Below are 144179 nucleotides of genomic sequence, written 5' to 3'. Positions count from 1 at the left end.
TTTGATTAAACTGTTTTGAAAACTTCAGAAAACAGAGACCAGAGATGTCAAGGAAACTACATCGCAGAAATTCTAGTTATACTTTTGTATCAATAGCCAAGAGCTAGACGGGACAAAATATCGCACAAGCTCTGCGCTCACCTCTAAACCAGAGTTAGAGAAGCAAAAACTAGGCTTGCTGTCTATCACATATTTGGGGGCAAAGCCAAGGGATTTTCTGAAGGTGATCTCATCTGTTTAATAGAAACTTTCATCTAAGAAGCTCTGAGTGCTATAGGCACATTAGCACCACCTAGGTCTTGATAACACCCCTATTAAGAAAACGACAGGGCTTCCCTGGTGGTTCAGTGGTTAAGCATCTGCACTGCAATGCAGGGGAAATGGGGTTGATCCCTGGTCTGGGAAGATCCCACATGCTGCAGGGCAACTAAGCTTGTATGCCACAGATACCAAGCCTGCAATGTGTAGCCTGCAAGCCACAACTGCTGAGCCCACGTGCAGCAACCACGGAAACCCATGCACCTAGAACCCGTGCTCCACAGCAAGAGGGCAGCCCCCACTCGCCACACAACTAGAGAAAACCCTCACACAGTAATGAAGACCCGGAGAGGCCAAAAATAAACAATTTTTTTAATGTGTTGACTAAAGAGGATTGGCCCTTCATTCTTCTGGGTGCTTTTGCATCTTCCCAGCATCACTGACTCAATGGACATGAGTCTGAGCAAACTCCGGAAGACAGTGAAGGGCAGGGAAGCCTGATGTGCTGCAGTCCATGGGGTCGCAAAGACTTGGACACGACTGAGGGACTGAACAACAAGTTCATGGGGCTAAATGTTCCCCAGCCAGAAGGTTGTGTCTCCCCCAGGTAGAGAGGGATGGACTGGGAAGGGAAAGCGTGGTTTCACAGAGGCAGGGTGTAGAGTCCGGAGCCAGGCTGCCCACATTCCGGTACTGCCGACCACTGTTCATGTGGTGCGAAATGGACACGTTTCCACATACATAGAGCACTTAAGGGGCTTCCCTGGGGGCTCAGACAGCAAAGAATCTGCCTGCAATGTGGGAGGCCTGGGTTCGATCCCTGGATTGGGAAGATCCTGGGAGGAAGCATGGCAACCCACTCCAGTATTCTTGCCAGGAGAATCCCCATGGACAGAGGAGGCTGGAGGGTTACAGTTCACAGGATCACAAAGAGCTGGACAAGACTGAGCAACTATGCACAGCACACAGAGTACTCAAAAGAGTGCCAGGAACAGATTAGGATCTCAAAGCTATTGGGATCTCAAAATTAAATTCCACCACCAGAGCAAGTGGGAGGCGGCTGGACGGCACGTGTTCATGAGGTATGCGGTATGGAGAGACTTCTCCCACCCTTGGGGGCCAGAGAGGAAACTCTAGGAGTGGGCAGATTTCAGAGATATCTGAAATACAAAGCCCCTGTGAAGGGTGGTGGAAGGAGCAGGAAGAGACTGGGATCATGGGGTAAAGAGTGGGAAAGAAGGGAGGGTGACATGGGAGGGTGGAAACCAGCCAATGAGGAGGGCTGCAGTCACAGGGAGGGAGTGGGGAGCAGAACCTGGGTGGCTGGAGGAGCTAGATGTGGGGAGACCTGGCGCACAGAGGCCTCAGTGGTCCAAGGGGAGACCCCAGCTTGCCCAGGAAGAGCCACTACCGCCAGGATTGCCATGATCTCAGAACCGTAGGCAAGGGAGATGGCACCCAGATGGGTCTTCAGGCAGTGCAGACTCCTACCGTGGAGCCCCTCCTGTTATATCCAGATCAGGAATGTCCTCACTTAGGCCAGGAGGCTGAAAAGGAGGAGGCCCTCTTTGGCTTAGCCGTCAGCACCTCTGAGGCCAGGGAGCTGAGCCCAGGGTGATGGAAGAGAACCGATGGCCATGGTAGCCTGCTGTGGGGAGGGGTGTGGGGTACACAAGACTATTCCAGGAGGGTTGAGTATTTTCACCTTATGAGGGACCAAGGCTGCCTCTCCATCTCCAGGGACAGAGATTTTTTGTTGGCCAAACTTCAGTCAGGCAGACTCCTGAATCTTCTCCTAAGCCCATCTGTGTACTTCTTTGCAAAATTCAGTTTCAGCAAGAACCTTGCTAAGTCAGTTTAATGAGAACCCCATCCTCAATATCTGATAGGGTTTCTCACCACCCCCACCCCATGTCCCACAGATGACCTCTGACCGCCCTGAGCTGCCTTCAGCTAGAATTCTGTTAGATCTCTTTGGCCAGACACACTCTCCCCAGCTTACCCTGATGTCTCCTCCTAGTAATTTACCATCCACTGGTCCCCATTCGGCTCCTCAGCTATTAACTCCCACTTGCCCACGTCTTATTCGGAGTCGAGGCCTGTTCTATATTGAGGTATCTTTTCCCCTATCAGTTCAGTTCAGTTCTGTCGATAGCAATGTTGAAACTGGTGTTGGACAGGGAAGCCTGGTGTGCTGCAGTCCATGGGGTCACAAAGAGTCGGACACAACTGAGCTACTGAACGTACTTAATGTTGAAATGATCAATTGCTAAGTCATGTCTGACTCTTTGAGATCTCATGGACTGCAGCATGCCAGGCTCCTCTGTCCTTGACTGTCTCCCAGAGTTTGCTCAGATTCATGTCCATTGAGTCAGTGATGCTATCTAACCGTCTCATCCTCTTTCGTCCCCTTCTCCTCTTGCCTTCAATCTTTCCCAGCATCAGGGTTTTTTCCAATGAGTCAGCTCTTTGCATCAGGTGACCAAAATATTGAACCTTCAGCTTCAGCATCAGCCCTTCCAGTGAATATTCAGGATTGATTTCCTTTAAGATTGTCTGGTTTGATCTTGCAGTCCAAGGGACTCTCAGGAGCCTTCTCCAGCACCACAACTTGACGACCTATGGTGCTGGTCCCAAATGAAATATGTTTTTATTGCTTTGACTGCTGTCCTGCTCTGGTTTTCCTTTGACCTAGGCTTTGCTCTCACCCTCTGCCCAAGGTCCTTCTGTGCATCCCCAAAAAGCACAGGGTCTGCGATGCTGCCTCTGTGGTCCCTTTATCATTCAAATGTGTGTGGAATATCTCCTAGCTGTTTCATCTCTTAAAATCTATTTCTTTATTTACTTCATTCCTTTTTCTCACCCCTTTCAGATTCTTGTCATCTTTCCCCTGCCCTCTGTCTCTATAGGGCAGGGCCCCCCGCCAACCCCAGCCACACACACACCTTGTACTCTGTCGCCTAAATGCCAAGCCTCAGGGTCCTCCTGCTGGATGAGACAGCCGGGCCTGGTGGCTCTGGACGTGGTGGGAAACTCGTCTCTCGGGTTCCCATTACTGTGCTGCTGTCCTGGACTTCTCACCATTCCTTCTCTGTTCTTATTCTTCTCCAAGGCCCAAGTCCAGGCCTTCTGTTCTCATCTTCCCTGTCTGAGGATTACCTGTAGCACTGACTGCCTCTCTCCCGACCTTCCGAAATGTGTTCCTTAGGATTCCAAGCAATAGTGAGTCAATGTCCCTCAGGCAGTTGGAAGTCTGCATTTCCACCCCACTTCCAGGGCTGAGGCTGGGGACCTGTAGACTACACTTTGAGTAGCAAAGGTCTAAAATCAAAGTGCCCTGTAGAAATCTAAAGTCCCCACCAAATGATGTAACGAGCTTTGGGGTTTCCTTGTAGCATCTTCTAAGAGAGGAAACCAGAACTTCCCTGGTGGTACAATGGATAAGAATGTTCCTCCCAATGCAGGGGACACAGGTTTGACTCCTCATCTGGGAAGATCCTGTATGCTGAAGAGCAGCTAAGCCCACAAGCCACAGCTACCGAGCCCAAGTGCTTCAGCTGCTGAAGCCCATGAGCCCTAGAGCCTGCGCTCGGCCTGAGAAGCCATCGCAGGCAGAGGCCTGTGCACCGCAGCCAGAGAGTAAGCCCCACTCACTGCAAGGGGAGAAAGTCCAAGCGCAGCACTGAAGGCCTCGCACCACTGAAACTAAATACATAATTAGATAATAATAAAAACAGAAGGGGGTGGAGGAGCTGGGAAGGTACGTGGAAGAGTTGGTTGAGAATAGCCGCAGAGTGTTCCAACCATGATTCGCAGATGGCAAGGCCCCCACTACTTTCAGGAAAAGGTGCTGAGTATGCAGCCAGCTACCCTGACGTTCAAGGGCTGGAGCAGGAGGGTAGGCAGAGCATCATATGCCCTATGTCTAAACAGCTAAACGTTATAAATCAGAGTAGCAATTCTCTCACTTCACTGTAAAGAAAGAAGCACCTGTGTGTATGGAATAATGTAATCATCTTTTTCCCACTGAATATTTCTCTCTCTCTGACTTGTCCACATTTTCCAATCATACTTAATAGTAGAGTTATTGTTATTCCTAAATTACATGCAGTATTTAAATTATACATTTAAAAAGATGTTTAAAAATCTGGTTTCTAAAACAATGTGACTTCAGACCAGGAACTTTTTCAAAATACTGACTTCAAGTGAAAGTCTCTCAGTTGTGTCCAACTTTTTGCGACCCCATGGACTACACAGTTCATGGAATTCTCTAGGCCAGAATACTGGAGTGGGTAGCCTTTCCTTTCTTCAGGGGATCTTCCTAACCCAGGCATTGAACCCAGGTCTCCCACATTGCAGGCAGATTCTCAACCAGCTGAGCCACTGAATTTAAAGAAGCATTTAAATAGAACATTGCAAAATTTTAAAGCAGTTAATTATTTCCCCAAACTGTTACTTATTCTTTCTAGGTAAACTTTTATTGCATTTACTTATATGATTCTAGAAACTGTAAATATCTGATTCAGGATATAAGTTGAATTTTTAAAATTTCCATCTCAGGTAAATTTATTAAATTGTCAAATAATTTAATAAAGTTACTTTGATTATAAAAGTCATAAATATCAACACAAAATATTTGAAAATAGAGAAAACACACATACAATGTATATATGAACATTTTCTTTTGTAATCTTTTCTCCATGCATCTGCGTACATACTAAAAACAACAGTAAAATTATTTCCATTATGTAATAGTTATTTTTATTATATAATGAAAAACAAATGTTACTCTGTAACTTGCCCCTTTCACTGAACAATATTAGGAACATTTTTCTAATTTTGCCAAACATTTTGAAAAATGATTTAATCGTAATTCTAAATTAGGGAATACATAATTTATCCAATCAAACCCATATGTTGGGACTTTTATAAATGCCAGAAGGAAGGTCCTCAGTAAAACTCACTTCCCGAAACAATACCTCCTGCTCCTGAGGTGGGTAGCTGGGTTTTATACCTGTGATCCTGTCTCCTTGATTGGCAGCAGGGCAGGGCCAATCAGACGACTGCTTTTAGGAACCTGAAACTGGGACTCAGAGACAGGTCAATCTCTGGGCAGCAGAGACTGACATAGAGAGGGGGGATCCTATCTTTCAAAATGTGATTTTGAGAAAGAGAACATAAACATCTGACCTTCTCTGCAGCCATCCCTTCTTCGGGGCCTTTCCTAAGGCCTAGTGGTAGGAAGCACAAAGGATGGGCTTCTGCCCTTGTAGGAAACTCTCCCCTTTCACCTATGGTTATCTTAAAGAGATTCCTGCTTCTTTTTTCCATTTTTATTACTTTGTTTATTTTTTGTATTTTTTTGTTTGTTTTTACTTTATTTTACTTTACAATACTGTATTGGTTCTGCCATACATCAACATGAATCCACCACGGGTGTACACGTGTTCCCCATCCTGAACCCCCCTCCCATCTCCCTCCCCATCCCATCTCTCTGGGTCATCCCAGTGCCCCAGCCCCAAGCATCCTGTATCCTGCATCGAACCTAGACTGGCGATTCGTTTCTTATATGATATTATACATGTTTCAATGCCATTCTCCCAAGTCATCCCACCCTCGCCCTCTCCCACAGAGTCCAAAAGCCTGTTCTATACATCTGGGTCTCTTTTGCTGTCTCGCATACAGGGTTAGCGTTGCCATCTTTCTAAATTCCGTGCATACGTGCTAGTACACTGTACTGGTGCTTTTATTCTTAACTGGAGGATAATTGCGTTACAATTTTGTGCTGGTTTCTGCCATGCTGTGTTGTGCTGTGCAGAGCTGCTCAGTCTTGTCACTCTCTGCAACTCCATGGACTGTAGCCCACCAGGCTCCTCTGTCCCTGGGGATTCTCCAAGCGAGAATACTGGCTGGAGTGGGTTGCATGCCCTCCTTCAGGGGATCTTCCTAACCCAGGGATTGAACCCAGGTCTCCCACACTGCAGGCGGATTCTTTACCATCTGAGCCACCAGAGTTTCTACCATGTATTAACACAAATCAGCCATAGATATACATACATCCCCTCCCTCTTGAACCTCCTTCCCACCTCCCACCCCGAAGTTTCTGTTTCTTGCCACTCAAAGGGATCTACATAATGATATAAAGGTTTTTAAGGATATGATACCCATTGTCAAGCTTTCCTCCAAAAAGTTATGTTGTATGTTTACTGAATTCTGATACAGAGGATCTTTACTGGATATAGTTCTTGCTAGGAAGCAAGTCCACTGTTGAATATTAAGTGCTATCAAAGGGAAAGCAGGAAGCTTATTCATTTGCAAGAAGTCAAAAGAGCTTCAAACGCATTTACAGGGATGCATGCTGTCGTCATAGTGGACATACGTAGGCACAGGACCCAGAGTACAAGTGGAATTTTCCTTGTGAGAGGCTGAAGCTGGGGTAATTTTCTTGATTCATTTGAATCCGAGAACAGTTCCTGTGAGTTGCAGTAATCAAAGCCCATTGGCAGACTGAGGGGCCTGAGCTGTCATCTAAGCTCATTTTAGCAACTAAAGGTTAAATCCTCATTCTCCGGTGAGGGGGTCTCTCCAGAGGAGGACTGAAGCCCAGGAAAGGCAAGGCAGCCTCTATTGGCCATACCCATGGGATGGCCCATGGATGCCATTGCCCTGCTGTTTGTGAGTCTTCATACTCAGAACTTCCATGACTTGCTCTTTTATTGGCTTGCCACCTCTTGCTTCTCGTGATTTCTAACCCCACCATTTGCTTAGTGATGCGACGTTCTGACTTCAAACCAAGGCACAGTGGAGAAAGGTGGTGGAAAGAGCCTCACGTGCCTCACGGGAGACTGGCTGCACCACACAGCTCAGCCTGCTTTCCTGCTCCTTTTGAAAGGAGAAATTCCCCTGCAGCTCTTAGGCCCTCGAGTATCAGTCAACTGACAGCTGCTAAGAACCACGTCCCATTTTACAAGGAAAGATAAAAATTTTTTTTTAATAAATGATATGAAAATGTATAAAGATCTTTAAAAGTGATGGTGATAGTTTGTTTTTACACTTGTATTGTTGCACTAGAGAAAATAAGGGATGGGATTTGTTTTAGGATGAACTGGTAAAATGATAATGATTGCTAAAGAGGGTTTCCCTGATGGCTTAGCTAGTAAAGAATCCGCCTACAACATGGGAGAACTGGGTTCAATCCCTTGGTTGGGAAGATCCCCTGGAGAAGGGAACTGCTACCTACTCCACTATTCTGGCCTGGAGAAATCCATGGACTGTATAGTCCTTGAGGTCGCAAAAGTCGGAAACGACTGAGTGGCTTTCACTTCATTGCTAAAGAAGGACTAATTATATGTATGTGTGTAGCTGGTTCACTTTGCTGTACAGTAGAAACTAACATAACATTGCAAAGCAAATATACGCCAATAAAAATTATTTTAAGAAAATAATCTTTCTATTGCCCAAAGTTAGCAAGTCAGGGGATGCCTTTTCCCCAGCCCTCAAAACTAAATTATTTATAAAGTCCCAATACCAAATTAATGAAAGTAAAGTGAAACCAGAAGTATCTGTCAGGTGTGGACAGAATCACTTGTCTGCATGGAGAGAAGACCTGCCCTTTTCTCTACAGCCATGTCTCTGGGCCTCAGTCCCCAGCCCTTTTCAACTTTGCATTTCAGATGTCAATATTCCCCTGTTCTGTTGCAGCCCTTGTCTCTCTTGGCCATAATTACTGATTTCCTGCAGAGACACCTGCCACCTGCTGAATCTGAAGAAGACATGGGCTCTGGATCACATGGCCAAGGCTCAAATCCCAGCTCCAATCACCTGCTGGCTGTGTGATCTTAGGTGACTTTCTTTATTTAAAAAAAAAAGTTTATTTATTTATTTGGCTGCATCCAATCTTACTTGCAGGGCTTCCCAGGTGGCGCTAGGGGTAAAGAACCTGCCTGCCAACACAGGAGACATAAGAGACATGGGTTGGGACGATCCCCTGGAGGAGGGCATGGCAACCCACTCCAGTATTCTTGTCTGGAGAATCCTATGGTCAGAGGGGCCTGGTGGGCTACAGTCCATAGGGTCGCAAAGAGTTGGACGTGACTGCAGTGACTTAGCGCGCACAGCCTTAGTTGCAGCACACAGAATCTTCACTGCATCACGTGCGGCATGCAGAGCCTAACTGCGGTGTGGCTCAGGGGCACGTAGGCTCTCCAGTTATGGTGCGTGGTCTTATCTGTTCCACTGCATGTGGGATCTTAGTTCCCAAACCAGGGATCAAACCTGCACCCCCTGCATTGCAAGGAGGATTCTTTTTTTTTTTTTTTTCTGCAAGGTGGATTCTTAACCACTGGACCACCACCAGAGAAGTCCCAACTTTCTTACATTCTCTCAACTTGTATTTTTCCATGCATGTTATTTCATTTCACCCTCTACACGTCTCACGTGAGAACTAAATAGGACAATACAAGTGAGTGCTTAGCACAGTACCTGGACAAGAGTAAATGCTCAACAAGTCAGCCGTAATCATTATGGGTGCTTGTCTATTTCCTTAACTCTACTGTAAGTGGGCAGAGATTGCGTCTTTCTCATTTCTGTTCCCCAGTGTCTAGCACTTTGATAGGTTCTCAGTAAACACCTGTTGGTTGAATGGCTGGGATAAATGAAAGGATGTCTGACGTCTAGACAGAGAGGCTTTTGCAAGCAGCATCCTGTGTCACCTCTTGTTCCCCTTTTTTGTGTTGGAAAAACACCTATAACACTGAGCCAGAATAGGGAGAGGATTCCTAGCATACGTTCCTCCTCATCCTTATTTGGTGGACATCGTGCACCTTGTCTACCATGTGATGGCCTGAAAACCATCTTTTCATCACAGTCACCAACAATTTTCCCCAGACAGAAACTAATTACCTATACTTATGACCAAGAAGGTTGAACAGATAAGAGCTATGGGTTAGCTACCTCTTCAAAAATATGGTTCTATAGGATCTATTTTTTCATGATGTAAATAGCTGCAGATATAGCCATGAGCTTGCTCCTTGGAAGAAAACCTATGACCCACCTAGATAGCATATTAAAAAGTAGAGACATTACTTTACCGACAAAGGTCCATATAGTCAAAGCTATGGTTTTTCCAATAGTTACGGATGGATGTGAGAGTTGGACCATAAAGAAAGCTGAGCACTGAAGAATAGATGCTTTTGAACTGTGGTGCTGGAGAAGACTCTTCAAAGTCCCTTGGACTGCAAGGAGATCAAACCAGTCAATCATAAAGGAAATCAACCCTGAATATTCACTGAAAGGACTGAAGCTGAAGCTGAAGCTCCAAAACTTTGGCCACCTGATGTGAAGAGCTGACTCATTGGAAAAGACCTTGATGCTAGGAAAAACTGAAGGCAAAAGAAGTGGGTAGCAGAGGATGAGATGGTTAGATAGCATCACTGACTCAGTGGACATGAGTTTGAGGTAACTCTGAGAGACAGTAAAAAACAGGGAAGCCTGGAGTGCTGCAGTCCATGGGGTCACAAAGAGTCGGACATGACTTAGTGACTGAACAACTAATGAACTACAAAGAAAAAAAAACTTTTTAGTTATACCAAAAGCATATAAAAAGGAAAAACTATTTTAAATTAGCTCTGATTTTTATGAATCTTCTCAAGTTAGCTAATTAGAGATCATTTGATTCAAGGATTTGTAGTTGGATCACTATACAATAAAAATTTTAAGGCCATAACAAACACTGTGGGTTGTTTAGTTTCATATTTTCATTTTCTGTATAAAGTAACACCGGAAGAATTAAGTGATTTGCTTGGTGGTCGGCAGCAGGGCTGGTTCAGGAACCCAGGTCTCCTGACTGGATGCTGCGCACAGCTCATGTGCCTGCCTTGGTCTGAGCACTGTCTCTCGGGATTGCTGACTGTGAAATCTCACAGGGTCCCTTCCAGGGTTCTGAGCACATGCTGGGGTCCCCTACACAAGGCACAGCATGCCCCTGTGCACCCCCCGAACCGCAGTCTCTGAGACGCTCACTCAAAGACGGACCTCGGATGTGCTGGGCCACACTTAGTCACTCAGTTGTGCCTGACTCTTTGTGACCCCATGGACTGTAGCCCACCAGGCTCCTCCATCCATGGGGATTCTCTAGGCGAGAATACTGGAGTGGGTGCCATGCCCTCCTCCAGGGGATCTTCCTAACCCAGGGATCAAACCCAGGTCTCCCGCATTGCAGGTGGATTCTTTACCATGTGAGCCACCAGGCAAGCCCTGAGGTGGCCCAGATTCACCACCAGAAAGGCGTCCTGATGCAACTCTCCCATCAGCTGTCATCTGCCTGATGATGAACTTCTCAGCTTTGGATGATGCAGTTGATAAAAAGAAGACGTACATCCAATATGGCAGAGTCTGCAATTCTGAGGTTCATGTTAGTGGTCCATACTTCATGGGGTTAGGTTTCATCCTTTCTAGGTCTGTCCCAGTTTCCTCAGCAGAGCTTCTCTCGGGCTCTGTTGGCACCACGTTTCATAGGCTGTGACCTCATCTATGTTCTCTCTCCTAATAGAGCCATGGGCTCATTCAGGAAAGGGTTTCTTACTCAACTCCACCTCTAGCATCCAGGATATTGCTTGGCCTCTAATAGTTGCTGGGACCAAATGATGACCAACTGGGTCTGGAAGGAAGTCATCACATGGACCAAACAAGAACAGAAATTAACATTCATGTTCACCAATCAAAAGGCCACTTGTCATCAGAGGCACTGTATGAACTCTCATCTAAATCAGAGTATCTTTGAATGAAAAGGGGCACCATTCATAATTACAGTAGGACAACAGGCATAAACCGAGATGGTTCTGAGCAAACTAGGGTGTATGGCCATTCATCTTGTAGCTTAGGTTTGGAAAGTTTCACCTCTGGAAATAATGCTCAGTTAGGAAAGATCCATTATTCTAAATACAGATAAAGGTATGACTTGAAATCACTAAGAAGAAAGGTCTGCTGAACAAAATTAAACAACTACATTTTCTCAAAGCGTATTGGACAAGTTGCGGATTTTCAGCCCAGCAATGCCCATGCCTTTTTCATGTTACTACATGGGCATCACAGGACTCTACCCTGTGGCCACCAATGATAGTTCCTCTATTGGTGGTCACCTGGCACAGCATAGTCCTTTCCCTGACACCATCCTCAAGTAGTACTGAGAGTCACGGACTGTCTTTGGGTCCCCGACACAAAGCCTAGTGCTTGCAGTAGCCCCAAGCCTGCCATGTGGGGAACGAGGGTTTGCAGACAGCTACTGAAGAAGAGAAGGAGAACACCACCTTCCAGCCCAGCCCTAATATTCTGAGGGTCTGAAACAAGGCTATGGACAGAAGCCCGCATTTCATATGACTAAATATTTGAAAGTTATAAACTCACTGTCAAACAGAATACATGGTATCCTTTTATCTTAGTACATTTCAACAACAAAAAAGGATAAATATATGTACGGGTACAGGTTTTATATACTTCAAAGTTGGCAAAATACCAGTGATAGCTGAGTTTAATCATTATTACATGTCTGGGTGTTCTCCATAGGCTGTGAAGTCTGCCTGAGTAAGAAAGATAAACATGACTTATAAATCACATTAGATCCACAAATTATCCTTCTTGACTTCAATTCATCAAAGTCATTATGTTTTTATAGCCAGGATTTACAATAATTTGTGCTCTAGTAATAATCTAAAAGGATTATCACATTGCTTGGTGGTAAAGAATCCACCTGCTAATGTAGGAGACATGAGTTTGATTCCTGGGTTGGGAAGGTCCCTTAGAGAAGGAAATGACAACCCACTCTAGTATTCTTGCCTGGGAGACCACATGGATGGAGGAACCTGGCAGGCTACAGTTCTTGCAGTTGCAAAAGAGTCAGACATGACTTAGCAAATAAACAACAATAATCTAAAGGACTAAAAAATAAGACGTAATTGCATCAATGTATACAAAATTTGGATATATTTTATAATTAATAAATTATAATTTGTTTTATAATTAATAAATTATAAATTTATTAGAAATTAAAGTTAATGTAAAAATGTTTTAAACTTTGTTTCTAAGTTTTTCTTCTAAAATGTTCAAGATTACATAATAAAATTAAAAACTATTCCAATTATAATTTATAAATATAAATTAAAATCAAACTTAAAATCAAATCTTTTAAAGAAAAGCAGAATTTTTCATTCAGTTTTAAAATACAAGTTCAAATTTAAATGTAAAAGTCATTTGCAATACTTGTGTTCAATATCCATTTGGTTGCCAGTATAAAGAACTGGCATCTTGTTCCTCATATCTGGTGCCCAGCAGTTAGCATGTTGACTCACATACACTATACTGATCATGAGAACATCTGAAATCAGGACACAAAGCAAATAAAAAGATGCTCAGCGCTACTGGGAAAAAACATCTCACCTAAGAATTCATTGCATTCATACTGTTTGAAGGAAAGATTTGACAAGACCGTTCTCTTTTATATAGGGCATTTTGATTGTTCAAAACGGTTTAGGAGAGGACTTTCCTGGTGGCTCAGTGGATAAGAAATTCGCTTGTCAACAAAGGGGATATGGGTTCAATCCCTGATCCGGGAACATTTCACATACTGTGGGGCAAATAAGCCCGTGAGCCACAACTACTGAGCCCAGTGTGCCACGATTAATGAAGCCTGCACCTTCTACGGGGCTTCCCTGGTGGCCCAGCGGTGAAGAATCCACCTGCAATGCAGGAGACCCCAGTTTGATTCCTGGGTTGGGAAGATCTGCTGGAGAAGGGATAAGGTACCCACTCCAGTGTTCTTGGGCTTCCCTGGTGGCTCAGCGGTAAAGAATCCACCTGCAGTGTGTGAGACCTGCACCTCTAGAGCCTCAACTACTGAGGCCCACGCGCCTAGAGCCTGTGCTCTTCAAAAAGAGAAGCCGCCACAATGACAAGCCATTTGGCGGACATTGTGTCCCTTGTCTACTGTGTGATGGCCTGAAAATCATCTTTTCACCTCAGTTGTTACGCAACAAAGAGTAACCCCTACTCGCTGCAACTACAGAAAGCCCTTGCAAAGCAAGGAAGATCCTGTGCCGACTAAATAAGTAAAAGTTAAGAAGAAATGTAGCACTGTGTGAGCTCAGTGCTTTCTGGTCTCATCCTGTGCCACCAGGGTCTTGGGAAGCTTGGGACTGCTCAGGCTGAACCAGTCTGGGTTTCACCAGGGGAGCTGGGGCTGGGCTACCACACATGTGCATCACCAGTGTTAGAATACATGCCAGTTGATCCAAAGGTAGAGAGGAAGAAGATACATAAAGGGAGAGTGGAGAGGTAAGTAACATGGGGATTGATGAAGATAGCTTTAATGAAGACACTCTTGATATGGAATGAACTGCAGAAGTCATGATTTTACCAGTCAATAAAGGCACTTCCTGGGTGTTCATTGGAAGGACTGATGTTGAAGCTGAAGCTCCAATACTTTGGCCACCTGATGTGAAGAGCTGACTCATTTGAAAAGACCCTGATGCTGGGAAACATTGAAGGCAGGAGGAGAAGGGGACGACAGAGGATGAGATGGTTGGATGGCATCACCGACTCAATGGACACAAGTTTGGGTAGGCTCCAGGAGTTAGTGATGGGACAGGGAGGCCTGGCGTGCTGCAGTTCATGGGGTCACAAAGAGTTGGACATGACTGAGCAACTGAACTGAACTGAAAGGCACTTAAGATGCAAATATTCAAAGATCAAATATTTTCAAAATTACAAGTATATAACGCCAATTATTATAATGACAGAATTTAAAATTGGCAGCATGAAGCCTAGAATAAGCTTGAGATATTATATAGTTTTTCTCATTCAGTTCAGTTCAGTTTAGTAACTCAGTCGTGTCCGACTCTTTACGACCACATGGAATGCAGCATGCCAGGCTTCCCTGTCCATCACCAACTCCCAGAGCTTTCTCAAACACATGTCCATTGAGTTGGTGATGTCAGCCAACCATCTCATCCTCTGTCATCCCCTTTTCCTCCTGTCTTCAATCCTTCCCAGCAGCAGGGTCTTTTCCAATGAATCAGTTCTTCATATCAGATGGCCAAAGTGCTGGAGTTTCAGCTTCAGCATCAGTCCCTCCAATGAATATACAGGACTGATTTTCTTTAGGATTGACTAGTTTGGTCTTCTTTCAGTTCAAGGGCCTCTCAAGAGTCTCCTCCAACATCACAGTTCAAAAGTGCTCAGCTTTCTTCTTTGGCACTCAGCTTTCTTTATGATCCAACTCTCCCATCCACAAATGACTACTGAAAAAACTATAGCTTTGACTTATATGGACCTTTGTAAGCAAAGTAATGTCTCTGCTTTTTAATACACACTCTAGGTTGGTCATAGCTTTTCTTCCAAGTAGCAAGCATCTTTTAATTTCATGGCTGCAGTCACCATCTGCAGTGATTTTGGAGCCCAAGAAAACAAAATCTGTCACTGTTTTCATCGTTTCCCCATCTATTTGCCATGAAGTGATGGAACCAGATGCCATCATTTTAGTTTTTTGAATGTTGAGTTTTAAGCCAGCTTTTTACTCTCCTCTTTCACTTTCATCAAGAGGCTCTTTAGTTCCTCTTCACTTTCTGCCATAAGAGTAGTGTTATATACATATCTGAGGTTATTGATATTTCTTCCAGCAATCATTGGATTAATCCTAATAAGAAATCACTTATCAAAGGGAACCGGAAATGAAAGAATTAACAAGTTAAGTATAGCCACTAGGAGATCAGTGGAATCAAGAGGAATTCAGGGATGACTGACTCTGAAGGATGTGGGGTTGACTTTACCTCGGAGTGGCAGCTCCTGGCCCCTGCTTAGAAGGGAAAACTATCTGGTATCAGTGGAGTATGAAGTCAGCAAATCTGGAACAAAGAGAATCACCATGGACCTTAGAAGATGAAGACACCCTAATCCAGAAACTGAGGAAGTCATGTGCAGTCACACTGGCAAATCCAAAATATGCTGAAGAGGATATATTCTGTTCAAATATATGGACGGACTGCATTTTGGAATATTATTCATCAGAGCAAAAGTTGTTTTCCTTTAAGGCCAAATCATGATGCATTTCATTTACACAGGAAGCCTTTGAAATCATACTTAAATGTAGTCAACCAGAGTAGAAGCTGTAACAAAAAGAAGCCTGCTGAGTTTACTGGAAATGGGAGATCCTTTCTCCTTGCTAATCATGAGCAAATTCATACTGAAATTAAATGTCAGCAAATACACAAAATAGAGAATGCCCATGAATGTACTGAACGTGGAAAAGCCTTCCTCAAGAAGTCTTGGCTCAATGAACATAAGAGAATTCATACAGGAAAGAAACACCATGGATGTAGTGTGTGTGGGAAAACCTTCTCCAAGAAGTTCAAGCTCACCAAACACCAGCGAACTCACAAAGAAGAGAAACCCCATGTGTGCAGTGAGTATGGAAAAGACTTTTTCAGGAAATTTCAGCCTACTGAACAAAAGACTCCTATGGGAAATAAACCTTATGTATGCAGTATATGTAGTAAAGTATTCTTCAGAAAGTTCAAGCTAACTGAATACCAGAGAACTCATACAGGAGAGAATCCCTATGAATGAACTGAATGTGCAAAGCCTTCTGAGAAAAGGCAAAGCTATGATACATCTGCCAAACCAAAGAGGAGAAAAACCCATGTGTGCAGTGAGCATGGGAAAGATTTGTCCAGAAAACTGTGCTAGTTTTGCATTAGAAAGTACATACAGATGAGAAATCTTATATATGTAGTGGGAATGTGGAAAAGGTTTCATACAGAAGGGCAATCTTATTATATATCAATGAACTCACATCAGTAACCCTATTTTTCTTTATGTGATCGACTTAATAAGTGGACATATATTTAGGGGTTAAGGTTAAGGGAGGGTGGAACCCATCCCCACTGCTCCACTTCCCAAGTAAGTGGCAAGCACTTGGGCAAAATTCAGGAGCTGTATCGGGTAAGTCACTCCCCAATCTGAGCCATCAAAGTGGAGATAACACCAGTGCTTACATCCTAGCACTCTTAAGGCTATTAAATGAGCTAAGTACAACGCTTAGAAATATGTCAACCATAGTAAGTGCTCAAGATGTGTTAGCTTCAACAGGTTCCTCCCCCACAGAAGATGCTCCCAGCCCCAAGAAGGCCTCGCCCAGCACGGCTGGAGGGCAGAGGAGCCACAGCCCACAGAGGAGCTTCCAGAGTGAGTGGACAGGTCAGCCCCATCTGGCAGGCTCAGCACAGTCTCCAGTGGTCACTGAAGAGAAGGAGAGGTGGGGGCAGAGCCCAGGATGTGAGCCAGTGCCGGCCACAGCAGTGATTGCACATGCAGCCACAGCCCCAGAGCCCAGGGACCCCTGCACCCAGTAAGAACTGGCCACAGTGCAGCAGCTGAGTTACCAGTGCAACAAGGCAACTTGAAACTGGAAATGCCCAATCACCGTGATTTGAGATGGTTTATACCGTGGAAGTGAGAAATAGATTTAAGGGACTAGATCTGATAGAGTGCCTGATGAACCATGGATGGAGGTTCGTGAAATTGTACAGGAGACAGGGATCAAGACCATCCCCATGGAAAAGAAATGCAAAAAAGCAAAATGGCTGTCTGAGGAGGCCTTACAAATAGCTCTGAAAAGAAGAGAAGTGAAAAGCAAAGGAGAAAAGGAAAGATATAAGCATCTGAATGCAGAGTTCCAAAGAATAGCAAGAAGAGATAAGAAAGCCTTCTTCAGTGATCAATGCAAAGAAATAGAGGAAAACAACAGAGTGGGAAAGACTAGAGATCTCTTCAAGAAAATTAGAGATACCAAGGGAACATTTCATACAAAGATAGGCTCGATAAAGGACAGAAATGGTATGGACCTAACAGAAGCAGAAGATATTAAGAAGAGGTGGCAAGAATACACAGAAGAACTGTACAAAAAAGATCTTCATGATTGAGATAATCACGATGGTGTGATCACTCATCTAGAGCCAGACATCTGGAATGTGAAGTCAAGTGGGCCTTAGAAAGCATCACTATGAACAAAGCTAGTGGAGGTGATGGGATTCCAGTTGAGCTATTTCAAATCCTGGAAGATGATGCTGTGAAAGTGCTGCACTCAATATGCCAGCAAATTTGGAAAACTCAGCAGTGGCCACAGGACTGGAAATGGTCAGTTTTCATTCCAATCCCAAAGAAAGGCAATGCCAAAGAATGCTCAAACTACCACACAATTGCACTCATCTCACATGCTAGTAAAATAATGCTCAAAATTCTCCAAGCCAGGCTTCAGCAATACATGAACCGTGAACTTCCAGATGTTCAAGCTGGTTTTAGAAAAGGCAGAGGAACCAGAGATCAAATTGCCAACATCCGCTGGATCATGGAAAAAGCAAGGGAGTTCCAGAAAAACATCTATTTCTGCTTTATTGACTATGCCAAACCCTTTGACTGTGTGGATCACAATAAACTGTGGAAAATTCTGAAAGAGATGGGAATACCAGACCACCTGATCTGCCTCCTGAGAAACCTATATGCAGGTCAGGAAGCAACAGTTAGAACTGGACATGGAACTACAGACTGGTTCCAAATAGGAAAAGGAGTCCATCAAGGCTGTATATTGACACCCTGCTTATTTAACTTATATGCAGAGTACATCATGAGAAATGCTGGGCTGGAAGAAGCACAAGCTGGAATCAAGATGGCTGGGAGAAATATCAATAACTTCAGATATGCAGATGACACCACCCTTATGGCAGACAGTGAAGAGGAACTAAAAAGCCTCTTGATGAAACTGAAAGAGGAGAGTGAAAAATTTGGCTTAAAGCTCAACATTCAGAAAATGAAGATCATAGCATCGGTCCCATCACTTCATGGCATATAGATGGGGGAACAGTGGAAACAGTGGCTGACTTTATTTTGGGGGGCTCCAAAATCACTGCAGATGGTGAGTGCAGCCATGAAATTAAGACGCTTACTCCTTGGAAGGAAAGTTATGACCAACCTAGATAGCATAATCAAAGGCAGAGACATTACTTTGCCAAAAAAGGTCCATCTAGTCAAGGCTATGGTTTTTCCAGTGGTCATATACGGATGTGAAAGTTGGGCTGTGAAGAAAGCTGAGCGCTGAAGAATTGATGCTTTTTTTTTTTCTATAGTTTTTTATTTTTTAAATTTTAAAATCTTTAATTCTTACCATTCCCAAACATGAGCCCCCCTCCCACCTCCCTCCCCATAACATCTCCCTGGGTCATCCCCATGCACCAGCCCCAAGCATGCTGTATCCTGCGTCAGACATAGACTGCTGATTCAATTCTTACATGATAGTATACATGTTAGAATGCCATTCTCCCAAATCATCCCACCCTCTCCCTCTCCCTCTGAGTCCAAAAGTCCGTTATACACATCTGTTGTCTTTTTTCCTGTCTTGCATACAGGGTCGTCATTGCCATCTTCCTAAATTCCATATATATGTGTTAGTATACTGTATTGGTGTTTTTCTTTCTGGCTTACTTCACTCTGTATAATCGGCTCCAGTTTCGTCCATCTCATCAGAACTGATTCAAGTGAATTCTTTTTAACGGCTGAGTAATACTCCATTGTGTATATGTACCACAGCTTTCTTATCCATTCATCTGCTGATGGACATCTAGGTTGTTTCCATGTTTCCATGTCCTGGCTATTATAAACAGTGCTGTGATGAACATTGGGGTACATGTGTCTCTTTCAATTCTGGTTTCCTCTGTGTGTATGCCCAGCAGTGGGATTGCTGGGTCATAAGGTAGTTCTATTCGCAATTTTTAAAGGAATCTCCACACTGTTCTCCATAGTGGCTGTACTAGTTTGCATTCCCACCAACAGTGTAGGAGGGTTCCCTTTTCTCCACACCCTCTCCAGCATTTATTGTTTGCAGATTTTTGGATCGCAGCCATTCTGACTGGTGTGAAGTGGTACCTCATTGTGGTTTTGATTTTCATTTCTCTAATAATGAGTGATGTTGAGCATCTTTTCATGTGTTTGTTAGCCATCCATATGTCTTCTTTGGAGAAATGTCTATTTAGTTCTTTGGCCCATTTTTTGATTGGGTCGTTTATTTTTCTGGAATTGAGCTGCATAAGTTGCTTGTATATTTTTGAAATTAGTTGTTTGTCAGTTGCTTCATTGCTATTATTTTCTCCCATTCTGAAGGCTGTCTTTTCACCTTGCTTATATTTTCCTTGGTTGTGCAGAAGCTTTTAATTTTAATTAGATCCCATTTGTTTATTTTTGCTTTTATTTCCAGAATTCTGGGAGGTGGATCATAGAGGATCCTGCTGTGATTTATGTCTGAGAGTGTTTTGCCTATGTTCTCCTCTAGGAGTTTTATAGTTTCTGATCTTACATTTAGATCTTTAATCCATTTTGAGTTTATTTTTGTGTGCGGTGTTAGAAAGTGATCTAGTTTCATTCTTTTACAAGTGGTTGACCAGTTTTCCCAGCACCACTTGTTAAAGAGATTGTCCTTACTCCATTGTATATTCTTGCCTCCTTTGTCAAAGATAAGGTGTCCATATGTGTGTGGATTTATCTCTGGGCTTTCTATTTTGTTCCATTGATCTATATGTCTGTCTTTGTGCCAGTACCATACTGTCTTGATGACTGTGGCTTTGTAGTAGAGCCTGAAGTCAGGCAAGTTGATTCCTCCAGTTCCATTCTTCTTTCTCAAGATTGCTTTGGCTATTCGAGGTTTTTTGTATTTCCATACAAATCTTGAAATTATTTCTTCTAGTTCTGTGAAAAATGTGGCTGGTAGCTTGATAGGGATTGCATTGAATTTGTAAATTGCTTTCAGTAGTATACTCATTTTCACTATATTGATTCTTCCGATCCATGAACATGGTATATTTCTCCATCTATTAGTGTCCTCTTTGATTTCTTTCATCAGTGTTTTATAGTTTTCTATATATAGGTCTTTAGTTTCTTTAGGTAGATATATTCCTAAGTATTTTATTCTTTTCGTTGCAATGGTGAATGGAATTGTTTCCTTAATTTCTTTTTCTACTTTCTTATTATAAGTGTATAGGAATGCAAGGGATTTCTGTGTGTTGATTTTATATCCTGCAACTTTACTATATTCATTGATTAGCTCTAGTAATTTTCTGGTGGAGTCTTTAGGGTTTTCCATGTAGAGGATCATGTCATCTGCAAACAGTGAGAGTTTTACTTCTTCTTTTCCAATTTGGATTCCTTTTATTTCTTTTTCTGCTCTGATTGCTGTGGCCAAAACTTCCAGAACTATGTTGAATAGTAGCGGTGAAAGTGGACACCCTTGTCTTGTTCCTGACTTTAGGGGAAATGCTTTCAATTTTTCCCCATTGAGGATAATGTTTGCTGTGGGTTTGTCATATATAGCTTTTATTATGTTGAGGTATGTTCCTTCTATTCCTGCTTTCTGGAGAGTTTTTATCATAAATGGATGTTGAATTTTGTCAAAGGCCTTCTCTACATCTATTGAGATAATCATATGGTTTTTATTTTTCAATTTGTTAATGTGGTGAATTACATTGATTGATTTGTGGATATTGAAGAATCCTTGCATCCCTGGGATAAAGCCCATTTGGTCATGGTGTATGATCTTTTTAATGTGTTGTTGGATTCTGATTGCTAGAATTTTGTTGAGGATTTTTGCATCTATGTTCATCAGTGAAATTGGCCTGTAGTTTTCTTTTTTTGTGACATCTTTGTCAGGTTTTGGTATTAGGGTAATGGTGGCCTCATAGAATGAGTTTGGAAGTTTACCTTCCTCTGCAATTTTCTGGAAGAGTTTGAGGAGGATAGGTGTTAGCTCTTCTCTAAATTTTTGGTAGAATTCAGCTGTGAAGCCGTCTGGACCTGGGCTTTTGTTTGCTGGAAGATTTCTGATTACAGTTTCAATTTCCATGCTTGTGATGGGTCTGTTAAGATTTTCTATTTCTTCCTGGTTCAGTTTTGGAAAATTGTACTTTTCTAAGAATTTGTCCATTTCTTCCACGTTGTCCATTTTATTGGCATGCAACTGCTGATAGTAGTCTCTTATGATCCTTTGTATTTCTGTGTTGTCTGTTGTGATCTCTCCATTTTCATTTCTAATTTTATTGATTTGATTTTTCTCTCTGCTTCTTGATGAGTCTGGCTAATGGTTTGTCAATTTTATTTATCCTTTCAAAGAACCAGCTTTTGGCTTTGTTGATTTTTGCTATGGTCTCTTTTGTTTCTTTTGCATTTATTTCTGCCCTAATTTTTAAGATTTATTTCCTTCTACTAACTCTGGGGTTCTCCAATTCTTCCTTTTCTAGTTGCTTTAGTTGTAGAGTTAGGTTATTTATTTGACTTTTTTCTTGTTTCTTGAGGTATGCCTGTATTGCTATGAACTTTCCTCTTAGCACTGCTTTTATAGTGTCCCACAGGTTTTGGGTTGTTGTGTTTTCATTTTCATTCGTTTCTATGCATATTTTGATTTCTTTTTTGATTTCTTCTGTGATTTGTTGGTTATTCAGAAGTGTGTTGTTCAACCTCCATATGTTGGAATTTTTAATAGTTTTTCTCCTGTAATTGAGATCTAATCTTAATGCATTATGGTCAGAAAAGATGCTTGGAATGATTTCGATTTTTTTGAATTTATCAAGTTTAGATTTATGGCCCAGGATGTGATCTATCCTGGAGAAGGTTCCATGAGCACTTGAAAAAAAGGTGAAATTCATTGTTTTGGGGTGAAATGTCCTATAGATATCAATTAGGTCTAACTGATCTAATGTATCATTTAAAGTTTGTGTTTCTTTGTTAATTTTCTGTTTAGTTGATCTGTCCATAGGTGTGAGTGGGGTATTAAAGTCTCCCACTATTATTGTGTTATTGTTGATTTCCCCTTTCATACTTGTTAGCATTTGTCTTACATATTGCGGTGCTCCTATATTGGGTGCATATATATTTATAATTGTTATATCTTCTTCTTGGATTGTTCCTTTGATCATTGTGTAGTGGCCTTGTCTCTTTTCACAGCCTTTGCTTTAAAGTCTATTTTATTGGATATGAGTATTGCCACTCCTGCTTTCTTTTGGTCTCTATTTGCGTGGTATATCTTTCTCCAGCCCTTCACTTTCAGTCTGCATGTGTCCCTTGTTTTGAGGTGGGTCTCTTGTAAGCAGCATATAGAGGGGTCTTGTTTTTGTATCCATTCGGCCAGTCTTTGTCTTTTGGTTGGGGCGTTCAACCCATTTACGTTTAAGGTAATTATTGATAAGTATGATCCCGTTACCATTTACTTAATTGTTTTAGGTTTGGGTTTATATACCCTTTTCATGTTTCCTGTCTAGAGAATATCCTTTAGAATTTGTTGGAGAGCTGGTTTGGTGGTGCTGAATTCTCTCAGCTTTTGCTTGTCAGTAAAGCTTTTGATTTCTCCTTCATATTTGAATGAGATCCTTGCTGGGTACAGTAATCTGGGCTGTAGGTTATTGTCTTTCATCACTTTAAGTGTCTTGCCATTCCCTCCTGGCCTGAAGAGTTTCTATTGAAAGATCAGCTGTTATCCTTATGGGAATCCCCTTGTGTGTTATTTGTTGTTTTTCCCTTGCTGCTTTTAATATTTGTTCTTTGTGTTTGATCTTTGTTAATTTGATTAATATGTGTCTTGGGGTGTTTCGCCTTGGGTTTATCCTATTTGGAACTCTCTGTGTTTCTTGGACTTGGGTGATTATTTCCTTCCCCATTTTAGGGAAGTTTTCAACTATTATCTCCTCAAGGATTTTCTCATGATCTTTCTTTCTGTCTTCTTCGTCTGGGACTCCTATAATTCGAATGTTGGAGCGTTTCATATTGTCCTAGAGGTCTCTGAGATTGTCCTCGTTTCTTTTAATTCATTTTTCTTGTTTCCTCTCTGATTCATTTATTTCTACCATTCTATCTTCTATGTCACTAATCCTATCTTCTGCCTCCGTTATTCTACTATTTGTTGCCTCCAGAGTGTTTCTGATGTCATTTATTGCATTATTCATTATATTTTGACTCTTTTTTATTTCTTCTAGGTCCTTGATAAACCTTTCTTGCATCTTCTCAATCCTTGTCTCTAGGCTATTTATCTGTGATTCCATTTTGATTTCAAGATTTTGGATCATTTTCACTATCAATATTCGGAATTCCTTCTCCGGTAGATTCCCTACTTCTTCCTCTTTTGTTTGGTTTGGTGGGCAACCCTCCTGTTCCTTTACCTGCTGAGTATTCCTCTGTCTCTTCATCTTGGTTATATTGCTGCGTTTGGGGTGGCCTTTTTATATTCTGGTAATTTGTGGAGTTCTCTTTATTATGGAGCTTCCTCACTTTGGGTGGGATTGTATCAGTGGCTTGTCAAGGTTTCCTGGTTAGGGAGGCTTGTGTTGGAGTTTTGGTGGGTGGAGCTGGGTTTCTTCTCTCTGGAGTGCAGTGGAGTGACCCGTAATGGGTTATGAGACATCAAAGGTTTTGGGATAATTTTGAGCTGCCTGTATATTGAAGCTCAGGGGAGTGTTCCTGTGTTGCTGGAGAATTTGAGTGGTATGTCTTGTTTTGGAACTTGTTGGCCCTTGGGTGGAGCTTGGTTTCAGTGTAGGTATGAAGGCATTTGATGAGCTCCTATTGCTTAATATTCCCTGAATTCAAGAGTTCTCTAATGTTTTCAGGCTTTGGATTTAAGCCTCCTGCTTCTGGTTTTCAGTTTTATTTTTACGGTAGCCTCTAGACTTCTCCATCTATACAGCACCGATGATAAAACATCTAGGTTAAAGATGAAAAGTTTCTCCACATTGAGGGACACTCAGAGAGGTTCACTGAGTTACAAGGAGAAGAGAGGATGGAGGGGGTAGTTAGAGGTAACTGGAATGAGATGCAGTGAGATCAAAAGAGGAGAGAGCAAGCTAGCCAGTAGTCACTTCCTTATGTACGCTCTATAGTCTGGACTGCTCAGAGGTATTTACAGAGTTATACGGCGCAGAGGAGAGGGAGGAAGTAGACAGAGGTGACCAGGAGGATAAGAGAGAGGAATGAGTAGGAGAGAGACAAATCCTGCCAGTAACCAGTTCCTTAGGTGTTCTCCACCGTCTGGAACACACAGAGATTCACAGAGTTGGATAGAGAAGAGATGGGGGAGAAAAGAGACAGAGGCCACCTGGTGGAGAAAAAGGAGAGTCCAGAGGAGGGGAGAGTGGTCAAGCCAGTAATCTCGCTCTCAGGTAAACTTGGGTAGTGAAGTTTGGGTTTTTAAATGTACAAAATTGACAACAAAAACCTAAGAGCAAAGATTAAAAATCTAGAGTAGAGGTTGGATTATCAAAGATACAATATTAAAGAAAAGCAGAAGGAAAAAGGAAGAAAGAAAAAAATTATTAAAAAACAAACAAGCAAGCAAGCAAACAAACAAACAAACAAAAAAACCCACCAACAACCATCCAAGGACTATATATGGTGTTTGCCTTAAAAAAAAAAAAAAAAGTCCTTTTTTTTTTAAAATAGTAATAATAGGTTATAGAAATAAAAATTAGAGGAGAAATAGAAGACTTAACAATTAAAAAAAGTTAGGAAAAAAGGCAAAAAAAAAAAAGAAAAAAGAAGGAATGATTTTAAAAATAGTCAAAAATATATTTGGCCCTTCTCTGATGTTATGGGCCGTGTGGGATCACTTCCAAGGTGGTTCCCTCTGTTTAACTTCTTCTGTTTGCTGGTTTTTTAGGCTCACTAGTTCAGTCGCGCTGTGGGGAAGGGGGATGCTGCAAACAAATAGCACTGTCGTGTGCTCACGATGTCTCAGCCCCACTTGACCTGTCCTTTCTCGCGGCGCACAAACCACTCCGGCTCTACGATGCTCAGCCGGGAACCCTCTGGGGCCGGCCCTAGGCTGCGTGCAATTTCCCGGTCCAAGCCGCTCAGGTTCGGCGCTCAGGCAGCCCTCAGAGGCACAGATTCGGCTGGGACTGCGCTTTGTGCCCTTCCCAGTTCCGAGTAGCTCAGGAGCTTGGCGAGCGCGATAGCCGTGGCTTGTCACCTTTTCTGCCGCTGCTGCTCAGCTTTCTGGGTGGACCGCTGGCGCCCCCCGTGAGGCAGATGGTGACTGTCCCGCACCCCCAGAAGTCTTAGCAAAGAAGCCTGCTTGCAGTTAGGTAAGTAAAGTCTCTCCGGGTCTGCAATTGCCCCTTTCCAGTCCTTACGACTCTGGCTGCCTGTCCCCGGCGGGGGATGGTCTGCAGCCGGCTTTTTCCGTTCCTTCCTTTGTTCTGTGCTCGGTCCTGGCGGTGTCTTATGTTCGAGCTTTTCGCGTGGTAGCTATCCCACAGTCTGGTTTGCTAGCCCAAGTTAGATCGTTCTGGTTGCGTGTGGGGCATTCCTGCCCGATTCTTACAAAGCTCTGCAGCCCGCGCCTCCCGCGCCTCCCTGCCCTGCCCCCACTTCTCAATGGCGGATGCAGGCTTCTGTGCTGCTTTTCCGCTGGGGGAGTTACTGTTGGGCTTGTAATCTGTTGGTTTTAATTATTTATTTTTCCTTCCTGTTATGTTGCTCTCTGTGTTTCCAAAGCTCGCCACAGACTTGGCAGGGAGAGTGTTTCCTGGTGTTTGGAAACCTCTCTTCTTCAAATTCCCTTCCCGGGACGGGCTTCCCTTCCCGGGACGGAGCTCCCTCCCCACCTCCTTTGTCTCCTTTCTTGTCTTTTATATTTTTTCCTACCTGTTTTTGAAGACAATGGTCTGCTTTTCTGGTTGCCTGATGTCCTCTGCCAGCCTACAGAAGTTGTTTTGTGGAGTTTGCTCGGCGTTGAAATGTTCTTTTGAGGAATTTGTGAGGGAGAAAGTGGTCTTCCTGTCCTATTCCTCCGCCATCTTTCCCTCCCCACCCAGAATTGATGCTTTTGAACTGTGGTGTTGGAGAAGACTCTTGAGTCCTTTGGACAGCAAGATCCAACCAGTCCATTCTAAAGGAGATTAGTCCTGGGCGTTCTTTGGAAGGACTGATGCTAAAGCTGAAACTCCAATACTTTGGACATCTCATGTGAAGAGCTGACTCACTGGAAAAGAATCTGATGCTGTGAGGGATTGGGGGCAGGAGGAGAAGGGGACGACAGAGGATGAGATGGCTGGATGGCATCACCGACTCAATGGACATGAGTTTGGGTGAACTCCGGGAGTTGGTGATGGATAGGGAGGCCTGGTGTGCTGCAATTCATGGGGTCGCTAAGAGTTGGACATGACTGAGTGAACTGAATTGATACTTTTCATTACTGGTAGAAACTGGAGCCTGTGAACAGAGTTGTATTCAATTATTTACATATATATTTGCATACCCAACCTTCATGGATTACCAATTGCACAATACTGGTAAAGTTTAAGCTGACAAATTGTAGAACGGAAGTGATTTTGTATTTGTGGGAACATGGCTTGAGAACAGAAGACCTACCATAATTCGCATCACAATTACAGTATTATTCAAGAAGATACTTGGTTCTATGGGGTTTCATAAAGGGGACAAAAAAAATTTCCAAGGCAGCAAAATGGGTTTTCATGTCCTAGCTTGCTTCTCATGTATGGTTCCTGGACCACCAGTGTGTGCATCTCTTGGGGGAGGACCCTGACTTCAGGCCTCTCCCCAGCCTCCAGAGGCAGTCATCAGTGGATTTTTCAAGCTGGTGCTGGTGATTTCCTTTCTCTTCTCTCCCACTTATCTCCCTGCACTGCAATTAAACTCTGTGGTCTTTACCCAAAACGCCTCAAAACCTGTATTCTTGCTTAAAACCACATGGACTCCCATTCTAATTATTGTCTGATGCACAGGTGTGGAGGGGTGGTCTGTTTTCAGGGTAGCAGCACCGTCCAGGTACAACTTCCTGTGATAACAGCCATATCTGCCCAGTCAAATATGGCAGCCACCAGCTGCTTCTGAGCACTTGAGATGGGGCAAGTGTGACTTAGATCCAAGTGTGAACCTTCATTTATTCAACCACTTTAGATTTTGGTGTGACAGTGATAATGGCTGGACAAGAGCACATCTGAGACATTTCAGATGTAAACTTGACTGGACGGGCCAGACATAAGAATGGTCATGAATATAGCCAAGTCTTGCTGGTCTGGGACATGACAGGTTACTTTAGAGGATTTTGCTGATCTCTGCTCTCTCTATACATCTTGCTTGGAAGGCAAGCACTAGTGAGCTGGAGGTTATTTCCTGTCCCTCACACTTAAGAGAAGGCAATGGCACCCCACTCCAGTACTCTTGCCTGGAAAATCCCATGGACGGAGGAGCCTGGTAGGCTGCAGTCCATGGGGTTGCTAGGAGTCGCAGACGACTGAGCGACTTCACTTTCGCTTTTCACTTTCATGCATTGGAGAAGGAAATAGCCACCCACTCCAGTGTTCTTGCCTGGAGAATCCCACGGACGGGGGAGCCTGGTGGGCTGCCATCTATGGGGTCGCACAGAGTCGGACATGACTGAAGTGACTTAGCAGTAGCAGCACACTTAACTCACTGAAAATGTTCCACAAAAAATTCCTAGTTTGCTAACAGGTTTCCTAGAGGATGTTTTAGTCTTTTGAAAGATTAAACATGTTATTGATAGGAGCAATTTTACAAATAGACCTGAGATATTCAGAAAAATCTATAACAAGTTTACTTCAGTTCAGTCGCTCAGTCGTGTCTGACTCTTTGCAACCACGTGGACTGCAGAATGCCAGGCCTCCCTGTCCATCACCAATTCTCAGAGTTTACTCAAAATCATGTCCATTGAGTCAGTGATGCCATTCAACCATCTCATCCTCTGTCATCCCCTTCTTCTCCCGCCTTCAATCTTTCCCAGCATCAGGGTCTTTTCAAATGACTCAGCTCTTCACATCAGGTGGCCCAAGTTTTGGAGCTTCAGCTTCAGCATCAGTCCTTCCAATGAATATTCAGGACTGATTTCCTTTAGGATGGAGTGGTTTGATCGCCTTGCAGTCCAAAGGGCTCTCAAGAGTCTTCTCCAACACCACAGCTCAAAAGCATCAATTCCTCAGCACTCAGCTTTCTTCACAGTCCAACTCTCACATCCATACTTGACCACTGGAAAAACCATAGCCTCGACTAGACGGACCTTTGTTGGCGAAGTAATGTCTCTGCTTTTTAATATGCTATCTGGGTTGGTCATAACTTTCAAGGAGTAAGCGACTTTTAATTTCATGGCTGTAGTTACCATCTGCAGTGATTTTGGAGCCCAGAAAAATAAAGTCTGACACTGTTTCCCCATCTATTTGCCATGAAGTAATGGGACCAGATGCCATGATCTTCATTTTCTGAATGTTGAGCTTTAAGCCAACTTTTTCACTCTCCTCTTTCACTTTCATCAAAAGGCTCTTTAGTTCTTCACTTTCTGCCATAAGGGTGAAGGGTCATCTGTATATATGAGGTTACTGCTATTTCTCAGGGCAATCTTGATTCCAGCTTGTGCTTCATCCAGCCCAGCGTTTCTCACGATGTGCTCTGCATATAAGTTAAATAAGCAGGGTTACAATATACAGCCTTGAGGTACTTCTTTTACTATTTGGAACCAGTCTGTTGTTCCATGTTCAGTTCATGATACAGTTAATTCTCACCAGAGAAAATCATTTGGGATTATTCCTGTGAAAAAGCTTATTCTAAAATCGAATTAAGAACTCTTTAGCTGTACGATCCCATGTAGTAGTCCTTAACGATGTATGGCTACATAAATTTAAATTCATTAAAACTAAATTAAACAGTTGCTCAGGAGAAGGCAATGGCACCCCACTCCAGTACTCTTCCCTGGAAAATCCCATGGACGGAGGAGCCTGGTAGGCTGCAGTCCATGGGGTCGCTGAGAGTTGGACAGGACTCAGTGACTTCACTTTCACTTTTCACTTTCATGCATTGGAGAAGGAAATGGCAACCCACTCCAGTGTTCTTGCCTGGAGAATCCCAGGGATGGCAGAGCCTGGTGGGCTGCCGTCTATGGGGTCACATAGAGTCGGACACGACTGAAGTGACTTAGCAGCAGCAGCAGTCATACTAGCCCCAATCAAGTGTTCAGCAGTCACATGTGGTTGGTGGCTGCCATCCTGGACTGGGCAAATACAGAACATCCTCATCACTGCAGACAGTCCCACTGGACAGTGCTGAGTTAACTGTGAGGTCCCCACAGAAGGAAATGCCTCAGAGAGCTGAGGTACACAAGGGGAGCTGAGTGAAGTATGCGGATGAGGGGAAGAGCAGAGAGAGGTGAGGCTGGAGGAACAGAGGCCACTGGCGGGGGGGGGGGGTGAGGGGGTGGAATTACTATAGGAGACTGGGTTTTATTTCAAGGCAGTGAGATGCTGTGAGGGGTTTAATCAGACCAGCAGCAGGAAGAAAAGTCAGAAACCACAAAAGTGGTCATGGGAGATCACAGTGCATGGGGGAGGTAGCAGTGGAGCTGAGGGGGAAGTGGAGCGATGAGGGGAGGGTATTTTGTAAGAGGGAGAGAAGAGCTGGCTTGTTAATGGACGGTATCCTGGATGACATTTCTGGACCAATCCACAGTTCCCTCTAACACACACTTCAAGTCATCAGGGGGTAAAGGGATACTAAGATGGACAACTAGTAGGCAAATGAATTATTAATATGTGAAGAATTTCTAACGGTAATAGTTGTAATATAAGAGAACTAAAATTCAGGGACACAATTAGATCAACCCACAAAACACTGGGAACCCAGCCTCTCACACTCAAATGTGACCTGGGGCAGGGAAGCCCCTCAAATCTGGTGTTTCCAGTTGCCATCCAAGCTAAGGGCTGGGGGAAGCAGGCTCAGGTACCACAAGTCTAGCAGGAGAGCGCCTGATTTTTCGCATCATGAGATCAAAAGGATCAGGGTATCCGATGAGATAAAAACCAAACACAGACAAAAAGACAAAGAACAGTTTTGTTTCTTCAGTGTGATCAAAAGTTTTCAATATGAAGTTTTAAGGATAAAGGCAAACCTGATTCTAATTTTAAAAACATTTTTTTAAACAGAGGACAGGTACTTCCCTGGTGGTCCAGTGGTTAAGAATCTGCCTTCCAATGCAGAAGACATGGGTTCAATCTCTGTTTCGGGAACTAGAATCCCACATGCCAGTCGGCAATTGAGCTCTCACACAACTACTAAGCCCATGCACTGTAGCTACCAGAGCTTGCGTGTTCTAGATCCCATGTTCCACAATAAGAGAAGCCTGTATGCCACAACTAGAGAAAGCCTGAGAGGCAGTGAAGAGCCTGCACAGCCAAAGTAATAAAGTAAAATAAAATAAACAGAGGACAACTTGCATGATGGAACTCAGATTTCTAGGTGCAATTTAATAGAAGATGTAAAAGAGAATTTTCAATATTATGATATAAAAATGCATCCCAAAATTTCATGGCTTTCTTGAGACAAAAACCCTCAACGATGGAAGAAGAGCCCAACAGACAGTATCTTCTCAGCCACCAAACAAACCTGCTCATAATGTTCTGTTCAGACCATAGTCAAGTGAGCTCAAGTATTCTGGGACTCAGGCAGAAGATGGAAGGTTTTCCCAGATCATCCTGCAATCACAGAATTTAGCATTTCAGTATGTCTAATGATGTGTGCATGCTCAGTCATGTTTGACTCTTTGCGACCCCATAAATTGCAGCCCACCGGACTCCTCTGTCCATGGAATTTTCCAGGCGAGAATACTGCAGTGGGTTGCCATTCCTACTCCAAGGGATCTTCTCAACCCAGGAATTGAACCTGCATCTCTTGCGTCTCCTGCACTGGTAGGTGGGTTCTTTACCACTGAGCCGCCTGAGAAGCCCTATATGAGAGTTATAATACTTGCATGAGGAGAAAACTAAATATTTAAATAAAAACTGAAATGTAGCAATTTGGAGTTGGGAAACTAAGTTTTAAGGGAAAATTACATTCTAACTTTGGGGTGTGGACATATTGCCATATTTTAGAAAAGTCAGTTAATTTATTTGGACCATTTCCCTAACTGAAAAATGTATGTCTCACAATTAAAAATTTTGAAGAGTTGGTGATAACGTGAAGAAAAATCCTTGAAGAAATGGAAAGATTTTGACTTTGGGATGATAGGCAAAAAGAGGGAAAAGTTTAGAAACTTACTCATTTCTCCTTTGCTTAATCTCTACAGTCCCCCTCTCACTCTGCAATCCTGTAGGCTATATCTGGATGCAGATCAAACAGCAGGAAGTTGAGAGTGCAGAGCAACCTAACGGATCGATGGGAGATTTTGCATGGAACAGAGTTAAATATGCTGAATCTTGAGAAGAAGCTGGAAATGAATCCTTGGTGCACTGAGACCACGGTGGGGCAGGACAGGCCCTGGGGCCAGAAAGGCCTGGCTGGATCCTAGCACCTTGGCTTTGGGGGCACCTGGGAGAGTCGTCAAGCTCCCAAAGCCTCAACCCTCTTATCTGTAAAATGAAAATAAAGACTCTGGGGAAAGCTGACTGTGGCTGTGAGCTCTCTTTATAAAATGAGGTGTGCCTGACAATTTGTATCACCATCCAGATGAGATGAGACTACAAGCCACATCTCGGTGTTTTGAAACACACGTCAGTGCCCAGAACAGCACCTGTCCAAAGGACAGGTCCTATCTGTCCAAAGAGTGGCCTTCTGCTGATCACGCTGCAAGTGCCAGGCCACGCGGCCAGTGCCAGGGTGGCGTCTCTACCAAGCACGGACGCCTGCAGACATGCAGACACTGCTGTGTCCTCCTCACAAGAGTCTGCAAGACAGAAACTGAGTAACAGAAAGCAGTGACTAGCTTCACTCTTTAACAGAGAACAAAGAAAAATGAAAATGACTGGAAATGGTGTTTAACTGAACCCATTTATGCACTGCCGGGGGCCAGCGCGAGGAATCCACCTGTGACAAGGTCATGTGGAAGGAAGCCTGACAAAACGCAAGGACGTGATCAGACTTCAGGGGTTCCCCCGGGAATTTCCTGAGCATCCACTCCCCCAAAAAATAAGAATCTGCCTGCTTTTCCACTCTTCTGATATTCTCTGGAAAAAGTCAAATCAGGGCTTTAGTCTTCCGCATTTGAAAGGGATGTTTCAGTTAAACCCCTCTGATAGCTCTCTAGCTTGCCTAACAGGTTCCCCAGACCTCTTACGGCTTGTGAATTGCTTACAGCCCCCCAACCCAACCGCAAGAGGCACAAAGCTTAAAAGCATCTTAAAGATACAGAGCGTTTTCTAAAGAGCTAAAAATCATATTGGTGACAGGATTTCACTGCTGACTCAATGATTACTGCCAGGCCTCCATATCCTTTATCTTTTAGGCACCTGGGAGGATGGTAATCAATGTAAACAGGATATAGAAAAAGATATAAAATAGTTTTGATGTTAGCAACACTAGACTTTTGAGTTAATTACTTTTCTTTTGTTGTACATCACTGTACTCCTTTTATTTGTTATAAATTGCTGTATCTTTGCTATGTAAGAATGGAACTGTATTTAGTGCTGAGAGCGGCACCAGACTTTGGGAAGATCAACACAGATAAGTCTTCTGGTTGACAAACCCTTATCAGAAAAAAGGCTGTAAAATGTTAATTGGCCCCTTTGGCCGGAAGATGATGTAAATCACCTAAGACTTGTATGCAGAGAGAAAAGCCTGGTTTTGATAAGAGTCTGGGCTGCTAACGCTGCATAACTTTGTGTTACCCATTGATCTCTATGTATAATCAAAAAGTATAAAAGGCCTTCTGAACAATAGAGGATGGGCCAGTCGCTGGACTGGTTTCCCCCATCTCCTAATTTCTGGCTGAATTCCTATCTGGGGCGTGGAGGCTCACCATGTATACTTACTTGTCCCGGCTTTCAAGATCCACGCGAGGGGGAGCCCAAGGCAGGGCACCCCCCGATATTCAAGAGGACACCGGTGGCCTAACGTAGATGGTGCAAGCTCCTTGTCTAGAAATTTATTGGCTTCCCACGTAAACCAAGTTATTCAGCCTTCTTTCTCCACTTAATTTTCCTACTACACTATTTCTCCCTAATCTAATCTTATATTCTTATATTAATAAATAAATAAGTTTCTTCTCGCGTACGCCGTCCACGCTTTGAATCACCCTGGATCCACCGGGGCTGGACCCCGGCAATGCACTGTCATTTATCCTGTCTGCAAAAGAAAGTTAGCAATTTTCTGACTGTTCTTATACCTGAAAGTGAAACTGGCTCACAAAATAAAAACATACATGATCCAGTGTCAAAAACTGGTGATTTATAGAAATCACCCCATTTATTTTTTCCAATAAAGAGGAAAAAAACAAATAAAACTTGTTTCAATAATTCAGTGTTTGAGTCACTGGCAAATACTGTCTGTATCATTCAATGTAAGTGTTCCAGGTCATGAGCTCCAGGCATGCTGATGGCCACAAATCTTCCACGGTTCAAACAAAACGGAGAACCCACACGTGAGGACAATATCAGTTGAAAACAAGATGCGTTATCACAGTGTGCATAAAAAGAAGGTCTTTGAAAAATATCCAGATTTTTAAAGGAATGAAAATACTCCTGTTTTGTTGTAGCTTTTGTTCCCTTTAATTGTTAATTTTTGGTTTTTGGAGTAAACTTTTTTCGCCATGAGGAAGGAGTCATATGACTTTGTAAGTGGAAACCAAGTGGCCACTGGCTAACGCAAATGCCTCCCCTCCCCGACAACAGAGCTCTTCTGTCCCCTCAAAACCCTCTTTCGTGATTTCTGTTATGGTTCAGAAAGGTAAATAAAATGATTTCAAGTATTCAATTCCTATCAAAAATTGGTATCAAAAGTAATAAAGGACCTAATTTCTTTATAATTCCATGTTTTAAAAAATAACTTAAGAAGCAAGAGGTCCGGCCCTTTACTTGTATAAATATCACAGCGTAACTAGAGTTTCTTAAGACAGCGTGGAGAGGAGTCTGTGTTTAGCACCTCGATCATTGATCTTAACGTTGGGAACGTTTCTGACACAGACGGAAGAGTCTTATAAGAAGGTGAAATACTGAAAAGAGAAAAACGCAAAGAAAAGGTGTGAAAATCAACACAATTTTACCAAAAAAGGCAAAGCTTATATTATATCGATTCCTATTACAATATTCACTTTACAGTACTCCACATGTGTGACATCAGAAATCAGCATATAGCAGGGGCACCTGTGAGCAGAGCTGATCCCGTTGTAGCAATGAATGGGGTATCAGCAGGCTCCCGTCATGAGATGCGGGTAGACTCACCCAGCCCCCGGAAAGAACTGACTTACTCAGTGACTGTTACACAAACACATCCTTCTGAGGCACACGCTAGACATGGAACCTGAAGACACATGATTTGGCTCCAGCCTTGATCCTTATCAGCTTAAGTGGTTCCTCTCAGACCCACTTGCCTGTATCTGCAGGAAGAAGGACGGTATTCCTAACTCCCAGAGTTACTTACTCCTGGTAAGGAGTGTGGAATGGGTCTCAATTACATTGTGAACCTGTTAGCTGCACAACATAAGGTGGCGTTGCTATTTTTTCCTCAAAGAGTTGTTGAAAGATCAACACTGTAAAATTATGCAGGAAACAGAGGCAAGGCCTTTGACCTTATGATCATGTTACTAAAACATATGTAAACTAGTAAACCTGAGACAAAAATATACTAGAAGGAAGTGTAACTGTTAGTTTTCATTACAAAGCTAATGGAATACTTACAAATGGGACCAAAGTATCTTACAGAGACAAACTTCTGTTTTAAACAGAGCACAGATTATCCAGTGATTTTTAGAGTGGTTGCTATATTGAACAGATATGGAAAGGCAAAACTGGAAGTTTCTATGATATTAAAAAAAAAAAACATGGAGAAGGAGCAAGAATCAATAAGGTTAAATAGTGAGATGTGCTTAAAGATTAAGAGCAAAAGGAGAAGGCAGTGGCAGAGGATGAGATGGTTGGATGGCATCATAGACTCGATGGACATGAATTTGAGCAAACTCTGGGAGACAGTGGAGGACAGAGGAACTTAGCGTGCTGTAGCCCACAAAGTTGCAAAGAGCTGGACATGACTTAGGGTTGAACAACAACAACAAAATTAGCTATGAAAGCACCGGTGAGTTTAATTTCAGCCCAAATGTATATATTTATGTGCTCCTGTGGTGCTTTTGAAACAAGAGCCAGGGAAGACCACAGTACTGGGCCCTCCCACGGTAACTGTCAGGGGTAATTTCTCGCAGCCTTCCCTGACTCCTATGTATTTTGTACCTAAATTACAGTAAAGCAACCTTCCCCAAACAAAGAGTAAAGGAAAAATGCAGCTGAAAGGCAGGTGCCACCACCCAGAGAAGTCTGAGTCAGGTCCAGCTCAGTTTTCAAAATCACTCCTGAATACTGACCCTGCAAGTCTGGGACAAAGGATCAATGAGCCAAGAGACAGGAGTATCTGACTATATAAATAAGACATCTGTAACCCTTCCTTCACAAACTGGCTTCCTTATGTTATTCATTATTCACTTTTATCCATACACTTACCTGTTAAGGGGTCGTAAATGACAACCAAAACATAGTAACTTTGAAAAGCAAATTAAATTCATTACATAATCATAACCCATAAAAAATTAGTACGATTCCAGTTTCACATCCTTTTGTTGACTCCTATCAAGCAGTTACCTTTTCAAGTTCATCCAGCTTTTAGCTATTTTGCTAAAGGCCTCTGAACCCGGGGCAGTCATAGCTTCAAAGTCAACCAACTGAAAGAGAAAGAGATTTAAGAATGTGGTTAAAGATGGAGGGGAGGCTCCCTTTGGGATTTGGTTCATTTGTGTGTCTTAACATACAACTCCACAGACTGGAACTGAAACCTTTCCCTTCTGGCTCCAGCTCCAACATACCTTCCCTTTGGGAATTTTTCCTGCTACTTCTCTTCCACTCGCCATCAGCGCTCCCACAATCACTGAGTAAGCGATCACACTATTCAGATAGAGAACAGTTACCAGTCAGTCCAGCCTGCAGACGGTTACCACGCTAGTGCTCACCATGGACTTCCCATCCTAGAAGATGGCGTTGTATTTCTTCTAACAATTCTTTGGACATTAAACAAAAGAATATTTTCATTTGTTCTAAAAATGTTTGCTGATTTACTAAGAAAAATATTTACTGGTTTACTAATTTAAGGGTAAATGTGTAACAATAATATTTTTCTGAGACAAAAAGTTAATTTTAATTAGGAGTTTTCTTTTCAATTGGTTTTCTTATTCTTATAGGAAAACACTAAATTAGAAAATGTGCCTGCTTTCTATTATTTTAAAAAATTCTTTATCAGTCACATCACATGGCATGTGGGATCTTAGTTTCCCAACCAGGGACTGAATCTATGCCCCCTGCATTGGAAGCATGGGTCTTAACAGCTGGACTGCCAGGGAAGTCCTTGCTTGCTTATATTTTTAACTGCATGAGGCTTGGCTTTAAAATGCACATATATATAATATACTTTGTAAATGCAAACATATTACTAGCATTTAAAAATAAAAACTTTGGCCCCAAAGAAGAAAAAGAACGCATCTCAGAAAGTACTAACAGACTGGTCTGAAGGCTGGGTTATGTGCACTTCCTTCCTGGCATGTCCAGACTCACTCTGGGCTCTGACATTTTTATTATGACGTCAGCTGTGTGCTTTGTGAGAGGCACCCCAGGACAAAGACAGCCAAGACAGAGCTCTTGCCTCTGCAAGTGGACACCAGAGAAATGGCGTCAGCCCTGCAGTCACCTAATAGGGAAGCCCTCACAGAGGCCATGGACACATGTGCCCTATCTTTGAAGGCTATGGGCAGGGCAATGGAGATAGAGGAGAAGGCAGGGAAGTGGGCCGGCTGGGAGGGACAGGAAGGTGTTTGGACAAGCAGGGGGTGTGGTGGAGGGGCCAGAGTGAGGATGGAGAGAGGGTAGATGACAGGAAAGGTGATGAGGCCGTGGTAAAGCAGGGCAGGGAGGAGCTGGCACTGTGCATCACGCCACTGAGTTGGCACCTGAGCCAACAGATATAAAGAACTGGGACAGAGAGAGGGAAAAAGAAAAGCCTGGAAACGGAGAGACCAGTTAGAAAGGTCAGAGCAAGAGATAAGCAGGGGACTTCCTGGTGGTCCAGTGGTTAAGAATCCGCCTGTGAATTGCAGGGGACACAGGTCCGATGCCTGATCTAAGAGGATCCCACATGCCTCGAGGCAGCGAAGCTGGAGAGCTGCAGCTACTGAAGCCTGAACGCCTGTGCTCCGTAACGGGAGAAGCCCGTGCCCTCTCAACAAGGAGTCGCTCCAGCTCACTGCAGCTAGAGAAAGCCCCCCCAGAGCAATGAAGACCCAGTGCAGCCAAAAATAGAGAACTGAGTGAATGCTTTTTAAAAAAAGGAAGGTCAGTGCAAGAGATGAGCAGATCTGAGCTACGGCATGCGCGGAGAGCATGAAAGGACAGGAGAGGTTTAGGAGGCAGGGTCAACGAGACGTAGGGACCGGACAGGTGCAGGGGCTGAGGGGGAGACAGGGGTGACTGGAGCTGGACCTCCTTCTCAAGTGACATAGAAGCCCACAGAGCTGCTGTGTGAATACATGCGTGCACAGTGCCTGCAGGCGGTGGCTGGACAGGGCACATGGAGGCCTCCTGCGTGCTACAGACCTAGGTAGCGTTCCTGTAACAGCTGTGCTAAAGGTACAATATTTCTGTTCCTATTCTACTTCAAGGCCGTTTTTATTTCGTAAGTTCCAGGTGCACACATGTCTACACCACAGGGTGATCACCATCAGCCCAGTTTCCATCCATCACCACACAGTGGACCCCCTGCACCCATTACACCCAACTCCCGGTGCTTTTTTAACAGTACAAGAAAACTTACTACCACATTTAGGACAGTTTTACTTTCTAAAGTATTAATCAGAGATCAAGGCACTTAAGTATATGATTTTAACCAAAACATCTTAAATTCAAACATGTGCTAACAACAGCATACGCCATTCACCTGATTCGCTGTACGTGGTACCAAATAAAAGGGAATAAGAAGAAAGCTCTACAGACACACCCTTGTTTGAATGACACGTGAAAGACTCCTGATGAATTTGCTGAGCAGAATTCATTTATAACAGTAATCATACTTCGGGATGGTTGGTGATGCAAAAGAATTAAACACTAGGGCTAAAGGTCAATTAATGGCCAGAATCTGGGGCCGGCAGGTTAACAGTCTGGGCAAACACCAGGAGTTAAAGCACAGTGAGCGCATGAGTGCACAGAGTGAGACCTGGATACATTTTTGTGGATGAATGAGCTCCAGCCTGTAAGCACCAAGAGCCTTCTACTAGAACTACCTTCCAGAATCCTTGATGATGCAGTAAATCAAGGACATCACTTTCGGGTGGACTTTGGAAAAACAAAGCGGGCTTCTCGCCATTGCTAGGATACCTGTACTCATACCCACACAGCACACATAAGCAAAAGGCATGTGTTCTTCACTACAAAACTGTCAGATTATAGGATATCACCCACCTGGATCCACGAGAGAGCGGCATTAAATTATAAAAATAATAAACTAAGGATAAGATTAAGTTGCAAACAGCATCAGCCTCCTAGGAAAAAAAGATATGTGCTCGTGAACTTAAATAATAGATTATAAACTCATTTTTATGAGGTGATAAGGCACAGCAGAATCATTTACTAGCAAGAGGATTATTTCATTCTTCTCCTACAAGGACCTACTTTTCATATCCCTGAATATTTTATACTCTTTCACATCATTTTTTTCTAATGAAAGGGTATATGCACAGTTTAGTTTTGAGCAGTATGCTCTCAGCTGCCTTCAAAATGGCAAACTTTTTCTGATAAACGTAGATATCTGTTTTGGTCTATAACATTATTTGCAAAGTCAAAATATACATTAGGATTAAAATAAAACAAAGTGCTTATTAATATTGAATAAATTTTCTCAAACTACAGGCCTCTCTACTCCAAGATTCTGATTAGCATTACCCTCCCCACCACCCCCCCCCACCACCGCAGCACCCCCGCCACTGAGATTTAGGTGATCAGTATACTTAATTATATATACGTGTGCGTGCTAAATCTCTTCAGTTGTGTCTGACTCTTTGTGACCCCCATGAACTGTAGCCTGCCAGGCTCCTCTGTCCATGGGATTCTCCAGGCAAGAAAACTGGAGTAGGTTGCCATGCCCTCCTCCAATTATACGTATAAACTGAATAAAATCCAGAGAAATAAAGGAACTTTCCAAAAGCCATGGGCATCCATTCCAGAACGTAGAGGGAGCACCCCCTATACTCTCCACACAGCAACAGCTACAATCATGCAGGTGACCTTGGAGCTCCTTGGGAGCAGGATGTAGCTCCCCATTGAATCAGAAAGCAATGGTGGAGGAGGTCGCAAGTCCAGGAAACAGTCATGTCCATCATGGACAACCTATACACTTAAATACTGACAAAGCTCCAATTTATGATAATATAACAGAGTACCTACATACATTCCCCTTTCTCAGTTTCTGTCATTATTAAATATGGGAACTGTCTCTATAAGGATATTGAAAGAAATATTTCCTGGTTATTTAAAGCTGATTTCAAGCATAAATGTACGATCCCAATGAAAGAGGATGAAAGACTCATAGCAGCATGGATAAAATGAAGACAAACAGAAACCTACCCCAAACTCTGATGAGAGAATCAGTACTTTTCCTTTTGCTGTTAGATCTTTATAAAGTGCATCTATTTCGGCGTGATATAATTGTGTTCTCTCCTCTGTGGTTTGAGTTTCCACAGAAAATAGTATATTGCCAACCCTAGAAATACAAGAATGTATGTCAGAGGCATGTATTATACAATCCACAAAGCTAAACACAGGGGCGGGGCTGCGGGGCAGCAGCAGGGTGGCGCTCGGCGATGTGGCAGGACACGCGAGGAGTGTCCGCGCCTTCCTGAGCAGACTGCCGAGGCGTGTCTCGCAGCAGGCGGTTTTGCCACAAATAGATTTTGCTCAGTTTAACCGTATGTACTTTTTTAAAAAACTTGTTTTTAATTTTAATTTTTAATTGGAGGATAACAGCTTTACAACGTTGTGCTGGTTTCTGCCATACATGAGTCAGCCGTAAGTATACATGCATCCTCTCCCGCCCGCCCCCCCAGCTCACCGGAGAGCACGGAGCTGAGCCCCCTGTGCCGTGCGGCAGCTTCTCACTAGCTCTGTTTCACACGCGGTGATGTGCCTATCTCAGCGCTACTGTCTCAGTCCGTCCCACCCTTCCCTCCCCACGCTGTGTCTACAAGTCCTTTCTCCATGTCTGTGCCTCTACTCCTGCCCTGAGAATAGGTTCATCAGTGCCATCTTTTTAGATTCCATATATATGTGTGTTAAAACACGATAGCTCTTTTTCTCTTTCTGACTTAACTTTAGTCTGTATAATAGGCTCTAGGTTCATATGTACGTCTTTTATGAGCTTAAGCCAACAGAGGAGGAAATAACTACACAGAGTACAACATATTTCAATGTGTTTCAATTTTATCAGACAATCACTCTTTTACATCAGAAGAGCAGGAGCCGGGGCCTCCACCGTTTCATTTTTTAAATCTCTGCTGCATGTGCAGCTCCACGTGAGGCCCGGTGGGGGATAAAAGTCCCGTGCAACAGGTATTTACTGTGCAACACCAGTACCAAAATGCTGAAAATAGTCCTTAGATCCTGTGAAGAACAACAAGGCAAAGCAGCTGTCTTTATCAAGGAAAGGAGGGGGAAACAAGGTCACAGATGATTATGAGTCCCTGCGTAGGGCCATAACAGTTGATCAGAGGTTCAAAGGAGAAAGTTGATCTAATTCGGAAGATCTGGAAGCAAACAGAAAATGCTTTGTGGAAGAAGGGGCCAGAACTTGGGTCTTCAAGATGAGGATGTGAGTGAAACAGACCCAAGAGGTAGGAGGTGACCTTGGGGAACAAGTCATCCAGCTGAAGTGGCCGGCCTGATTCTGGCAGGAAAGTGCTTCAGGTAAAGCAGGAAGTACTGTTTGAGGCCATTATTACAAAAGGCCTTGCCTGTCTGGCAGGGGAAATGATTGCGGAGTCAACAGGCAATGGCAGGGTACGGACTAGGGAGGGATTTTTGGATCCAGGGAACACCCAGTGGGGTGGAAGCACTGGTCAGGCACCAGGAGACCAGAGATGGAGATACAAGTCATGAGTCCTTGTGGGGGTCAGAGGCCCCAAGCAAGACTAACAACAAATGGGATGAAAAGAAACAGCTGAGGAAGATGCTCTGCTTGAGGGAAGGATTTATGTACTCTTACTTAGTAGTTCCATTTCTTATGGGAACTTAATCATGGGTGGGTGAAGAGGGAGGAGAAAATAATTTTACATCAGTAGAAAACCCTGGAATTCCTTTTATGAGAGGAGAACCATCTTTACTGGGAAGGTACTTTGATAAGTGGCTTGAGGTAGGGACGGAGACCTCAAAGGAAGAGCCACAGAATCTTTGCTCAATGGTGCTTCTTCCTGAAGGCTGGTGTGAGCCCTGACAAGGAAGCGAGAGACCAGGAGGCAGAGGGGCTGGAGGACGTGGGGCCCAACGCTGAGCTGCCAGACACGCCTGATGCAGATGTGGTGGAGCTCAGGGCAGCAGCTGAGGAGCGCGGGTTGTGGGGAGGGCAGTGACTGCGGAGGGTCACGACCATGCCACCAAAGCTCAACGATGTGGAGGCTCTGAGGAGAAGTTTGGGTTTCAGATGGACATAAAATGACCATTAACACAAATTTTCATTTGGTGCTATCATATAAGCTGAAAAAGTGGAAAACATCCTAAATGATCAATGACAACTAAAAGCAGGTAGGAGTAACTCTACAATAGTCCAAAAATAGAATACTATGCAATTTTTAGAAATGCTTTTAAGAATAAGGTATGGGAAAACGTTCATAGCAAGGGAAGAAAAGAAACAGGTTATAAAACAATATGTATAGTATAATCTCAGTTTTTAAAGGAAACAATGATTTAAAATTTATCTTTGCTTATCTAAATTTTAAATAAGACGTACTTGTACTCCCACAATGAATTAAAACTATATTTAAAATTTGAATAACAGCCTTCAATCTGCCAATCTCTCATCTTTTTTTCACTTAATTGGTAAAAGTCTTCCTCACAACAAGCTTCAAAAAAGCTGGTTCTAGTGATACACTGGACCTTGATAATCTCCATTTCAGGAGACAGCAAAAGCCCAGAATGTCAAACCTCCTCTGGCAATACCAAGCGTCTGCACACTTTCTGACACCTGCCCACCTCTGTACACCCACACTTAGGAAGCGCACGTACTTGTCTCCCGTAATCGTAATCGTGAAGCCATCATATTCCTTCCCTTGGTCTTTGAGGCTGGGAACTTTGGTGTTCACAGTGAACCCATCCTTTGTTTTAGTATTAAACTGCTTTCAAGGAAAAAGAAAATTCACATTACTAGTGAGATTCATTGTAAATTCCCAATCTGCAGCGCCAACTCTGACTTTGATGTTTCTAAGAAGGCTCAGAGAATGCAAGTCATTGTGTCCTCTGTCCTGGCAGCTAGTGTCCAGGACGCCTACAACCCCATCCACTCTCTCAGCCCAAGTCACTCTCCCCATCCTGGCAGCTAGTGTCCAGGACGCCTACGCCTCCATCCACTCTCAGCCCAAGTCACACTCCCCATGGCCCCAGAGGCCAGAAGAGAACCTCAGAGCAAAAGGCACACAGCTTTCTTCAATGGCAACTCTCACTCCTAAGAGCTCCATTTGGGTCTTTTCTCTTGTTCATCTTAATTGGCAGAAACTTTGACACTAAGCAGAATAGCTGTATTCAACATCCTACAACTCAAAATAGCACCATGCATTTTTGCTAGTGCTTCTTCAAAGTAGACTCTTATCTGTCTGAAAAGCACTCAGAATTTTGTCAACCAAGAATTTCATACACACACATGCATAAACCCCAACTGTGCAGCCCAGAGTAACAAAGCAGGGTATTCTAAAGGAACTGGAGGTAAGAATGGCTCTTAAGGGTGATGAGCATGAACACAGCTTTCTGTTTAAAACACTTCTGACAAACTGAAAAGCCAATAAATAGGTGTTGTCATTGCTCCAGAAGCATCCTCCCCAAATTCGGTTATTGAGTGTAGCCAGCATTTTTTAGGATTGACAGACTTGAACAAGAGAACTGACGGTAAAATAAAAAGAGGTGGTGCTTCACAAAACACACTGGAGGAAAAGGCTGTCTAAAAACAGTGACCAGTGGACATTCACTAAGGTCCAGGGAAGGGTGAAGATGTGTGGATGTGGGCAGGAAGGCTGGCAGCAGGGGCTGAGACAAGAGATGTCTTTGTATGAGGACAAGGACTTCTAGGGGCAGAATGTGCTAACACTTAAGGGTATGCGTCAATTCTCTTTAATGCTCCCTGCATGCCTATAAGATAGGCCACGACCTCAATCTCACAGGTGAGGAAACCCAGTTGGTGAGATGAGGCAAGGTGAGGTCCTGCCTGAGCTGCACATGGAAACGGGGACCCAGGCCCTCATGACATCCAGTCCCCTAATTCACTAACTAGCTGCCCAGAGGGGAACTGAGGTAACTCTGAACCTGGCTGTTTGGCAGAAGTACGTCGTGTAGCAGAACCTGTCAGGGCATCACATTCAACAAGCACTTTAAACACAAAGGCGTAGTTTTATTTACTTCTATGTGTGCCTTTAGAAACACCAGTACACACACAGCCTGGGTGGAGGCACGGTGTGCAAGGCCACAGTGAGATGGCCATTCCCAGATATAGCCAAACAGGCAATGACTATGCATTGGGAGCCAGACACTGGGGGCGGGGAGGGGGGAAGTGGGGGTGGGGGAGGGTGATGCTGGGCCCCTTAGCAGCTCTCCAGCAACTGCAGCCTTTTGTGCATTACATACACACACACACACACACACACTCTCTACAGGCTTTCCTGGTGGCTCAGGCAGTAAGGAATTTGCCTGCAATGCAGCAGACCTGGGTTCAATCCCTGGGTTGGGAAGATCCCCTGGTGAAGAGAATGGCAACCCACGCCAGTATTCTTGCCTGGAGAATTCCATGGACAGAGGAGCCTGGTAGGCTACAGTCCATGGGGTCACAAAGAGTGGGACGTGACTGAGCAACTAACACTCTCACTTTTCACTTTCATATATATGTGTTAAAATATCCCTCAGCTGCTTCTGTATTCTGCCTAATATAGTAAATTTAAATGCCGAAAATACCCATTGGAAAGCTAAAGACTGAAATCTGAGTCAGGCTCCAGTTTCTTTCTGTCTGGTGCATCCAGCAGTCCTTGGTGGGGCCATTCTGCCCCCTGGGGGACATTTGGGGAATTCAGGGGAGAGTGTGGCTACAAGGATGAGGTGCAAGGGACAGTCACACGGGCATGACTCCCACTGGATTTGCACATGGATGAAGAAGCTGTTTATAATGTAATAATTACCTAGGCCTGGAATCGGACTCCATTTTACACTCACACGCTAAATATCTGTTACAGTTGAAATACCCACTGACTTTTCTAGAAATGCAAACACCACATAAACTGAGGAAAGAGTATATCTGTACATTGTACAGAACTTATTAAGTGTGGTTTACCATCCATTATGGAAAACCGTATCACCAAAGTCATAGCTCATGATACTTGAGTCACCAAATGACAGATGGCTGCAGGGCTGCCTCTGGAGCCGTCACATCACCAAGACTTCACACACGAGCAAGCAACCGGCTACTTCTTTGTGGCTTCTCATGAAGATATGCCTGAATGCTGACCTACTGTTTCTTGCCTATAGACAACTTAGCTTTTAGAGCTCCTTAACAGCACTATGGTGACTTTCTAAGGGACTTTTTGAGTATGTACATTCTTATGGATTTGATTTTAGTGTAGTAAAGGGGCCATCTGAACAGGTTTGCTGAGTTAAGACAGGTTTGAGAAGACTGAGAACCACACCTCAGTTCACAAGACCCTCAGAATAACCAGGTTGGCCAGAAACAAGGCTCATCAGCACAAAGAGCCTGGAGGAGAGCCAGGAGCAACCGCCCAGCCCAGCGAGCAGACAGGCCTGGGCCGTGGGGCCAGCTCGTGGCTTTGCCCATGACAAGATGCCTCCTGGTTATGCTTTAGAGATGTGTGAGCTTTGTCATACACAGAAATGTCTTATCATTTACTTGATGTACATCAGTCTTATCTACTATAGCTACAAGGAGAATATTTATTCAAGTTTTATGTTATAGGTCAAACTATTAATTGAAAAAAATCAAATGTTCCTGCTGTGGGCACATTTTGGGTAGTTTGGAGAAAAGGTTCATAAAGTTCTAATTTCTTAATGGCTTATACTTTTAAAACAACATAATTATTTCCCCTTGATGGGCCCTTTATCTTGAATTCAAATACTTCTGATACTGACATTGCCACACCTGCTTTTCTCCAGGAGCATTTGCCTGGCCTACCTTTGAGCCTTGAACTTTTTGAATATCATCTTGTTGCAGATGTTTCCAGTGAACAGAACACAGCTGGGCTTTAAAACACCGATCTGAGATGCTTGTTCTTTCGGGGAGGGAATCAATCACTCACGACATATCACCTATTCTACACATTCCCTCCTTATCTTAATGTTCCCCCTTCTCTTTCTGTAAACCTTTAGTTGAATTGACTCTGCTTTCTTTATTGCATTTTCCTACCTTCTAAGGTCTGCTTTAATTTTGGTTATTATTCAGAATGTGTTTTTATCAGTGTTTTTAAGTGGCACACTTTATAAACCTTAAAATACTAATAACATTAACAATTATGCATCTAATGATAATAAGTTCTTCTTTCAAAGAGTACTAACTTTTTCCCCTAAAAACAACTACTGTGATTTTGATGATAAATTTACCTTCATAATTGGAAGGAGGTCTTCCACTTTGTGGACCTTTTCCAGAGCTTCTCTAACTTCCAACAATCCTTTAGGATTATTAGCGCTTTAAAGAGGAAAGAGAGAGAGACAGCAACTAAAATTAACACAGAAATCAGTAATTAGTTATGCTATTACCTTTAATGTAGATAAATCCTTAATTACAAGTGGCTCAATATTCAAAATGGTGGACCACAACCAAAGTATCGAAATAAGGGAATAGTTTAATCTAATAAGTATTGCGCTACAGATGAGAATTAGGGAGACAGCAGTCTGTCCAGATGTGAACTAGGGAAAGCCAGAATGGATGGACGGCCAGTGTCTATGTGGACACGCACGGGTCTGGGCTTGGTCAGAAAACTTTTGATTCCCTTATTCCAACTATGACATTAGAAGTGTATGTTTTTTATTCCTAAAGTTGCTCAAATGGAAGTATATTACTAGGTTTTTATACCAATTTTATATTTACTTGGTGACAACTAACCTTCAGAATTTTTTTTTCCCAGCCTTTTGTCCACTGTCCTATCTACACTGCACAGCCTCTCAGTTGAGGGAGAATGAGTATTAAGGCTGAAATCCACCATTTAATCCCTAATTAAGAAATTTAAAGAAACATCCTGCTTTTACTGAATTCAAAGACAGGAGAGAGGCTAGAAAAGCCACAAGACTGTAAGATTAAAAACACTCAGTTGAGGTCCATGGATTTTGTAAAGCTGTTAAAAAAAAGGCTGATAAATGATTATGAAAGGCTTTATGATTCCAAACACTATGTAAAAATGTGATATACTTTGTTCAGTCTGTCAATAGGTGTGGTTTTCAGGTTTCATAAATATAACTAATGAAAAATATATAAAATCTATCCATTACCATGAAAAAGAAAATTGAAAGATTACCCATGATAAACTAGAATTCTATCTTTAATAAAATGAAGAATTTTCTCAAAATATTCCAGGTATCTCATGTTGATCACCTGACCCCTGTTAAGAAAAAAAAAATATATGTTGAGAATGTTTTTACAGTGAGATATGTTCCACAGTATCTAATTTCAACATTAATTCAAAAGGACAGTAAGAGAGCCGTGAGAATAATGTAGCCAAGAGGTTTGGGGCATTGGTTTGTTTGCAGTCAAAGAACGGGAGAAACAAACGCCTGTCTTAGCAAAACTGATGGTCAACAACGGAGAGCACTCTGGAAGAAAGGTACCAAACTCAGTCCAGAGATGCCAACGCAGGGAGAAAAGTTCTCAAGTGCTGAAATGAGGCCCAGACTTATTTGCCACTTTACCGTTACGAATCCCTTCCCTTTCCCAGCAATATACCCCCTCCCGTTCCCAGTGTCCCTGACAGCCTTAGCTGCTAATACTCCTACTGAGTGTGTAATTGACTCGCTGTCTTCATCCCCTCCACCACTGTAAATAGTATTTTCCTCCCATTCCTACCCCAACCTCCATTTTCAAAACTATCCCAAGACTTCCCTGGTGGTACAGTGGATAAGAATCCACCTGCCAGTGAAGGGGACACAAGTTTGAGTCCTGGTCTGGGAAGATTCCATGTGCTGCGGACCAACTGAGCCCGTGTGCCACAACTACTGAGCCTGTGTTCCACAACGAGAGAAGTCACTAATTCCGTGCATTGCAACTAGAGTAGCTTTCACTCGCTGCAACTAGAGAAAGCCAGCCTGTAGCAATGAAGACCCAGTGCAACCCCAGAAATAAATAAATAAATCCCCCAAATATCCTAATAATATTTCCATTAAACTCAAATGTTGAAGTTGTATAGTACAATATTTTCTTGATTCACACTTCTGGAATTAGAAGCATTTTAAATGTGACAAAACTACCATATTTGTAAAATTTAGCTAAAATTAAATTCAGTGGGTCCCCTTGGAGCTGCTGCTTTTAATATTTGCTCATCATTTATTGAGAGGGTGGGATAATAGGGTGAGCACTTCACCCATTCCCCTGACTTATCAGAAGCCTCTGGACAAAACCAAAGCTCTCCAGTTAACCTGGTTCAACCTCCCAGGAAGGCAGCTTAGCGCCCAGTGTCTTTAAACCAAACCCTTTGTGTGTTGCACGGTGGCTCAAGGGGGAAGCCTTTCCCTCACTACAAGAATTTTTTGAGCCACAATACTATAAGTATATAATATAATGGTAACGTAATGTCATCCATCTAAGCACTTTCTATGATAATTTAGGACCATTCAAAGATGGACATCTAGGCAAAAATCTGGCATTCTACCCTTCAACTGAGCTCTGCATCAAAGAGATTAGAAAAGAGGTACAACACTTCTTTTTGCAACCAGGCCAGCTCAAAGTAACGCAGGCATAACCCTGCAGATACAGGGCTAATTTGTGTCCAAAAGTCACCAAGAAAGGAGAAACGGGTTGTTTGCAGTCCCTGTAAATTGAATATTTAAGACAATCTCCTTGGACTTCCCTAGTGGTCCAGTTGTTAAGAATCAGCCTGCCAGTGCAGGGACGGGGTTTGATCTCTGGTCTGGGAAGATCCCACACGCCTCAGGGCAACTAAGTCCAAGAGCCACAACCACTGAGCTCCCATGCTGCGACGACTGAAGTCCACACACCTAGAGCCTGTGCTTTGCAACAAGAGAAGCCACTTCTCACTACAATGAGAAGCCTGGGCACCACAGCTAGAGAAAGTCTGCACATAGCAACAAAGACCCAGCACAGCCAAAACTAACTTAATTAATTTAAAAAAAACTGCTACAAAAACAGGAAAGATAAACAGAATGTTCATACCTGATTAAATTGATGTGGTTGTTAAAACCTCTGCTGAGACTTCTTGCTGGCATTTGATCCAACCACAGCACTGGTTGGTCTGGGTCAGCAATCCTATAAAAGAGAGCTTATTAAAAATGAAGACCTTAGAAAACCTAGAAATGTTCAAAAGCATTAAAATAAAACATGTACAAGTCTTTGTGAAAGTGGGGAGAAAACTTCTCAGTCCATTACATCTAAAAATATGAAACACAAACCTGCAAATTCCAAAGATATTCCAACTGGACCAAGTAAGAAGTCAGTGCAGGTTTACCAGGAGAGCAGTGTTTTTCTCATGAAAATGAATAACAGCAGGAAACATAACTTATAAGATCTATTATTAGTTAATAAAGGAGGAGGAAATGGCAACCCACTCTAGTATTCTTGCCCGGAAAATGGACAAAGGAATCTAGCAGGCTACAGTCCGTGGGGGTCACAAAGAGTCAGACATGACTGCACACATATTAGTTAATAAGACGGGATTCAGAATCTGCTAACTAGAGGAGACTTAACATTATATGACATCGGTTAGACTTCTGGTTTATTTTCATTTAAATGCCAGTTACCGTCTCCATTTTACTGCGATGTCAAACATGTCTCTCCACTGCATCAGCCGCGTCTTCCCATTCATTCGGACCTTGGAGTTCGTCCAGGTGCGCTGTACAGCTTGCATGACCTCTAACGCGGCCAAGCCCATGGCTAAAGGGAGGAAACGGGAAAACAGAGTTTGTGCGCACCCTTTAGGGGAATGATCTTCACCAACAACTCAATGAACAATTCAGGGATCATTAAAAGAGAATCACAAGTATTGGTCATTCAACAAGACCAGAGATGCATTGCCATCATGACAGCCTGACGAAAACTCAGCTCTATTAGAGGAAACTGGAGACTGCAGACTTGTCCCCTCTCGATCCTGAAGGAACTGAGGTTCAAATCCCTCCTCACCCTATAGGCGGGAGATGGCTCTGGTGGATGAGCTGTCTGACTCAAAGCAATAACTGATGACCTACATTCTACACCTACACCAAAGCAACAGAACGGGAGCCAAAGCCAGAAGCATTCTTCTCTCAGAATTCAGTATGAATGAATCTACTCATTTCTGTTCATATCCCATGGAGATTTTGAGTAAGCACAACAAATGATTCATTTCAAAAGTACAACACAGTTGAACAATCCTTGTTCCGTTTTCAGATCATTTTAAAATACCTCTGTGTATTCTCTTGTTTGGCAGGAAACCAGGTGTTTCGTATTGCATCAGGGATCCCAAACGATCAGCCACACAAATCAACTCCTGGACCTCTGGCTTGTAACTCTCAAAATTCTGATGTAACACATCTCTGGAAGAAATGTTATGTACACGATAAAGAGTTTTACAACAGATAGTGGTTATCCAATTTCATCTGAAAAGCAGTCATTTCCTCCAGTGGAACCATAATTGAGAAAATTCTGACCACATCATCTTTATTTCAGTGCTCAGTACCCAACCAGACACAAGTTAAAAGGACTCTTTACGACAGTGTGTGTACAATGACCGTCACATGCTTGTTAGTAATGCTAGTAACTAGTTTGCAATCAATTAATTACTTTGTAAACTGCTCCAGAACACATAACCTGCATGGACCGCCTCTTCTGACAAGCAACCAATCAACCCCGACACTAAGTCCATCCCCTGCTTGGGCTCCAGGTTATATTATGCCAAGTGTACCTGAGTGTGTATATGACTGCTATTGTTTAACTGTCAACCTGCTAAAACTTTTCTAACAAAGCCTGCAATTCTAAGTTACAGGCTGTGTTGGGGTCTCCAAGACCCACCTGGGTTCAGTAATTCACTAGGACTCCTGGGCGCTGTGAGAAGACATACAGCTGTCAGAGGGAAAAGGCATGGAGAGGGAGCACGGGGAATGAAGTCTAGAGGAAACCAGGCACACGTTCAAGACCCTGGGGAGACAGGTGGCACTAATTCCAGGAGTGAAATGCTCATGAGATACTCTGTACTGGGCACCGATCATGTGAACACACCTGCCCGGCAGGTACCCCAAGTCCCCAGAGGAGAGCAGATGTTCAGTGTGAACCACACTGTTCACACACAGGGCGCAGGCACTGGGGAGCCACTCTTAGCTCTGGGCACATCAGGTGGGAGGAGATTCTGAAATCGCTGTTTCCAGATACCAGCCTGGGGCCAGCCTGGTGACTGGCTTTCATACCCCCTGCTTTCCTGCACCATGTATTTCTCTAAAAGCGGGAGCTGGAGAACATATATAGCCCTTTGAGCAATCTATTTTGTTTTTATTATCTTGATTATTGAAACTTACAAAAGCATACAACCTTATTACTCAACTGAAACCAAAATAATTATGCAGCTCCACCTATATGTGTATGTCACTTTACTATCCTATTCTCCTGCCCTTTAGCAAGAGGTTACTTACCTTGAATTTTCTGTTCACAATTTCCTTACCTTTATCTTAAAAAAAAAATAGGTTACATATGTATATCTTTATTCTATAGTTTTGCTTATGAGCTTTATGGAAAAAATGTGATATAGCAACGTACCAACTTGCTGTTCTTACTCAACATTATATTGCAAAATTAGTCCACCTCTGACTTGGGTCATTTGTTTACACTGCTGTAGAATGCCACACTGTGTGGCAGTGCCACATGTGCCCATTTTCCTGCTCATAAACATTTGGGATGATTTTGTTTCCAACTGTGAACAAATACTGCTCTCAACAGGTCTCCAGGCAGTTGTGTGCGCAAGCATATCCTTCTCTCCTGAATATGCACAGGAGCAGAACAGGGAGACTGCAGGACATGCAAATGTTCCATTTCACATGACAATGAAAAGCCCTGCTGGCCAAAGGGAAAGCAGTAATCTACAGCCAAATATATGAAATTTCCCTTTGATCCTGCTTCTGGCCAATATTACCTATTATCCAACTTGGCAACATTTGTTTACCTAAGTGGGTGAAACATTTCATGTGGCCTTATGCTTGCCATTCATGCTTTCCCCTTGCTAAGATCATACCTATTCATGTCTTTTTTAAAAAATTTTTAATTTTATTGGACTTATTAGTTATTTTACAATGGTTAGTTTCTACTGTACAGCAAAGTGAATCAGCTATATGTACACATATATCCCCTCTTTTTTGGATTTCTTTCCCATCAGGTCACCACAGAGCATTAAGTAAGTAGAGTTCCCTGTGGTATACAGTAGGTTCTCATTAGTTATCTGTTTTATACATGGTATCAATAGCATATGTGTGTCAATCCCAACTTCCCAATTCATCCCATCCTCCTTTCCCCTCGGTATCCATACTCGACGTCTGTGTCTCTACTTCTGCTTTGCAAATAAGACCATCTATACATTTTTCTAGATTCCACATATATGTGTTAATATATATTCGTTTTTCTCTTTCTGACTTCACTCTGTATGAGTCTCTACAAATGAATCAATTTCATTCCTTTTATGGCTGAGTAACATTCCATTGTATACATGTACATCTTCGTCCATTCCTCTCTTGGTGAACATTTAGTGCTATAGTGAACATTAGAGTGCACGTGTCTTTTTAAATTATGGTTTTCTCTGGGTATATACACAATAATGCGATTGCTCGTGGGCTACCGTCTATGGGGTCGCACAGAGTCGGACACGACTGAAGCGACTTAGCAGCAGCAGCAAGGAACCTCCATACTGTTTTCTGTAGTGGCTATATTAATTTACATTTCCACCAACAGTGCATGCCCTCTCTAGCATTTGTTGTTTGTAGATTTTTTGATGATGGCCATTCTGACCAGTGTGAGGTGGTATCTCATAATTTTGATTTGCATTTCTCTAAATATCAATAACCTCATATATGCAGATGACACCACCCTTATGGAAGAAAGTGAAGAGGGACTAAAAAGCCTCTCAATGAAAGTGAAAGAGGAGAGTGAAAAAGTTGGCTTAAAGCTCAACATTCAGAAAACAAAGATCATGGCATCCGGTCCCATCACTTCATGGGAAATAGATGGGAAAACAGTCGAAACAATGTCAGACTTTATTTTGGGGGGCTCCAAAATCACTGCAGATGGTGACTGCAGCCATGAAATTAAAAGACGCTTACTCCTTGGAAGAAAAGTTATGATCAACCTAGATAGCATATTCAAAAGCAGAGACATTATTTTGCCAACAAAGGTCCATCTAGTCAAGGCTATGGTTTTTCCAGTGGTCATGTATGGATGTGAGAATTGGACTGTGAAGAAAGCTGAACACCGAAGAATTGATGCTTTTGAAGTGTGGTATTGGAGAAGACTCTTGAGAGTCCCTTGGACTGCAAGGAGATCCAACCAGTCCATTCTGAAGGAGATCAGCCCTGGGAATTTGGCCACCTCATGCGAAGAGTTGACTCAGTGGAAAAGATGCTGGGAGGGGTTAGGGGCAGGAGGAGAAGGGGATGACAGAGGATGAGATGACTGGATGGCATCACGGACTCAATGGACATGAGTCTGAGTGAACTCCGGGAGTTGGTGATGGACAGGGAGGCCTGGCGTGCTGCAGTTCATTGGGTCGCAAAGAGTCGGACACGACTGAGCGACTGAACTGAACTGAATAATAAGTGATGTTGAACATCCTTACATGTACTTGCTGCCCATCTGTATGTCTTCTTTGGAGAAATGTCTATTTAGGTCTTCCACCCATTTTTTTTATTGGGGTGTCTGCTGTTTCGATATTTAGCTGCATGAGCTGTCTGTATCTTTTAGAGATTAATCCCTTGTCAGCTGTTTCACTTGCAAATATTTTCTCCCATTCTGAGGGCTGTCTTTTCATCTCGTTTACGGTTTTCTTTGCTGTGCAAAAGTTTTTAAGTTTAATTAGGTCCCACTTGCTTATTTTTGTTTTTATTCTTATTACTATAGGAGGTGGATCAAAAAAGATCTTGCTGCAACTTATGTCAAGGAGTTTTTTCTGCTTATGCTTTCCTCTAAAAGTTTTATAGTGTCTGGCCTTCCACTTAGGTCTTCAATCCATCTTGAGTTTATTTTTGTATATGACGTTAGTGAGTGTTCTAATTCCATTCTTTTACATGTAGCTGTCCCGTTTTCCCAGTACAACTTATCGAAGAGGCTGTCTTTTCTCCATTGTATATCCTTGCCTCCTTTGTCAAAGATAAATTGCCCATAGTGCATCGGTTTATCTCTGGGCCTTCAGTTCTGGTCCACTGAATTTACATTTCTGTTTTTGGGCCAGTACCATACTGTCTTGATTACTATGGTATAGTCTGAAGTCAGGAAGGTTGATTCCTCCAGCCTCATTCTTCTTTCTCAAGACTGCTTTGGCTATTTGGGATCTTTTGTATTTCCATACAAATTGCAAATTTTTTCCTAGTTCTGTGAAAGATGGCATTGGTAATGTGATAGAGATTGCTTTGAGCAGTACAGTCATTTTCACAATACTGATTCTTCCAATCCAAGAACATAGTATATCTGTCTGTATCATCTTTGATTTCTTCCATCAATATCTTATAACTTTCTACATCTAGATCTTTTGCCTCCTTAGGTAGATTTATTCCTGGGTATTTTATTCGTTTCGTTGTAATGGTCAATGGGACTGTTTCCATAATTTCTGATCTCTCGTTGCTAGTGTACAGAAAATTCAAGAGATTTCTGTGTATTAATTTTGTACCCTGTCACTTTTCTAGATTCACTGATGAGCTCTGGTAGTTTTCTGGTAGCTTCTTTAGGCTTTTCTAGGCATACTATCATGTCATCTCAAACAGTGGCAGTTTTACATCTTTTTCAGTTTGGACTTCTTTAATTTTTCTTCTCTCACTGTCATGGCTAGGACTTTCAAAACTATGTTGAAAAACAGAGGCAAGAGTGGACACCTTGTCTTGTTCCTGATCTTGGAGGAAATGCTTTCAGCTTTTCACCGTGGAGAATAATGCTTGCTCTGGGTTTGTCATATATGGCCTTTATTATGTTGAGGTAGGTGCCCTCTATGCTCACTTTCTAGACTTTTTTTTTTTAATCATAAATGACTACTGAATTTTGTCAAAAGCTTTTTCTGTATCTATTGAGATAATCATATGGCTTTTATTCTTCAATTTGGTGTCTCACATTGATTTACATCCCTAGGATAAATCCCACTTGATCATGGTGTATGATCATTTTAATGTGTCACTGGATTTGGCCTGCTGGTATTTTGTTGAGGATTTTTGCATCTATGTTCATCAGTTATACTGACATGTAACATTCTTTCTGGGTGTGACATCTTTGTCTGGTTTTGGTATCAGGGTGATAGTGGCTTTGTAGAATGAATATGGGAATGTTCCTCTCTCTGCAATTCTTTTGCAGAGTAAGGATAGGTGTTAGCTCTTCTCTTAATGTTTGATACAATTTGCCAGTAAAGCCATGTGGTCCTGGATTTTGTTTGTTGAAAGGCTTTTAATCACAGTTTTAGTTTCATTACTTGTGATTGGCCTGTTTATAATTTTCTGATTTCTTCCTGGCTCAGTCTTAGAAGGTTGTATGTTTCTAAGAATTTGTCCATTTCTCCCAGGCTGTCCATTTTATTGGCATACAGTTGCCTATAGTAGTCCCTTTAATCCTTTGTATATCTGTGATGTCAGTTTTAAGTTCTCCTCTTTCATTTCTAATTTTATTGATGTGAGTCCTCTTCTTTTCTTGATGAGTCTGGCTAAAGGTTTAACAATTTTGTTTTTCTTCTCAAAGAACCAGCTCTTAGTTTTACTGATCTTTGCTATTTTTTTCATTTCTATTTCATTTATTTCTGCTCTGATTTTTATGATTTCTTTACTTCTACTAACCTTGGGTTTTATTTCTTCTTCTTTCTCTAGTTGTTTTAGATGTAAGGTCAGGTAGTTTATTTGAGATTTTTCTTTCACGAGGTAGAACAGTATTGCTATAAACTTGCCCCTTAGAACTGCTTTTGCCGCATCCCATATATTTTGGGCAGTTGTGTTTCCATTGTCATTTGCTTCCAGGTATTTTTTTAGTTTCCTCTTTGATGTCTCAGTGATCTCTTGGTTATTTAGTAGGAAGCTACTGTTTAGCTTCCATGTGTTTGTGTTGTTTACAGTTTTTTCCTGTAATTAATTTCTAATCTCATAGTGTCATGGTTGGAAAAGATGCTTGATATGTCTATTTTCTTAAATTTACTGAGGCTTGGTGTGTCACTCCAGATGTGATCTATCCTGTAGAATGTTTCATGTGCACTTGAGAAGACAGCGTATGCTGCTTTCAGAGGGAATATCCTATAAATATCAAGTCTATCTGGTCTAATGTGTCGTTTAATGCTTGCGTTTCCTTATTCATTTTCTATCTGAATGATCTTTCCATTGGTATAAGTGGAGTATTAAAGTGACCCACTATTATCATGTAGATTTCCCCTTTTATGGCTGTTAGTATTTGCCTTATATATTGAGGTGCTCCTATGTTGGGTGCAAAAATATTTCCAATTGTTACATCTTCTTCTCAGATTGATCCCTTGACCATCATGCAGTGTCCTTTGTCTCTTGCAGTAGGCTTTATTTAAAGACCATTTTGTCTGATATGAGTATTGCTACTCTAGTTTTCTTTTGATTTCTATTTTCATGGAATATCTTTTTCCACCCCCTCACTTTCAGTCTGTATGTGCCCTAGGTCTGAAGTGAGTCTCTTGTAGAGTGCATACATGCAGGTCTTGTTTTTGTATCCCTTCAGTCAGTCTGTGTCTTTGGGTTGGAGCATTTAATCCATTCTCATTTAAGGTATTCATTGATATACATATTTCTTTTAACATTTTCTTCATGTTTTGGGTTTGTTTTTGTAGGTTTCTATTCTTGTGTTTCCCACCTAGAAAAGTTCCTTTAGCATTTGTTGTCAAGTTGGCCTGGTGGAGCTGAATTCTCTTAGCTTTGGCTAATCTGTAAAGATTTGACTTCTCTGTCAAATCTGAATGAGATCCTTACTAGGTACAGTAATCTTGATTGCATAGTTCATTTTTTCATTACTTTAAATATATTCTGCCACTCCTGTCTGGCCTGCAGAGTTTCTGCTGAAAAATCAGCTGAAAACCTTATGGGGATTCCCTTGTATGTTATTTTTTCCTTTCCGCTTCCTGTTTTTAATATTTTTTCTTTGTATTTAATTTTTGTTAGTTTTATCAACATGTATCTTAGTGTGCTTCTCCTAGGGTTCATGCTATATGGCACTCTCTGTACTTCCTGGACTTGAGTGACTATTTCCTTTCCCATGTTAGGGAAGCTTTTGTCCATAGTCTCTTCAAATATTTTCTCAGGCCCTTTCCCTTTCTCTTCTTCTGGGACCCTTATAACTCAAATGTTAGTGTGTTTAAGTTGTCCCAGAGGTCTCTGAGACTGTTTCTAGTTCTTTTCGTTCTTTTTTCTGCTCCCTGGCAGTTATTTCTGCCTCTCTATCTTCCAACTTGCTTATCCACTCTTCTGCCTCAGGTAGTCTGCTGCTGTTTCCTTCTACTGTATTCTTCGTTTTAGTTACTGTGTTGCTCATCACTGACTATTCTTTACTTCTCACAGATCGTCATTAGACATTTCTGGTATCTTATCGATTAGTGCTTCCACTCTATTTCCAAGCTCTTGAGTCATCTGTACTGTTATTACACTGAATTCTTTCCCAGGTAAGTTGTCTATTTCCTCTTCCTATTTATTTGGTCTGCTGGGATTTTACCTTGCTCCTTTGTCTGCAACATATTCCCCTGCCGTTTTATTTTGTCTACCCTACTGTGCAGGGTGGTTGTTCCTTCTGCTTCTGCTGTCTGCCCCCTGATGAGTGCGGCTGCTCCAGGGGCTTGTGCAGGCCTCCTGGTGGGAGGGACTGAAGCCTGTGCTCTGGTGAGTAGAATTGAGTTTTTTCCCCCCGATGGGCAGGGCCATGTCAGACGGTGTGTTTTGGAGTGTCTGTGAGCTTAGTACAGCTTAGGCAGCCTGTCTGCTGATAGGTGGGGCTATGTTCCTGTCTTGCCAGTTGTTTGGCATGTCCAGCATTGGAGCCTGAAGGCAGCTGGGTGAAGACAAGTCTAGGCATTGAGATGGACACCTCCTGGAAAGCACATGCCAATTACTATTCCCTGGGGTCAGGACTTCTCTGGTGGGCCAGCGTCCAGGGCTCAGCACTCTCACTCCGGAGGCCTAAGCTTGAACCCCAACCAGTGGACCAAGAGGCTGCAAGCCATGCACTGCAGCCAGAGAAAATAGAAAGAAAAAAGAAGAAAACAAATAAAACCCAAGACAAATAGCAAAAACCAAACCCAACACACAGTACCAGCAACACAAATACAGAAGAGAAAAACAGAAGAAAACAATTAGATACAACAAATCCAAGACAAATGATAACAACAAAACCAAACAGAAACAAAGAAGCAGGCAGAAAGTAATAAAAGGGGAAAAAGAAACAGAACAAAGAATTACAAAATGAGAACAATCAATAAGGACTAAACTAATAAAAACAGAAAAAGAAAACAAATACAGAAAGGAAATAAACAAAAAAGTGAAGATAACATAAAAGAAACCCATAAGAACAATCAAAAAGAAAGAGGAAGAAAATAAAGGAATTAACAAAGAACCAAAGAACAAAAAGAAAAAAGAAAAACACAAAATATCAAAAAAGTAAAAATGGAAAATAAAAGTATATATTAGAAAAAATGGTAAATAAAAATAAAACACTACCACCACCAACTGAACAAAATGAAACAAACAAAGAATAACAGTAATAAGAATATTTTCCTGGGGCCTCCTCTGTCAGTATCCTTACTCTCACAGTGGGCCAGACCCAGTCCCTGTCTCCCCAGGAGGCCCTCCAATACCTCTAGGTAGGTCTCTGGACCTGCTGTGGGTACTGTGGGTCTAGCTCAGACTCTGACCTGGCCTGACTCCCACATGTACTTACCCTCAAAGTCCACTGCTGACTGACCTCATCTGTGGGAATAGTTGTTGTCTACTCAGGTGCTCCCCAGACACAGCATCTACCAAGCTGATCTCAGGAATTTAATTTGTGACTTGGGCATCTGCCGAGAGAGATTTCTGTTCCTTTTCCTTAGTTGCCCCGCCCCTGGGGCTCAGTTTTGGTTTGGCCCCAACTCTGAACGTGCACCACCCGCTCGCATCTGTTTCCCGCCTAGGTGAGAAGGAATGAAAACAGTGGCTGACTGGGACACACTCCCTCAGGCTGGTAAGGGGTATAGCGTCCACAGCTAGGGTTTGCATGAGTTGCCTGCAGTGGCAGGGACCAGAAGGCAGCTGCAACACTAGGGTGCAGTCACTCTGGTGGGAGTCTCTCCCAGTGCTGGTGGAGGCAGGGGCTGGCACGTGGGGGGGTGTAGCAGGCCCACTTCTTCCATGCCTCTCAACAATGATGCCTCATTTCCTAGGCAGACCATACTTCCGCTAGGCCCATGCCCAGCAATGGAGCCTCTCACTTCTGTCCCCTGTTGTATCTGCTCAAGCAATAGTATTCCTTTCCCCAGATCTGCTCTAATTCCATGCTTTAGCACTCAGCCTCTGCCAGCATTGGTGGATTTTTGTCTCAGGTAGGAGCACCCAAGGAGGCTTTGACAAGGGCCCTGCTTCAGACCCCAGAGCCTACCTGGGCAGAGGAGGCCTTGGCTTAAGGGGTGGGCAAGCCTGCTCAGATGGCCGCCCCTTCCAGTGCCGTGGAAGCATACGCCAGCAGGTATGGGAGGGGGTTATAATGGCAGCCTTGCCCCTTGCATGCCACTCAACAATGAAGCCTTACTTCTATGGTGTCTTGGACATTTTCCACAAACTTTCCCAGTTTTGGAGCCCATTAATCCTTTCCCTACAGGCTGTCTTTTCAAAGACAACAGGTGTCCCCTCCCTGGGTCTGCATTCCAAACCCCACTTTCCAGCACGCATGACTCACAACTCAGGGTGGGATGTGCAGAGCTGTAGCACAGACCACACACGCAGTTCTTACTTTGTCCTACCTTCGACAGACCATCCGTTGTGTTCTCCTTTGATCCCCTAAAGGTCTCCTTCTATTCCCAGCTGATTTCCCCACCATGAGGGAATCTGTTTGAGTGTGGGGACTTCCACTCACCTTCAGCTTCCCACCAGGATTGCCAGTCCTTTTTTTGATTCCTCTTTTTTTTCTTTGTTCTTTCATCCTACTTGGTTGTAGGGGCATTTTTCCTGTTCTTTTAGGTGTCCAAAGTCTTCCACTAACATTCAGCAGGTGCTCTGTGAGAACTGTTCCATTTGTAGGTGTATTCTTGACGCACTTGTCAGGAGCGACAAATTTCGTGCCCTTCTATTCCACCATCTTGACCCCCTCCTACCTGTTCATGTTTTTACACTTTTTAAATTTGGAATGGGTTGTTTGACTTTTACTTTTAAACTTGTATTAAACTGTTGATGTTGAAAGGTTTACAATCTAATAACTGACCCTAGGTGATATGACTTCCCTATTTTTAAGATTTTTCTCTTTACCCTACGTGTTCTCCAGTTACTTATGGTGTATCTGAATGGATTTCCTTGTATTCACCCCACACTTTAAAAAAAACTATAGATTTACTAATGAGTTTCCTTTGTCCTTAAAAATTCTTGGCTATTATTTCTTCAAACATTGCCTCTCCTCTATTTTCTCCTTCTGAAGTTTCAATTAGTACATGTTAGCCCTTCTTACATTTTACACATCTTCTCTCTTTCAAGTTTTCCAGCTCGACTCTGTGCCCCATTCTGGATACTTCCTAACGCTCTATCTTCCAATCCTGCAATTTCTTCTCAGCTATAGCTAATCTGCTTTTTAGTCTGTATACTGAATTCTACATTTCAATGACGGTATTTTCTATTCCTAGAGCATCTAATTATTTCTTTAATCTGGCCTTTCATATTCTCATGTTTCCTGCTCCTGTTTATGATTTCTTCATTACTTCTTTAAGCACTTCATCTGGAGTTACTGAAGAGTCTGTATTCAACAATTTCAATATGTGAAGTCCATAAGGGTTGAAGTCTATTGTTTGCTGTTTCTGCTGATTCTCACAAATGGCTTTGGTCGTCTTGGTTTTGATTCTCATGCTAATGATCTTAAGCTGTGGGAATACTTGAGGGCACAAATTGGCACCAATTTCTTCCCAAGGAAGGATTTGTATCTGCTTCTGTTGAGATCCTGGGATTGCCTCCAATACTGGATCACTTTAGCCCCTGGAAGGTCAGCAAACCCATCCTGCTCATGCTTCAAGGCACTCCACTGGGTAGCATATCTTTTTCCTTTAATATGTGTTTATCACCCATCATTCTGGCCGAATATCTTCTCTTTCTTTTTTTTAAGCATTAGGGGGCTGATCTTTTACAGATTTTTCCTAATTTTTCAGGCAGCTAGACTCCCAGGAATTAATTTCTATTCTAAATCTAATTGTTCTATAATGAGACAGCCTTTTAGCAGATCTGTTCTGCCATACTGCAGCAGTACTGGCCAGCACTCTAATTTCAAACTTTTAATATGTTAAGAAATTTGTTTTAAAGTGATACAGTAAAAAAAAAATAATGCATATCAAAGGCTACCAAGAATTGTAAGTACATTTGAAGTCTGAAAGTACCCTAAATTACCATGGAATGCTGGGCTAAAAGAAATCATATCTGTAGGGCAGGAACAGAGACACAGACATAGAGAAAGGGCTTATGGACACAGCGGGGTGGGGAGAAGAGGGTGGGGAGAATTGAGAGTAGCACAGACATGTATACATTGTAATGTGTAAAACAGACAGCTAGTGGGAAGTTGCTGTTATAGCACAGAGAGCTCACCTTGGTGCTCTGTGATGACCTAGAGGGTGGGATAGGGGGTGGAAGGAGGCTCTAAAGGGAGGAGATATATGTATATATCTGCTGATTCACACTGCTGTATAGCAGAAATCAATACAACATTATAAAGCAATTATCTTCCAGTTAAACATTTTTTTAAAAAGGAAATCATATATCCAAAGGTAAACTGAAAGAAGTATTTCCAGACATATCAAATTCAAAAATAAATTCATCAGAAACATGGATAGAAAGCTATTATCAAGCAAGAGAGATTATGATGAACTTAACAGCTTGGTGTTAAAAAAGAAAAGAGTCTTCATTTAAATAACTCACTTTATGTGGGGTTGCAGCCCTGGCTGCTCTTCATAGTCTTCTATGAGGAAAGGCAGATTCTTAGCCCAGTGGTCTTTAAAGCTTCCAGGCAGATCCACGTCAATGTTATATTCCGTTAGGGGAGTATCAAGGTGTGCATGAAGATATCGAGAATACTCTGCAGATAGGAAACGAGATCTGACACACCCAAATATGCTGAAACAGTTTTTACAGCTAATTATACTTTTTTATAGCCAATCTATACAAAGTACAGAGAAGGCAATGGCACCCCACTCCAGTGCTCTTGCCTGGAAAATCCCATGGATGGAGGAGCCTGGTGGGCTGCAGTCCATGGGGTCGCTAGCATCGGACATGACTGAGCGACTTCACTTTCACTTTTCACTTTCCTGCATTGGAGAAGGAAATGGCAACCCACTCTAGTGTTCTTGCCTGGAGAATCCCAGGGACGGTGGAGCCTGGTGGGCTGCCGTCTATGGGGTCGCACAGAGTCGGACACGACTGAAGCGACTTAGCAGCAGCATACAAAGTGCAAATACTTCATAACAAACTGTTATTTAATTACAAGAATTCTAAGTGGAAACTCCAAATTTTAGCAAGTCACTATTATATGATAATGGAGGTAGCTTGCCGCTGACTTATTACCAGGGGCAAATACAAACCAGTCCATCTGGGTCCACCTTGCCTAAATTTTAACCACCTTTCCATAAGCAATACGAAAGATCTCACTATTCAATTCCAGAGTCTGGGAATGCAAGTTCAGTGTTAGACAGAGCCTGGTTCCTTGTCAACTGATAGATGTACTGACTATGTATGCAGTTTCATCAACTGGCTGACCAACTGCTGCTTATCTCTAGGGAAGCAGTGTAGAAAGAAACAGGACATGGAGCGCCCCCATCTTCAGTCTATAGCTCACAAGTCCAAGTTCTCCTAAACCAGGAAAAAAGAGGAATTACAACTTAGAGTAAAGAGCTGTGCTGTCCAAAAGGTAGTCCCTAGTAGCTGGCTATTGAGAACTTGAGATGTGGCTGAGAAACTGAAGATTACATTTTACTTAATTAGAAATTTAAACTTAAAACTGATGTTTTATTCAATTATTAGAAAACTGTAGTATGTTTGGAATAACTTGCATATATGTCTATTTTTCTAATTTTAAATTTTATTAAATATAAATTCAGACCAAGTATTTCCAATGAAAATTTAGCATCCAAATTAAGATGAACTATAATATATACCATATTCAAAGACTAGTACAAAGAAATGTAAAACAGCCAATAAATAGTGTTTTCAAAATAATATGCTGAACTGATACTGTAGAGGTAGTTAAATAAGACAATATATTATTAAAATGAATTCCACTTGTTTGTTTTTACTTTTTTAACATGGCTACTAGAAATTTAAAATTACATACATAGTTTACAATTTTTTCACTTGGACAGTACTATAATAGACGGTTAATTAAAAAGGAAAGAGAAAAAATAAAAGTAAATATCTGGGCTTTATATGAAAAATAAAAATGTCTATGTATAGCAGAAAAAGGGTAAGACTGACTAACAAAAGGATAACTCAAAGGTTTGCTTTCTTTTTCATCTCAATTTAAATTCTCCAAAATATGTGAGAATTCTGATATGAAGGAGTTGACAGAGCAAAGACACTAAGTTCTTATTTAACAGTGAAAACATAGGACTACTTTCTTGTCCTTCTTGTATTTTTGGATGAGATGTGACAAGACAAGGATACCCAGATGACTGTCGTATTTAGTTCAAAATACATTGTTTCTGCATAAGTAAAATTTTTTAATTTTAGAAAGAAAAAATGTGAGGAAGAGGCAAAAAAACCCCCCAAAACAAACCAAGACTGGCCTTTAGGAGATATGGGCTCTCTCTAGTCCAGATACCACCACTAACCAGAGGGTGGCTGGGGGCAAGTCACCCAGCTTCCCTGAGACTCAACTGCCTAACAGGTAACATCAGAGACAAGCAGCATGATTCCTGCAGCTCTAAGCACTCATAGAGTCAATGATCCTGCAGCTGTTGGACTTACCTCGGAGATACTTCACTTTAAGGTACTCTGGGCTGGCCTTTTGGCCTGGGAGAGGGTCATTTAGCATAACTTTAGTTTGCGCTTTTATCCCTTCATAAAACTGTCCCATTGCCACGTGGCTGAGCCCTTTCATGTACTGGCACACCTCGTTATACGGCTCCAGCTGCAGACATCGCTGAGGCATTGAAGGAAAAAAGGCTGAATTAGAATCCATACAGTTTAGGAACCTTTAAAGTGCTTTACTCTTTAATCTGGAATTATAAACTGGAATTAGGAAAGTTTTCCCTCCAGGTTAAATCAGACCAAATACATACTCTATAAATCAGTCTGTTGGTCAAGGCAATGGTTCTTTCCTTTCTTTTTGTTGAAGTCTAAGCACTATTCTTGCCTGCCCCCAGCAACTCCATTCATTTCATGAAACTTTGTAGAATAATACAAAATTGCAGTTACAGTGCTTCCCTCTTACGGATGCTCACCTTGAAGTTCTTAAGGGCTTCATGTAAGCTGCCATGGTGATAAAGCATCATTCCGCGGAGCTGGAGGGTCTGCACGTGATTTTGGTTGAGCAACAGAGCCTTCTGAAAGCTCTCGGTGGCTGCTTCAAAATTGCCCAGTTCCCTAGGTATTTAACAACAGTGATGAACATAACGCAGGTGTTTTAGTCAACATACAGAATTAAGTTACCCTCAGAATTATGATCCAATCTCTAAATAAGATACTTTAATGTGGGTGTTTGCTTTTTTATTTTACCAAATTCATAGGTTTAAAATTCATTTTTTCTGCTGTTTAAGTTACTTCAGTTAAAATCTAATAAATCATTATCTAATTTAAATCTTGAAATAAGAAGTATATTTTAGAATTGTGCTCATTTCAGAGTAAAAATGGTTATTACTGACCAGCCTTGCCTTATTTTGTATCTTAAAAATTTTGCAAATAATAGAAGCTTTAAAATATCCCACATCAATTTTATATAAATAATAAATACATAAAATTATATATATAACGCCCACTTACATTTAAACAGCACTTTACTATTTGCTAGGTGTTTCCAGATCTGTTTTCAACTTATATTCCCAACAATTCCATGGGACAGGACAGATAAATACCATCCCTTAAACCTATAATGAATCCAAACACACTTTCTCCAAGTCAGTATAAAAGACTTTTTCTAACTATGGAGTCAAATAAGCTCTTGAATTAAATCCTTTTTGAGTAAGGCACCTAACAGTTTCACAGGAGATTTCTGTCACTATCTTTCTCTTTCCTAACATTTATAGTACCTTTATACAGGTCAGAATGCTAAAAAAAATTTTTAAACCAAAAGTCAGAATAGCTTTGATGGTCAGAGTAATGCATGTAGTAAGGAAGCCAAGCATTGCTGCTTGTTCCTGACAGATGCAACATACTTGTAACACTTCCATCTCGCAGTTCTAGGATCTTTAAACAGATCCTCGTGATGTGGGTATTAACCTTAGTTACTGCCTGAAAAGGGCAGTATCATCCACAACTCAGCACCTTAGAGTGCCACTATTCAAAGCACCTACGTTTGAAGGACTAATGTTTTCTCAGCCAATATATACAGACCAAGGTTATTTTAGGGCACAGCAACTTGCATTATGGTATCCTCTTACCTGCGGTTTTTTCTATGCCCAGAGAAGATCTCAGCAAGTATGTGAACACCTATGTGATTGAAAACGACCATCTCTTTCGGCTAAGAAGTGCATTTTTAAAAACCAGATCCCTATTACAAGAGGCTGTCCCACTATACACCCTCCCTCCTACCCCGAGTATTGGCGCTTTACTCACCTGTAGGCCTGTCCCAGGCTTTTATATGCATCAATAAAATCAACTTTCTGCTTCAGAGCTTCTTTGAAGGATTCAATAGCTTCCTATAAAAAGAACACAGAAAATTATTTCACTTGCTTAACTGTTAAAATTGAGTTTCTCTCAAATTACTAAAGGACTAATACACTATATATAACATACATGGTCCCTGAGTGATTTTTTCAAAATAGGAGGACTTAAAGGGAGGCAGAAACTACAATAAACTACGGGGATTTAATTTCAATAGTAAACAAATACATTACTATGAACAACAACAGAGCCTTAAGCTTCTCCTTTCAAAATGGGAAAACAGCTTCTGTTTTTCATTAGGACTTTGACTACCAATAACACCTTCATTTTAGTATCATCTACTTAATAAAAACTCTACGGAACAAAAGTAAGCCTAACAGCTGCATGAAATAATCTAAAATGATCACAACTGGCAGCATTTGAAATTAAACCAACGAGAGAGACAAAAAAGCAAGCCCAACATGAAATTACTGATAAAACAAGAAAAAAGGCTCCTAGGATAGGTACTAAAGGATCCTCATGATCTACAAGGAAAAAGAAAGCATAAAAATAAAAGAGAAACCTTCAAGTTGGGGGTGGTGGTGCCTGGCTCCTGCCAGCACAGCTCCAGGAGGCACTAAGGTTCCAGAACTGCACATACTATGCTCTTGGGAGAGCCCTGGCTGCAAAAGGACTCTCTGTGGAAACCGGTGATAAAACAAGCCAGTTTCAGAGGAAACATCCCAGGCTTACACTAGGTATTCAATGCTCTTTTCATTATGATGTTATTTATTGTAATAAAAGATTACACAGATATTTCACACATTTCTCAAGGAAAAGACATATCTTACTTAAAGGCTATAAAATATCACAACTTCTAAGAACTTTAATTGAGAAAAAGCTTAAAAAACTCTGGCATAGATCATTTCAACTCGATTAGATAGTTCATAGCAGAAAATCATTAGAGATATCAAATGCCTTGCACATGGTAGGCACTCAATAAATATTTAATGCCCTGGTAGACACACAAAATAGTTTTGCAAAAGCTACACAATATTGAGTCTTTCCAGAAAGTCATTCATCCCCTGCTTCTTGATTTTCTCAGGGGAGGCCAGCAGCCAAGAGAGGCTGGCTTTGAAACTCTTCAAAAGCAATACTGGGGACAAAACCTCCTCATTAAGGAATCTCACTGAATAGCTACTGTTTGGGAGACAGATGAAAACGGATAATTTTTTAACATTGAAGAAATGTTAAAGACCACTCTTAATTAGGCTACCTGCTGTGACACAGTCTTGATCTTTCAGGATTTTTACAACTGCATTTTTAATTCAACAAACATATATTGAGCGCCTACTATGTGCCAGGGACAGCAGGAGGTAAGGGGACATGAAGATGGGCAGGTCATCATCTCTGTCCTCTAAGAACTCGCAGTATCATTAGAAAGCCAGTTATGTAACCAGGTTACTAGAATACAAACTAAGAGCTACAACAGAGATACGAGTAAAAGTCTCTGGGGAAAAAAGGGAAAGGAGCAACCGACTGAGCCCGGGAGAGCAGAAGAGGCTACGGGGGGAGGTGACCACTGAGCTGGGTCTTAGAGCACGAGGAGTTTGGTAAAGAAAGACGGCATCTTGGACAGGGGAGTGGTGCCACACAGGGCACAGAGCGCTCGCTGACGCGGGGAAAGTCAGAGGGGCAGGGGCGCGGGTGCACCGGCAGGAGCCCGGGAAAGGGAGAGCGGAGGCCAGAGGGAGGGCCTCTGCCGCGCTCCACAGTCTGGGCGCTGCCCGGAAGCAACAAGGACTGAGGGCTGTGAGGAGGGGGCACCTCACAAAGTCCACTCATCAGAGAGATGATGACTGCTGGCAAAAACAGAAAAGACACAGTGGAGAGGGGGAAGGATGGAACCCAGGTAAGAGGCGGCTGTAGTGGTCCAGGCAAGAGATAACCAAAGCTCGGACTGAGACAGTGTCTCTGAGGAGAGAAAAGAAGGGTCGAATTCAGGAGAGGTTTTTAAAAGGCACACTAAGACAGAATGTGGTGGCTGTCTGGGGATGAGGGGGAGGAGTGGGCAGGAAGAGCTTAGGCTGGGAGCCTGGGTGGAAGGCAGGGCTTAACAATCGTGAAGAAGGATAGGAAGACGGACAGCCGTGGGCGGGGGAGGGTGAGTCCACCGGGATGTGTGAAGTCTGGAGCATTTGTGGACGTCTACTGGAGATGCCCAGGGGACATCTGCTGCCCACTGCACTTACAGCATGCTTGGACGCCACAGTTCTTCAAAGTCTGATTTCTCTTCAGCTTTTAAGAGTCTTTGGTTTCGGGGTTCCTGTCTAATCACTGCACAGCTCTCTACCTCATTCTGCCAAAGAGGGGACATAGCAGAATCAAGATTTTAAGCCATTGGGAACAAAGAAACTACGTTTGTTGAACCTATCTCTAAGCACATGAACTGGCTCTGAAGTCGTCTGCATAGCAAATGCAATCATTACCATTTAAGTCGCCATCATCCTTACTAGCTGGGAGGCGGCCACCACTCTGGGACTGTTCAGCGTAAGTGAACAGAACCATAACAGGTAACCCTCAAAGTAAAGGCTTATAAAAATGTGTGTTCAGAATAGACCATTTTTGAAACATCCTTACAAACTGAGAAGAATTCAACAGAAAAGTTTCTGCTGTTTTTATTACCTAGGAATATCCAAAATGTCTGATATATATCTACTGAATTGGACAACTGTGAAATCTGTCATGTAATATACCCTAATATATTTCTAATGTATTATATCATAAATTAAATAAGCAACCGTCCACTTAATTTCAGGACTACTGACCTGGAGAGACCACCCTCAGGAAATAAAGATAGCTCAGACTCATCGGTCCCTTTAATACTTTGTCTCTACATTTAACAAGAAAAAGACAGATATCTAAACTAGGTTCATAAACTTAATTAAGGCATTTCACCACTCAGTTTTCCAGTCTCTGTAACGGGGACACCCTCTGCTCCTTCTATACATCATGGGGATGCCGCTGGGATGAATGAGACAATACGTAAACACTCTGACTTCCTTGGACAGCAGATCTACAAAATGCAAAAAGAAAGTTCCCGTCTATTACACACATCACTGCTGTGCGGGTGAGCGTGGTGAAAAGGAGGAAAGCCCAAATCGCTTGCTGAGACTGGTTCACTGAGGGGCTTCTAACACTCAGAGGGTGAAAGCACGGTTTCTAGGTTTTCATCAGGCAGATGTGAAATAAACCAAACTGAATTTTAGCCCATGTTCGATTTCTATTCAGTGTCTCTATTACCACTCTTTTCTGAAAAAATTCTTTTTGAAATAACACAAAGGGCCCTTCCTGCCTACATTCCTAAATGTGGCTTAAAAGTGAAATCAACATTTGTTTACATTTGTTTACTTTAAAAAAATATTTTTACCCTCTCAGTACTAATAATTGGCATTTTTTTCCATTTCAAATTTCTTTCTCCTTCATGTGATACTCAAGGGATAGATTCTGAACACAGTATTGTAATTCTGAATTTTTTAATTGAAGGTGACTTGAAGGTGAAGAGAATATGAGAGGAATAGAGGGCAGAGACAAAATAAACTGGAAGAAATCATCTGGAAGCTGCTCAAAGCACATTTTAAATAACTCAAAGCCTGCCCTGCCTGTCTGAATCCTGAGGGGGACAGAAAGGGTCCTTATTAGGACCACCTCTGCACACTTGCAAAAATGGAGATGAAGTATATGAAATAAGATTTGCAAAAGTAATTCCTTCTAGTTTGGTTTTTAATGGATGATTATTTTTTTAAGAGTCTATAAGACTTAAATTCTCACACGGAAAATAATCTATAATACCAGATTTATGTTTACAGTTTATAAAGGCCTTTCACACATTTTATTTTATGTAATTCTCACTCCCACTTCAAGAGACACAAGAGTAGCATCATCTCTACCTGATAAATGTGGAAGGCAAGGCTGAAAGAACTGAAGCAGCATGTCCAGCAGTGCAGATAATAAGATTCAGAGCAAGAGCTCAGAGCACGACCTTCCAATCCAACGCTCTGCCCTGAAATTTACCCCACTGACACTTATTGAGCACCTACTATGTGACAGGCACCATCTGTAACATGGAGGATTTACAACTCATGGCCTTTTAAAAGGTAAACCTTCTCCCCACCCTCTAAGTGTGTTTATGTGTGTATCAGATCCTCAGAGTTATTTTCAATGATAACATCCATGTATTCTTCTCTGCTACGTGCTACTGAAGCTCTTCCCACCTTCCAAAGTTCAGGTTACGTGCAACCTACTCTGAGTTCTCCACCTCTTGGTCAGAATGAGTGTCTTCACCTAGCTGGGTGGACTGTCTGTGGCTCTCAGGCCAGCCTGTCTTCAATCAGGCAGTTTGGAAGTGCCAGGCCTGGGGTGATAGCCAGAGCTCCACCCTCAGCTGTGTTTCTGCCCCTCACCCTGGCAAGAGTGAAGCTACTGCAGGACAGGCTCCTGGAACAGGCTTGGAGAAGGCAGAGTCCCAGCCAGAGGAGGGGCAGGCAGCTGGTGGTGACTTTCAGCCCCACTCAGCTGAGACAGAGCATCTCCTTTGTCCCTCAACCCCTCCTCCTGACAGCAGTCTTCAAGCAACAGTGCTGGGACCCCTCCTGCAGCCCCCAGAACTCCCCAGGCTGTCTGGCCACTCCCAACCTGAAGGCTGCAGCATCTCCTGGTCAGCCGCCTCTTCAGCCACCGCCACATCAGCAACCATTTCCTCAGTACAGATTGAATCTCAACTCTCTATTTCCCCCAAATCTAGACTTCAGAGCTCCTCCGGGCCTACCAGCTAAAGTCAAAATACTCAGCAGAGTGCTCTTGACCTTCCAGGACTCCCTTCCCGGGGGCCCAGCCCCACCTCCTCACAAGCATGGGTGTGTCTCCCAGGTCATTACTCACACCTTCCTCTCAGCCTCAGGGTCCTTCTTCCCAACCATGCTCTGCTTTCCAAGTCAAGATAATGTCCACTTATTCTCTGGACCTTCCTGAGTTAAAATGAGAGCTTCTCACCTTGGCTTCCAAAGAAAGCACGCTGCTGATATTACTTTCTTTGGTTTATTCACCACGTGATAAATCATATGTGGAGAAAGGCTTTGTAAACTGTGTCTGTCCTAAGTGTAAAGCATTATTCCTCCCTTATAACCTTTCATCCTCTCCCCTTTCGTACCTTCCTCCAAGTACGTATCAGACAGTAGGAGCTCAATCAATTTGTTGATTCAAAGTACTTTCTAAAATAAACCAACTGGACATGTGAGATGTCATTTCAAAACCTGCCAAACTAAACCCCGGCTCAATTCCCCCCACCATGAGGGGGACTCAGCATCACTGCAGGCACACATACTGAGCGGCACTTTCACCTTCAGAAGTCCTCTGTGAAAGAAAGTTAAGCCTTTGTATAGCATAGCTATGGGCTGGTTTTTGTTCAGCTCTAAGGACTGCTGAAAGTCTTCATGGGCTGTTGCATAGTCCTACAAAAAGGAGAATGAAAAAAAAATATAGTAGTGTTCGTTAGATATTGGACATGTCCTACTTTTGATTGATAGAGGAAAAAAAAAATCCCAATTTTTTCTGCGCCCTTTCTGGCTTTAAAGGAAACATTTCATGACTACAAATATTAGAAGCATGCTTACGCTGTTGAAAGAGGTGATTTTAATTGATGAGAGAAACTCACAAAGGTTTAATTTAAGCATACTGTCTCAACCACAAAAGAGTATTATTCTAAATACTAAGTCATAATCTGCTATGGATACTTTACAAATTATTTTAGTACTAACATTCCATTATTTTGAAGTCTAAAATAATTATGATATAGATCAACCTTAAAATGTGTTATACTGAGGTTTTTAAAAATCTATTTTCTTTTGCAATAGAAAATCGTTATTGAAATGACTGTAAACCAACAAAAATAGCTATGGCAATTATAAATACCACTCATGATAAAAGGTAATCTTGCCAGGTTGAGAAGCTACAGTCTAGGAAGCCACATTAGTTCAGGTAATGATTCTCAGGCTGTGATACCCAAAGAAACTCAAATTGTACCCTTAAGTTTAATGATCACATTGATAATAGGCACACCTGCTTCTCTACGCTGACATTTCCAAGAAAGTTAAGGTACAGTCTATAAACCAAATTACTCTTCTGTTTCCCACTCTTTCTTTTTTCCCCTAGCCCAGAATTAGTTACTGCTGACAGTTCAAGCAAGAAAATGTGTTTCTGGTACTTAATATTTCTCCACTGAGTTCAATTTCAGCTACAGAAAATGCTTTCAGAATAGTCTTACATCACAAACTATTAATCTACAGCCCCAAACCCAAATCTACCAAATAGTAGCTTTCTGAAGTAGAAGGAAAGCTGAAATTTTTACCACCATGAAAGGACACATTTCAAGGCAAAAAATAATTCACCTCTGATATGAAGTACAGGGTCCCGCGATGTCTGTACAGCCGTGCTGAGGGCTGAAGTTGAATAGCTTTAGTGAGATCATTCACTGCTTCATTAATTCGTCCCAGAGGGGACAGAATCTATAAACCCAAAAATGTAATTAGGGGAGAAAAGTCCCAGTGATCGCCCCTACAACTGCCAATGCTTTTGACTTTTCAAGTCTGCTTCACCACCCCACACTTACAACGCGACTCTCTCAGCAGCCTAGAACCCTTGACCCCACGTACTGTGCAGTGAGATTCAAAGGCAGCAGCCAAGGGGCTGCTGACCTTGTCCAGTCAAGGGAATGCTGAAGACCTATGACTGTGGCAACTCCCTGTCACCATTTCATGTTCTGTGTCATAACAGATGTTGCTTTTCTTGAAGTGCGACCATTTTTCCCCAACCTATCATTTACCTTTCGGAACAAAATTTGGCATGTCAAATTAATCTGAAAGTTAATTCTAAACCATTAAAGCAGAGGAACTGATAAACACAGATTGGAGTCCCCCATGGTATCTAGCTACGCCATCTGTGGTGTCAAGTGCTGAGCGGCATTTTCTGGGATTCCAGGTGTTGGGTAAGCCCTCTGATGTGAACAACGCTCATCAGTTATGATCTGCAAGGTAGTGAAAAAACATCTGCAGGCCTGTTCTGAACGCTTTCTGATCCAGCAATCAGCTGTGTTCAGGCAACAATGACAACACAGAAGACAGCTCAGAATGCAAAAGTTCACCCAAAAGACGTAAGATAATCCAAAGGGGGCATCAGTATTCATGCAATCAAGCTCAAGCAATTCATCTGGAACAAATGTTCTTAAATTAGGGTTAAATTTGTTCTTATAACAGGTCATTTCCATCAAGTTTTACTAACTGGTTTCCTCCTCTGCAGGAACTTAAAAACCAGCAAGAGAGAAGATTGAGGCAGGCATACCACCAGTAGCAAGAGAGAGAGCTCAGAGGAAAGAAATGGAAATATGTGCCCTTAGAATTCAAGAAACATAGTGGTCTAGGGTTATATTTTGGAAGGAAAAATATCCCAACCTAGTATATTAGTATTAACATAACTGAATGATTGCACCCTAGCATAAAAATCAATACGCATAATGACCAGAGTAACTAAAAAAGGTTAAATTACATTCACTAAATATAGACAATTTCAGAAAGTATAAAAGTGAAAAGTTTCTCATAAAACAATTTCTGACATAAACAAATAGTATATTGTAATCCAGCTGGAAAATTCACTATATCATGATGTTATTGCCTGATAATGCCAGGAAAGGGGGATATTACTGTATATTTTTAAGATCATTGGAAATCACTTTTCTGATTACCAATATCATTCTGGGTATACAATTAGCTTTTTATTAGATATACAAATTTTTCAAAGCTGCCAAATCAGCCTAAGTGCACTTAATTAAATTCATGCTTTACCATAACATTTTAGCAAAGCATCACTGTGATGGCAGGGAAAAACTCAGCACCCACTCCCTGGAGCAGAGTGTCACCAAGTAAACTGCCCAATGCTCATCCTAAAAACCAACAGGCCTCTCATGCAGCAGCGAACAGATTACAGTCATTCAACCCTTAGGGTAGCAATCCAAAACAGACAAGAGATAATGAATTCTTTCATTATTTGAGAAAGAATTTCTTTCAGAAAGCCAAATCCCCAATAAAACAAAAAAACTCATTTTAAGAAACTGAACTGTAATTTAACACACTATAATTTTGAGAACAAAAACATCATAAATGCAGTTTTAAAAATACTAAAACATTTAGCCTTCCCTTTGCTTATTAAGCTTTCTCCCTCAAAAGAGGGAGGAAAAGTCATTTGTCCCTTTAGTCCAACTATGAAATCCCACCAGAACAGATAATTAAAAGTTAAGTTCTAGTCAGACTGAAAATATTAACATAAATTCTAAAGCTCTTAATATGGTTAAATGTGCAATAAAACAAATACAATATGAAACTTGGATAGTTTACTATTGTTTAATGAAAATGGTAAAATGGACATGTTTCATTTAAAAACATTAAAAGGGGTGCCTTGGCACACAGTCCTTTCTCTGGCCTGAACACCCTTCTCCACCTTGTTCCCCAGGACATGGTTCCTACCCAGCTCCAGCATCACCTCCTCAGCGAGACCTCTGCAGACACCGCCAATGCCTGTCCCCATGCCACTCTGTCCCAGGGATCCAGCAGACCATGTCTTTCTGCTCCTGAACAAGCACCCCCTCCGTGGTGTCCACTGTCAGACATACTACCTGGAACTGTCTTCACCTTGAGTCCTAAGTTCCGGTTAGGGTCACCCTTTCCTAGTCTACCTCTCCATGTAGATAGGTGTGTCTCCTAAGGATTAGATACAAGTGAACGCGTGCACACACACACACACACACACACACACACACACACACACGCTTCGAAAGGCAATAGACCTCACTGGACCATACTGTCATACTGTTTTGCCAAATAAAGTATGTCATATACACAGTAAACCCATATGTCATATTTTTCAATGAACATGGACAGTGGTGGTACACTTCATAACTCTACTTTCAATACTAAATGTTACTATTTCATGTTAAATCAGCAAAGATTTAACATGGTAAATCAGGAAAGAGTATCGCTCAGCCCACAGTTTCCTAGTAATTTCAACTGCTTAAATGCATTGTGTACCTATGGAGGAAAACACAATAGATATACAGGAGGCTTAGAATTTATCAGCAATAAAAATAAAAGGAAAAAAAATCTGAATTTTTTAAAAATCCGATAACAACAGAAGGAAAAAGAAAACCACACTCACTTCTGCTCGCTGCTCAAATACCTCTGGACGATCTGGTTCCAAGGTAATTACTCGGCTCAGTTCGAACAGAGCAAGCTCAGCATTCTTAATGTCCTTGAAAAGGCATTAGCTCAGTATGAGATACACTGTTACTCAAAACCAGCTTGAACAGACTTTCTGAAAACACTAATAATTTAGTAATGACATAACTATTTATTTAGAAATAAACAGGAACTTAGCTTCTACGTAAGAGATCTGCCAAGTTAAATAAGCTGTAATTATTTAACTTGCTCAAGTCTACCTACCCACGCTGGACTTGGCTACCTAGCAGACTCCACAGGTGGCAAGATGTTTTCTCAATTTAACCTATTTAAACAGTACATCAGCCAGTCTCAAGGGATGAGCATGTGGACACTATTGTGTAAAATGATGCTGACTAGTGGCAATGTGGGAACGGAGGAGCCAAGTTAGTGTCACTCAAAACCCTTCTAGGCCTATACACCTACTCCTAGAGCAGCCTAGGTAAGCCTGTTCTCTTTAAAATTTACACATTACTTGCATATCAAAAATACATGAGGATGTTACTTTTACATTAAAAGCACATTAAAGATATAAGCAAATTTCACATCAAGATATAAAATGAAAAGAGATGAGAATAAGGAAGAAGCAGCTTATCTCTGACCTTTACTAGGGCAACTCTGATCATTTACTGATGCCCTGAACCTAAGCAGGGCTACTTACTGATGCTCCCTTCCTAAACATCTTCGTCATTTCCAAACCTGTGTTCCTGTGCAGTCTGCCTTCTCATGTCTCAGAAGTATACAATATTATACAAGATTTCTCCATTAGGCCAGCAGGCAATTAGGACAACTGCTTTTTAATTCACAAAAATACAAAGTGACATTTCTCCCTCAAAGCATAATTTCATTTGAATATTTTTAATATAAAAGAAAAAAGTTCATGTATAATGTTCAAGACTGAAAATTTGGACATCTGACCTAGACCACTGCATTATTTACTATATAATCTCAGGAAGGTCTTTATTTTTACACCAAAGTGCCTTTGTTTGACCAAAAAATATACTTATTATAACCTTCTTCCCGCACTCCTCAGAGAAGTAAGTGAAATAAGGCTCCAAAGATATATCTATCTAAGAAGGAATAACATATAACAAATTTAAAATAATTTATTTTTTATAATATTTTACAAAAAAACTTCTGCTCTTCTATTCGACCTTTAAAAATTGAAAGGTTCTAAGTACTGTAACTGCTGATGCCCAGTCTCTCTCTCACGCCGATGAGCATTTCCCAGGGATTCTGTCAAGGTCTCCTGCTTTTCTTGGCTTATGTTCAGCTCATCATGAACTAAAGTTTAGGCTGGCAAAGGCTGTCCTTTTAGAACAGAAAGTTAGGTGAAACTGACCTCAGAAGACCTGGGCAGAAATTCCCAGCCCTCTACTTTCCGGCCACTTGGCCTTGCGGAAGTCCCCTATGGCCGCTGTCTCATCTGTGAACTGGGGCACTACCCCCGCTGTCCCATCAGAGCCCAGAGGGCAGGGAGGGGCTCCACGGAAACCCTGGCCTGCGTCCAGTCATGTAGACACTATGGTAAGCGTGACTATTCCATACTCACATGTAGTCCCTTCTTTCCATAGGCTATCCCTCGGCCATAAATTGCACTAACCAGATCAGGCTCCTCCTAGTCAGACCAAAACAGAAACACGTCAAACACTATAGACAAAACAAAACAAGTCAGTTTCTGCTTAAAGCACGTTAATGCTGCAAATTACAGCTATGTTATGCTACCATCACTCGCGTCAATCAATACGCAGCCCCCGACCAAAAGAGTCTACATTTTAAAAACGCATTTGAAGGAGACACGAATAAGAGATTTACATTTTAAAACACTAGAAAAATAAAACCAATATTACTGAGCTTGGTGCTAGCTTCTTTCACACAGTCATCTTACTTAAATTGTAATCCTCTCAACAACTCTCTATTGGCAGCACCAGCAGTCACAGCCCAGAGAGAAAACGGATGCTCAGAGAAGCAGAGACAGGAGTAATGGACTGGGTGATGCCTCTTCCTGGTTCATCTGTTTTCAAACAGTCATGAAAGAATCTGAGAAGGAAAGAACCCATCACAGCCAGCTCAATGAGGAACAAGAGATGAGTTGGCTCCACAATCTATTAGGTATTAATATAATACAATCCTTTATTCTAATGGGTCAGAATAAGAACCAAACCTTTCTTGCAGACTGCTCCCATGTGCACTGGATAAAACGCCTCTCAAGCCCAAGGACAGAGCGTCTGCTGCCCCTCCATCAAGTCCCATACGCCGGCCAGCAGTATGAACTGCCTCACTTGCAGAGTGAAACACTACTTGTCAGCATGTAACCTGTGCAACTCTTCCCCTCTTCTTTGAACCCTTCCCTATACATTGGAGAAAGAAGAGCACATAGCCTCTGGCTATCAGGTCCTGAGTGAAGAATCTAACAGGACTACATCAGATGATGTATCTTGCAGACCAATCTATAATCAGTTTCAAATCTGCGACTAAGTGTCTGCCAGTATTGCAGAAAAAGACATATCAACTTAAATGATGAGTAAATGGGAAAAAACAAAGGATAAGATGCTATTCACTGAAAAACAACGCCCCCCCCCCCCCCCCAAAAAAAAGGCTTCCATAAACAGAATCAGGTACACCACATCAAGTAGTAAGTTGGTGTGTCACTGGCTAGGGCTTCCCTGGTAGATCAGACAGTAAAGAGTTTGCCTGCAATACACGAGGCTCAGGTTCGATCCCTGGGTCAGGAAGGAAATGGCAACCCACTCCAGTATTCTTGCCTGGAAGATCCCATGGATGGAGGAGCCTGGTGGGCTACACCCCATGGGGTCGCAAAGAGTCAGACACCACTGAGTGACCAACACACACAAGGCATCACTGGTTACAACCCAGCCAGCAGATGGGCCTCACCGTATATGGAAAGGTGAAAAAAGTCAAGTGAACAATCACAGATTTCTAGCTTCTCTTGGAAAACTAAGAATCCAACAATGACAGACTCACATTTGGGCATGAGGATGTGAGAACATGACAGCAACAAGAACAAAACCCAACCAGAGCGAAGTACTGGGCGCCTGTTTAGAAGGCCGTGCAACATCCACCAGCTCCCCATGAGCCTCTGCACTACGTCAGTTCACTTTGCCCATGTAACCTGCTGCTCTGGCTCCCATACAGTCTTGGGTCTCTGATTTATAACATGTGTGTAACAGCCCGCCCATGCTATTCACTAATTGGAGAAAAGTATGAGTTACGGAATGGCAGAAGAAGGGCGGCCACCTCCTATAAACAAGGCTTGTATACGATTATGGGGTCAATATGTGCATAGAAAAATGCTCTCCAGAATACTAACAGCAATTTCCTCTGGGAAGTGGGATTACTAGATATCTTCCTATGCTGCTTAATACACTGATGCATTCCTTTTAATTGTTTAACACACACATACGTTTATAATCAGAAAAAAAAACATATGTCAAGTAAAACATCGGAGACGGCAATGGCACCCCACTGCAGCACTCTTGCCTGGAAAATCCCATGGATGGAGGAGCCTGGTGGGCTGCAGTCCATGGGGTCGCTAAGAGTCGGACACAACTGAGTGACTTCACTTTCACTTTTCACTTTCATGCATTGGAGAAGGAAATGGCAACCCACTCCAGTGTTCTTGCCTCGAGAATCCCAGGAATGGAGGAGCCTGATGGCCTGCCATCTATGGGGTCGCACAGAGTCAGACACGACTGAAGCGACTTAGCAGCAGCAGTAAGTAAATCATACTACAGAAAGTAATAGAAAACTTTACTATCAATTAAAATATTGTATTTAAATAAATTAAATAGAAAACTTATTACAAATTATAGGAAATTTAGAAAATGAAGCAAAGCACAAAACAGAAGGTAAAGGGCACCCTATAATTCTACCGCCTGGAGACAAAACTTCAACATTTATTCTTCCTGGCGGAAAGGCAGAGCAAGTAGCTTGGGAGTGGGATCCAGGGCCAGAGAGCAAGGAACAGCAGGAAAGAGAGTTCCCCATTGGGGAATCACACTAAGACAGTCTTCACGTGTTTCCCCAGGACCGGCGCCCGCCAGAAGACAGCACAGCGACAGAGCAGCGCCTCGTCCAGGTCGGGCAGTGGGGGCGGCTGGTGACCCCACGCAGCTCACGCCTGCCGAGGCCAGGCGCCGGTGAAAGCAAACCCCACTTTCAGATTTGTCTCAAGATACACTATCCAAGAAGCTTTCCTCCTCAGCTGAGAAAATGTTTATAACATGACAAGAGGTAAATTAGGAAAAAGTACATTTAAATAAAGAGTTATGGTACTGATGAACCTTTCTGTGGGGCAGGAACAGAGACACAAACACAGAGGATGTACTTGTGGACACAGTAGGGGAAGGAGAGGGTGGGATGAATCAAGAGAGCAGCACTGACGTATCTCTGCTGCTGCTGCTGCTGCTAAGTCGCTTCAGCCGTGTCCGACTCTGTGCGACCCCACAGACGGCAGCCACCAGGCTCCCCCGCCCATGGGATTCTCCAGGCAAGAACACTGGAGTGGGGCACCACTGCCTTCTCCGGACATATCGGTACTACCATGTGTAAAACAGGTAGCTGGCAGGAAGCTGCTGCTTAGCACAGGGAGCTCAGCTTGGTGCTCTGTGACGACCTGCAGGGGTGCGATGGGGAGTGGGAAGGAGGCTCAGGAAGGAGGGGATATATGTATATTTATGACTGATTTGGGCTTCCCTGGCAGCGCAGCCGGGGAAGAATCCGCCTGCAATGCAGGAGGCCCCAGTTTGACTCCTGGGTCGGGAATATCCGCTAGAGAAGGTATAGGCTACCCACTCCAGTATTCTTGGACTTCCCCGGTGGCTCAGATGGTAAAGAATCTGCCTGCAATGCGGGAACCGTGGGTTCGTCCCTGGGTTGGGAAGATCCCCTGGAGGAGGGCACGGCAACCCACTCCAGTATTCCTGCCTGGAGAATCCCCATGGACAGAGGAGCCTGGTGGGCTGCGGTCCATGGGGTCACACAGAGTGACACGACTGAGTGACTAAGCACAGCACAGCACACATGGCTGATTCATATTGTACAGAAACTAACACAACATTGTGAAGCAATTACCATTCAGTAGAAAAAAATTGAAAATAAATAGAGTTATTCTTGTTTGACTGACATCTCCATATACCCTGTGGCCACACCAGCCACTCTGGGAGTCATCCTCATCTCCCCAGCCAACACATCTATTCAAGAAATCCTGGTAGTTTCATCTCCTGATCCAGCAGCCACTTCCTCTCATGCAGCAACTGCAATGGCCTCAACCACTTCCTGTTTCTTCCCATCCAGTCACCAGGCCCATATTAAGAGTGAATTAAGTCTGATCATGACACTTCCCTGGCTGAAACTATTCACTGGCTTCCCAACACCTACAACAGCAAAATTCAAACATTTTTCACTTTAAGAAATATATTTTACACTGTAACACAGTACACTCATACATATATACATAAATATACACACAAACACATCAGAAACAAAAGTTTCACTAAGTCTCATCAAGCCTTGCTATACACAATGTTATCTGATATTTCCTTACCAGGCATATTTCATTTAAAAAATGTTAGTCTTGACTCACCAATTAATTTCAGCACCCACTAAAGGGTAGCGCCTCAGGATTTGAAAAAACAGTGAGGTGACATCTAAATGCCTTTGCAAAAATCACTGATCACTTTTCTGCATCACCATTCACCTCCTTTCACTCCCCCACTCCCAGTTCATACTCTAAAAATTGGCATTACTTAGTAGTTCCCTAGATGCAACATGGGCTTCCAAGTTGGGTGCATTTGCAAATGCTCTCATCTGCCTGAAACACTCACCCATTGTCTCTATGCCCAGGAAAATCTTTCCATCCTCCAAGTCTCAGCTCAAACACTCCCTCTTCCCTAACTCCTTACAGATGCCCCTGGAAAATAGGTATGCTCCCCTCCTCTGTTTCACTATATGTCATATGGAGGTTAGTCATTCTTTCAACAAATATTTACTCAGGGCCAGCTATAAGCATGCCCCATCCCATGTGCTACAAATACCACAGTAAGAAAAACCAACACAGATGGCAAAAGATTCTTGTTTTCTTGGAGCACAGCCAAAGAACCAAAAATATAAATGTTACACCCTCAGTAAGTGTGAGATAAATGGTGCTTTATAAAATGTATAAAGACTTAAATACCTAGACTGAGATCTTAGGGGGTGGGGGAATCCCAGAATGACTGGTCCAGATGGTGCAAAGACTCTGAGAGAAGCAAGGAATACTGCATCTCCAAGCTGAGGTTGGAGAAGCAGGTAGGAACCATATTAAAGGTTTTTATCTTTAACCTAAAACCAACAGCAAAGTATATGAGTGTTTAAAGTACATGTTTGTACAGCGTGCACATGTGCATGTGTGTGAGGGTGTGAGGAGAGAAGCCAGGAAACGCTGGCCCCATCTGTCATCTGGCAGATCAAAGTGGCTGGCCATGGTTTGAATAGAGCTGGGAGAAGCAGATGGATGAAGGAGATACTTAGGAGATATACAGACAGAGCTGGTGATGAAGTAAGCGACACACATATGTGTAAAGCATGTTGTAACCCTATGGAGGGGTGCCATTCATTGAGCTTGGATATGACTAGAGATTCTTTTTCAGTTGTGGGTGGGGGGATGTGGCAGGTTCAGGGGAGAGTATGCCGTTGATTTGGAACCCGTAATACTAGACTATAACCATGATAACAATCACAATAACTAAACATCCATTTTGTTATTGTAAATTGAATGGAGAAAACCTAAATACTTAACAGTTACTCAAGTTTCCTCTAAGTTTCCTCTATTGTTCAACTTATATAAATATTTTTTAGAATTCTTTTCCAACAACATAAAAGAATATCTAATTATTGTGTACGTGTGCTAAGTTGCTTTAGTCGTGTCTGACTCTTTGTAACCCGAAGGACTGTAGCCCTCCAGGCTCCTCTGTCCATGGGGATTCTCTAGGCAAGAATACTGGAGTGGGTTGCCATGCCCTCCTCCAGGGGATCTTCCCAACCCAAAGATCCAACCCATATCTCTTACGTCTCCTGCATTGACAGGCGGGTTTTTTACCACTAGCGCCACCTGGGAAGCCTCATATAATTATTGTGGTTGCTATCATACCACAATATAGTCTAGTATAACAGGTTCCTAAATTTAATTGCTAGATTTCATTACTTTTTTTGATTGATACAACTTTATTATTTTATCACAGGCTTTGGATGTTAACAAGACACAATTCTTTCTTTATGAAATGTTACAATGAACTATTTTTTCAAATAAAAAAGTGTTTATTTCTAAAAATAAATTGAGCTCAGAATATCATTTTGAAGTATTTTTGAATACACGAGTTTAATAATATTTACACTTTATAACCTTTTCAGAATTTTAAATGAATTAAACTAATGTTTCAATTGTCCAATATTATTCACTTTATGCAAATACAAAATCATGGTATAGTAAGATAGCTTACTGGAGTCAGGCCCACTTAGATGTCTCAAATTAAAAAAAAATAATTTTTTTTAAACCCATAAATGTCTAATTTACCATATTCATTATACTATTTACATAGTGATTTTAAAATTTACAAATATTCATTTTTCCACCACAAAGTTGGCTTTTTGTTAAAACCTGCAAGTCACTGGATCAAAGACAAAGAAGTAAAAAGTGACAGTGCCCAGCAATGTAAGGAGGACGGAGTTCTGTGAGCGGCAGGTGCACGTACGTATGTGCATAAAGTAAGACTACAAGATCATGAGCAGAGGAATGCTTTACATTTTCTCTGCTAATGTTAAAATAAACAAAGTTCTTTCATGAATTCCGTTCCATTACAATCAGATCAGAGTCAGATGAGTTCAAAGTCACACAACTAATAGCAAAGGTCAACTGCCTCATTGAACATCATCACAGTACTTAGGTCACCCAGCCCTGCATGAGCATCGAAGCAGCACAGAAATCAGGACAGTTTCCCACTTTCAAGAACACTATGATGGAGGCACCAACACGTGTGGAAAGGACACAAAGACATGGACATCGAGACAGTACCGACTGATAAGCTTTTAAAATCAAGAGTTTCCAACGAAGATGGACAGATCTAATAAATCTTGAAATCGTGTTTAGTTGGAAACTGTGATGCTCAGGGAATACTGTCTTCCTTTAAAGATGTTCTAAACAATCCACATTTGGATAAATATTAAAATGAACACATTAAAACAACAAAGATTATGGAAATATCCCATAAGTTTGTTCTCTGATCCTGTAACTAAGCCAATGAGAAGGTATAAAAGCTTTACATCAAAAGGTCATTCTGGAATATGTGTCCTCGAGCACAGATCCAAATTTCACATTAAATGATCTTATATATACAGTAAATATGATAAAATCCCAGCACCCATGGCCCCATTTGTCTTCAGCTTTCTATGAATGGAATCTGATTCCATGTGTTGTTGCTTCAAGCTGGAGCTTGCAGTATGTCCAAAAGAAACATTTTGTCAAGAGTTAATGAGCTAAAAAGGAAATGGCAATCTACTCCAGTATTCTTGCCTGGGAAATCGCATGGACAGAGGAGCTGGAGAGGCTACAGTCCATGGTTTTGCAAAGAGTCAGACAAGACTTCACTACTAAACAACAACAACAACAAACTAAAAAAACTGGAAAAGTTTGTCTGTGAGCAGTTATCACTGAAGATTTGCTAAGGTGTGTTTACCGGGTTAAAAATATAGAATTCTGGGGACTTCCCTGGTGGTCCAGTGGCCAAGACTCCATGCTCCCAACACTGGGGACCTGGGTTCAATCCCTGGTCAGGGAACTAGATCCCACATGCTGCAACTAAAACGTGACGCAGCTAAGAAAAATACGGGGTTTTTGCACATGTAGAAGGTCCTGCAAGGAACAGATGGACATCTAATAGCTGACACAATGTATTGACAGAAATGATCCTCCAGTGATACTGGATTGAGTCCTAATGAGGAGAAATACTTTACCACTCTTCTGAATACTGGACAATAAAAATAAAAAGTATTGCTGGGCTAAAAACCAATTTCATTACTGCAAGACAAAGTATTGCTACATTTGCCAAAAAGAGAAAAGGAAGAGCACTTAGATTTAAAGAATGGTCATACTGTAAAAATAAAATGAGAGACTGACATGTAAATTCGGATTCATGATAAGAAAAAGAGTTTTGGTCAGTTAAAGAAGCAGCAATAACTATTCTTTGGACATTCACTCCTGCCTGGTTGCAGAGTTCCTTGATGAGATTGGCTATCAAGAACTTGAAGAAACCAATGAAAAACTTTCGTAGGAATTATGTGCATCAATTTCATAAAGCCTAATATAAAAAAACTACATCCAGAAAAGCAGGATCAAGTCTTATTAAAATTTAAAAAAGAATTTTATCATTTAACATCAAATCTTTGTATTATATATTTATCGCAGTCATATAAAGAAAGTGTGACAGATTTTCACCAAGCTCTGTATGGATGCCTCTAAACTTGCTCCTGCTTATTATTCCAGTGCGTCACAAAAATACGATTTTCCACGTCTTATGATGCAGAAAAGGCTGGGAAGAACCAAAACGAAAGGGAAGAGAGACGTCACCGAGAAGAGCACCAGCAGGAAAGCCAAGGCATTGAGTTCCGGGTAAGACGTGCTCTGAAGGATGGCACGGGCCTGTCTCCCGTGGGCCTGGAGCACCTGAGCTTTCTGCTGCACCCCTGACTTCCATTCCTGCCCCAGCAGTAGCTTGGATCACCAGAATCAGCAGTCCAATTTATACTGCATGCATTCTCAAAGAAAAATCTATCAGCTGAAAGCAACCCAATGTAGATTGATGAAAATACTACATCAAACGTCAGTATATTAATATCTTTTCTTAGCACAAAGAGAAAAATTCCGATCTACTTTCTGAACACAACTGCAAGAGAAGTGTTACAATAATAAATGGACACCAGAGATACTATAGAGTCATTAAAATAATAACTGTAGAGAAACATGGAAAAACTTTATAAAATTAAGTGAAAAAGTAATACAAAATAGTATACATATTCAGATTATAAAAAAACAAACACATACTTTGAAAAGGTCATAAACAAAAAACTTAAATAATGTTAGAGTGGGAGAATTGAGAAATTTTTCATTACTTATTTTAACATTGTTAGACTACCTTTAACTAGACAGATAATATTTTTCAAAAAGCTGAATGAACTGATAATACATCTGCAAGCTCAAACTGTTGTCTTCTGGTTGCTATCATAAATTAACTGATATGTGCTCTTATAAATGTATCAAAGCCCCCCTTTCAAACCAGTGCTTTCTTACTTTTCTAATACTGCAACGTTAAACAAAAGGATGATTTTTAAAACTTTATAATCTACCCATTGTACTTTAAACTCCACTGAAGAATATTATCCATATGACCACTCAAACACACAGCCGTTTAGATGCAAGGAGTTTAAAGTAATAACTATAAAAACATCTTATTGATTATTTGAGAGTGAAGACTAAGTTATCAACATAATTAATTCTATGTTTAAAAAGAGAAAAGAAGAGCAAAATTTTCAAAACTGGTATTTTAAAATTTAATCAGCCTGCTGAATTGTAAACTGTCTACTGGTTCTTATTGTATGAGCACAGACGAATATGCCAGAATGGTACTCTGAGTGGCTGAAATTAACTGAGCGCTTACTGTACGTGCCAGGCATCCGGTAAAATGCTTTTTTAAGATATTTCATTTAAACTGAACTAGAGTATTTTTGGAGGTAGTTATTATTATGCCCATAATCCAGGAGGTTAAACAACTTTCTAGTGAGCAGCAGAGATAGATTAGAACTCAGGTATTTCTAACCTTACTTGACCGTCCTCAACAGATAATGGATAATGGCCAAGCATCTACCAGAATACAGTTAAATAATGACCCAAGACATATGGACCATAACGTCAGGCTGCATTTTACAGGTCTCCTATGCAGCTCTTATACTGAGGTATTTAAGCACTTGGTATGAACCAGACTTTAACACAGCCATCAGTAAGCAGAGGTCAAATGCTCCTACTGAAGGGTCTTATACTTTACGGTGAGAAACAAATCCATGAGTGGACTTAACCATGAAGATCAGCACCTGCACAGAGAGTAAACATCCGCAATTCCAAGAATTTCCAGTGTCTGCATCTCATGAGAGATATCAAGGGAGACAGTAAAATGAATTGAAGCTGATGTTTATCTTTCTGAAACTTGCATTTGAAACTCATCTCTGCCTGTTGATGGTGGGGAGACTACAAGCAAATTGCCTGATCTCCTTTAAAATAAAGTGACACTGCAAAGATTCAATGAGAGCATGTTATGAGGCCTGCACCACCAAGAAAGGGCTCAGTCAGGGCTGATTTCCTTTACTTTCTTGTAAAATCTTAAAATCTATGTTTTATCGCAGCACTTTAGTTACACATAAGTCCATATTTTTGTCATTACTATAAACTTGCAATTACATGATTAAGAAGAAAAATTACCTGAAGCATTGTTGAAAAATGTCTTATTGCTTCATCATAGAGACCACTGCCAATCAACACATACGCAATAGCTAGGATAAAGAACACAGAAACAGTAAAGGAATGAATAAAGGATTCAGACTGAAACAGGCAACTAAATTCTTCACCAAATCTTAAAAGGCAGCTCCAAGGACGAGAAGCAGTTAAAGGAAACTTAGAGTTAATAAGATGTAATTGAATTCTCCTACCATTTGGTATTTGCTAGTCAGTCTAATTCTATCTAGGTTTAAATTATTAAAGATATCTATAAAACATCTGCCTGCAAAAAGCAATTATCTTTGTCTAAGCCCATCACTCACTTTCAAATATCAAGTAATCTTTATGGTATTTCCTATCTGTATTTCAAAGGAGCTAGTAATAAGCCTGTATAATATCCATATAACATAGCAATGTAACTTTACTGTGAACATTAGAAGAAATAAACAAAGAGCATCACATATCTCAATATCTGCAGGTGCCCAATTTTCTGCCAATTACCTACTAAGAGCAAAAAGAGAGGTTCCAATTACCATAGTATTATGTAAGTATTAACATAGTGCTTAACTGTAGGTCTAATTCACCCCACGGCAATATGCAGTTGCAGTCTTTTCCCTAGCTCTTCTATTCAAAATACAGTCAAAACATTACTCGAAATAGTCTCTAAAGATCATAACAGTTTTTAATCAAACTGCTTATGTCCGTGGTATTTTGAAGTTAGAGTCAGGAAAACCTGTTCAAACATGGCAGTATTTTGACTAAACGTCACCTGTCCAAAAAAAAAAAACCAATAAATTTTAATTTTAATCTAGAATATATTTCCACCTGCAATATTTGCCCTAATTCCCTAAAGCCCCCAATATTTCTGAAAACTTATATTCTTAATTCAATATTTGATCTTATTTGATCTATTTCTTTGCAAAAAAAAAAAAAAGCTTTATTGTGACCCTCTAGTTTAAGGACATAAGTGTCCAAGAAGATGGGCAACTGAAACTTTTAATGTCATTCAGTTTAAATTCCCTGACAGTAAAACGTAGTAAATACATTAAATGCAGAAAGAGATTTTATAACTAACCTCAGAAAAGTAAAGTTCAAAACACTGAGCATCATAATAATACAAGAGCTCTGGAATGCACTCTTCAACATGAAAAGAGGTCTGTTTTCATCCTAATCTCTTTGAAAAGATAATTTAAGTCAAACTCATATTCAGAATAACAGGAGTGGATACTAGTTGTAGCAGATAATGGGCTAGCCAGAGACCTCTTTGGTGGGAATCAGGAGCATTAGTAGTAAAAATAACAATAACAATAATAGTAACATGCACTATATTCTTAATAGGTACCAGGCACAATCCTAACCATTTACATGTATTGTAACTCAATTACTCCTTAACTGTATGAGATTCTTTCAGATCTAAAACTTTCAGAACTTCCTCTCTAGCTTCTCATAATCAGTAAGTATCTATTGAATGAACAAATGAATGTGACCCATAAAAACAAATCCAGCTTTAGGGGATAAACATTACATTTAGGAACATGCTTAATTTGTTGTTCAGGGCCAAGGTGTTGAACTCCTTTCAAATAAAATCAAATGCAGCTCTCAAACCTTTCCATCTAAAAGTAGGTTTTGTTTTTTTTTTTTTAGAAAACCCTCAGGTACCACAGTGATAAAGAATCGTCTGCCAGTGCAGGAGACGTAGAGAGACACAGGTTCAATCCCAGGGCTGGAAAGAGCCCCTTGAGGAGGAAATGGCAATCCACTCCAGTATTCTTGTCTGTAAAATTCCATGGACAGAGAACCCCAGCGGGCTACAGCTCATGGGGTCACAAGAGTTGGACATGACTAGCACATATATGTATTGAAAAGTAATCTAAATCTTGTACAAAAAAATTACTACTAGTGTTCTTGCCTGGAGAATCCCAGGGACAGGGGAGCCTGATGGGCTGCCGTCTATGGGGTCGCACAGGGTCGGACACGACTAAAGCGACTTAGCAGCAGCAGCAGCAGCAGGATCTAAATTTAGTTGTGAGAGTTCAAAGACATAAAGAGAAAACTAGGATAAATGGAATCTCCCAGAAATTGTTATTAACCAGCAATTTCTCATCTCCTTGCAACATGTATGCTTACAGAGGTCATTTTTCCAAGAAAAAAAAAAATAAATACTGACATTCAGAAGATCCTAAACCAGCTTGGAGCCTATACTATCCCAGGATGTACTATGATTACTCTTAGAGCATAGGACAGGCCTGGCACATATTACACTCTTAATTCATTATTTAATAAATGAATATAAGATTGAATAGAATTCAAGGATTACAAAGGAGACCAAATCTGATGCCTTAAAGGATAATTCTCAAAGCTTACTCAAAGAATATAAATAAAAGGTGATTAATATTTTCAAAATAGTGCTCAGCCTTAACATAAAATGGATATGGCAGCAGAAAGGATTAAAATAATTATGTGTAAATCAGACAAAAATTTCTTCAGGTGCTTTGGGCTACCAGGAGCACACCCTTCTGTGAAATCTGTCCAACTGCACTCTTCAGTCCTGTATTCAATTTGCTTCCACTCCTTCAAGTATGAGCTGATTAGGCAATGATGGAGACACACCCAAAGCATATCAGGCACTGGCGAAACCGGGCTGTTTCAAGACACGCCTTGAACAAGCCAAACAGCATGACCCATTTGCAGATCAGAATGAGCTCAATCTTCTACACCCACGAGTTTGGACCAACAATAACTGACTGGAACCATGAGTAACACTAATCCAATGTAGCCACGTCATGACACAGAGGCTAAAGGAGGTGTGGTTCTCTTCTGCTTTCACTTCTGTATTGCTCATATCTGATGCCAGCACTCAAATCATCTTTTAATGGGTGCTAATAGCTCGTTGGACTGTGAAGAAGGCTGAGCGCCAAAGAATTGATGCATTTGAACTGTGGTGTTGGAGAAGACTCTTGAGAGTCCCTTGGACTGCAAGGAGATCCAACCAGTCCATTCTGAAGATCAGCCCTGGGATTTCTCTGGAAGGAATGATGCTGAAGCTGAAACTCCAGTACTTTGGCCACCTCATGTGAAGAGTTGACTCATTGGAAAAGACTCTGATACTGGGAGGGATTGGGGGCAGGAGGAGAAGGGGACGACCGAGGATGAGATGGCCGGATGGCATCACTGACTTGATGGACGTGAGTCTGAGTGAACTTCAGGAGTTGGTGATGGACAGGGAAGCCTGGCGTGCTGCGATTCATGGGGTTGCAAAGAGTTGGACATGACTGAGCGACTGAACTGAACTGAACGGCTCGTTAGAACTCATACCATAATTATTAATTTCCAAAGAAACACTGATTCCATCCAGACCTTTTATTTTATGACATAATAAATATCAAACCCTGACAAGGGCTGAATGCCCTACCCAAGATCAAACCACTCATGCTGGCAGAGCCAGGCTCTGCGTCCTTTCTGCCACACCATCCTGCCTACCCACTCTACATCTAATCATAAACTCCAGGCAAATGTCCCAGGAAAAGTCCCCAAGTCAAGCCTCACCTAATTCTTCATTTGTGCTGTCATTATCAGTAGCAAATGGGAATCTCTTTTGTTCAGCAATAGACTTGGCCTGGCTCTGAAATAAAGACAAACATACATTTTAGCTTATCTCAAATGAAGAGAAACTTACAGTGAAACCTGCATTTAAAACAATTAAACTTACGTTTAATTTATATGGAAGCAAGAAAACACTGACATTCAGTCATATCAATGATGTACTTTAAGACGCATTTTGTGGTTTTCGATTTCCAGGAACACCTATCTTTTTAATTTCATGAGGATTCATCTTCTTGGCTGTTTCAAAGCTCCCTCCACAGGCTATTCAACAACGCCAATCACATTACAAAGATCACATTCTAGTGACTGGTCTCCAAAGTGGCTTGATAACAGAATATTACTTTGTAAACTGTAAAGAACTCTTTACAAGTAAGAGACACAGGTTGTACAGGGATGATGCCGTCACAGGGCCAGTAAAACCTGACCAAGAAGCAAGATGCGCTTAAACAATGCATAGCAGGCAATGAACAGAACCATCCGGCCTGACACAGTACAAGAAATCACACAGACACACATATGCACACTTGGTATAACAGCTAAAGTAAGAGTGGAAACTAGGGGAAAACAAAGTAGAGTTAATTTAGTAAGTGGAGTGATTTTACAGACAGCAGTGGTCCAACATACAAAATGATGGCTCTGTTGTGCTCCGGACACAAATCATATCTGAAGATGCAAACAGCCGTCACTTTGTCAGAAGGTTTACCTGTCGATGCTATGGTATGATATGCTTAGCCTACAGGATGCAGATTAAAATGATAACTTCATACCAGAGTCATCTAAGATGTAATTAAAACTTGAACACACATATAGACAGGAAAAGCTAGGATAAAACTAAAGATGTTGCTTTTGGCAAAACTTCAGGATCAGAACTCAGTGACATCTCAATTATTTGCATTCCTTTTTTTTTCTTTTTTAAATCTACCACATCGATGCCTACAGGCAGACATGACAGTCAAATACTTCCCCGTGGGTGACTCTTCTGACTGATGGGTATGCTCTTTAGCTAATGATCGCTTCTCATTAGCCGTAGCCTCTTGGGCTTCACTGACTCTACAGAATAACAGGCATTTCCACCTATCTTCCCTATACTCTTGAAGTCCAGACTGATGTTCAGATACAGAGTGGTTTTTGGTTTGCCTATAAAACAGGCCAAGAATAAGCTGCCTCTGCTTAGAACATAAGTTAGAAGATACAGCTCAGAAAAGCATCCCACCTCAGAGGACTTGGGACTTCATTCACCCCAAACAAAATGAAAAAGAACTCTACTCCTTTGGGAACATTTACACTTTATTTCTTCCAGTAAAACCTTAATGGCTAGAGAGGAACTCTGTCAGCTCTTTCTCGCTTTGCTCTACAGCTGGGAGCTTCCATACATGGGAGCCAGGTTCCGTTTCTTTTAAAGTGACAGATTCGGCAACGCGTGAAGGCGGCACAGCACTGTGTGCACGGCCAGCTGTGACCAGACACAAGTCCTTCCTCCTCACCAGCTGCTTACACACAAACACACGGTGCAAAACACTTCTCTAATCAATAAACTGTGTAGAGCCCAGGAAAGCAGCCGATAAGCAAGGCTTTTTAATACTTTAAAAACCTTATTATTTCATCCAGTATTCAATGAGAGTCTACCATTTGCCAAGTCTTCATGAAAAAGATGGGATGAGAACAGAAACGAAATTTCATGAAAATAAATCATTTACCAAGCAACCTCTTGAATATACTGAAGTGCGCACAGTGGAGAGGCGATGCGGGTGTGCACAGCCGGACAGTGGCATGCGCTGCGCGGACGGGAATTTAAAATATATACATATATGTATTTATACTGAAAAGCAGATCTGAGTTTAAAGTGTTTTAATTTTATTCTATAACTGAAGTGGGCAGGAAAAGTGTAATATGGACAAATTATTTTCCTGATCAAAAAAGAATCTCTCCCACTTCTAATGTCATACCTATAGATATCTTCTGCGGACAAAGCAGGCAGCCATTATCAAAGCAGTTTAAACACACAGCCCCACACTACTAGTAGGTTAATTTTAATCCACCTTTCAGGTCCCTGCTTATCTTTCAAATCCTAAAACCTGTCTTGCCTGATTTCCCTGATATCTTCAGGAATACTGACCCTTTGTTTTTTCTTCATATATTTGCACAACTGTACTTCTATGTTTATTTGTATAATTATTTGATTAGGAGCTACAGGAGCCCTAAGTCCTGGGGCCAAGGTTATTGGGCTTACCATTCTCTGGCTAAGTACTTACTTAGCACAACGCTTGGCACAAACAGGTACAAAATAAATACCTGAAAAATTAATGAATAAATGAATAGTTTAACTCTCATGTTTTCAACCTCGGGAAAACAAAAGGCCTAGATTAATAAGCTTTCTCCCATAGGTTTCTAGCTAGAGCCATCTTAAACTGAAATGCAACTAGTAGCTAATATTTGAATCAGAGAGAAGGTCCCTAATAATTCATAATCTACTTGCTTCTCCAAGATGGGGATTAACCAGTTTCTACTCAAATGTCTTCAGTGATGGTTAACTCACTACTTCACAAGTTAGCCCACTCTAGTTTTGGACATGCTTTTTTCTATATCAAGTTGATGGCTATGCAACGAGTTAAGTATAATCAGTTGACCATTCACTAGTTTGCAATTTCTACCCATATTCTGTAGTTCTTCCATAAAAAGACAGAGCTTTATCTGGAAAATAAAGAGTATACTAAAGGGAAATTCTGAAGCAAAGAAGCAAACAATCTATGTGGACGTTGAAGGAAAAGGTCTGGAGGAAAAATGTTAACGTTGGACACTGAAAGAACAGCCTCACAGAATTAAGTGGGAATGAACAACCCTTGCACCTTGAGGCAGCTGGCTGGCGGGGGACACACGCTAGCACAGACAGGTACGCAGTGCCAGGTACTCAGTTCTGGAATGGAGAGGTCTCTTGTACAGTTTAGTTGGTACTGATAAAAAACAGACATAAAAGATACCCAAGCAAGGCTAGAAAAATAAGATTATACTACACCTGCAAACCATAAGGCTCCTAGAAATAAAGTTATTTATTTTTTATTCCTTGGAACTTAAAAGTAAAAAGTCCTAGGTCCAGAATGACCAACCACCCAAGTCATAAGACATAATGATTCAGTGTGAATAACCAACAGATGACCTATCTTTATCTTATGCAACTGGATTCAACTCCTGGTTGATAAACAGAGGCCATCTCTGCCTTATGGAACTAGCATCACTGTGTTTCCAAAACAGGAGGCACAAAAGATACATACCAGAATCTTTTCAGTGTTAAGGGAAAGCAGAGAGTCACAGGGTGGTGATCCTTTAGGTTCACAGTCGGAGTCATGGAAATTCAAAAAGGATGACTCTGAAAAGGAAACAGTCCTTATTATTCTCCTCGCTTTAGATTTACAGCTCTTAAGCACTTAACTATGCACTGCAACGTGCAGAATCCACAAAACAACAAAAAAAAAGACAAACAGAAAACGTTACAAGGAGCATCCCGTCTTTCAAAATCTTTACAAGTGAGGAACATTTTACAAGCTACCCCACGTCCCAGGAGCAGTGGCTGCGCGGGCGCAGAAGGGCCGAGAGGAGCTACTCCATGTTCAAGGTCAGGAGGGGCAGCGGTGAGGAGATACCCCTCGTCCAAGGTAAGGAGCAGTGGCTGCACTTTGCTGGAGCAGCTGTGAAGAGATACCCCATGTCCAAGTAAGAGAAACCCAAGTAAGATGGTAGGTGTTGCAAGAGGGCATCAGAGGGCAGACACACTGAAACCATACTCACAGAAAACTAGTCAATCTAATCACACTAGGACCACAGCCTTGTCTAACTCAATGAAACCAAGCCATGCCCTGTGGGGCCACCCAAGACGGGCGGGTCATGGTGGAGAGGTCTGACAGAATGTGGTCCACTGGAGAAGGGAATGCCACACTGCTTCAGCATTCTTGCCTTGAGAACCCCATGAACAGTATGAAAAGGCGAAATGATATGATACTGAAAGAGGAACTCCCCAGGTCAGTAGGTGCCCAATATGCTACTGGAGATCAGTGGAGAAATAACTCCAGAAAGAATGAAGGCATGGAGCCAAAGCAAAAACAATACCCAGCTGTGGATGTGACTGGTGATAGAAGCAAGGTTCGATGCTGTAAAGAGAAATATTGCATAAGAACCTGGAATGCTGGGTCCATATATCAAGGCAAATTGGAAGTGGTCAAACAGGAGACGGCAAGAGTGAACATCGACATTCTAGGAATCAGCGAACTAAAATGGACTGGAATGGGTGAATTGAACTCAGATGACCATTATATCTACTGCTGTGGGCAGGAATCCCTTAGAAGAAATGGAGTAGCCATCATGGTCAACAAAAGAGTCCAAAATGCAGTACTTGGATGCAATCTCAAAAATGAAAGAATGATCTCGGTTCGTTTCCAAGGCAAACCATTCAACATGACAGTAATCCAAGTCTATGCCCCAACCAGCAATGCTGAAAAAGCTGCAGCTGAACGGTTCGATGAAGACCAACAAGACCTTTTAGAGCTAACACCCAAAAAAGATGTCCTTTTCATTATAGGAGACTGGAATGCAAAAGTAGGAAGTCAAGAAACACCTGGAATAACAGGCAAATTTGGCCTTGGAATACAGAATGAAGCAGGGCAAAGGCTAATAGAATTTTGCCAAGAGAACACACTGGTCATAGCAAATACCCTCTTCCAACAACACAAGAGAAGACTCTACACATGGACATCACCAGATGGTCAATACCAAAATCAGATTGATTATATTCTTTGCAGCCAAAGACGGAGAAGCTCTATACAGTCAGCAACAAGACCAGGAGTTGACTGTAGCTCAGATCATGAACTCCTTATTGCCAAATTCAGACTTAAATTGAAGAAAGTGGGGAAAATCACTAGACCACTCAGGTATGACCTAAATCAAATCCCTTATGATTATACAGTGGAAGTGAGAAATAGATGTAAGGGACAGATCTGATAGAGTGCCTGATGAACTATGGATGGAGGTTCGTGACATTGTACAGGAGACAGGGATCAAGACCATGCCCATGGAAAAGAAATGCAAAAAAGTAAAATGGCTGTCTGAGGAGGCCTTACAAATAGCTCTGAAAAGAAGAGAAGGGAAAAGCAAAGGAGAAAAGGAAAGATATAAGCATCTGAATGCAGAGTTCCAAAGAATAGCAAGAAGAGATAAGAAAGCCTTCTTCAGTGATCAATGCAAAGAAATAGAGGCAAACAACAGAATGGGAAAGACTAAAGATCTCTTCAACAAAATTAGAGATACCAAAGGAACATACAAAGATGGGCTTGATAAAGGACAGAAATGGTATGGACCTAACAGAAGCAGAAGATATTAAGAAGAGGTGGCAAGAATACACGGAAGAACTATACAAAAAAGATCTTCACAACCAAGATAATCACGATGGTGTGATCACTCACCTAGAGCCAGACATCCTGGAATGTGAAGTCAAGTGGGCCTTAGAAAGCATCACTACGAAAAAAGCTAGTGGAGGTGATGGAATTCCAGTTGAGCTATTTCAAATCCTAAAAGATGATGCTGTGAAAGTGCTGCACTCAATATGCCAGCAAATTTGGAAAACTCAGCAGTGGCCACAGGACTGGAAAAGGTCCATTTTCATTCCAATCCCAAAGAAAGGCAATGCCAAAGAATGCTCAAACTACCGCACAATTGCACAAATCTCACATGCTAGTAAAGTAATGCTCAAAATTCTCCAGGCCAGGCTTCTGCAATAAGTGAACCATGAACTTCCTGATGTTCAAGCTGGTTTTAGAAAAGGAAGAAGAACCAGAGATCAAATTGCCAACATCTGCTGGATCATGGAAAAAGCAAGAGAGTTCCAGAAAAACATCTGTTTCTGCCTTATTGACTATGCCAAAGCCTTTGACTGTGTGGATCACAATAAACTGTGGAAAATTCTGAAAGAGATGGGAATATCAGACCACCTGACCTGCCTCTTGAGAAACCCGTATGCAGGTCAGGAAGCATCAGTTAGAACTGGACATGGAACAACAGACTGGTTGCAAGTCGGGAAAGGAGTACGTCAAGGCTATATATTTTCACCGTGCTTATTTAACTTATATGCAGAGTACATCATGAGAAATGCTGGACTGGAAGAAACACAAGCTGGAATCAAGATTGCTGGGAGAAATATCAATAACCTCAGATATGCAGATGACACCACCCTTATGGCAGAAAGTGAAGAACTAAAGAGCGTCTTGATGAAAGTGAAAGTGGAGAGTGAAAAATTTGGCTTAAAGCTCAACATTCAGAAAACTATGATCATGGCATCCGGTCCCATCACTTCATGGGAAATAGATGGGGAAACAGTGGAAACAGTTGCTGACTTTATTTTTGGGGCTCCAAAACCACTGTAGATGGTGATTGCAGCCATGAAATTAAAAGACGCTTACTCCTTGGAAGGAAAGTTATAACCAACCTAGACAGCATATTCAAAAGCAGAGACATTACTTTGCCAACAAAGGTCTGGCTAGTCAAAGCTATGGTTTTTGCAGCAGTCATATATGGATGTGAGAGTTGGACTGTAAAGAAAGCTGAGTGCCGAAGAATTGATGCTTTTGAAGTGTGGTGTTAGAGAAGACTCTTGAGAGTCCCTTGGACTGCAAGGAGATCCAACCAGTCCATCATATAGGAGGTCAGTCCTGGGTGTTCATTGGAAGGACTGATGCTAAAGCTGAAACTCCAATACTTTGGCCACCTGATGTGAAGAGCTGACTCATTGGAAAAGACCCTGATGCTGGGAAAGACTGAGGGCAGGAGGAGAAGGGGACGACAGAGAATGAGATGGTTGGATGGCATCACCGACTCAATGGACATGGGTTTGGGTGGACTCCGGGAGTTGGTGATGGACAGTGAGGCCTGGTGTGCTGCGGATTATGGGGTTGCAAACAGTTGGACACAACTGAGAGACTGAACTAAACTGAACTGAACCAGAGGTTAAAAAAAAAAATCACCAAGAGAAGAGCAAAGTTGAGCTAGGAAGACCTAATGAAAGATAGGTGCTAAGGAAATTTCACGGCAGTCCAGTGGTTAAGAATCTACCTGCCAGTACAGGGGACAGAGGTTCTACCCCTGGTCCAGAAGGATTCCACATGCCACAGGGCAACTAAGCCCATTTGCCACAACGAGCCCACACTCTTGAGCCTGGGAGCCACCACCACTGAGCCTACGTACTGCAAGTACTGAAGCCTGTGCCCTAGAGCCCACACGTCACAGCCAGAAAGGAGCCCCTACTCACCACAACTGGAGAAAGCCTACGCATAACAATGAAGACTCAGCACAACAGAAAAACTAAGCACATAAGGTTTTAATTTTTGAAAGATATATACTAAGGGTCTAGTATCTAGAATATAAAAAATTTGTAAAATTTAACAAAAAAGGACAATCCTATTTAAAAATGAGCAAAGGACTTGAATTGGCAACTCTCCCAAGATATACAACCAGTGAGTACATAAAGATGCTCTACATCATTATTAATTAGTGAATACAAACCAATGAGGTGCCACTGCACACCCACTACGATAGGTATAATTTTTTTTTAATGGGAAATCACAAGTGTTGAAAAAGATAGAGAAATTGAACCCTTGTGCAGTGTTGATGGGGATGTAAAATGGTGCGATCACTGTAGAGCTGGGTGGTTCCTCAGAAAGTTAAACAGAGAATTACCAACTGGTCCCACTACTGCACTCCTAGGTGCATACCCCAAAGAACTGACTACCGGGACTCAAACAAGTACACACGCACATATTCACAGCAGCACTACTTACAATAACCAAAAGGTGGAAACAGCCTAAATGTCCATTAACAGAGAATGGATAAACAAACTATGATACATATATGTGACGGAATATTATTCAGCCTTAAAAATGAATGAAGTCCTGAGACATATGACAACATGTAAGAACCTCCAAAGCAAAAACTAAGTAAAAGGAACTAGACACAAAAGGTCACGTAGAGTATGATTCCATTTATATGAAATACCCAGAACAGGAAAATCCACAGACACAGACTGCACCTTGGAGGGGAATGACATAGGAGTTTACCTTGGAATGATGGGACATGTCTCAGGGTAACTGCAGTAGCTAGGGAATGTGCTGAATACCACTGAACCTGTTCACTAGAGAATGGTTAATTTTTTGTTATGTGAATTTTGCTTCAATAAATTATTTTTTTAAATGTCTTCTAATTCAGCAGTCATATTCAAGGAACCACATGAAACAATTTAGCTCTCACATGAGCCCTGGTGGAGAGCAGCGACTGAAGCCGGAATGTTAAGTCTCACAAAGCACAGAGGGGTTTCAAGGATGCATGGGTTCAGATTCGGGTGCGGAAAGGGGAGGAGTATTCCAGGCAGGAGGAGTGGTATACAAAAACACAATGGCAAGCAAATGCAAAGGGGCAGTGGGCTGACAACCCTGGCTAGCAGGGAGCTGGCGTTGGAAAATAAAAAAATATGAGTTTAAAAGGTAAGTGGTCATGTACACCCGTGGCGGCTTCATGCCAATGTATGGCAAAACCAATACAGTATTGTAAAGTAAAAAAATAAAATAAAGAGCAAAAAAAAAAAAAAAAAGCTAAGTGGTCAGAGTAGGGTAAGTAATGGACCCAGAGAAAGACGTTAGTCTGACAAGAATGAAGAAGCAGTAATGCTTGTTGATCAGTAGTTGAGTGTGCAATAATTGATAACCTCTCTCCTACCTTTAAAAAAAGGTACAGTTTGCGAACTTACCGCCCACTGAGCACTGTGCGAAAGCGCTGCAGACATCGGCTGTATTCTAACAATCCCGCCACTTCGTGGGATTCTTTTCAGTTTCAACAAATAAACATCTATATAATTTAAAACAGCTATACAGCATTCCATTGTATAGAATTTAACCACATTCCTCACACTGAATACTTAAGAGGTCCTTTCTTATTTCCTTGATATAGAGACTGTTTCAGTGAGTATCCTTGGGCTATATTTTTTGCAAATTTACCGAGCTGGGCAATTAAAGTATAACACATGTAATTGCTGAGGTAAAAATTTTAACGCTTTCCATTATATTGCTCCATTTCCATCCCAATACTTAAAAGTAATTTCATTCCTGTTTGCAGTGTATAGCAACACTCTCTCTCTCTACTTAGAGTACTGCCATTCTTTTTATCTTTCCCAATCTGAACACAGCACTAGTAAAACTAACCTTTTGATTTATTGGCCATTTGTATCTCTTTGTAAATTGCTTCTGTTGTTGTTTAGTGGCTATGTCTGACTCTGTAATCCCATGGATTGTAGCCTGCCAGGCACAAAGTCCATGGGATTTCCCAGGCAAGAATACTGGAGTGGGTTGCCATTTCCTTCTCCAGGGGATCTTCCTTGCCCAGGAATTGAACCCACACCTCCTACATTCGTAGGTGGGTTCTGTGCCACTGAGCCACCGGGGAAGTCCAAATTGCATATGTCCTTCACTATTTGTAAGTCATGTGATCTATTCTGGTCTAAGACATAGGGAATCATTTCTAATTATCTATTTTCCAAATGGTTAGCCAGTTGCTTCAAGGCCACTTATGAAATTATCAATTGAATGCCACCTTTATAAGACATTTAGACACTGGAACTTATTTCTGCTGCTGCTGCTGCTGCTGCTAAGTCACTTCAGTCGTGTCCAACTCTGTGTGACCCCATAGACAGCGGCCCACCAGGCTCCTCTGTGCCTGGGATTCTCCAGGCAAGATACTGGAGTGGGTTGCCATTTCCTTCTCCAATGCATCATGCATGCTAAGTCACATCAATCGTGTCTGACTCTATGCAACCCCATAGACAGCAGCCCACCAGGCTCCTCTGTCCACAGGATTCTCTAGGCAAGAATACTGGAGTTGGTTGCCATTTCCTTCTCCAGGGATCTATCTCTAGACTTCTTTTTTTAAAACATCTTTGAGATGATTAATGTGAAAGTCACTCAGTCGTGTCTGACTCTTTGCAACCCCATGGGCTGCAGCACGCCAGACTTCCCTGTCCATCACCAACTCCTGGAGCTTGACAGTGAAGGCAGATCCGAGCAGAGTTAAGGATCTAACAGGTGAAGGTCCATGGGAGGCTGGCAGGACTGGGAGAGTGGTCCAGGCAGAGATGCATCATGCTGTCAGTCTTCTGTCTTCTTAACTGACTAGAGGTGAATATTTCACCTCCGCATTACTGAACTTTTAACTGCTCTATTAATGTCTTACAGTGGATCACTTTATCAACTGCACATAATTGTATCAAAGTCTTTTTAATATTCATACTCACTTAGCATCTTATTGCACTGGATAAAACCTCCCCAAAGTGCTCAACACTAGTGATAAAAGGCATGCCAGATTATTCTTGAAGTTAACATGTCATTCGATGACCCAGAACGTCCTCAACTTCTGACAATAATACTTTTTCATTTAACATTTTTAAACATCCAGGGGGAAGCTGCTCTATGTAGCTATTTTGAGATTGATATATTTTACCATATAAAGGAAGAATTCTCCACTTCACCAAAAATTTTAAATCTGGAAAGCTGACTGAAATTTATCAGGTGATTTTTGGATATTTCATATGATTTTTCTCCTTTGATCTATCAAGTGATCAAAGTTGAACACTCTTTTGTACTTCTAGAATAAGCTAATTGATCAAGGCAGATTATTCTTTTATTTGCTGGCTTTAGTTTACTAATATTTTACTTAGGATTTTTATAACTATGTTAACAGCTTTCTTTCCTTCCCCCACTCCCCAACTTTATCAGATTCTGGCATCACTGTTTTTGGTGGCTTGGTAAGATCTGTGATAGGAAAATAGTTTGTTCTAGTTGTAACTAGAGTTGTCTGGCCTAGGAGGTTAAATTTGCTCTTTAATCTAAAAATATTTAATTCACTATGGAGTCAGCTATCTTCTGATAATAACCTGCTGCTGCTAAGTCACTTAAGTCGTGTCCAACTCTGTGCGACCCCATAGACGGCAGCCCACCAGGCTCCCCTGTCCCTGGGATTCTCCAGGCAAGAACACTGGAGTGGGTTGCCATTTCCCTCTCCCACACATGAAAGTGAAAAGTGAAAGAAGTCGCTCAGTCATGTCAACCCTCAGCGACCCCATGGACTGCAGCCTACCAGGCTCCTCCGTCCATGAGATTTTCCAAGCAAGAGTACTGGAGTGGAGTAATAACCTAGTTGTATTTAAATGATATCGATTTCCATGAAATTAGGAAATGTCTGTTTTCCTCATTGTTTAGGTCATACAAGTAACTGGATTGTGATTACCGCAGAAATATTCTCAAAACACATTACAGAATCTCATCTTCTTCTACATCTTTTTCCTGGACATTTCTCTATTGCTTCATATTTTTAACTGATTAGCGGAGACGTCTATGCAGTTCTCTCTTAATTCTAACGGCTTCTCCAGTGGTGCACATATCCCTCATTCATTACATACAGCTGCATCTGCTCCCTATTTACATGTTAGCCTTCTCAGACTGATCTATTTTATTCTTTGAAGATGCAGCTCCTGGATCTATTGATCAATTTCACTGTTGCTCTAATTCATTTATTCTGGCTCTGTTTTTTTTTAGTCCTGCAATTTCCCTTATCTCCTCTCCTAGTTTCTCTAGTATCCAGTTCATCTATTTCCTTTCCTCTTTAATACTAAGATGCCACAGAAAGCTTCAGCAGGAAGATCACTGATGGTGGTGACAGGAGGATTGGAGACTGGAGCGGGAAGGCCAGGTGCAGGCTGTGACTAGTTAAAAAGCAGGAAAGTCCCAACATACGTAGAGGCCACTGAGTTAAAACAGGGTCATAGTCTAAAGAGATATGAAGAAAAAAAGACAAAGCTTGAGTAAAACTGGGCATGGGAGGAGGAAAGAGGCACTATCCCCAGAATGTGCAGAGATTCGGAGCTATGCCAGTAACTGAAGTTGGGAGTTTAAGAGGAACAGCACTTTTCTTGATGAAAGTGAAAGAGGAGAGTGAAAAAGTTGGCTTAAAGCTCAACATTCAGAAAACAAAGATCATGGCATCCGGTCCCATCACTTCACAGGAAATAGATGGGGAAACAGTGGAAACAGTTGCTGACTTTATTTTTTGGGGCTCCAAAATCACTGCAGATGGTGATTGCAGCCATGAAATTAAAAGACACTTACTCCTTAGAAGAAAAGTTATGACCAACCTGGATAGCATATTCAAAAGCAGAGACATTACTTCGCTGACTGAGGTCTGTCTAGTCAAGGCTATGGTTTTTCCTGTGGTCACGTATGGATGTGAGAGTTGGACTGTGAAGAAAGCTGAGAGCCAAAGAATTGATGCTTTTGAACTGTGGTGTTGGAGAAGACTCTTGAGAGTCCCTTGGACTGCAAGGAGATCCAACCAGTCCATTCTGAAAGAGGTCAGCCCTGGGATTTCTTTGGAAGGAATGATGCTAAAGCTGAAACTCCAGTACTTTGGCCACCTAATGTGAAGAGTTGACTCATTGGTAAAGACTCTGATGCTGGGAGGGACTGGGGGCAGGAGGAGAAGGGGACGACAGAGGAAGAGATGGCTGGATGGCATCACTGACTCGATGGACGTGAGTCTGGGTGAACTCGGGGAGTTGGTGATGGACAGGGAGGCCTGGCGTGCTTCGATTCATGGGGTCGCAAAGAGTCGGACACGACTGAGCGACTGAACTGAACTGAAAGCGCTAACTTTCAGTTTAAGCAAGTGTTCGTGAGATGCTAAACCAGGAGCTGTCTTGTGTGTAGTAGGAGATTTCAGAGAAAGAGAGAGCTACAGATATAAATTTGATAATCATAAATGGTGGATGATTAAGCAGGTAGGATCTCTAAGAAAGCTTAGGAAGCTTAAGTTCAATGAGAAGAGCTGACCCTGATGGAAACAAGATATTTAAGAGGCAGAGGGAAAATAAACTTGGTAATTTACCTTTTTCTGAGGAGGGATTTTATAATTGTGTCTTAGAATTGTTCTACATCTTTGTCATAAAGATATATGGAGTCACAATGATTCCTAAAGGGAAATACAGTTGATCCTTGAACAACACAGGGGTTAGGGGTGCTGATTCTCCATGCAATTAAAAATTTGTGTATAACTTATAGTTAGCCCTCCGAATCCGCAGTTTCACAATCGGTAGTGCCATAGCATCTCCTACTGAAAAAAAATCCACATATAAGTGAACCTGCACAGTTCAAACCCATGTTGTTCAAGGGCCAGCTATACTGGTTTCTTCTCATTTTTCTTGATTAGCCTTGCTAAATTAGTGTCTAATTAATGTCTGTATTTTCAAAGAACCAGCTCTTCTTTTAATATTTAAATCTACTCTTTCCCTGGCTTCAAATGTAATTAGTTTGGCAGCAGTGGTTCAGAGCACAGGATGACTCAGATTAGATGCCTAACTGGCTGTCTGACTTTGCGCAGGATTTCTCTTGAATTTCTCTTAGCCTCAGTTTCCTCATTTGTGAAACAGGAATAAGTACCACCACATCCCCTCATAGGGCAATTGTGAGGAATGGACATAATGTATACAGTTCACAGAATGACTGTAAAATGTTAATATATACATCTAGGCTAAAATTGCTGGTTCTTTCCTGAAAATTCCTGGTTCTTTTCTTCCTCCTGCTTTCCTGAAGTTTATTTTGGTCTCCACAGTACTTTACAGCTTTCAAAATAATTTCACAAACATTTTTTTTTTTTGATGCTCCACTCTCTGAAACTGGTAGAACATATTTTGGGCTCATTGTACCCAAGGGGCATGACGATCAATGTTAATGGACATGTTCAAGGTCACAAAACAGAGAAACTGAGATGACGATCTGCCACAGTTGTGCTCCAGGATGCTCCACGGACAGAGGTACACAGCACATCTGTCATCACTCATCATACCAATGCAGGGGCCTAGTGATAATTTACTGCAGCAATGCCATCCAACTTCTTTCTTTCTTCTCCTAAGCTGTATACACAGCCGACTTTAAGAAGAGTGTCTTGGGTGAAGATATGGGACCTGACTATAGGACATGGAGACAGTATATACAAACATCTTCTTTGAGGAATTCTGCGGTAAAAGTGAACAGAGAGATGAGGTGGTGGCTGGAAGGACTCGGTGGTCCTGTCTTTGTTGCAAGATGGGAGCTATTATAATCATTTGTATGCTGATGGAAGATGTGAAGGGATGACTCTGGGCACAAGGAGAATGCTGCAGTGGGCAGAAGCACCCTCCAAGGCAACCGGACCGCACCTAGGACGGTGGGAAAGCGTGGAAGTTCTCTCCTCATTGCTTCCTTCTTGATCAAGTAAGAGGAGAGCGTTACCGAAGGAGAGTGCATATGACACCCATTCCCCTCCTGCAAGTAAAAAATTGACTGAGAAGCTTGCCAACAGCAACCCCCATGGCCAATCCCTGAAGGAAAATGTTTTATAAGGAATTCCAGAGCTGCTGCTGTGCTCATCACTCGACCACTTCACTCTAGGTATAAAAGATGGTGGGCCTGGTTCACCTGAACAAAAGGATGACTGGGCTTTTCCCATGGAGGAGCCAGAACTTGGAAGTCAAGTGCCAGACATTTATTGACAATTGTAGTCCTGACTGTAGGATAACCTGTGGTTGGAGCAGCTACCTGAAGGCCAAGCAGGTGCTACATGGCATTAACTTACAGTACCTTTGCTTTTATCCATTTCCACATTTGTAAGACAACCACTGTTGAGGATGAAATTGGATCCCCCTAACACAAAACTGTCCTGTCAAGTTTATGATTAACCTTTCTATTCAAAACTTTATTCTCTTTCTCATTCTGCCCCTGTTCCCCTCAAGACTGAGGAGCATCAAAGAAAAGTGGAGTTGTTGAAACCAAGTATAAAACCAGGTACAAAAGCCCCTCCATATACCCTTTTTCTTGTTTGTAGAAAAAAGGCTTTAGTTCCCTAGGCGTTCCCTGAGTTTCAAAGAGCAGATTCAAGCAATAACCATTTAGGGAAGTGAGGGAACACACAAACTAAGGAAAAGCAGTCAAGCAAGGAAAGTTGTTGTTGTTCAGTTGCTAAGCTGTGTCCAACTTTCTGCAACCCCATGGACTATAGCAACTGGTTTCTCTGCTCCACTATCTCCCTAAGTTTGCTCAAACTTATGTCCACTGAGTCGGTGATGCCATCCAACAAGCTCATCTTCTGAGGCCCCCTTCTCATCTTGCCCTCAATCTTTCCCAGCATCAGGGTCTTTTCCAATGAGTTGGCTTTTCACATCAGATGGCCAAAGTACTGGACCCTCAGCATCAGTCCTTCCAATGAATATTCAGGACTGATTTCCTTTAGGATTGACTGGTTTATCTCCTTGCTGTCCAAGGGATCCTCAAGAGTCTTCTCCAGCACCACAATTCAAAAGCATCAATTCAAAGCAAGAAAAGTAATGGTAGCTTAAATAATAGTTCAGCAATAAAAGTCCCAGTTCCTCCTGAAGGGATATACATAACAATCTGATGCATATCTTGGAGATGTTCTGCAGAAGTGGAGAGCCTACCCAGGTGGAGGATGGTGACTGCCTGCTGACCACAAGCCTGTAGCCCCAGGCTGGCTGGAACCAGAAGGTTGATGATTAAGATTTTCAAAACATCACCTAATCACCTCACCATCAACCAATCAGAAGAAAATCCACAGCCTATAACTCTCATCCCAAAGGTTGCCTTTAAGACCCTTCCTTGAAAGCTTATGGAAAGTTTGGGTTTTTTGAGCATAAGCTGCCATTCTTCCTGGCTTGCTGCTGCTGCTGCTTCTAAGTTGCTTCAATCGTGTCCGACTCTGTGCAACCCCACAGACGGCAGCCCATCAGGCTCTGCCATCCCTGGGATTCTCTAGGCAAGAACACTGGAATGGGTTGCCATTTCCTTCTCCAATGCATGAAAGTGAAAAGTAAAAGTGAAGTCGCTCAGTCGTGTGTGACTCTTCGCGACCCCATGGACTGCAGCCCACCAGGCTCCTCCATCCATGGGATTTTCCAGGCAAGAGTACTGGAGTGGGGTGCCATCACCTTCTCCGTCTTCCTGGCTTGGTGCCCTGCAAATAAACACTAAACTTTCCTTCATGACAACCCAGTATCAGCAGATCAGCTTTGCTGTGCTGTGGGCAAGTAGACTCAAGTTCGGTTTGGTAACAAAGATGCTGTGTATTAACTTCCTGAACGGTCTCAAGAGGTATTTCTTTCAAACTGTAGTAACAGGAAAAGTAGTAACTGGGAAAATTTTCCTCCTCAAGAATTTATATGTTTCTTTTATTCTAATATTATTCATCAGTAATGTGTAATTACTGAGATTACTTACCTGAGATGTGTAAGTTATCATAACACAAATTGAAAATAGAGGCTGCCCACTGAGAATTAAGATTATAAAGTCAACATATATAATTAATCCTCTAGAACAAGGATCTGCAAAAGCCATCTTAAAGAGAGAAAGGCTTTTTAGCAAAACATGAATATAATCTGATTGAAGCTGTATTAACTCACATGAAAGTATTAACACATGTAAAGAATGTATAAACCCAAAAGAAAAGGAGCTGGTCAGCTGCACAGAATGGAAAAAGAAGCATGGAAGCAAATTACACAGCACCAATTCAAAAACAGAATAGGGTGGCAGGTGCTGCAGGCAACCAACAGGGCAGCGGGCCTTACCCACAAAGGCTGATCATTCAGCCTGGAGTTTAAGCTGGACTGAAAACGCATCCGACGCTCAAAGTGTACTTTTACAAGCTGAAGACTTGTTCATAACTCACACCTACTGTCAAACATCATCATCTCTACTGGGAAAGCTGAGGCAGATCTAGGCAGTAATGTGAAACCATTACTGACAAGGAAACATGGTATCACTCAGAATATCCCAAACACAGGCAGAAAAAAGTCACAAGAGAAGTCAACTGGTCTCCTGTGCGGAAGTGGTGCCAAGTAGAGGACAGACCTCCTGACACAGGACCCCCAGGTGTCCGTGTGAAGAACGCCGGCATCCAAGCAGAGTCCACGCACTGTGCCAGTTCCTGAATCAGAGATGAAGCCACAGCAAGGATTTCCCAATGAAACAAGGGTGACACAGAGTAAGACTATCAACACGCGTAAGGACAGATAGCAGTTATTGGTTTGCGGTTCTATCTGGTTACATCCATTACTCAGTTTGTGAAAACTTAGGGAGCTTTACACTTGTGATACGAGCATTTTTCAGCATATATCATATTTCAATAAAGAGTGAAAGTAAAAAGGACAACAGATGGAAAATGTTGGGAAGCATTAACCCAAAGTGAAAAGTATTAAAATTCTGCTTTGATAAATTTTGTACTTATTCTGTCTGCAAGATAACAAGCTTAAACAAAAAGAAAAGATGACCTCTTTGAAACACTACATTATGAAAAGGAGATGCTGTATAAGTTGGTCAGTCAGCCAAGTATTTACCAAGTACAAAGAAGCCAAGCTGTATCTACACACTGTAAAAGACACTTCTTGAAAAGTTTGTACAGAGAAAGTGCTCTGCCATTTCCCGTAGTCATGCTCCACGCGGTTAGATTTTAAAACCCAGGCCGTGTATTTTATGCCAGCATCCAGAGGGGAAAAAAATAACCTCTGTCATCCAAAAGTGAAAGTGTGAAAGTGTTAAGCCACTCAGTTGTGTCTGACTCTTTGCGACTCCATGGACTGTAGCCCACCAGGCTCCTCTGTCCACGGGATTTTCCAGGCAAGAATACTGGAGTGGGCTGCCATGTCCTCCTCCAGGGGATCTTCCCAACCCGTGGCTTGAATTCGGGTCTCCGGCAATGAAGGCAGATTGTTTACTGTTTGAGCCACCAGGTCACCCAAAGCAGAACACATCTACCAGCACACGGGAACTTGCAAAAGATAAAAGTGATTCTTAATGACAACAGCTCTACAGGGAAAAGCTAGTGAGTATGGAAATACCACTGTATGGTGACTGTAGCCATGAAATTAAAAGACGCTTGCTCCTTGGAAGAAAAGCAATGACAAACCTAAACAGCATATTAAAAAGCAGAGACATTACTTTGCCAACAGTACTTTGCGGACAAAGGTCCATGCAGTCAAAGCTATGGTTTTTCCAGTAGTCATGTATGGATGTGAGAGTTGGACCATAAAGAAGGCTGAGCTTTGAAGAATTGATGCTTTTGAACTATGGTGCTGGAGAACACTCTTGAGAGGCTCTTGGACAGCAAGGAGATTAAACCAGTCAATCCTAAAGGAAATCAATTCTGAATATTCACTGGAAGGACTGATGCTGAAGCTCCAATAATTTGGCCACATGATGCAAAGAGCCAACTCACTGGAAAAGACCCTGATGCTGGAAAGACTGAAGGCAGGAGAAGGGGATGACAGAGGATGAGATGGTTGGATGTCATCACCAACTCAGTAGACGTGAGTCTGAGCAAACTCTGGGAGATTGTGAAGGACAGGGAAGCCTGGAGAGCTGCAGTTCACGGGATCACAAAGAGCTGGACATGACTGAGCAAGTGAACAACAAATGCAAACGCCCAGCTTCACTGGGCGCTCACTACAGAGAACCACCCCCAACTCAGACGGTTTTCTGAAAAATGCTGCTCGCCCTCCCGGTGATAAGCGGCCTGGGCTGGCTGAGGTAACAATACACGGATCGCTTCATCATTCCAAGCCTCAACCTCTGTGCTTGAAATAAGCTAACTCCTTTACACTGGCAAATTTGTTTGTGTGGTTTAAAAAGATCAGAAGAGATCAGCCACGAAACTGTGTATGATAAATAACACCGAAAATCAGGGCCAAGGGAAGAAGGGGTCAAGGAAACACTGCAACTGAAAGGGATACTTACAGCTGCCATGACTGGGCATAAAACTTGGCTCTCAACTTCCCCGCAGCCAGAACCAAAGAGGAAATGGCTCTCATCACAGAAGCTTCCCTCTATTGATTCCTTACCACCTTGAAGACACAGCCATAATTTAAGGCTGTGAGCAATAAGATCAATTTCATGTATTTAAGAAACCAATTCCTCAATTAAGAGAGAGATCATAAATAATGACAATCTTTAAGTCCGTCTGATTGTCAAAAACACAGAGCGACATTCACAACTACTTCCTTGTTTATCTGGCAGTTAAAACTCCCAAATCAGACAGACACTAATATTCAGTTCTCCATAAAGAACGGTGAGAAAATGGAACTCGAATCTGGGATTATTAATTTCAACAAACTGAAGAAAATTACTTCAGGTTGTAAAGTAATTACTGGACTTGATTCAGGCATTAAAGCATGGACAGTTGCTAAAACCACCAGTTGGATGAAGGTGGCTATCTGAAAATGACCATAAAGACATCAAGTACTAAAACACCCCAGCTAGGAGGAGACAAAATACTCTCAAGAAGACAGTAGCAAGAAAAAAACTCACATAAATTTACTGTTCTATTGATACATTTTCAAATAAGGAAAATAAAAGTATTTTTGAAACAAGTACTTGAAATGCATACGTTTTAACTAAAATACAGCTGGACCTTCTATAAAGAACATGCAAAGACATATTTAATACAGATGAATGCCACACTGGAATGAGACCCAGCTTAACTTTGGCTGGAAGAGCAGAAATGAAAACCTGATTTCTTGAATCAGTGGACAAGTGACAACTTAACTAAACCTTACTTTACCAGATCTGTGACTTCAGGGTGTCAGGTTAAGGATACCGCGGTTCTCTGATGACTCAGATGGTAAAGAATCTGCCTGTGATGCAGGAGATCCGGATTTGATCCCTGGAAGATCCCCTGGAGAAGGGAATGGCTACCCACTCTAGAATTCTTGCCTGGAGAATCCATGCCAGGCAAAAGAGGCCTGGCAAGGCAATAGTTCATGGGGTCACAAAGAGTCAGACAGGACTGAGCAACTAACACACTTAAGATTTCTCCAAGCCTCACTCCATCTGAGTCTCTGCTCATGTCATCTGAGCAGAGGCCTTCCCAGGGCTTCTCAAAGCATCATCCCCACACCACTCTGTTTCTGGAGGCACTTCTCCCCAGGCCTAGTGCATGCTGATTCCTGCACACAGGCTCCAGGGAAGAGCTCAGCCAACTGCGCTGTAACCCCAGCGCCTGCAACACTGAGGAGCATCCAGGAGGCATACACACAGGTGTTCAGTTAAGTAACAGGCCAGTCCCCTCTACAGTCCAAAATGTCAGATTCAATGGAACAACCCTGCGCATATGTAAACATAAAATTCTAGGACAAGCCATCTAAGAATGTAACTCTCGACAAACAAATCTAAAAGGCACAGGACTTTATCAATAATGTTAGTAAGAAGGTGGCACTAGTGGTAAAGAATACTTCTGCCCATGCAGGAGACACAGGAGACACAGGTTCAATCCCTGGGTTGGGAAGATGCCCTGCAGAAGGGAATGGCAACCCACTCCAGTATTCTTGCCTGGAGAATCCCATGGAGAGAGGAGACTGGCAGGCTATAGCCCACAGGGCTGCAAAGAGTTGGACACGACTGAAGAAACCCACACAAATTATACTAATATGCAAATATTACTGACAAGCAGTTCACAGATAGGCCAGGTTCAAATCCTGGCTTGACTCTCTACTGAGTAACCATTCTCTTTGCCTCAGTTTCCCCTTATGTAAAATGGAGACAAAACAGTACCTACTTCAGTGTCAAGCACTGTGTTAAATAAGGATGCAGTGTAGACAAGTATAAAACCAGAGGAAAGAATTAGGAGTAAACTTCTGTTCCTTTCTTCCCACAATTCCACACTACAAACAGGGCAAAGATAACAAGGAAGGGGAAGAGCATCTACTTTTATTTTAAAAAATATGTACATTACTGTATTCAATTTTTAAAAGAGTAGGATGATTTCCACCATAGGAAAACAGGGTATCAGAATTTTGAGGTTACACATGCTATTCAAACAAAATGCAAAATGTAAAAATGTGCTAGAGGAGAAAAAGTTGAAGGGGACCTAGGGAACAGGAAAGCCAGGCTGAGCCCCATGGCACTGAGACCATCCAAGTTTGTCATCTGGGCAACTGGACTCCCCGAGGCTGCTCCCTGGGGCCTGGATTCTGGCCACTGTCCTCTCCAGACCGACAGCTCCCACCAGCCATTCTCCTCAGCCCTACAGTCACTGAACTTTCTGTCTTAAGAGAATACATACACAGCTCATCCAAAGGTGTGCAGATTCAGGCTTGTGCAGGCATCAACTCAGTTATTTATATCTAGCAGTAGTGGGAAGGCTTCTGAAAAGCCACTGTGTGGCTGTGTCCACCCTCTGAAAAAGGGCTGGCTTGATTTGGGGCTGGACAGTCCAGTGACATGATTAATAGTTGGTGAGGTCATGTCTCGATTTTGAATAACTGATTAGTTCTGGATCCTGGCACTTGCTTAGACCTGATACTGATCATCTAGGAGCTTCAGATGCAGAGCATGAGGCTATGATCTGGCTCGCTCTAAATCCTAAATTTGTTGCTACATCTGTTCTTCTTGGAACAGAGAGGGATCAAGGTAGGTTTCACTTGCTTCTATCTGGTTGTCTAGGACAAGGATGGAGAAATAAGAGAAACATTTGGGTGAGTTTCTATCACAAAAGAGAGAGTTTCTGTCACACACTGCAGCCAGTAACGCTAACGGGAACACCTGGGGACCCATAGAGCATAAGGAGTCGACCCTGGCAATTACTTCCCGGGTGACAACAGCAGCAGCCAAGCCACTTCGGCTGCTATTGGAACATTGATGTCAGCCCAGGGGAGGCTATCCGGAAGACTGAGAAAGTAAGTACTATATGGAGGAGACAAAGAGAAAACTGAAACATTTAAATAATGCTTAAAGCCTCTGTTCATCCCCTGAAGCAGAGAACATAGGCTCTATACGCGAAGGCATGGAGGATGAACAGGATTCTTCCAAATGCCCTGGTTCTGAAAACCGACATTTATCATTATTTGAGGGAAAAGCATAATACAAGTCAGAGTTGGCTCCAACGAGGACTCTTAGCCATTGGCATAAGCCTGATGCTACAAAATGAAACGTGTTACCTAGATCAACAAAATCAACTGATTTCATAATTAAACTGATTTGTATCTTTCATTGCCTAGAATCTGGGTCTCCTTTAGCCAGTGAGCATCATGAACACAGGAGGGAAAGGAAGAGAACGTTTATGCACTACTTTCTATATGCCTGTAAATATTACAAATGTGTTTTCCTAATTATAACCACTGAGTGCTTCATACAAATTCTGTCAGGAGTCTGACTACCTGGGCTCCTCCCTGTCCAGCTGTGGGCCCTCAGGAAAGTGATGATTTCACTGTGCCTCCGCTTTCTCCTCCTAGAAAAGGAGCAAACATCCAATGACATAGTAACCAAGGCTCTAACAGGGAGGCCTGGCGGGCTGCGATTCGTGGGGTCGCAAAGCGTCGGACACGACTGAGCGACTGAACTCAACTGAACTGAACTGAACAGGCTAAGACAATAGCCTCACCAACTTAAAGTTCTTAAAACAGCACCTGGCACACAGCAAGCACTGCAAATGTAAATGACAGCTATTTCTCATTTTCCTCACAACACCCTTGTGAAGAAAATGAAACCCTGTCATTAGGGAACAGTCTTCAATTTACAGAGGCGGCAATTGTGCAAAGACAGGTAATTAACCTGATCAGAGTCACAGAAAGTGACAGAGGTAAAAGCTATTCTCTTTCCACTGTGCATTTATGCTGTTACTGGCCACGGCCTACTACAAAATACAGAAGTCACATAGCCCTCAGCGAGTGAGACTCCCTCAAGGAAGTCAGATTGTGGTGAAAGGAAATCACACTGTGCTAATCTTGACATTTCATCTCAACCAAAAATACTTATCGTTTTCCTAGGTAAACAATGCTAGACTGCTGTCAGGCCATAAAACCAACCAGCCAGTTCCTATGAGTCAAGCAGACCCCACATTTCAAAATCTAACCTCAAGGGAACTCACACAGGCCAAGAGGAAAGAGGAAGGAGAAGGGAGGGGACTGAAAGGTAAAAATGCCCACTTAGTGAAAGTGTTAGTTGCTTCAGTCGTGTCTGACTCTTTGCGACCCTATGGACAACTGTTGCCCACCAGGCTCATCGGTTCATGGGATTCTCCAGGCAAGAATACTGCAGTGGGTAGCCATTCCCTTCTCCAGGGTATCTTCCCAACCCAGGGATTGAACCCAGGTCTCCTGCATTACAGGCACCAGGGAAGCCCAAAAGGACCCACTACAGAACTTCAAAAAATGGACATATGTACCCTGCCTCTGAGGAATAAACTGAGGCCAACAGTGCCCAATCTAAATGAATGAGCTGGCCCAGTGCCAAGACACACAGACGGCTCTGACATACATGGGAACCCACAGGACTATTTTTACTCTCTGGGAGACACCTGACAGATCACAGGTCAGTCTCAAACAACTGGAAGCAAGATGTCAATGAACAGATAAAATGAAGTTACGCTTCTGTTCCCTCCTTTTTTGCAGGGATGAAATTCTTGGAGGCTATGTATAATACAAAACCTCAATAGGGAGGTCAGAAAATCTGATTTCCAGACCTAAGATGAGCCAGACATCCCCGCTCCGGACGCGGGTCCGGTCCTTTTTGCTCCTTCCGTTGCTCACACAGCACCCGCAGGGGGCCAGAGCAGAGACTGAGGCTGCCCCAGGCCACCTGCCATCTCCTCCTCCACCCTTTGGAAAGTTGCTAGGGCTGCAGAGAGCCCGCCCTGGTCTCGGGAGAACGCTGCCAGCTTTTTTCACTATTCACCGCCCTCCCCAAGGCGGCCTCAGGAGGAGGGCGCACAGCTGCGTGGGTGCGAGCGGCGGGAAGGGGCCCTGGCGCAACATTTCGAGAAGCCGGCTCCCGCAGGGATACACGCCACGGCCGGCGGCCGCGAGGCCAGGGCGTCCAGCGCCGGCGCCGAGGCCCGCAGCCCCTACGGCCCCGCCGCGCCGGCACTCCGCCGCAACCCTGACGCCCGCCCGCCGCCCCCCACTCACCGCCGCACTCGGCAGAGTACTGGTCCCCCCAGTCCCCGGACTGCGGGCTGCAACCGCCGCCCGCCGGGGCCTCCTGCTGCTGCCGGTGCTGCAGCTCCTGCTTGAGCAGGGACAGCGGCGAGTAGTGCTCGGTGGCTAAGGCGCCGGGTCCCGGCCCGGCGGACAGAACCCCCAGCAGCAGCAGCAGCACCAAGACGCGCCGGGCGGCGTCCGCGGCGGCCACAGCGCCGCCCCAGCAGCCGCCGCAGCAGCAGCCGGCAGGTGCCATCTTCCCTCAAGGCGCATGTGCGGCGGCCCCCGCGGCGCGCTGCGCCCTCCCAGCCTTAACCCGCGGTGGGCAGGTGGGCTGCGGCAACGGGGCGGGAGAAGAGGTGGTCATAGCACTGCCTGCTGGGAGTTGTAGTCCCAGCTCAGCCTGGCCTGAGAGCCCGTTTTCGGTGCTGGGACTGCGAGTCCCAGCAAGCACCGCCCCGCGCAAGACTTCCGGCCTGCCCTCTGACGTCTTCCCCCGCCACTGAATCGGAAGTTCTGGCTGGCAGTTGCGTGGAAATGGGCATTGGTGGGCGGAATGGGCTTCGGCCTGGCAAAGGGAACACCGAAGGGGAGACAGCGGGAAAGGGGAAGACGGATGAGGTGACAGTGACTTCGGCTACTGATGCCTCGGCCTCCTGCCAGTACAGGTGCATCGAATGCAACCAAGAGGCCAAGGAGTTGTACCGAGACTATAACCACGGCGTGTTGAAGATAACCATCTGTGTGAGTTGTCAGGTGTGGGTGTCCTTGGGGGAGAAATGGCGCAGCGAGATTTGGGGACCGTGAGAGACCGTGGAATCTTGCCAGCGTTTTAGGGTGATCAAAAATCAACGCGTTTCAGAGTGCTCTAATACAGACTTCAGTTCGATGCTTGACATTTCCGTTCCGGCTCCGTCGAACCTTTGCGTGAATACCTGTAGCGGTAGAGAAGTGCTGCCTACAGCGCTTTTCTCGTTCGGCTCGTGTTTGCTGACCCGGGCGAACAACTCCTCGGAAGGAGGTGGATGCATGCGTTGTGCAGAGATATTTAAAGATCTGATTAGGCTGACATTTGCGCTCCCGTCAAAACTATTTCATTCTTATTCTCCCTTTGATTAGACAGATGTTACCGTCTTAACACTTCATAACCTACCGTAAATTCTCCTAGAATATTTTTTCAGGTTTCATGAATGTACACTATTATGTACGAAGCACTATGCTGAACGTTGATGATATAAAAACCAAAAACGAGGAAGTAAAAATTCTGTTTTCAAGGTGTTCCATAGTCTATTTACAGAGAATAACTATGTTTAAAAAAACCACAAAATTGGAGGTTCTTTGGGGGACATTGGCGAAGAATCTGTCACAGTATGGGCAGTGAATACATTTTTGTCCCCTTTCTGATCTCCTGATGACTTTTTAATAATTCTCATTTCAAAAACATGGCAAGAGTAATTTGCAAGGGAGTCAACAGTGTGAATGTGCACCTGTTTCTTGTCAACCATTATATTAATAATCATTCTTGTGCCTGCACTCTCAATTTCCTATTCTTTGAAATTGTTTCTCTCATTTGGCAAAATTGAAACATACTGCCTGATCTGACCCCACACCCTTGCTGCTGAGCTTTGCTGGGGAGAAAACACCTTAAATGCATAACCACTAACCTCAGGTATGCCTTGATACCATCTGTCCCTCATGGTACACTAGTCCATTCATTGTTCCCACTCCTTTGAACAATACCCTGTCTCTCAAGTTTCACGTGTATCCTCTCCTGCTTCGCTAAGAGAACTTCCACAAACTATGCAACCACATAAACCCAGTACTAGTGTTTGAAATGCATCTGCTCAATCTTCCCTTTTGTTACTAAGAATGAACTATTCATAAACATGTCCAAGGCCAATGCCTCCACTCATGCACCACCCTCTTCCATTTACTTCAGGACACCCCTATAGCAGTACTCTTCTGCTCTCTGCTGGATCATTTCATTTACATAAGTACTATCATTTCTTCCATAAAAAAAAAAAAAAAAAAATCTTGACCCCACTTCCTTCTTTAGCTCCTGTTCTTTCTCCTCCCTTTGACAGCAAAAATTCTTTAAAAGGTGTTTTCACTTGTTCTCTTTATTCCTCTCCTGCTGCTGCTGCTGCTGCTAAGTCGCTTCAGTCGTGTCCAACTCTGTGCAACCCCATGGACGGCAGCCCACCAGGCTCCCCCGTCCCTGGGATTTTCCAGGCAAGAACACTGGAGTGGGTTGCCATTTCCTTCTCCAATGCATGAAAGTGAAAGTGAAGTCGCTCAGCCGTGTCCAACTCTTAGCGACCCCATGGACTGCAGCCTACCAGGCTCCTCCACCCGTGGGATTTTCCAGACGAGAGTACTGGAGTGGGGTGCCATTGCCTTCTCCATTTCCTCTCCTACTTTCCCTTGAATCTGCTTGAGACAGGCTTTCTTCTCCACTCCACGCTAACCCCTGCCCTCCACTAGAAACTGACCTTGTGAAGATCATCATTGACTTCCACTTTGCTAGCCATTCCCAGTTAACTGTCAGCAGCACGTGCCCCCCTTACTTCCTCCTCCCATAAATGCTATGTTCACTTGCCAGGACACCATACTGTCTAGATTTCTTCTTAATCTTGCTGGCTTTTTTCTCTCAGTCTCCCTTCTGATTCTGCCTCGCCTCCCGTCCTTTCTCTTAACCGTGGAGTACCCTGATGCTTGGTTCTTGGGCCCATTTCTGTCTATATACTCTCCTTTGAAGAACTCATTCTTGCTCATGGCTTTAGATACCATCTAAATGTAGAAAATTACCAAATTTATACCTTCTGCCTGAACTCCCTTGAACTCCAGACTCAAATATCCAGCTACTTACTTGACTTCTGAATTTGGACATAACTAATCATCTCAAACTTTCAAACAGTTAATGGCAGTTCTATCATTTTCATTCCTAAAGCCAAAAGGTCTTATAGTCACTCAAGATTCTTCTCTTTCATGTTCCTTATTCAGTTGCTCAGCAAGTCCTGTTAACTCTTCAAATTACATTTGGAATCATCTGCTTCTCGTCACCTTTACAGCTGCAAATGTGGTCCACGTGCCATTGTGTCTCATCTGGGTTATCGCCACAATGCCCAGGTGGCCTCCCTGTGTCTCTTTGCACCTCATAACACAGCAGCCAGACTGATCCTTTTAAAATTAAGTTAGATTCTGTTATTCCTTTGATCAAACCGTCCAGTGACTTTCATCTCACTCAGAGTTAAGGCCAAAATCCTTGCACTGGTTTTAAGGCCCCCTTTTTCTCCTGCTTCCTAGTGGCTCAGAGGTTAAAGCGTCTGCCTGCAATGTGGGAGACCTGGGTTCGCTCCCTGGGTTGGGAAGATCCCCTGGGGAAGGAAGTGGCAACCCACTCCAGTATTCTTGCCTGGAGAATCCCATGGGCAGAGGGGCCTGGTGGGCTACCGTCCACAGGGTTGCAAAGAGTCGGACACGACTGAGCGACTTAACTTTAACTTTTCTCCTGCAGTCCCATTGGCTGCCTCGTATTTCATAAATCAGGAGAGTTCCTTGCCCAGAGACTTTGCACTCTGCCTGGAACACTCTTCTCTCAGGTGCTGTGTGGCTAATTCCCTTACCTCCTCAAGGACTTTTCTCAAATATCTTATCACAGAGGCTTACTCTACCACCCTATTAAAAATGATGATCTCCCTTTCAAGTCTGGTAAACTTTATCACCTTTCTCTGCTTTGTCTTTCTCCATAGTACCTACAGTCTTCTAATATTGTATGTAATTGACCTTATTATTTATTGTCTGTCTCCTTCCACTGGAATGTAAGCTACACAAGGACAGAGATTGTGTATATTTTATTCATTAATGTGGTTGGATCATTCAGGACAGTGTTTGATACATGGTTATTAAATAAGTATTTGTTGGATAAATGAACCATTTCTAGCTTTTTAGATGATCATATCCTTAGCCATCCTGGTCTGAGGGAGAGAACAGTAAGTTATATGTGGTCTGAACTTAATGACTTTGGGCTAGTCCAATTAAATAGCCCATCTGAAAGATGACAAGATGACAGTCACATAACTATGAATATTGTTTGTCCAAAGAAAAGCTAGTAAATGTCTATGCATTTTAGCTAGCAATCATTATTAGTATAAAATAATTTATATTTTTAAAAATTACTGACATGAGGCTAACAACAACAAAATCCCTTTCAAACCATCAGATGCTGGCTTCTCTATACCTTTATTTATGTAAAAATAATTACTGGATGGCTATTTAGGTCAACAGCTATACTATCGCCCACTTCCTTCCACCCCCAGACCCCCAGCATTACACTTTCTCACCCAGGAGACAGATTTTAGAGTAATATTTGGGATATTGAATGGTGGTACTATACATTTTGAATTATTGTACACAATCATTCCATAATGAGATGGAGTTTGTACTAACCTTGTTTATATTATACTAATGCTTGCTGCTGCTGCTGCTGCTGCTGCTGTTAAGTTGCTTCAGTCGTGTCCGACTCTGTGCGACCCCGTAGACGGCAGCCCACCAGGCTTCCCCATCCCTGGGATTCTCCAGGCAAGAACACTGGAGTGGGTTGCCATTTCCTTCTCCAATGCATGAAAGTGAAAAGTGAAAGGGAAGTCGCTCAGTTGTGTCCAACTCTAGCGACCCCATGGACTTCAGCCTACCAGGCTCCTCCATCCATGGGATTTTCCAGGCAAAAGTACTGGAGTGGGGTGCCATTGCCTTCTCCTATACTAATGCTTAGTAATATGCATAATTGCATTACTCAGAAAAATCATTCATTTGGTGCCAGACTCTGAAAATTAAACCATAAAATAATTTTTTAAAGGCTGTCCAAAAGTCCTGAAATTAAAAGGGTTTTAGATATCATGTTGTTTTTTATATATGATGAAGCTACAGATTTTTTAAAAAATTATTATTCTTATTTGTGGCTGCGCTTGATCTTCATTGCTGCATGAGGGCTTATTTGCAGTGAATGGGGGCTATTCATTACAGTGAGCATACTTCTTATAGTGGCGGCTTCTCTTCTTGTGGAGCACAGGCTCTGGGGCGATTGGGCTTCAGTAGTTGGGGTGTGCAGGCTTAGTTGCCCTGCAGCATGTGGAATCTTCCCAGACACAGGGATTGAACCTGTGTCCGCTGCATTGACAGACAGATTCTCATCCACTCTGCTGCCAGAGAAGTCTGACATCATGCTATTTGTTGTGGAAAAAATATCCACTTTCTAGGTGGTTACAGGCAGTAACTTATAGGTACTTTGGTCTCTTCTCTGCTGTATTTGGAGTCAGCAGTATACTCAACCTGATCTCCTCCCAGTATTTTTTATTCTAATCTCCCTTCCCTTTGCTCTTCTTGCTTTTCCCTTGCCATTCCTTCCAGCTTGCCTATCTCTGTTTCTCTAATTTTTTTCTAGTGGAAGCATTTCCCTTGCTTTTAGTCACTCTCTCTGCTTCAGCATTTCACAATTTATTATAGTTATGTTAAAGATACTGTACTTTTAATATCCTGTAGAGCCTGACCTATTTTAACTGCTCAGATATTTGTTAAATCCATTATGGTAACAAAACAAGACTCCTTTGAGATTGTCCCAAGTTTTAGTTCTGTTCAGGACAACAGGAGACAGCTTTCACCCCTGGTTGCTGGGTGCAAAGATGAATAAGACAGCACTACCCTCGCAGGAATGGAAAGTTTCATGGGTTTCACTTTTCAGATGTGTGCTTGCTTATTGTGGAGCTAAAGTCAAAGAGATTTGAGAATGAGGGGGGAAGGGAATTGTCCTGGAGATGATGGGAAGGAAGAAGCACCAAGAATATTCATGAAAAAAAAAAGTGACCAATTCATATTCTGAAAGAGATGTGATTCATTGTAGAATTAGAGAACATAGCAGCAGAAACTAAGTCATATCCATGTTAAGACTGAGCTGGCGGAAGCAGCATTTGAGTTTCCTGGGTGTTCATGGTCCCTGTGCTGTAGGGATTTCTTAGAGGACAAACTTCTCTTTGAGGATACTTGACTATTAATAATAAATGATACAGAATGGAGCAGTTTTGCCAGAATCATTCAGTTCATGTCACTCAGTCATGTCCAACTCTTTGCGACCCCATGGACTGCAGCACGCCAGGCTTCCCTGTCCTTCACCAACTCCTGGAGTTTACCCAAACTTATGTCCATTGAGTCGGTGATGCCATCTAACCATCTCATCCTGTGTTGCCCCCTTCTCCTCCTGCCTTCAATCTTTCCCAGCATCAGGGTCTTTTCCAGTGAGTGATTTCTTCACATCAGATGGCCAAAGTACCAGAGTTTCAGTTTCATTATTAGTCCTTCCAATGAATATTCAGGACTGATTTCCTTTAGGATGGACTGGCTGGATCTCCTTGCAGTCCAAGGGACCCTCAAGAGTCTTCTCCAACACCACAGTTCAAAAGCATCAGTTCTTCTGCGCTCAGCTTTATTTATAGTCCAACTCTCACATCCATACATGACCACTGGAAGAAACATACCTTTGACTAGATGGACAATCGTCGGCAAAGTAATGTCTGCTTTTTAATATGCTGTCTAGGTTGGTCATAGCTTTTCCTCCAGAAATAAGAAACCTTATTTACTCAATTTAGCTGTCTCGCCACAGGATGCTTTACTATATTTGTTGTGTGTGTGGGGAGTGAGGGGGGGGCGGGGGGGCGTTTACTCATTACATTCAAGGTGAAGGAAGCACTCAAATGAAAACCAAATAATAGAGGCAGAACAAGGGAAAAATTCAGCCTAAACTGATAGGGAGGGAACCGGCAGACTTTAATGAACTCTCAGCGTTTCTAAACTCCGCAGCACGCTAGGGAGGGAAGCTGAGCGTAGCACATGGCACGTCACGTGGTGCCAGCAGCCGCCTCTTCCGCTCGGTGTATGTCACCCTGTGCTTGTCCTGCTGTAGCACTCTCAGCAGCATGTTCATTTGCCTTCCCCTTCTGAACTGTCTGAGCCACCAGGGCAGCGCTTCCGAGGTTGCTCAAAGGGTAAAGAATCTGCCTGCAGTGTGGGAGACCTGGGTTCAGTCCCTGGGTTAGGAAGATCCCCTGGAGAAGGAGATGGAGACCCACTTCAGTGTTCTTGCCTGGAGAATTCCACGGACAGAGGAGCCTGGAGCGCTGTAGTCCATGGAGTCTCATAGAGTTGGTCGACTGGGCGGCTTTTACTTTCTAAACTGTAAGGTCCTTGAGATTAGAGCTTATGTGTATCCAGCACTGTGGGTATGTCTGATCCATAGAAATGGCCAAGTAAAGAGAGATGTCGCTCTGAGTGTAGTAGTCATTCCAAACACATTGGTCAGGTAAGTGATTGCAAAAGGAATAGCTACACTGCCCTGTCTCCTGCTGCTGGCTTCTGCCTCCCTCCTTCTGAAATATGTCCAAATCCCATCGTAGACTTTTCATGCTGTCAGGAGATAGGTTTCAAAGAATTGTTAAAGGACAGAGAGAAGACCCCCGACCAGTCTCTGGTTTCTTCATCTTAAAATGAAGCAGCGTCTCTGGCCTTCCATTCTTACTTGTATCAAGACAGGAAGTGTTCTCCACGTAAGGAGCACAGGGAAAGATCTAGAAACCTGCTGTGTTGTTTCTATATGACTTCTGATTCTGTGGCTTCTGTGGCCTTCTCTTTGCTCAGCTGAAAAACCTAACCTGTTACACCTCGGATCAATTAGGTGGATTTAAATTCGGGGTAGTAGCACAGCTCCCTTCATTGGTTCACCTGATGAGTAGACAAACATACACACTTCTTGCAATGACATGAGTGAATCGGAGAAACTTGGAATTGGAATTGAATCTAACTCTTTATGGCATTGGGAGTGCAGGGTTGCTATTCTTCAATGCACTCCATTTTTCTCCTAGCACTCTGATGCAGTCAAAGGGTCATCCTAGTATGTTTGCATGTCCGTCATTTCTTGTATTTCTGTTTTATCCTCTCAGAGTTTCAAAATTGTTTTCTTTTTTAGTTGTAGCCATTAGTTTATGCAGGGACTAGGAGAAGTCAGTGGCACCCCACTCCAGCACTTTTGCCTGGAAAATCCCATGGACAGAGGAGCCGGGTGGGCTGCAGTCCATGGGGTCGCGAAGAGTTGGACACGACTGAGCAACTTCACGTTCACTCTTCACTTTCATGCACTGGAGAAGGAAATGGCAACCCACTCCAGTGTTCTTGCCAGGGAGAATCCCAGGGACGGGGGAGCCTGGTGGGCTGCCGTCTATGGGGTCGCACAGAGTCCGACACGACTGAAGCGACTTAGCAGCAGCAGCAGCAGCAGTAGCCCTGCAACTTTGTAGCTAATACTGATTCAGATGTTGCAATTCTAATGAGCTTGTTCCTATACCTGCATTTTGTATATTTTAATAGGAATACCAGACCCCCTGACCTGCCTCTTGAGAAACCTGTATGCAGATCAGGAAGCAACAGTTAGAACTGGACATGGAACCACAGACTGGTTCCAAATAGGAAAAGGAGTACGTCAAGCCTGTCTATTGTCACCCTGCTTATTTAACTTATATGCAGAGTACTTCATGAGAAACGCTGGGCTGGACGAAGCACAAGCTGGAATCAAGATTGCCGGGAGAAATACCAGTAACTTCAGATGTGCAGATGACACCACCCTTATGGCAGAAAGTGAAGAGGAACTAAAAGGCCTCTTGATGAAAGTGAAAGAGGAGAGTGAAAAAGTTGGCTTAAAGCTCAACATTCAGAAAACTAAGATCGTGGCATCTGGTCCCATCACTTCATGGCAAATAGATGGGGAAAGAGTGGAAACAGTGTCAGACTTTTTGGGGGGGGGGGCACCACTGCAAATGGTGACTGCAGCCATGAAATTAAAAGACGCTTGCTCCTTGGAAGGAAAGTTATGACCAACCTAGATAGTATATTCAAAAGCAGAGACATTACTTTGCCGACTAAGGTCCGTCTAGTCAAGGCTATGGTTTTTCCAGTGGTCCTGTATGCATGTGAGAGTTGGACTGTGAAGAAAGCTGAGCACCGAAGAATTTATGCTTTTGAAGTGTGGTGTTGGAGAAGACCCTTGAGAGTCCCTTGGACTGCAAGGAGATCCAACCAGTTCATTCTAAAGATCAGTCCTGGGTGTTCCTTGGAAGGAATGATGCAATAGCTGATACTCCAGTACTTTGGCCACCTCATGCAAAGAGTTGACTCATTGGAAAAGATTCTGATGCTGGGAGGGATTGGGGGCAGGAGGAGAAGGGGATGACAGAGGATGAGATGGCTGGATGGCATCACCGACTCGATGGATGTAAGTTTGAGTGAACTATGGGAGTTGGTGATCGACAGCGAGGCCTGGCGTGCTGCGATCCATGGGGTTGCAAAGAGTTGGACACAACTGAGCGACTGAACTGAACTGAACTGAACGGCATTGGGGTTTCATAACATTGTAATCACGTGTCCAAAAGGAAAAAAAAGAAAAGCCATTTAATAGGAATTGCTGAGGGCCCAAGGACCTTGATTTGGGCAGCTCAGAACCAGGCAGCACAACCCATTCCTTACATACAGCCAGTGGTCTCCAGGGTCTACTGTAGCAGAGAAAGACCATTTTCTTGCCATGTTCTCAATGGAGAAAAAGAAAAAGACAGGCTCTTTTGGGTAGGTGCCACCCCAGGATTCCTGCCTGCCTGTAGCTCTCAGAAGTTCTAGGTGTAGGGTTACTTTTCTGAACCCCCTTCTCAAAATCATATTTCAAGAGCCACAAAGTTGGAGCCATCTAGTCAACAGGCAATGAAAGTACATTCTGAACTTATTTATTTTATAACAGTTCCTACAGACTGCAAGTAGCATTTTCTGAGATATTTTCCTGCCTGAAATGTCTTTAAATCAAATATCTTTTTTAGCTTTTTAATATGAGGTTAAAAGATTAATATTTTTACCCTAGAAGATTATATTTACTCATCTGAAACCAAGGCTTGTACAGGTGAACATTTTACATCTGAATGGAAGTTTCAATAAATGCTCGTGCTTGGTTGCTCAGTGGTGTCTGACTCCTTGTGACCCCATCGACTGGAGCCTGCCAGGCTCCTCTACCCACGGAATTTTCCAGGCAAGAATACTGGAGTGGGGTGCCATTTCCTTCTCCCGGGAGTCTTCCCCCAACCAGGGATTGAACCTGCGTCTCTTACGTCTCCTGAATTGGTAGGCAGATTTCTGTTACCACTAGCGCCACCTGGGAAGCCATCTTTAAATAAATGCTGATACAACCTTATTGCTATACAAATCCAAAACAGAATCTGCTGCTTTGAAATCCTCTAAGATTTCAGAATGTGTGAATATATTTTTTCTAATATTGTCTTGCATTATTTCAGAAATCCTGCCAGAAACCTGTAGACAAATACATCGAGTATGATCCTGTAATCATCTTGATTAACGCTATTTTATGCAAAGCCCAGGCCTACAGGCATATTCTTTTCAATACGAAAATAAACGTAAGTTGTGATAATTTTTTTTTTGTTTTCTAATTTTGCTTGATGATTTTGCATTTTGAAATAATATTACTTTTGAACAGAATTAAAGAACATTATTTAAAGAAAGAAATTCTAACAAGAGGGAGTCTTTTATCAACAATGTCTGGAAATTTCCGGAAATAGCAGGCATTGCTTTTTTGAAAGGTGTGCAATGTCTAGTGTGTATTTAAGAATATGGTCACTGGCAGGAAGTTGACAAACCATCATCTGGATTGCCTTTTTAGTAAGTTACCTTTTGAAACATATCAATAATTTTGAACAGAATAAAATTAAATATAACCTGGTAGGGAGAGAATTATCCCTAAAAGTAAGCAAACATTAAAAGAAAAATATTTTTTAAATGTAACGTATTGCATGGTATACTCTGCTATTAAGGGAATGGCTGATTGGTTTCGTTGTTAAGTTGTGTCTGACTCTTTGTGACCCCATGGACTGTAGCCCACCAGGCTCCTCTGCCCATGGCATTTCCCAGGCAAGAATACTGGAGTGGGTTGCCATTTCATTTTCCAGGGCATCTTCTCGACCCAGGGATCCAAGCCGCATCTCATGCATTGCGGGTGGATTCTTTACCACTGAGCCACCAGAGAAGCCTGTTGAGGGAATATATGAGATGAAAAGTCAGGAAAGTGCTAATAGATGCAGTTGAATTTCTTTTTAATGTACAATTTAATGAATTGACTTGTATACTCAATAGTTTGGCTAGGACTGACAGATAAAATACAGGACATTTAATTAAACTTGGAAGTCAGATAAACTAATTTTTTAGCATATGCTCTAAATATTGCGTGGAACGTACATACACGGAAAAGTATTTGTTGCTTACCTGAAGTGCATATTTAACTGGATGTCCTGCATTTTTATTTGCCAAATCTGGCAACCCTAATTTTGGGCTAACAGAGACAGTAACAGTGCAATGTATTATCCCTGTCCTCCTTCCCGCAAGTTAAATAACCTGGGCTGTTTTGTAATATAATTGAAGTCTGAGACTTGACTACACATTAGAAACACCTGGGGGAGTGGGTGGGGGTAGCAGTTAATTATTCCAAGTGGAGGACTCACCCAGAACCAGTTAAATCAGAATCTTTGGCAGTGGGATCCAGGTATGAGTATTCCTTGAATCTCCCTGCTGCTGCTAAGTCGCTTCAGTTGTGTCCGACTCTGTGCGACCCCATAGACGGCAGCCCACCTGGCTCCCCTGTCCCTGGGCTTCTCCAGGCAAGAACACTGGAGTGGGTTGCCATTTCCTTCTCCAATGCATGGAAGTGAAAAGTGAAAGTGAAGTCACTCAGTCGTATCTGACTCTTAGCGACCTCACGGACTTCAGCCTACCAGGCTCCTCCGCCCATGGGATTTTCCAGGCAAGAGTGCTGGAGTAGGGTGCCATTGCCTTCTCCATTGAATCTCCCTAGTAGACGCCAAAGTGCAGCCAGGAGAAGCAGTGTGCTCCATGGGGCAGCCCTAGAAGCTCACACCCATGCTTATCCCTGGACCACATCAACTTTGCACACATACTTTCTTTTCCCCGCTTTACACAGATAAATGTCAACGAGTAGGAGAAATATAGAGAAAAAAGCCAGGTTTTGTTGCCTAGCATTTTCTGTTTTTGCCAAAATTTCAGACTCTTTAAAACCTCCAGCTGATTTGCCACCTTTAATTGCTGTCTTTCACTAGTTTAGTTTATACTCATCCAACCTAGAGGCATTTTCTTAAAAATTCATGTTCAGACTAAGTTTCTTATGAGGTGTCATGAAATCTTAAGATTAAATGTGTTTATTGCTGCTTCCACCCATCCTGAGTCACATAAATTCTTGCTTGATTCTGTGTATCAGACAAATGTTGAGAATATAACAAAGGATGAAGTGAACTGCTGTTTAAAGCAGTGCTTCTTAACGAGGGGTGCATATTAGCGCTCACCCTCTGCCTGAGTGTTTCACACACAGTATGATGCCTGGGATAGCCTTCTGCAGATTTTGAATCAGGACTGGGGTCTAGACATTTGTATTTTGAAAAATCTCCCCATGTGATACTTCTGCTGAACATTGCTGATTAAGACCTAGTGGTTACAGACTGAATACAGTTTGCGTTTAACTGGGCAGTTTCTGAATTCGAAAAGCTACTAGATCAGACATTCTTCAGAACCCACAAAAGTTAGCTCTGTCTGTGCTGGTCGATATTAACTAGTTGTTTCTTTACCTGACTGAATGGCAATGTCTTTTTGACAGATGCACGGAAAACTCTGTGTTTTTTGTCTGCTTTGTGAAGCATACCTGAGATGGTGGCAGCTTCAAGATTCCAGCCGAAGCACTGATCCTGACGACTTTATCCGATATGCTAAGGAGTGGGATTTCTATAGAATGTTTGCAATTGCTTCTCTAGGTAGGAAGAAGCCATACTTTCTACCATTATTTGACCAACTGTTTTGATTTTAAAATTAAGGTGCATGGTTTTAATCATTGGTAAGAGGAGCTAGCTAGAGGACTTTAGACTAAATTTCAGCTCTGCTACTAATCTGCTAGGTGAGTTTGTCTAAATTACCTGCTTTCTTACTTTTGTTACCACACATAGGGCATGGAAATGATTATGCTTATCAGATACAAGTGTTTCATAAAGTATTTTGAGACACAGTATCTTGGGTAAAATTCTTCAGTTTAAGTTATGATTATCCAATCTGAAGATTACTTGAATCTCATCTTTATTAAAACAGATTAATAATGGCCAAACATTATTCAGTGTATTGTACTAATTACTATTCTTACTAATTATAATAATTACTAATTATTATACTAATTACCTACTCATATACTATGTGCAGGGAAAGGGCTACTCCCCAGAATTCTCTGAGTTCTGAAATTGCTTTTCTACAGAATTTGAAATTTGTGACTTAGGTCAGAATTGGGTTGAATTAATTTCTGTGACTATGTTATTACTTACTGGTTTCCATGTTTTTCTACTTCTAAAATCTTCTTCCTGATACTGAAATACTATTTTAGCACTATTAAGTCTCCATGCCTGCGTGCTAAGTCGCTTCAATCATGGCTGACTCTTTGCAGCCCCATGGACTGTAGCCCGCCAGGCTCCTCTGCCCATGGGATTCTCCAGGCAAGAGTACTGGAGTGGGTTCCGTGCCCTCCCCCAGGGCATCTCTTGCACTAGCAGGCAGATTCTTTACCACTAGTGCCACCTGCACACCACTGCAGTGTCGTATTTCTGGACTGTGTGTCCTCTTGCGTCCCTTGTTCTTCTCTGGCTGCCCTCACTCCCTTGGCCCTCTCATCCAGTCCCAGTGGTTTTAAAATTCATCTGTCTGCTGAGAATTCCCAAATGTACATAATAATTTTAAAAACTTCCTTGAACAAATCACCTAAACCAAGAGCTATAACCTAATATAATTTTAAGTTTTAAAGCAAAGCCTCTTTAAATTGCTATAGACGAACTGCTTTATGTCTGTAATTAAAAAAAGAAACAACAAACCAACCAAGTTTGTTTTCAAATAGTTTGGAATTTCTGTAGCACTTACTCTATAGTGGCTGTTTTGACACTTGAACAGAAATTTTTTCTCCTACTACATTTATATGTGTCTTAATCTAATCCCTAGTTAGGTTGCAGATCCCTAAAACAGCTTATAAAGAATGTCTTACACAAATCTAGCACTTTATAACTTAAAAACTGTTTTTACAGTATCATCAACTCAGTTTTTTACAACCATCCTCTTTGGTAGGTGGGTTGGGTTGCCTTCCCTATCTGCAGTTGTCAAAGCACAAAAACAGGGAGGGCCAGTGGTCCCCCTGAAGTTCCCCCAGCAGGTGAGCGTCAATGCAGAGCCGGGGAAGGCCTCCCGGTGCCCCGTCTCTTGGTTTCCCCGCTGCAGTTCTCCACTGCTGCTCCTCCTGAACCCATCTAATGTGGGAAAGCTCTAAGGGCTAGGGGCCCTCTAATACCTGCCTGTGAAAGATCGTGGAGCGCAAGGGCAGGCGCAGCTTCCTCAGTCCCCCGGGCTCTAAGCTAGAAAGGCGCGATGTCGTCTGCTCTTCCCTCCAGCGCAGGAAGCCTTTCTCTCTTGATTCGTGCAAGACTGTCTCCAGTGACAAGAGGCCACCCACCACTGTTAGATGGTTCTTCTGAGGAAGTTCTTTATTTTCATTATTTTCAGTTAAAAACCCAGGATATATAATCTGCCTGTTTGAACAGATCCTTGCAGTGGACGAGCCCTTCAGTCATTTTGAAGGGAGATGGTGTGTTTCCCCTGAAGACTATCAAATTCCATGGGGGCTAACCATCCTAAATTACAATTTTGGATCCTAAAAGTGAAAGTCGCTCAGTTGTGTCCAGCTCTTTATGATCCCATGGATGATACAGTCCTTGAAATTCTCCAGGCTGGAATACTGGAGTGAGTAGCCTTTCCCTTCTTCAGAGGATCTCCCAACCCAGGGATCGAATCCAGGTCTCCCGCATTGCAGGCGGATTCTTTACCAACTGAGCTGTTGGGGAAGCAAACAATCAGGAAGGTCCCACTGAGAAGCAATCCTAATTATGGATCCTAATTGACTCATATGAATCCTAATTATGGACTATGGATCCTAATCACCTATATTTGGAACCTCTTCATTTTGGCTAGATTCAGTTATAGAACATTTTAGAAGGAATACAGTTATTTCTTCTATGATATAATACATGTGTTCCAGAAAAAAAAAATGTAATCCTGTAGAAACCTAAATAACACAGCTTATAGGAGAAAATCTTTTTGCCTTTTCATAATATGTTCATGGGGTTCTCAAGACAAGAATGCTGAAGTGGTTTTCCATTTCCTTGTCCAGTGGACCATGTTTTGTCCACTTTGATACTTTTGAACTGTAGTATTAGAGAAGACTTTTGAGAGTCTCTTGGACTGCAAGGAGATCAAACCAGTCATTCCTAAAGGAAATCAATCCTGAATATTCATTGGAGGGACTGATGATGAACCTGAAGCTTTGGACACCTGGTACAAAGAGTTGCTTCATTGGAAAAGACCCTGATGCTGGGAAAGACTGAAGGCAGGAGGAGAAGGGGACAACAGAGGATGAGATGGTTGGATGGCATCACCAACTCAATGGATATGAGTTTGAGCAAGTTCCGGGAGATGGTGAAGGACAGGGAAGCCTGGCGTGCTACAGTCCATGGGGTTGCAAAGAGTCAGACATGACTGAGCGACTGAACAACAGCATAGGAGAAAATAGAATTAGGGACAGACCAATCAAAATGTATGCAGCTGGGTAGTCAGAGCACTAACAGTCTTACTAGTAACAATCTTAATAAAATACTGCAGTTAAAAGATACTGTTAAATTCCTGATCGGGAACAGAACAGATTGCACTCTGTTCTGACTGTGGGACACCAGGGGAACTATTGCTTCTTCTAGTCTGGACTCTGTCTCTGCATACTTTCTGGAAGAATGTGGAATTACATTCAAAAAGTTTGTTCAGATGAATCTGAGGTGTTTTTAATTTAGGTGAGAGACTATTCAAGGTCTTGTGGCTAAGAGGCACTCCATAAAGAGTAGGTGAATCAGCAACGAAGAGCATCTTCATGTGTAATTCCCAGGCTGTGCCCCATCTTCCGGATTTAAAAGCTCCCACTCCCCTGTCTGTTTTCTCTGTGGAGATCTCTAGGAGTAAAACGCTTAAACAACCTGATTTCCTAAAGGGAACTTTGGAAAGTTGATGATTACAATTCTCCCAGAATTACTTTTTCTCCAGAGAGTGAAGTACTTCATGAAAGAATTGTCAAAATATGTTTTGGAAATGATATCAGCAGGATTTGACACAAAAGACAGAGGTTATTTAAGAAATAATAAAGAAAAATTTCTTTTTTATTATTAATGTTTTAATGACCGTTTTTTCAACTTGATTAATTGACTTTCGGCTGTGCTGGGGCTTCACTGCGTGCAGGCGCTTCTCCAGCTGCAGTGACGGGGGCTACTCTTGGTCGCGGTGAGGACTCCTTGTTGCAGTGCTCCTCTTGCTCCTGAGCACGGGCTCTAGGGCACAGGGGCTTCAGTAGTGGCCACACGTGGGCTCAGTAGCTGTGGCACCTGCCTTCATTGCTCCACGGCGTGTGGGATCTTCCTGAACCAGGGGTCAGACCCACGTCTCCTGCATTGGCAGGCAGAGTCTTTACCAGTAAGCCGCCAGGGAAACCATGTTATTAATAGCAGTGTTTATTATTTGGTTGCACTGGGTCTTCGTTGCTGTACTTGCCGGGCTTTCTCTCGCTTTGGCAAGCGCGGGCCGCTCTTCGTTGCTGTAGGTGGGCTTCTCATTGCTGTGGCTTGTCTTCCTGTGGGGCACACGCTCTAGGTGCCCAGCCTCAGTAGTCATCACACACAGGCTTAGTTGATCCATGGCTGAGATCTTCCCAGACAAGGGATCAAAGCCATGTCCCCTGCCTTGGCAGGTGGATTTTTATCCACCGCACCACCAGGGAAGTCCAGAAAATTTGATCTTGATAAAGCATTTCTTTTGTCATCAGCTGATAGGCTGTATTTTGGAACTGTGCTTTATTTGGTTTTAGGGGCTCTGGTTTGGATTGAGACATCTGTATCTTTGTTTTCCATTTCTTCCTCAGAACAGACTGCCTATTTTACTGGCATTTTCGCTTTCCTGTGGGTAGAACGACCCATAAGAGCGAAAGAAAAACTCAACTTCACTTTGCTGCTGAAGGCATTATTGTTATCTAGCTACGGAAAACTCTTGCTGATCCCAGCTGTGATTTGGGAACATGATTACACACCCCTGTGCCTCAGACTCATTAAAGTGTTTGTCCTTACATCAAACTTTCAGGCAATCAGAGGTATGTTTACATCTTACTCTGTTTTCTTAGCTTTCAACCCAGATACAATCTCTAAAGCCTTGTTTCTAGAGTACAGTTTTTATATAACCTATTAAACACTGGAGCTCTTTGTAGAATAATAGCAATGCCTAACATTTTCATAGTGCCTCATCCATGGCACATATTCGTATTAGTTCAGTTTGATCACATGGCACTTTTTAGTTTGCAGAATGCTCCCTTATGCATCGCGTCCATCCTGTGGGGTCGGTTACTGTTGCTTAGTCACTCAGTCATATCCAGCTATTGCAACCCCATGGCCTGTAGCCCACCAGGCTCCTCTGTCCTTGGGATTTCCCAGGCAAGAACACTGGAGTGGGTTGCCATTTCCTTCTCCAGGGATCTGCCTGATCCAGGGATCAAACCTATGTCTCGTGCATTGGCAGGTGGGTTCTTTACCACTGAGCCACCAGGCAAGCCCTGTGGAGTCAATAGGGCAACTATTATTACCTCCACGTTATGAATGAGCTCTTGCTGACTTGTCCAAAGTTACATGGCCAGGCAGTTGTCAAGCCAGGCTAGAATGCCAGGTATCTGCCTCACAACTCAGGAGAATTCTTACTACATTGAGGAAAGGTAAAGCAGCCCTGCGTGTTATCATTCATCCCATACATTGTGAGAAGTGCTGTTCTAAATGAGTGTATTAATCTGATATTTCTTATAATGCTTAGCATCTTGTAAACTATAAAACCAAGAGTATCCATTTTTTTCTGTTATTTTCTTTATAACCTTAAGATCTAGCTTTTATTTTCCTGTTTAATATTCATGCAACTCTGTCTTGATGAGACCAGGAGAAGCTTGGTGATTTTGTTATCAGCAGATGCTTTGGTTCTCCCAAAAGCTTGGCAGATGGAAAAGTAACAATATAGATTATTAAGAACAAATAGAGATTTTCTAAGAAACAGTTTTACAAAACCATTCCATTCACACTGCCACACAATTCACATGGCAGTTTCATTTAAACTCTTCAGAACTTCTCAGTTGCCTTTTCTTTTTCAGTGACCCTAAACATTAACCGCAAGCTCACCTTCTTGGCCATCTTGAGTGGCTTACTGGTGGAGAGCACCATGGTCTATTTCTTCCAGAGGATGGAATGGGCTGTCGGAAGTGACTGTGCCATCTATAAATCTCAAGACTTTTGAAGAGGTACAGAGCATCTCTCAGTGTTCGTGCAGCCAGACAGGTGTCCTTCCCAAACTAGACAGATACCATTGCAGAACGCATAGCCCACCCCCCCAACCCCACCCCAGCACCTGGGTACCTCGAGGTCACCTCTGTCTCCCTGGGGGACGCTAGGGTTCTGCACTCTAGTTCTGTTGTCCCCTCAGTGACCTCAGCAGCTATGTTTTTGTTTCCGGGCCCCTGTTCTCACAGCTCTCTAACACCTCCCTTCCAGGTCATTCCCACCAAAACCTCAGACGCTGAAGTCTGTCCCGCTGACAGCTGTCTCCCACCCTTTCCAACCATTCTGCTCCCTCCCTCCCACCACCCCTGCCTTCTGCTGCCTTTTTTACCTCTCTCCCCCAACCTCTTACTTTCCTTTACCTTTGTCCCATTTTCCTCTCTCTTAAGAAACTGTGCCTGGCACCTATAGGCAGCTTGCATTGTCCTCCACTAGTCCCTTGAAACAGCCGGTTCCCTGCCCTTCTATCAGCGTCCCCGTTAGAGCTCTTGGGGTGAGTCCATCAGCTCCTTTCTCTGCTGAGCTTGGCAGGTCGCCCCTGTGTCTGCACAGAGCAAGCTGTGTGTGCTCCTCTGTCTTGAGGTCACCTCTGCGGACCCCTTTCCCTCCCCCTGCCCCCGCCACACACACAGTGGCCTTGGAGCAGTTGTTCTGAAGTCTTCCCCGCCTTACTTACCCCCGTGTCTGCTCTCACTTTGCTGAGAATGGAGACTCACCAGAGACTCCCCGAGTTTCCTTCTCCTTTCAGCTCTTGCTTGGTCACCTGCCCTTTCTTCCTTCCGTCCCTCCTGTTCCGGCACTGTGCTCAGCTTGTCTTCCTCTCCAGAGCTGAGTACAGCCTGAAGGTACCCTCCTGCCTCTGGTCACTGTCAGCCTCTGGACCACCGCCAGCCCCCCACAGTCTGTTTTGGGATGGCTGATCGGGTAGCCATAAAGGAGTGGCAGGTGGTGAGGAAGGGAGGGAGCAGGCAGGGTAAGCTGAAGCAGCGCTCGGGCACCCCCCTCATCCCACAGGCACAGCTCTGAGCCTTCTCTGCCTCTCCCAGTGGTGCCTCAGCAGCCCTCCTGCCCTCCACGCTCCGCTCACGCTCTTCCTCTCCGGGTCCTCAGAGACACCGCTCCTTCCTCACCCTCTCTCCTCCGCAGCGACTCCTTCCCCTCTGCCAGCAGACGCGTGCAGCTCTTCACTTTAGACAGGCTGCTCTGAGCCCGTCTCTCCCCTGCCTTTCCTCTTTGTAAAACACACTTTCTCCCCAGTTTCCTGAGTCGGTGCTGATAACAGAGGGCAGCCAGCCCCCAGCTCTGCCGGGGCCCTGCTCACTGCTCTGCTCTGGAAGCTGCCGCCTTCCCAGACAGGCCGCCTGCACCTCTCCTGCCATCAGACCTTCCTTTTCCCTACCCCTGTCTGTCTCCCATGGCTTGCCTCAGCCCTCCGCTTGTCTCTCCTGCTCTGCAGACACTTGGCTTTGGCAGCAGCATGGCTTGACCCATCTAGGGCAGGTTGCTTCCAGATCTTTCCAGACCCAATACCTCCAGTACCCCCCCTCTGCCAGGTCACTCATGCCCTTCCACTGCCTTCAAGACAATTCCAGGACGGCCTGGCTGTTATCTCTAAAATTGAACTCAGTATCCCCAGCCCTCACCAAAACAGAATCTTCCTGATAGCTTTTTTTGTTGTTCTTAGTTTTGTTTTGTTTTTTTAATATTTATTTTTGGTTGCACTGGGTCTTCTGCAGTGCATACAGCTTTCTCTAATTGCAGCAAGGAGGACCCACTCATGGTTGCAGCGCTTGAGCTGCTCACTGCGGCGGCTTCTCTTGTTGACAGCACAGGCTCTATCTAGGTGCATGGGCTTCAGTAACTGTAGCACTCGGGATCAGAAGTAGTGGCACGCGGGCTTAGCTGCCCCGTAGCGTGTGGAATCTTCCCGGACCCGGGATCGCACCTGTGTCCTCTGCCTTGGTAGACAGATTCTTACCCACTGCGCCACCAGGGAAGTCCCCTGCGAGCTTTTCATCTTGTCACTCAGCCCCCAGCTCAACCCTCATCGTCTCCTGTTTCAAAGTTTGTAACAACCTCCTCACCAACCTTCAGTCCATCTTCACAGAGCACCACTTCTGGCACCTCCCTGGATTCTCCACCCCTTCTTACTGTTGGCCAGAGTTTTGGTCCCTTCCTGAGCAACCCCTCTCAGTTTTCTCTAAGCGTTAGTGCTCATTTCTCCTCTGTGGGCAGGTTTCTACCCATGGTCTCCACTACCCTTTCCTCATTGCCAGACAGATCACACTCTTCTCCACTAACCAGAGTCAGTCACCTCTGCTTCTCTGTGGAATGAAGACTTTGCAAAAATTTGAGTCTGTCACGCTCGCTCCTTCCATTGAGCTCCCAGGGCCCAGCCCAGTCACATTTCCAGAGCTCCTGAGACTGTCCCGGTGCTGAAGGCCTTGCCCCCACTTGTTTTAGTGCTTCTGCCTTTTGAGCTATCCAGTATAATTTCTGTGAGGAGAAGGTCCCCTGTCTTTAACAGCCATTTGCAAGCCATTATCCTTTTTAGGTTATCTCATGTGTTATACTTGTTTACTTTACATTAAAATGCCATGTATTTATGTCTGACTCCCTCAACCTGGTTTGGTGCCAGGACAGACCAGGCCTGAGGTAACGGTGTCTCCTGTAGTACAGAGCCTGCCCTAATAAGTATTTGTTGATTTGATTTTTTGTGGAATGTGCCACTCTAAATACTGTTTTTATTATCCACAGTTTCATTTTTTACTGTCTGTGGCATGACTGGTTGCATCTGTAAAATAGAAGACATAAAAATACAAACCAATCTTCTCATTATTGTTGTGTTAAATGAAGCAAAGCTTTGGATATACTTCCTGAAAAAGAAAGCAACAGTTATGGCGCTGGGAACTGCTAACCCACGTAGGAAACAGCTAAACCACATACAGAACCACTCAGACAAACACAAGGAATGTTGCGGCGGGGACTAGTGTACGCAGCAAGTGAAGATTTACACATTATAGACGGTTCTGGTAAGCCCTGGAATCGAAGGGACGTGAACTCATGAGTCACACGTAGGAAGAGGTCTTTGTTCACGGCTTTGACATAGTTATATCTTTTTAATTTAAATGTTAATGGTTAAAATAATACTTTGTATTCTTACAAGAGAAATACTTTTCTCTCAATAAAGTAACAATAAACTGAGCTTTTGTGAATTTTTAATTCAGAATCTTCCCCTGTAACTAAGTTACTCTTAAAATCAGCTGATTCAAAAATAAATAACTAAAAACAACTGAATTGTACATCTAACAAGAGTGAATCGTATCTCAGCAGAGCTGCTCCTAAATAAATAAACATCGCCTCTCTCCCTTTCTCTCTCCTGCTTCACTCGTTTGTTCTCTCACTTGTTCATTCCACAGATACTGAGCACCTAGTATGCTAGGGTCAGACAGTATGGAGACAGTAGCAACAAAGACATGGCGCCTGGCCCTCTTGACATTTCCTGAGTAGCGATGGATTTAGAAACAGGAGTAGGTAGCTGCAGCACAGTGTCCTATCAAGCGGGGAGTATAGGCTATTCGGGAAGGGCAGGGTGGGAGCACCTGCTCCAGTCAGAAGTCAAAAAGGTCTACCAAAGGAAGGGGAAGGGACAGAGCTTTCCAGTAGCCTGCAAGAGAGGACAGTGCACACAAACTTGTGGAGGGCAGAGTGCCAGTGGGCATGGGCTGGGGCTGAAAGCAAATGGTCCAACTGGGTAGAGTGTGAGCAAGTGGGAGTTCCACAAATGATACATGGAAGACGTGTACAGTTCGGATTATAAAGGGCCTCGTGAGTTGTAATTTATCCCAAGGATGCTGAAACCAAAACAGAAAGCTGAAGAATCCAAAGTAAAACAACGGGCTTCCCAAGAGGCGCTAGTGGTGAAGAACTTGCCTGCCAATGCAGGAGACACGTTTGATCACTGGGTTGGGAAAATCTAAGGAAGGGTATGGCAGCTCACTCCAGTATTCGTGCCTGGAGAATTCCATGGACAGAGGAGCCTGGCAGCGGGCTGCAGTCCATAGGGTCACAAAGAGTCAGACACGACTAAAGCGACTTAGCACACACAGCTCAGCAAAGTAAAAAAACAGGACAAAACCCATCGGAGTAACATCACAGAGTAGTCAGAGAATGGAGAGGACTGTTGACCACCAGATGGAGCCTGTCAGTTTAAAGAGAGGAGAAGACATGGTTCAAAAACACAACGAAAGGGAAAAAAATCATTTAAAAAACAAGTATGGGGGGAAGTCACCTTAAAAATACACTGATCATAGCTTTTCAAATCTTTGGCTAAGATGAAAAAAGAAACTACATCATCTATTTATAAATTTATATTGTCTACATCCCAGTCTGTCTTGATCACCATAAAGGTATTTGTTAACTTTTAAAGACAAAGCGAGTGTTCAGAACCCCTTTCCTGGGTGCCAGTGAGGTGTCCACGAGCAGTGGGTAGCTAAGTGCTGCGGAATGGGTGGGTGGGAGGGACTGCCAGGGAGACCCGTCTCCTCAGCTATGTGTGACCTCAGAGTCCCCTCGGTGTATTCATCACATCACTTGTTGGAGTGAGAAAAGAAAGGGCAAGTCTCCAGAAAGAAGGCAGAGAGGCTGCCTTCCAGGTCATGTGGAGAGTGATCAGTTCGCCCGTCCCCAGGCCAGGCCCCACTGCCCAGCCCAGGAATTCATCTTCTCTTTATGCTTTTTCAGCATGTTTTGTGAAAAATTTCAAAGATACAAAAACGTTGAAAGAATTGTACAGTGAGAACATCTGTTCACCACCTAGATTTTACGGTTGTTAACTTCTGCCCTATGATTTCTGAGATGGCAGAACTTAGAATTATACTGGGAAGATGAGGTAGGGGTGGTGCTTGGTGCTTTAGAATGATGTCTGTTTTCCAAGCCATTCCGCTCTCCCAGTCACTGAAACATGGTCAGACAACAACAAAAACGGTATTTATGTTAAAATTCTCTTGAAGGTATAAAACTTAAATTACATTTAGATATCCACAGTTTTATTGAAAAAGCATATGCACCCAAGCCATTCTAGAAAATTACCTTATAATCACAATCGTGGACCAGTTATGGTCACAGTGGCTACCCAACCAGTTGATGACGAGTTTCCAACACATCAAGTACCAGAGAAGAAAAAAATACTCAGTTTATGAGAGCACAGTATAGATGAATAAGGCACAAAGAAAACAGACAGTAGTCATGGTCCACTGGAGAAGGGAATGTCACACTGCTTCAGAATTCTTGCCTTGAGAACCCCATGAACAGTATGAAAAGGCAAAATAATAGGATACCAAAAGAGGAACTCACCAGGTCATTAGGTGCCCAATATGCTACTGGAGATCAGTGGAGAAATAACTCCAGAAAGAATGAAGGGATGGAGCCAAAGCAAAAACTATACCCAGCTGTGGATGTGACTCATGATAGAAGCAAGATCCGATGCTGTAAAGAGAAATATTGCATAGAAACCTGGAATGTCAGGTCCATGAATCAAGGCAAATTGGAAGTGGTCAAACGAGATGGCAAGGGTGAACATAGACATTCTACAAATCAGCGAACTAAAATGGACTGGAATGGGTGAATTGAACTCAGATGACCATTATATCTACTACTGCGGGCAGGAATCCCTTAGAAGAAATGGAGTAGCCATCATGGTCAACAAAAGAGTCCGAAATGCAGTACTTGGATGCAATCTCAAAAATGAAAGAATGATCTCTGCTTGTCTCCAAGGCAAACCATTCAGTATCACAGTTATCCAAGTCTATGCCCCAACCAGTAATGCTGAAGAAGCTGAAGTTGAACGGTTTTATGAAGACCTACAAGACCTTTTAGAACTAACGCCCAAAAAAGATGTCCTTTTCATTATAGGGGACTGGAATGCAAAAGTAGGAAGTCAAGAAACACGTGGAGTAACAGGCAAATTTGGCCTTGGAATGCAGAATGAAGCAGGGCAAAGACTAATAGAGTTTTGCCAAGAAAATGCACTGGTCATAGCAAACACCCTCTTCCAACAACACAAGAGAAGACTCTACACATGGACATCACCAGATGGTCAACACCAAAATCAGATTGATTATATTCTTTGCAGCCAAAGATGGAGAAGCTTTATACAGTCAACAAAAACAAGACCAGGAGCTGACTGTGGCTCAGATCATGAGCTCCTTATTACCAAATTCAGACTTAAATTGAAGAAAGTAGGGAAAACCACTAGACCATTCAGGTATGACCTAAATCAAATCCCTTATGATTGTACAGTGGAAGTGAGAAAAAGATTTAAGGGCCTAGATCTGATAGACAGAGTGCCTGATGAACTATGGAATGAGGTTCGTGACATTGTACAGGAGACAGGGATCAAGACCATGCCCATGGAAAAGAAATGCAAAAAAGCAAAATGGCTGTCTGGGGAGGTCTTACAAATAGCTGTGAAAAGAAGAGAGGTGAAAAGCAAAGGAGAAAAGGAAAGATATAAGCATCAAGCATCTGAATGCAGAGTTCCAAAGAATAGCAAGAAGAGATAAGAAAGCCTTCTTCAACGATCAATGCAAAGAAATAGAGGCAAACAACAGAATGGGAAAGACTAGAGATCTCTTCAAGAAAATTAGAGATACCAAAGGAACATTTCATACAAAGATAGGCTCGATAAAGGACAGAAATGGTATGGACCTAACAGAAGCAGAAGCTATTAAGAAAAGGTGGCAAGAATACACAGAAGAACTGTACAAAAAGGATCTTCATGACCCAGATAATCATGATGATGTGATCACTAATCTAGAGCCAGACATTCTGGAATGTGAAGTCAAGTGGGCCTTAGAAAGCATCACTATGAACAAAGCTAGTGGAGGTGATGGAATTCCAGTTGAGCTGTTTCAAATCCTGAAAGATGATGCTGTGAAAGTGCTGCACTCAATATGCCAGCAAATTTGGAAAACTCAGCAGTGGCCACAGGACTGGAAAAGGTCAGTTTTCATTCCAATCCCAAAGAAAGGCAATGCCAAAGAATGCTCAAACTACCGCACAATTGCACTCATCTCACATGCTAGTAAAGTAATGCTCAAAATTCTCCAAGCCAGGCTTCAGCAATACGTGAACCGTGAACTTCCTGATGTTCAAGCTGGTTTTAGAAAAGGCAGAGGAACCAGAGATCTAATTGCCAACATCTGCTGGATCATGGAAAAAGCAAGAGAGTTCCAGAAAAACATCTGTTTCTGCTTTACTGACTATGCCAAAGCCTTTGACTGTGTGGATCACAATAAACTGTGGAAAATTCTGAAAGAGATGGGAATACCAGACCACCTGACCTGCCTCTTGAGAAATCTGTATGCAGGTCAGGAAGCAACAGTTAGAACTGGACATGGAACAACAGACTGGTTCCAAACAGGAAAAGGAGTCCATCAAGGCTGTATATTGTCACCCTGCTTATTTAACTTATATGCAGAGTACATCATGAGAAACGCTGGACTGGAAGAAACACAAGCTGGAATCAAGATTGCCGGGAGAAATATCAATAACCTCAGATATGCAGATGACACCACCCTTATGGCAGAAAGTGAAGAGGAGCTAAAAAGCCTCTTGATGAAAGTGAAAGAGGAGAGTGAAAAAGTTGGCTTAAAGCTCAACATTCAGAAAATGAAGATCATGACATCTGGTCCCATCACTTCATGGGACATAGATGGGGAAACAGTGGAAACAGTGTCAGACTTTATTTTGGGGGGCTCCAAAATCACTGCAGATGGTGATTGCAGCCATGATATTAAAAGACGCTTACTCCTTGGAAGAAAAGTTATGAGCAACCTAGATAGTATATTCAAAAGCAGAGACAGTACTTTGCCGACTAAGGTCCGTCTAGTCAAGGCTATGGTTTTTCCAGTAGTCATGTATGGATGTGAGAGTTGGACTGTGAGGAAGGCTGAGCGCCGAAGAATTGATGCTTTTGAACTGTGGTGTTGGAGAAGACTGTTGAGGGTCCCTTGGACTGCAAGGAGATCCAACCAGTCCATTCTGAAGGAGATCAACCCTGGGATTTCTTTGGAAGGAATGATGCTAAAGCTGAAACTCTAGTACTTTGGCCACCTCATGTGAAGCGTTGACTCATTGGAAAAGACTCTGATGCTGGGAGGGATTGGGGGCAGGAGGAGAAGGGGACGACCGAGGATGAGATGGCTGGATGGAGATGGTGATGAACAGGGAGACCTGGTGTGCTGTGATTCATGGGGTCGCAAAGAGTCGGACACGACTGAGCAACTGAACTGAACTGAACTTCTGTTAAATATTTTCAGTCAAAGTGTTTGAAGCCCTTCAAACTAAATTAGGAAGAAAACATCATAGTGTCCATGAGAGCCAAAGAAAGCATGTTTTTAGCTATTTGCAATAAGACAAGGCAAACATCAATCGAAAAGTGGAAGATACTTTAGAAGGCAGTCTTACATGAAGAAATTGAAGCTTAGAATGGCTCAGGGATATGCTCATGGTCACACAAGCATACATTGGTAGGATTGGAACGAAAACCTAGGTCTCTACTTCTGGTTTAATAGAGGATCCATGGGTCTCTCTTGGCCTCCACTTGTAGTCTAGTGGAGGACCCCTGGGGGATCCTGGGTCAGTCTGGGTCTCTGCTACATAGTCTAATGATGGATTCCTGGGTATATATATTAGTTTCCACTTTTAGTCTAATGGTGGGTCCCTGCATCTATGTTCATCTCCACCCCTCATCTAATGGGGACTAGGGTGGGTAACCAAGTCGTCCTTTCTTCGCTAAAAAAAAGGAAATGTACTTCAAATACAGTTAGGGACAGAGAAAAGAAGAGTTTTAAATAGGGAACTCAAATGCCTAGGGCCAGATTAAATATTAGTCCTCTGACTACAAGGAAGAAGCTGTAGAAGAAGATGAGCATTTTATTGTATTTTTTCCTCAGAATTGCTGTGATCCTTAAGAGTTGTGTCATTACTTTCTGATATCAAACACATCTAACACTAACCTTAAAGATGATGCTGTGAAAGTGCTGCACTCAATATGTCAGCAAATTTGGAAAACTCAGCAGTGGCCACAGGACTGGAAAAGGTCAGTTTTCATTCCAATCCCAAAGAAAGGAAATGCCAAGGAATGCTCAAACTACTGCACAATTGCACTCATCTCACATGCTAGTAAAGTCATGTACAAAATTCTCCAAGCCAGGTCTTCAGCAATACGTGAACCGTGAACTTCCAGATGTTCAAGCCCGTTTTAGAAAAGGCAGAGGAATCAGGGATCAAATTGTCAATAACCACTGGATCATCGAAAAAGCAAGAGAGCTCCAGAAAAACATCTATTTCTGGTTTATTGACTACGCCAAAGCCTTTGACTATGTGGATCACAGCAAACTGGAAAATTCTGAAAGAGATGGGAATAGCAGATCACCTGACCTGCCTCTTTGGAAACCTGTATGCAGGTCAGAAAGCAACAGTTAGAACTGGACATGGAACAACAGACTGGTTCCAAACAGGAAAAGGAGTATGTATAGGCTGTATATTGTCCCCCTGCTTATTTAACTTATATGCAGAGCACATCATGAGAAACGCTGGGCTGGATGAAGCACAAGCTAGAATCAAGATTGCCGGGAGAAATACCAGTAACTTCAGATATGCAGATGATACCACCCTTATGGCAGAAAGGGAAGAAGAACTAAAGAGCCTCTTGATGAAAGTGAAAGAGGAGAGTGAAAAAGTTTGCTTAAAGCTCAACATTCAGAAAACAAAGATCATGGCATCCGGTCCCATCACTTCATGGCAAATAGATGGGGAAACCGTGGCAGGCTTTAATTTTGGGGGGCTCCAAAATCACTGCATATGGTTATTTCAGCCGTGAAATTAAAAGAAGCTTACTCCTTGGAAGGAAAGTTATGACCAACCTAGACAGCATATTCAAAAGCAGAGACATTGCTTTGTCAACAAAGGTCCGTCTAGTCAAGGCTATGGTTTTTTCAGTAGTCCTGTGTGGATGTGAGAGTTGGACTATAAAGAAAGCTGAGAGCTGAAGAATTGATGCTTTTGAACTGTGGTGTTGGAGAAGACTCTTGAGAGTCCCTTGGACTACAAGGTGATCCAACCAGTCCTTCCTAAAGGAGATCAGTCCTGGGTGTTCATTGGAAGGACTGATGTTGAAGCTGAAACTCCAATACTTTGGCCACCTAATGCGAAGAGCTGACTGATTGGAAAAGACCCTGATGCTGGGAAAGATTGAGGGCAGGAGGAGAAGGGATGACAGAGGATGAGATGGTTGGATGGCATCACCAACTAAATGGACATGAGTTTGGGTGGACTCCGGCAGTTGGTGATGGACAGGGAGGCCTGGTGTGCTGTGGTTCATGGGGTCGCAAAGAGTTGGACACAACTGAGTGACTGAACTGAACTGAACCATAACCTTATTTACAATACAAAATTGGTGACTCATTCTGAAGGGAAAGTTAGTAACCCAAGATGAAATTAAAATGTTTTCTGGCTGACAATCCAGTAGAGGAAACACACTGCAAAAGCAGGAACCTCGGTACCCAAAAGAGGATTATATTCATTCATTCATTCATTCCTATTTAAGAAGTATTATATATACTTATTATTTATCTTGTGCCAGGCACTATTTCAGGGGTTTTATAATCATCAAGTCACTTAATCCTCATGATAACCCTAGGAGCTGCCTCTAAGAGCCCACCAGGAAATGTATTCTGGGTATTTTGAGAGAGAAGAGGGCACAGTGTATTGGCCGGCAGATCAAATGCTCCTGTCCTGTTGCAACACAGATAAATCACTAAATGGGAAGAACACAAGAGTGCCCAGAAAATCTGTGTCAATTTCCTGTGGCTGCTGTAACAATTACAGCAAGCTTGTGGCTTAAATTTACTCTCTCACAATTCTGGAGGCAGGAAGGCCAAAGATAGTCTGTGGAACTTATAGGTATGTTAAGCTACTTCAGTCGTGTCTTTGCGACCTTATGGACCACCAGGCTCCTCTGTCCATGGGATTCTCCAGGCAAGAACACTGGAGTGGGCTGCCATGCCCTCCTCCATGGCACCTTCTGACCCAGGGACTGAACATGAGTGTCTTATGTCTTCTGCACTGGCAAGCAGGTTCCTTACCACTAGCACCACCTGGGAAGCCCGGGAC

The 144179-nt window shown here is 42.7% G+C and overlaps 2 protein-coding genes across 5 annotated transcripts; one reads left to right on the top strand and one right to left on the bottom strand.

Annotated features, from left to right (window-relative positions):
• On the bottom strand, positions 33495 to 114779 carry TTC13 (tetratricopeptide repeat domain 13). 4 transcript variants are annotated; one of them, XM_018042359.1, is made up of 23 exons: positions 114415 to 114779; positions 93668 to 93762; positions 90342 to 90417; positions 86781 to 86851; positions 76809 to 76874; positions 75198 to 75290; positions 72383 to 72499; positions 71336 to 71446; positions 65910 to 65992; positions 64580 to 64721; positions 64104 to 64278; positions 62064 to 62220; positions 50167 to 50297; positions 49527 to 49659; positions 48943 to 49035; positions 47075 to 47158; positions 46164 to 46248; positions 42585 to 42694; positions 39936 to 40071; positions 38775 to 38854; positions 36137 to 36215; positions 35916 to 35995; positions 33495 to 34279 (listed from the first exon to the last, which is right to left on the bottom strand). In XM_018042359.1, the coding sequence occupies exons 1-23, from the start codon at positions 114680 to 114682 to the stop codon at positions 34165 to 34167; spliced, it is 2580 nt and encodes an 859-aa protein (XP_017897848.1). In that variant the 5' UTR covers positions 114683 to 114779; the 3' UTR covers positions 33495 to 34164. The 4 variants fall into 4 exon arrangements, with proteins under 4 accessions (XP_017897848.1, XP_017897849.1, XP_017897850.1 ...); XM_018042360.1 differs by having other exon boundaries at positions 42585 to 42691; XM_018042361.1 differs by lacking the exons at positions 75198 to 75290; positions 76809 to 76874 and having other exon boundaries at positions 114415 to 114778.
• On the top strand, positions 114910 to 136206 carry ARV1 (ARV1 homolog, fatty acid homeostasis modulator). The gene is made up of 6 exons (XM_005698968.3): positions 114910 to 115170; positions 124800 to 124919; positions 127181 to 127334; positions 131558 to 131782; positions 132818 to 132964; positions 135759 to 136206. The coding sequence occupies exons 1-5, from the start codon at positions 114964 to 114966 to the stop codon at positions 132958 to 132960; spliced, it is 849 nt and encodes a 282-aa protein (XP_005699025.2). The 5' UTR covers positions 114910 to 114963; the 3' UTR covers positions 132961 to 132964; positions 135759 to 136206.

Source organism: Capra hircus, chromosome 28, assembly GCF_001704415.2.
Source record: "Capra hircus breed San Clemente chromosome 28, ASM170441v1, whole genome shotgun sequence".
Classification (NCBI taxonomy): domain Eukaryota; kingdom Metazoa; phylum Chordata; class Mammalia; order Artiodactyla; family Bovidae; genus Capra; species Capra hircus.
Note: the sequence above shows the minus strand (reverse complement) of the source record. Positions and strands in the feature narration are given on the sequence as shown.

Excerpts from the sequence above, each read along its gene's own strand:
- TTC13 (XM_018042359.1), bottom strand. The coding sequence starts at position 114,682 with ATGGCACCTGCCGGCTGCTGCTGCGGCGGCTGCTGGGGCGGCGCTGTG. Across the intron at positions 75,291-76,808 it reads ATGGAAAGAAGGGACTACAT|GACATTAAGAATGCTGAGCT; the intron begins GTGAGTATGGAA and ends TGCCTTTTCAAG. Across the intron at positions 46,249-47,074 it reads AGAATTCTAGTTTATCATGG|CGCTAATAATCCTAAAGGAT; the intron begins GTAATCTTTCAA and ends TCCTCTTTAAAG.
- ARV1 (XM_005698968.3), top strand. The coding sequence starts at position 114,964 with ATGGGCATTGGTGGGCGGAATGGGCTTCGGCCTGGCAAAGGGAACACC. Across the intron at positions 124,920-127,180 it reads TTTTCAATACGAAAATAAAC|ATGCACGGAAAACTCTGTGT; the intron begins GTAAGTTGTGAT and ends TCTTTTTGACAG. Across the intron at positions 131,783-132,817 it reads AAACTTTCAGGCAATCAGAG|TGACCCTAAACATTAACCGC; the intron begins GTATGTTTACAT and ends TTTCTTTTTCAG.